Source organism: Hyla sarda, chromosome 1 (genome assembly GCF_029499605.1).
Source record: "Hyla sarda isolate aHylSar1 chromosome 1, aHylSar1.hap1, whole genome shotgun sequence".
Classification (NCBI taxonomy): Eukaryota; Metazoa; Chordata; class Amphibia; order Anura; family Hylidae; genus Hyla; species Hyla sarda.
The window spans coordinates 20,614,097-20,723,107 of record NC_079189.1 but is presented as its reverse complement, the minus strand read 5'-3'; the positions used below and the strand labels follow the sequence as shown (position 1 = coordinate 20,723,107).

Here is a 109,011-nt window from a genome sequence, read left to right as displayed (position 1 = left end):
ATAGTGTCTGTACCTGTGTGTGATGGTGGGCTCACCATTTTTCTGTGATTTTTGCCCCAATATTTATTTTTAAAGGGGTATTCCGCACCCCTAGACATCTTATCCCCTATCCAAAGGATAGGGGATAAGATGTCAGATCATTGGGGTCCCGCTGCTGGGGACCCCCGGGATCTCGGCAGCAGCACCCACCTGTACGGCTTCCACCTCACATCGGCAACGCTGGAGGCTTCGGATTCCGACCACAATGGCGGATGAGCGTGACGTCACGACTCCACCCCGTGTGACGTCACGCCCCACACCCTCAATGCAAGTCTATGGGAGGGGGCGTGACAGCGATGGATAACCCCTTTAACTACTAAACCTTCTATAATGTAACTTACAAAGATTTTAAATAGAGTTTGGACCCAGAACAAACTCTTTTGACCACCACCTGTAACCAGTCTGTGTTCAGAATATTTACCAGTAACAACCCTGATATCTATCCTCCAGCCAACTGCAAATCCATTGAACCATAAAGGGATTAGGTGTAATTTTCTGTAACTTTTTTTTAATCAACTTTTTTTTGTTTTAATATATTTTATTATTGTTATTTTCAAGATACAGTTATCACACATATGCATAGACAAAACCCAAAACAAAACAAAACAAAAACTCTGCTTAACAGCATCCTACAATCTCTCCCTCTCTCTTACTCCTCTCGCATAACTATCACTCTGCCTCCCTTTTCCACTCACACCCAGAGTTCACCCTTGGTGTCAACTTTTTTTTAATCAACTTTTTTTTGATATGTAGATATCACTAGTAGTAACTAGGCATGTGAATTAATACAAACTAGCAGAAATCTGATCACTTCTACCAAGAAGGGGTGAGAGAAATTTGGTAAAATTATCCATCTAGTGTTTTGCTAATGGACAAATTCCCTATGAAGGAACTTAAGGGGCCTTTACTTTGGTAGTGCTAATAATAGTGGGTAAAATATAAATAAGTAATAGCTATTCCTATAGTCATATATATCAGCAATAAACAATCTATAGAGGCATTAAACTGTGAAGTAAACTTAAAGGGGTACTCCGGTGGAAAAATCCCAGAAAGTTAAACAGATTTGTATATGACTTCTATTAAAAAAAATATCTTAATCCTTCAAGTACTTATCAGCTGCTGTATGCTCCAGCGGAAGTTCTTTTTATTTTATTTTTTTCTGTCTGACCACAGTCCTTTCTGCTGACACATCTGTCCATGTCAGGAACTGTGCAGAGCAGGATAGATTTGCTATATGGATTTCTTCCTTCTCTGGACAGTTCCTGACATTAACAGAGGAGTCAGCAGGGAGCACTGTGGTCAGAAAGAAAAGAAATTCAAAAAGAAAAACTTCCTCTGTAGTATACTGCAGCTGATAAGTACTGGAAGGATTAAGATTTTTATGTCAAAGTGATTTACAAATGACGCTTATCCGCAAAAGTTGGAATTACACCTACTGACGCAGACAGTTGGCCTCGCTTCACAAGCTCTTTGGCTTCCTTGCGAACATTGGACACAGATGGTGACGAACAGACTGATGAAAGCCACACTTACTCTTAAACGGTCCTTGACAGACAAGGGGAAAGGGACTCACATGACCGTAGACCTATTTCCCCGGCAATGCCGAGCTCCTTGGTTCCTTTTCTCACCCACACATAGTCGAAGGTAGTTGATGACGTTTGGACGCGTCTGGACCGAATCCCGCTTGGGGACCTGTGCCCAAATGATACTCCCCTCTCGACTGGACATATTCAGGCCTGTTCCCATCCTCTCCACCAAATTTCTTCCACTGTTTCATGATCTGGAGAGCATGTGCTTTGATGCTCAAGGTGTGTGTCCTGGCTGCTGATCTACATTAGTTGGAGAAACTGGCACTAGTGGCCCCTTCTCCGAACCTCAACTTATGCCTCATTCGTAAAACTATGTCAAAAGAGGAGGGTTCTTTAACTCCACTTTCCTGCTCTCCTGGGAGAAGGAGTTGGGGGTCTCTCTGACGGCAGGGGAGCGGGAGGAGGTGCTACGACACTCACACGGTTTCTCCAGATGTGTTTGACTGCAGGAGGGGCACTAAAAGCTCCTCTCCAGGTGGTATCGTACACCAGAATTATTATATCGTAGGGGCCTATCAACCAATGATAAATGGAGATGTAACACGGGAGTTGGCTCGTACCTCCATATCTCATGGTCTTGCCCGGTTATAGCGCCGTTCTGGGTGGAAGTAGGCAACACTTTATCTCTCATCATGGGTACGACCATTACACTATCGCCTGTTCTAGTGCTGCTTGGGCTCTCCACTACTAGCTGCAATATGCACAAGAAATCTCTGATTGCACACCTGCTCTCTGTGCCGATGGCCTTTATCCCACTGCACTGGCTGCAGGTGATTGCTCCCACGCTGCCACAGTGGCACCAGAAGGTACGCGAACTATGTAGAATGGAGGAGTTGGCGAGTTGGAGCATTGGCTCCCATGCCATCTTTCTTAAAATCTGGTCACCTTGGCTGAAGTATCAAGACACTCTAATGGGATGCTCTAGCCCCTAGTGAGTAGCTCTACCCCCAAGAGACCCCCCCCCCTCCATTCTCCCCCCTCCGCTCTGGCCAAATCTCTCTGCCCCCTACTTCTCCTTTTCTGTCTCCCCCCCACCCCCTTTCATTTCCCCTTTCCCCCCCTTACCCTTATTCCTTTTCTCCTCTCCTAACCTTCCCCTCTTATGTACTTCTACTTTTCTCTTGTTCTTTTGTCAAATTTTTTCTCTCTCTTTTCTTCTTTTTACCCCTACCTGCTTTCCTCTCTTGTTCTATCTCTCTTCCTTCTCCCCCTCTTGCTTTTTATTCTCTCTACCCCTCTTTAGTTCCTTTCCTAGCTGGTCGACAGTTCGACCGGTGTTTATACCACAGCCAGCCCCTGTCTTCCTGGGAAGACTGGGGTGGCTATTTCACTCTGCTAAGGAGTCCACGTATATGTTTTGCTTTATTATTTGTCTAAAAGGTCTCTTCTACTGAGTTACCGGTCCATTTTTCTACTCCCACTTGAGTTTGATAACCCTCTTCAGATTTTCTTTTGGCTGACCGTTGAATTGCTATATATGCCAAACTTTTGTCAAGAGGGCTTTCCTATATGTCATATGGCGTACATGACTCTCCTAATTTGTGTTTCATATTGTTGTAAATCGTTTGATGGTTTGTACTGTATTAAACTTGAAAATAAAGAATTGATAAAAAAAAAAAACAAGAGATCACAATTTGCAAAATAATAGATGGACTTGAGATGGATGTTTTTCTAGTTACATTTTTTCCAAATATACAGACTGGACAGTGACAAAGACATCTAAGAAATTGGGATCAGATAATCATTCACAAAACAAGTCTCTGGGACAAGTGTCCTTTACTTTTCATTTCTGGCTCCATCATGATATTGTAACATTTAGGTAGAAACATACAGATCAATATTCCTCCCACTGAGGCCAATATGGCAAATATCTCTACAGTGACCATGTGTTTCCCTGTACTGCTCAGATAGGCCGGGATGGCACCGATCCAGACACTGCAGAACACCAGCATGCTGAAGGTGATGTACTTGGCTTCATTATAGATATCAGGTAATGTCCTCACCATGAAAGCTAGAACAAAACTCACAGCCGCCAGAAACCCCATATAACCCAACATGAGGTAAAAGGCCAAGACAGACCCTTCATTACACTGAATGATTATCTTCCCAGGATAATCCAGGTTAAGCTCTTGATATGGAGGAGACAATGACAACCAGATAACTGCATTCAGGATCTGAAGAGATGAACAGACCAACACTACAGAATAAGGAAGCTTAACCCCCACACACTTTCTCCAGGAGCTGTCTGGTCTGGTGGCCTTGAATGCTATGCAGACTATGATGGTCTTGGCCAGGACAGAAGACACGGCTACTGTGAAGAAGATCCCAAAGAAGATTTGTCTCAGCATGCAGGTTATATCCACTGGACGACCGATGAATAGAAACACACAGAGTAAGCTGAACATGAGAGAGGTCAGGAGAAGGAAGCTTAGGTTCTGGTTATTGGCTCTGACAATGGGAGATTTCCGGAATAAAGTGAATATTCCGATTATAAATACAGTTATAAGAGAGAATAATATGGAGAAGAGGGAGAAAACTAAAGCAACATCAGATTCATATGACAGGAACTCATAAAACCTCACAACACAAGTGTTTCTTCCCACATTCGGCCATTCATCTTCAGGGCATCTCTGGCAATTTTCACTATCTATGAATAAAAATAGGAAGATCTCAGTTAAGTATATAATATATCATCTCTGCCATAATAATGGTAAAGATTTTTCTTATAATAGCGGATGTAACAATGAACCATCTTACATGGCGGTTACAACCTTCGTCTGCAGTGTAGTTATCATTCTCTCCTCCTGGGTTTATTTGCTGGATCAGCCTCATAGTCTGGTCATTACTCCCTGATGTTACTTCCTGCTGGAACCTGTTGCTCCAGTTACATGTGTGGTTTCCAGTTTTATGTAAAACAGTGCACAGGAGACCCATGAAATGTCAGTGGACAATGGACTGGACAGTTCCTGATATGGACAGAGGTGTCAGCAGAGAGTACTGTAGTCAAACTGAAAAGAACTCCAGAAAGAACTACTCAACTTCTTCTGCAGTATACAACAGCTGATAAGTACTGGAAGACTTAAAGGGGTACTCCACTGGCCAGCTTCGGAAATGTGCCGAATGCTGTTTTTGTGCTGCGGGGGTCAGCCATGCCCCTCGAGACATCACTGCCACAACCCCTCAATGCAAGTCTATGGGACGGGGCGTGATGGCCATTGCGCCCCATCCCATTGACTTGCATTGAGGGGCGTGGCCATTACGTCATGAGGGGCATGGCAGACCCCCGAAGCGTGAAAAAAGCGTTCGGAACATTTACTTCCGAACGCTGGCCAGTGGAGTACCCTTTAAGATTTTTAAATAGAAGTAATTTACAACTCTGTTTCACTTTCTGGAGCCAGTTGATTTTAAAAATATGTGTTTTCCACCAAAGAACCCCTTTAAATAACTCCATGTGGCTTTTCGTTTAGGAACACAAACTATAGACATTCCATAACATAACCAATACTTGCTGAGCTCAGTGTTTACCTGAATGATTTGTAAATTCCCCTTCTGGACATGGGACACAGTCATAGCAGCAGATGTGATATCCTTCTCTGAGGACTTTTCTGGTTCCTGGTGGACAGAGGTCATTACACCGACCTTTAGGAACCTAAGTATAAGTAAATATAGATGTGATTAAATGCATATTCCTTTATGAACCATTTTAAATACAAATTTATGATATAAAAGTGAATAAAACACTATAACAATTGCCAACTGAAATCCCCTTCCTAGAATGAAGCATCTAGAGGAAAGTTCTGTGCTGCTTCAATGGAAATATAAAATATTATATAATAATAATAATAATAATAATAAAGGGTCCAGAGTAAAGGATTCTAAAACACCAATATGTCCGAGTAGATGGATTTTATATTAACCCCTTAAGGACCAAGCCCATTTTGGCCTTAAGGACCAGACCAATTTTATTTTAGCATTTTTGTTTTTTCCTCCTCGCCTTCTAAAAATCATAACTCTCTTATATTTCCATCCACAGACCCATATGAGGGCTTGTTTTTTGCGTCACCAATTGTACTTTGTAATGACATCACTTATTTTACCATAAAATGTATGGCGCAACCAAACAAATATTATTTATGTGGGAAAATTGAAAAGAAAACCGCAATTTAGCAAATTTTGGAAGGTTTTGTTTTCACGATGTACACTTTCCGGTAAAAATGACATGTTTTCTTTATTCTGTGGGTCAATACGATTAAAATGATACCCATGTTATATGCTTTTCTATAATTGTACTACTTAAAAAAAAATCTCAAACCATTTTAACAAAATTAGTATGTTTGAAATTGCCCTATTTTGACCACCTATAACTTTCTCATTTTTCCGTATATGGGGCGATATGAGGGCTCATTTTTTGTGCCATCATCTTCAGTTTTTATCACTACCACTTTTCCTTAGGTTTTACTTTTTATGCATTTTTTATTGTTTTTTTGGGGGGGAATAAAATGTGACAAAAAAGCAGCAATTTTGGACTTTGTTTTATTTTTTTTTACGTTCACGCCGTTCACCGTAGGGGATAATTAACAATATATTTTAATAGTTTATACTTTTATGCACGCGGCGATACCAAACATGTGTATTAATTATTTTTTTTACGCTTTTTGGGGGGTAAAATGGGGAAAAACTGTCATTTTACTTTTTATTTGGGGAGGGGATTTTTCAAATTTTTTTTACTTTTTTATTTTACATTTTTTTACTTTTTTTTCCCACTTTTTATGTCCCCATAGGAGACTATTCATTGCAATAATTTGATTGCTAATACTGTGCAGTGCTATGCATTGGACACAGCACTGCTCAGTATTATCGGTGATCTTCTGCTCTGGTCTGCTCGATCTCACACCAGAGCAGAAGAGCCGGGAGATGGCCGGAGCAAGGTGAGGGGACCTCCGGCCGCCATGCTGGATGATCGGATCCCTGCGACAGCGGTGCGGGCGATCCGATCATCCATTCAAACTACCGCAATGCCACAGATGCCGTGATCTGTATTGATCACGGCATCGGAGGGGTTAATGGCGGACATCTGCGCAATCGCGGATGTCCGCCATTACCGGCGGGTCCCTGGCTGTTGATATCAGCCGGGACCTGCTGGGCATGACGCGAGCACCAGAGCGTATCAGCGATCATGTTGGCGTGTAAATGTACGTCATGGTGCGCTAAGTACCACGTCACCATGACGTACATTTACATCCATTGTCGTTAAGGGGTTAAAGGGATTCCCAGTTATGACAACTATCAGAAATGTCTGTAATAAAAGATCTCATAAATATCCAAAGAGCAAATAAAGTCTAAAAGTTTAGATGTTTTTGATTGCCTGACCAGGATATTGCTATTTTTGTCCTAAGTAAAAAGAGTGTTGTCATTGCCTGCCTAACCCTTTGAGGGCACAGCCAATTAATTAATTTTTTGTTTATTTTTCCTCCTCAGAGCCAAGGGGCTTGTTGTTTTTTTGCAGGACCAATTGCACTTTGCAATGATACCTTTCATTTTACCATAAAATGTATGGCAAAATAAAAAAAATAAAAAATGTTTGTGGTCGAAATAAAAAAAAAAAAACTAATGTAAAATAATACATAAATGTACATAGTTTTTTCTATTATTGTACTTCTAGAAACGTAACTTTTTCAACAAAATTATTCTGCTCACAATAGTCTTATTCTGATCTCTATAACTTTTTTAGCTTTGAAATCGGTACGACTTTTGTTTTTATGTCAATCTGCATTTTGACAAATTCTAGTATTGCTTTTTTTGTTTTAGCTTAAAATGGTACTTCGGCCCTAATACATCTTATCCCCTATCCAAGGCCCTGAGTGTGAAGCGTGATGACCACGGGGCTGGAGGTTATGACTAGAGATGAGCGAACTTTTCAAAAATTAGTTTTGATCCGAATTTATTTGCTGTGAACCTATATTAAAAATGACTATTTCTGGCATACAAAGAGCCTCAATAGGGGTATGGAACACTTTGCTGTGTTCTAACACTCATATGGAGTGTGCTGGGGTAGTGAAATAATACTGTTATTCAGATTAACATGCAGATTACCAGCATCACTTTTAGAATCACTGCCGCAGTGTGGCACAGTGACAGAGCCTGGAGGTGGCATCAGTATGAGGAGACCATATAGTGGCTGAATGACACAGTGTGGAGGAGTTGGCAGCATGATGAGACCATATAGTGGCTGAATGGCACAGCGTGGAGGTGTTGGCAGCATGAGGACACCATATAGTGGCTGAATGACACAGCTTGGATGAGGCTGAAGTATGAGGACACCATATAGTGGCTGAATGACACAGCGTGGAGGTGGTGGCAGCATGAGAAGACCATAGAGTGGCTGAATGACACAGCTTGGATGAAGCTGAAGCATGAGGAGACCATGTAGTGTCTGAATGGCACAGCCTGGAGTTGGCGGCAAATGAGGAGATAATAGGGCCTCACAATCTCTAATGATAAAAGATGAATTTTGAAATTGCAATTGAAGATGTATTGTACCTAGTGCTACCATAAACACATGTAGGTAATGTCCTAGGCTCAGCAGCATCACTAAACCATGTGGTTGCTATATGACACATACAGGAGCAGGCAGCAGCATGAGTACACACAAGGTATTCACAACCTCTAACATTAAAAGGTGAATGTTGAAATCCCTATTGTAGATGCATGTTAGCTAGTGCTACCATCCAAAAATGTAAGGCCCAAGCCCAGAAGCATCAGTAAGCCAAGTAATTCCTGAAAGACAGAGGAGCAGACCGGAGCAAGCATCAGCAGTACACCAGAGGGTTTCATATCCCCTTACATTGAAAGATCAATGTTGAAATCTCAATTAAGCATTTATGTTAGCTAGTGCTTCCATAACATACATTGAATTAATATCCCAGTCCCAGCAGCATCAGAAAATTATATATTGGCTGACTGATACAGCCTGGAGGTGGGGAAAGCATAAGGAGCCCATATAGTGTATGAATTGTACAGCATGAAGGTGGCTGAAGCATGAGGAGACCAATTAGTCGTTGAATGACACAGCATGGAGGTGTTGGCAGCATGAGGAGACCATATAATGGTTGAATGGCACAGCAAGGAGTTGGCAGCAGCATGAGTAGACACTAGGCCTTCACAATCCCTAAGATTAAAAGATGAATTCAGAAATGTAAACTGAAGATTTTGGATAGCTAGTGCTACCTACCATTTTTATTCCCAGACCCAGGCCTATCAGCAGTATAAGTAAACCATATATTGCCTGAATAACACAGCCTGGAGTTGGAGGAGACCATTGAAATGTATGATTTTTTTAATTTAAATTTAAGATTTTGAAATTTAAATGAATGATTTTGAAATTGAACAGTTGACCCCCAAGTTTTAGTGTCCCGGACTCCGGCGTGTGGGCCAAATGTTACAAGCCCCCACAGGGCTCATGTGGTCATGAGATGTAGGCGCAACGTCTCCATTGCCCTGACCAGCCATTGTTTCCAACACTTTTTGCCAAGGCAAACCATGTGAAGAACAGCATGACATTGCCGTGCCCTGCACACATGGTATGCTGAAAGGCCACTGAGACTTGTCTGTGCAGTGGAGGCTGAGGACACGTGGAGGATGAGGAGGCGGAGTCACACACTGTCACAGGACCAATTGGCTGACAGAGTGGAGCAGGAAGCAGCATGAGTACACAAGAGAGGTTCACAACCCATAAAAATTAAAAGGTGAATGTTAAAATCTCTACTGAAGAGGCATATTAGGTAGTGCTACCATCCAAAAAATTTAAGGCCCAAGCCCAGAAGCATCAGTAAGCCAAGTAGTTTCTGAAAGACACAGTCAGGAAGAGGCATCAGCAGTACACAAGATAATTTCATAACCCCTAAGATTGAAAGATCAATGTTGAAATCTCAATTAAGCATGTATGTAAGCACAGTCAGGAGCAGGCATCAGCAGTACCCAACAGGGTTTCATAACCCCTTACATTGAAAGATCAATGTTGAAATTTATATTAATCATGTATTTAGCTAGTGCAAAACATCCAAAAATTTAAGGCCCCAGCCCAGAAGCATCAGTAAGCCGAGTAATTCCTGAAAGACACAGGAGCAGTCAGGATCAGGCATCAGCAGTACTGCAAAGGGTTTCATAACCCCTTACTTTGAAAAATCAATCTTGGAATCTCAATTAAGCATTTATTTTAGCTAGTGCTACCAGAACATATTTGGAGTTAATATCCCAGTCGCATCAGAAAGAGATATATTGACTGAATGACACAGCCTGGAGGTGGGGAAAGCATAAGGAGCCCATGTAGTGTCTGAAGGGTACAGCCTGAAGGTGGCTGAAGCATGAGGAGACCACTGAAATACAAACATATTAAATAGAAATCTAAGATTTTGAAATTGAAATTGAGGATTTTGAAATGGAACTTTTAACTCCCAAGTTTTAGTGGTGTGTGGGTACAAAGGACCAAATCTAACAAGGAGTCCCATGTCACATGTCAGCACAATGACAGAGCCTGGAGGTGGCATCAGTGGGAGGAGACCATATAGTGTCTGAATGGCACAGCCTTTATTTGGCTGAAGCATGAGGAGACCTCAGGGCTTTACAAAAATTGTCTGAATACCACCTGACATTCAAAATAATACAATGATAGATACGTTCTCTGAAGAAAAGGATCCTTCATTAGATGACAATATGAGTATTGTGTGTTCCAGTGACATGTGCTCATCGGAGGAACAGGAAAAGATCATACAACTTAATTTTGCAAATGAAGAACCACAACAAAGAATAAACAACTTAAAGCCTGCTGGAACTGAAGAACTTCAAAATGGTAAATCTACCACTTGGGATAGTCAGTCAATTCCAACAGCCAGTGGTCAGTATCCACAGTTCCCTGTTTCTGCTAGTCCTTGGCAATATTCCTTTTATTACTGGTCTGGTATAGACATGGCAATAATGCTGGGAGAGTATATATTTCTTGAATGACACAGCCCGGAGTTGGCAGAAGCATAAGGAGACAAAATAGTGGTTGAATGAAACAGCCTGGAGGTGGCAGCAGCATAAGTAGTCCTGAAAGTTACCCGGTGACAGAGTGGTGCGGTGGGTGGCAATACCAGTACCCGGTGATGAAGGTGGCTGGAATGTTTGTAACTGGTGTTATTAGTAATCTGTTTGGCACTATTCATATTTGTGCAGTGTTGGTGTGGCACCATGATCAATCTATTCTGTTGCATCTGGCTTTGGTGGGTGGAAATCCTCGCTCATCCATGCCTGATTGATCTTCACAAAGGTCAATCTCTCCACATTTTTCATGGACAGACGGGTTCTCCTTGGGGTGACTATGGCCCCCACCACACGAAACACCCGCTCTGATGCCACACTACTGGCTGGGCAGGACAGCTTTTGCTGCCCTTGTTTGGCTGCCCAGAAGTCCAGCGGATCTTCAAGGTGTGTTGGCATGGGCATGTCACGGTATGCCACCACCTGCTGGTTCAGGTCCTGCTCCATGTCTACCTGCTGCTGATGAGTTGCTTCTCTATGCGGGTGAAGAAAGGTACTCATCAGAGACTGATGACTATGGCTGCTGCTAATGGAGCTGGTACTGCTACTGCCACCCCACCCCTCCCCAGCAGCCATGGCAGTGGAATGTGAGCACAGAGGGCCCGCCGAGTAAGACCTGCTAGTGGATGGACGATGGCGCCGATAGGCATCAGCCAAACGACTACGTAGGAGCTCTCTGTATTAGGTCAGTTTGTCCTCCCTTTCAGTGGGTATAAAAAAGGCACCCATTTTGTGTCGGTAGTGAGGGTCCAATGAGGTGGAGACCCAGAAGTCATCCTTCTGGCAAATGGTGACAATTAGGCTGTCCCTACGCAAGCAAGTGAGCATGCATCGTGTCATTTGTGTAAGTGACTCGGAGGGACTCCCTGCCTCCATCTCCACTGCATACTGCCACGGTGTGTCTGGGTCCTCTGTCTTGCCTTCCTCATAACCCTCTATTTCAAGGCAAACCATGTGAAGAACAGCCTCACACCGCCATGCCCTGCACATATGGTATGCTGAAGGGCCACTGAGACTTGTCCGGGCAGTGGAGGCTGGAGACACGGTGAAGGATGAGGAGGTGGAGTCGCACACTGTCACAGTATCAACGGGCTGACAGCGTGAAGGAGGAAGCGTCGTGACGTGTCCAAGTTGGGGTTGTGGCTGTGCAGGAACCACATCGACAAAATTGTGCAGGGCTGGTACTGCCTTCTTCGCAAAGAAATGACGGCTTGGTACTCTCCATCTCAGCTCGGCACAAGCCATCAGTTCTCTGAAAGGTGCAGAGTCCACCACTTGAAAAGGGAGAGACTGCAGCACCAGCAACTTAGACAGAAGCACATTCAGCTTCTGCGCCGTTGGATGAGTGGGCACATACTGTTGTCTCTTGGACATGGCTTCGCGGATGGATTGCCGGCAGAAGAGCTGACTAAAAGTGGGAGAAGCAGGAGCATCTGGAGCGACAGAAGGAGGGTATGACACACACAGCTCCCTTCGGTTAAGGTGGTGGAGCCTTGGCTTGCTAAAAGAGGGAGCGGCTGGCCACTGGGTGATGCAGCAGGCTGGACCACTACATCGGAGCCCCGATTCTCCCAGGCCGCTCTATGGTTGAGAAGCTTGTGTTGATGCAGGGCCATGGTGCCAAAAGCGGATAGGGGTAATCTTGTGTGTAACTTCAATGTGAATCAGGGGAAGCTCATACGTGACACTTGCCATTTGCTCAGGCCCTTTGACCTTGGCCACGCTTCACCTTCTGCCAACATATCTTGCATGTGGCTACAGATGCTTGATGAAAAACTGCCACATCGCCGAGTAGCTGATTTTCCCACCAACACTATTTGACTGCTACTGCCGCCATCTCCAGGAACCCCTGTTCCACTACCTCCCGGAAAGGTAGGCTGCCGCGAAGCAGGTGGTCTCCCCCGGGCACGTTTGGCTCCAGAATTTCCACTTCTGCCTCCAAGCTGACTGCCAACCATGCTACCGCCTTGCTGGCTCAGCTACTGCCTCAAGGGCAACCTTCAACTCTCTTCTCCTGATGATGATGAAGCCCCTTCTGCACCCGGCTCTCAATTGGGATCGGCTTCATCATCATCATCATCATCATCATCATCATCGAGTTGTGTCTGCACGTCACTGATGTCCTCCTCAGGTTCCTCAACAGTATCTGCTTCAGGACTCTGAACCCTGGCAACAACACCTCCCAAGTCACTCTCCTCATCACTACTTGGCCGTCTAGCGGAGGAAGCGGCGCATGTCTCTTCCCCTTCTTGGCTGGGCAGTAGCTGCTGACTGTCCTCTATTAGATCGTCCTCAGTGAATAGTGGAGCTGAACCCACAGCATAAGATACTTCTGTAGGAGAGGGAACCGCTTAGGACACAGGCAATGAAAGGACAGGGACTGCTCCCGGGCCATGCCAACTGAGGGTTGTGTCTGAGGAATCCACCGTTGTCAGATGTCACTTGTGATGAAGTGGATGACCTTGTTGACCTTGTTAACCAATCGACGACGGCAGATGGGTTGCTGTTTGAGACACGACCACTAGCTGATAACTAGAGCTCAGGCCTCTCGCTTTGACTCCTGCTACCACCCGCCCCTAGTCTGTTGAGACCTCTGCCTGAAGGATTTAGGCCTCTGCCACTCCTCTGTGCACGTCCTGACACTTCTCTGCCTGACATACTTAGTGTGTATATGAGGGAAGTACAATACGCTTCACTACTCTTGAAACAGTATTTGTCTAGAACAGCAGCAGGTGATAACTTTTGGCTGTCCTTTCACAGTATGTAGGCCCTACTTAGATGTACGTATGCAGTATGCACTTAGGAGGGCAGAAAAATGCGCTACAATGTGCATTTAAAACTCTGTATTTTTGTAAAACACCAGCCGTGAGTACTATTGCTTGGACTTTCACAGTATTTAGGCCCTTGACAGATTAACAGGTACAATATGGTACACTACTTAGATGTAGGTATGCGGTATGCACGCATGAGGCAAAAAAATGCGCTACACTACACTTGGAAAACGTATTTTCATAAAACAACAGCTAGTGATTAGTTTTCCATGGCCTTTCACTTGTTACAGATTAACAGGTACAAAAAAGTGCACTACTTAGATGTAGGTATGTGGTTTGCAAGTATGAGGGCAAAAAAATGTGCTACAGTACACTTGGAAAACGTATTTTCATGAAATAGCCAGTGATCAGTTTTCTCTGGCCTTTCACTCTATGTAGTCTTGTTACAGATTAACAGGTACAAAAAAGTGCACTACTTAGATATAGTTATGTGGTATGCACGTATGAGGGCAAAAAAATGCGCTTCACTGCACTTTGAAAACTTATTTTCATAAAACAACAACTTGTGATTAGTTTTCCATGGCCTTTCACTGTACAGTATGTAGGCTTGTTACAGATTAACAGGTACAAAAAAGTGCACTACTTAGAAGGAGGTATGTGGTTTGCACGTATGAGGGCAAAAAAAAATGCGCTACAGTTCACTTGGAAAACGTATTTTCATGAAACAACAGCCAGAGATTAGTTTTCCCTGGCCTTTCACAGTATGTAGGCTTGTTACAGATTGACAGGTACAAAGAAGTGCACTACTTAGATGTAGGTATGTGGTATGCATGTATAAGGGTAAAAAAAATTCACTACAGTACACTTGGAAAACATATTTTTGTAAAACACCAGACAGTGATTACTTTTGCCTGGACTTTCCCAGTATCTAGACTTGTTACAGATTTACAGATACAAAATAGTAGACTGCTTTGATGTAGGTATGCGGAATGCACGTATGAGGGCAGAAAAATGCACTACAGTCCGCTGAAAAATATTATTTTTGCACAGCAGCAGGACACAACAGTGCAGCACCACAAAAAAATAATAATAATAATTTGCACTCTGTCACAGAGTATTAAGAATGGTGCGAACTGCTGGTTATTATACCGTCTACAGACTAGTATAAGCAGCAGATGATTTATTGTGGAAAAAATACACAGAATTGCGCTGAAAAATCATTCCTGCCTCCTGTGATACGGTTCATGAAGTTAAGGCAGCTTGTTGATATGTATGAGGCAACGAAAAGCTATCTGCCCCTCTCTGATAAAATGCTGAATGAAGTGACTGGGAGGTTTATGGCTGGCATAAAAATCCTTCTCAGTGAGAACAATCAAAGCACTGCAATGCTCTCTTTCCACAACGCTGACGTGACTAGCAGTTGGAAGTAGAACGCTGCGGTATGATCAATTCAGCGTGTCTGTGTAACACACAGAGACACGCACCCGTCCTCTCTCTCTGCAGTGAATGGCATGAAATGAGCAGCCGCAAAATGGCTGCTGATTGCATAGGGCTGTGACATCACAGGGGTCAATGAATGCTGATAAACTTTATCCTGCATGTGATTCAGGGTCATCACGCCTACCTCCCTTCCTGCCTTGCATACCCACCTTCCCAGCATCCCCTGCCCAATGTACTGACATGTATATCGCCATTTTAGATGTTTATTCGCATTCGTTGCGAATCGAATAAATCCTGAAATTTGTAACGAATTTGGGTTTGTCTGCTTCGATTCGCTCATCTCTAGGTATGACTCCGCCCCCGTGTGACTTCACATCCCACCCCCTCAATGCATTGCATTGAGGGGGTGGGACATGATGTCACACGGCGATGGAGTCGTGAAATCACGATACTCCAGCCCCGTGGTCGTCAAGCTTCACACTCGGAGCCTCCAGCGCTGTGGAGAGCTCACAAAGGTGGGTGCTGAATGGCAGATATGGGGGGTCCCCAGTGGTGGGACCCCCGCAATCATACACCTTATCCCCTATCCTTTGGATAGGGGATAAGATGTATTAGGGCCAGAGTACCCCTTTAATTCTGGTGTCCTCCTCTGTTGTCTTCCAATAAGTCCACTTTGGCTTGATGGTGCGATCTTACACTGATGTACATTGACCTTGGTTCTCCTCTAATGTTTCTTTGGTTACCATTAATATTATCTGTCTACAGCAGGTAGGTAGAATCTGACATGTGGTAAGGTTTATTGAAAAGGTTGTACGATAAATAAAGAAATACAAAAAAAAAAAAAAAAAAGCAAAAAGAAATCTTGCCTGTTTGGCATTTACTATACATGCAATGTCCTTAAAGGGGTACTCCACTGGAGAAAAAATTTAACATTTTAATCAACTGGTGCCAAAAAGTTAAACAGATTTGTAAATTACTTCTATAAAAAAAAATCTTAATCCTTAAAGAGCTTATCTGCTGCTGTTATGATCAACAGGAAGTTATTTTCTTCTTGAATTTACATTCTGCCTGACCACAGTGCTCTCTGCTGACACCTCTGTCCATTTTAGGAACTGTCCAGAGTAGGAGCAAATCCCCATAGAAAACTTCTCCAGCTCTGGGCAGTTCATAAATGGACAGAGATGTCAGCAGAGAGCACTGTGGTCAGGCAGAAAGGAAATTCGAAAAGAAAAGATCTCCCTGTGGATCATGACAGCAGCTGATAAGTACTGGAAGTATGAAGATTTTTTTAATAGAAGTAATTTACAAATCTGTTTAACGTTCTGGAACCAGTTTATTTAAAAAAATAATAATAATCATTTTTTCTAGTGGAGTGCCTTGTTCAACTTCCAGCTGGAGAACGTCTCTCTGCCAGTTAACTAAAAACACATCCAGCACATTTTACCCACACTAGCTTTCTATATCCCATCCAGAGAGAACTATCTTCCCTCATGTATATATGCACATGTGTGTATGTATATATATACATATATATATATATATATATATTTATTTATTTTTTATTTTTTTTGCACATAGTAATGCAATAGACTGCCGCAGCCAATGGTCCCTGCAGTCCTAACTTAAAAAATGTGACTATGGGTGGTGAAAGAGCAGGGCCATTTTATCATTAGAGCACCATGTGCCCGTATTCTATAAAAATGATAAATTCATAATTTAATTGACCTAAATCTATTATGGAAATAAACTACAACATTGACATAAATAGTATATCAGTTATTCTCAGATAAACTGACAAGTTTTGAAAATCTAAATGTCTCAAACATTGGAATATGTTGACCCTATCTATCTTTTTATCACCTGTCCGGAACCTACTATTAGGTAGATATTCCAATATTTTCTGGAGAATATTCCACACATTATCGCAAATGTGAACATGGACTTATTCTAAATTTTCACTTTTTTTTTTTTTTTCAAAAACGCCAATAAAAACGCCCATTCTGCCGCACAGCATTTTTTTTTGTGAAAAAAACTGCTGTGGCCAGATGTTACCTGCAAGTCTATAGGGAACTGCAAAATACCATATCCACTTGGCATTTTTCAGTTTGACATTTTTTTTTATCCTTTTGCCATTTTTTCACTCCTCGTTGTCGTTTTCCTGCTCCTTGGCAGATTTTCAAAATCGCAGCATGTTGAGATTATGTCGTTTTTTCACATAAATCGTGGTGTTTTTTTCCCATAGAAGTCTGGGAGTGAAAAAACGCCAAGAAAAACGCCATGTGGGTTTTAACTTTTTTTGCATTTCCATTTTTGTGGGCGGTTTTTATTAATTTTTGGACTGTAGCGATCCAAAAAAGGGATGGAGTTTGCTTTTTTTAATTACATTTCTTGTTTGCCATTTAAAAAAAAGATACAGTAGGGATGGAAAAATTGTAGTGAATGAAATTTAGATTTTTTTACAACAACATTTTCATTAATTTTCAATCAGGGACCAAATTATGTGAGCGGGCAGGGACATAAAATTGCAACTGGCAATATTAAAAATGTATAAAGAGGACATGTAAATGTAAAATTTTAAAATTAAACTTTAAAAATGTATTTGGTGAAACGTTTTATTAAGAATATATTTTAATTATGTGTTTTAGAAAGTGTGTGTGATTTTAACTTTTTTTTTATGTTATTCTCTTTATTTTCTACATTATTTAGGTACTACTACTACTTCCAGCATGAAACAGTATGTGTACTGATAGACGGATGGCAGTGGGTGTCTTTTCTGATACCTGTTGCGATCGTCCTTTAGATGGCTGAAATGCGGAGCAGCTCTATTCTGCTCTCTACATCTCTCTGCTGTATATGGCCGGCCAGTGATGTGAATAAATATTTATATCACTAATTCACATATGCCACTCAGAGCGGTGATTCACCGCTCTTAGCGGCAAATACAGTGGGGCAAAAAAGTATTTAGTCAGTCACCAATTGTGCAAGTTCTCCCACTTAAAAAAATGAGAGGCCTGTCATTTTCATCAAAGGTATACCTCAACTATGAGAGACAGAATGAGAAAAAAATATCCATAAAATCACATTGTCTGATTTGTAAATAATTTATATGCAAATTATGGATATGCATTTATTCTTTCCTTTACACGGATTAGTCGTCCTGGTCCCTTTGCAGAAAGACTGTCCCAAAGCATGATGCTTCCACCCCCCCCCCATGCTACACAGTAGGTATGGTGTTCTTTGGATGCAACTCAGCATTCTTTCTCCTCCAAACACGTAGTTGAGTTTTTACCAAAAAGTTCTACTTTGGTTTCTGACATTGGTATCTGACTATATGACATTTTCCCAATCCTCTTCTGGATCATCCAAATGCAAACTTGTACTGGCTTAAGCCCAAACATGTACTGGCTTAAGCAGGGGGACACTGCATGATTTGAATCCCTGTCGGTGTAGTGTGCTACTGATGGTAGCCTTTGTTACTTTGGTCCCAGCTCTCTGCAGGTCATTGACTAGGTCCCCCTGCATGGCTTTGGGATTTTTGCTCACCGTTCTCGTGATCATTTTGACACCACGGTGTGAGATCTTGCGTGGAGCCCCAGATAGAGGGAAATTATCAGTGGTCTTGTATGTCTTCCAGATTCAGTCTTCCCAGCCTGGTGCAGGTCTACAATTTTGTTTCCGGTGTCCTTTGACAGCTCTTGGCCATAGTGGAGTTTGGAGTGTGACTGTTTGAGGTTGTGGACAGGTGTCTTTTATACTGATAAAAAGTTCAAACATGTGCCATTAATACAGGTAACGAGTGGAGGACAGGGGAAACTCTCAACCCTTTAACGACCCATGACATACTGGTACGTCATGAGTCCGCTCCCGTTCTATAACGCGGTGCCATGGCGTGGTCCCGCGTCATAGCTGGTCAGGGCCGGCCTCTAACAATGGCAGGGACCCGTGGCTTATAGCGTGCAGCACTGATCGCGGTGCTGCACTATTAACCCTTTAGACGCAGCGTTCAAAATTGAACGCCCCATCTAAAGGAAAAGTAAAACCATGCCGGTTAGCTCAGGGAGCTGTTCGGGATCGCCGCGACGAAATGGCGGCATCCCGAACAGCTTACAAGACAGCCGTAGGATCCCTACCTGCCTCCATGCTGTCCGATCGCCGAATGACTGCTCAGTGCCTGAGATCCAGGCATGAGCAGTCAAGCGGCAGATTCATCGATCAGTGGTTTCTTATGAGAAACCACTGATCAATGTAAAAGGTCAGTGTGTGTAGTGTTATAGGTCCTTATGGGAGCTATAACATTGCAAAAAAAAGTGAATAAAGATTATTTAACCCCTCCCCTAATAAAAGTTTGAATCACCCCCCTTTTCCTATTTTAAAAAAAACAGTGCAAATAAAAATAAACATATGTGGTATTGCCACATGTTGAAATGTCCAAATTATAAAAATATATCGTTAATTAAACCGCACGGTCAATGTCGTACGCGCAAAAAAATTCCAAAGTCCAAAATAGTGCATTTTTGGCCACTTTTATATATTGAAAAAATTTATAAAAAGCAATCAATAAGTCCTATCAATGCAAAATAGGTACCGCTAAAAACTTCAGATCACAGCGTGAAAAATGAGACTTCATACCACCCCATACGCGGAAAAATAAAAAAGTTATAGGGATCAGAAAATGACAATTTTAAACGTATAAATTTTCCTGCATGTAGTTATGATTTTTTCCAGAAGTACGACAAAATCAAACCTACATAAGTAGGGTATCATTTTAATCGTATGGACCTGCAGAATAAAGAGAAGGTGTCATTTTTACCGAAAAATGTACTGTGTAGAAACGGAAGCCCCCAAACCTTACAAAATGGCTTTTTTTTTCACTTTTGTCTCACAAATTTTTTCCGTTTCGCTGTAGATTTCTGGGTAAAATGACTGATGTCATTACAACGTACAATTGGTGAAGCAAAAAATAAGCCATCATATGGATTTTTAGGTGTAAAATTGAAAGAGTTATGATTTTTTAAAGGGAAGGAGGAAAAAACAAAAATGTAAAAACGGAAAAACCCTGAGTCCTTAAGGGGTTAAAGAAGAAGTTACAGGTCTGTGAGAGCCAGAAATCTTGCCTGTTTGTAGGTGACCAAACACTTAATTTCCTCCATAATTTGCAAATACATTCTTTAAATATCAGACATTGTGATTTTATGGATTTTTTTCTCATTATGATGAAAATGACAGGCCTCTCTCATCAAGTCGGAGAACTTGCACAATTGGTGGCTGACTAAATACTTTTTTGCCCCACAATTTCTATTCACATCACTTGGTGGCCCGGAGTACAGAGGAGAGATACAGATCACTGTGGGGAGCCACTCCGCATCTCAGCAATCTAAAGGACGATCGCATCGGGTATCAGGAGTGACACCCGGGGTGATTTGTCTCTTAGTACAGGTACTACAGCTCCGAGCATGGAACATTCTGTTCCATGCTTGGAGTAGTAGTAGTAGTACCTTAATATGGAATAAAATAAAGAGAATAAAGTTTAAAAAAGTAACAAAAACACACACTTTAATTAAAATACACATAATTAAAATACATTAGTAATAAAAAATTTCAGAAATTAATAAAAAAAGTATTTTTTTCCCACTAAATGGCCCCTTTATACATTTTTTTTATATTGTTAGCTACATTTTTATGTCCCTGCCTGCTCACATAAATTGGTCCCTGTTTTAAAATTCCCAAAAATGTTGTTCTAAAAAAAAAATAAACTTAGTTAACTACCATTTTTCCATCCCTACTGCATCCTTTTATTTTATTTATTATTTTTGGAATCAAACAAAATTCTTAAAAATTAATCTGCAGGGAAACTGCCAAAGGGGCCAAAATGCATTTTCCACACAAAGGCAAAAACACCAGAAAAAAATGGCAGAAAAAATGCAGGAAAATGCGTTTTTTCTTGCATTTTTTTATTTTCTTTTTGCAAGAAAAACAATCAAGTGGAAACATTGCTTTTTACTGTTATTCAGAAATATTGCAGATTTTAAATGTAAAGGCTGCTGAACTAGACAAAGAGCCTTGAACTGGTGACATTCTTCTATTTGTTAGTGATATAATAAAATACACAAAAGCCTCTATAAAGCCCTTTTAGTTGATAAATAGGTTTCTGTAGTTGATCATCTAAAAAAACATGTAATATAATAGTAAAGGACTTCATGATAACTTACTGAGTTCTGTCTCCATGTTATTATCTGGGGATTAATATCCAGCTGTTTATCTTCTGGAAAAGATTCATCAAAACTTCCGACAAGCCTTTTAGACGTTATTACATCTTCTTTATATTTTGTTGTTACCCAATTCAGAATATCCAGTGGTGTATTCCAATCTCCATTCTCATTTAACACAATAGTTTTTTCTTTTATATAGTGTGCTAGCTATAAAAGATAAACCAGGGTTGTGATATCAGTAACAATGAATATTCCAATCTATTCATCACACTTCAAGGCAAAACCGAGAGTGAAAGAGACACAGAGAAAATCTATAATAAAATATTTGTAGCTTTTTCTGGGGGTTGAACTGATTTCTGGTTTTCCTTAAAAATACTGAATTACCGTATTTATCAGGCGTATGACACGCACTGGCGTATAACCCCCTCCCCCCCTCCCATTTTAATAGGGAAATGTAAGTAAAAAAAAATAAAAATACATATAAGATAAATGACAGACTAAATGCCATATCATCCCTCTAACTTTGATTTTGCCTGAACTTAAGTTTGGTCCCCCCTTCCAGTGCCACATCATTCCTCCCCTTTTATCAGCCCCTCTGCCACATTTACACCCATCCCCCCCTTACCCTCTCATCATTCCCCACTGTCTTATTATTCCTCCACCCCTTTCCCATCATGCCCCCTCTCATCATGCCCCCTTCTCATCATGTCCCCCTCTCATCATGCCTCCTTCTCATCATGCCCCCCTCTCATCATGCCTCCCTCTCATCATGCCTCCCTCATATCATGCCTCCCTCTCATCATGCCTGCTTTTCATCATGACCCCTTCTCATCATGCCCCCCTCTCATCATGCCCCCTTTCATCATGCCCCCTCTCATCATGCCCCCTTCTCATCATTCCCCCCTCTCATCATGCCCCCCTCTCATCATGCCTCCCTCTCATCATGCCCGCTTTTCATCATGACCCCTTCTCATCATGGCCCCCTCTCAGCATCCCCTTCCCCCCCCCCTGTTTTTGATATATATATATTTTTTCCCATCTTCCTTACCTAGCCGCGCTCGGCAGGCCAGGTCCGGTGTCGGGTCTTGCGGGCTGCACAGCATCAGGGACGTCACTCATCATTCGCTGCAGCCGCCGCTGGTCAGTGTGGCCGCAGCGCCAGCTGCTTGTTTAACTTCTGCAGCCCAACCGCAGCCACCTTAGAATAGTCACAGCGGCAGCAGCATTGAATGATTGGAGTCCCTGATTCTGTGCAGCGGAGCTAGCAGAGGACGTCACTCATCCTGCTTCACTGACCACAGCAGACACTGGGACCTGGCCTGCTGAGCGCGGCTAGGTAAGGAAGATAAAAAAAACCACAATACAATAAAAAGCAGGGGGGAAAGGGAGGATAATAAAGAAACAAACAAACCAGGAGCCGCGAGCTGGTCACTGATTTAAAGTGGCCCCTGCCCGGCTTCTAATCCTTAACAAGCAGCTGCTGCGGCCACTTTAAATCAGTGACAGAAAGATTTATCAGTGTATATCACGCAGGCAGACTTTTTGCCTTGAATTTAAGTTTTAAAAGTGTGTGTTATACACTGATAAATACGGTAAATATGTGTGAACTGAGTCTTAGCTGTTGTCACTTAGCAGTTTTTTTTTTTTTTTTTAAATTGTCTCTGCAGATTTTGTGCCAAAGCCAGAAGTGGATCCATCAGGAAGGAGAAGTATAAGGCCTTCCTCAATATTTCTCATTCCTTTTGAATCCCCTTGAGGTGTGACACCCTGACTGACCCAGTGCTATCCCACCCAGCACACCCATCCATACAGAAATGAATAATCATACTTCCATTCCTCCCCTTCTGCCCCTGCTGACCTCTGACCTCTCCTACCTCACAGCCCTGTATAAGGGACACATGGAGCAGCAGAATAGCTCCACAGAGGCTGCAGGGCAAAAGGACCTTCTGTGACCTATGACCATGTGATCATTCACATGTGGGGGAGGAGTCAGGCTGAGCATTCATGTTACTATACTCCTAGGAAGGTGCAGGTATTGAATACTGTGGCTATAGAGTGTATGTAGAGAGCTGTGTGTGTGTGTGGTGCATGAAGCAAAGCTGTTTGTAAGTGTATGTGTGTGTGTGCGTGCAGTGCATGTAGCAGAGCTGTGTGTGTGTGCAGTGCATGGTAGCAGAGCAATGTGTGTGTGTTCAGTGCATGTAACAGAGCTGTGAATATAAAGAGCTATATGTGTGTGTGTGGAGGCGTGTAGTTAGAGAAATTTGGGGGCTTGAGTGGGGGGACATGAGGCACAGTAATATGGGTGGGAGGAGAAAAACAATCGGCACTGCTAATATGCCCGAAACAGACACACCTTCGTAGGAATACTGATACCACAATAGCAGTCGCATCAATCAATCCGGTGCTCAGTGAATGAAGTAAAGGTACAATGCCCCATAATCTAAGATAGAAGGAAACTCACGGCACTCGGTTTGGATGCTGTTCAATGTCTTTATCCTGTTCTCCCCCTCCCGACGTCTGCATGTGCCTCTCCCGGGACTATAGACATTGAACCGCATCCAGAACAAGTGCTTTGAGTTACCTTCTATCTTATATTATGGAGACAGTAATATGGGGGCTTGGGGAGGCATGAGGCTTGGTAATGTGAGGGCTTAAGGAGGCATAAGGCACAGTAATGTGGGGGCTTGGGGAAATGTAGGGCACTGTAATGTGGGAGTTTGGGGTATAATGGTGACATAAGGCACAGTAATGCGGGTGGGGGGGGGTTGAGATGCTGACACAAAGCAGTTGGCACAGTAATGGGGGGGATGCTGACCTTAGGCACAATATAAAAAATGGGAGGGGGCAGGCAGTCATGAGTCACAGTATATAAAATGGCAGGGGATTGTGGGCATAAACACTAAGGTACAGCATATAAATGAAGCCTGGGGCAGTGAGGCACATTATAAAATATGGAGATATAATATGGAGGCACAGTATATAATATGGAGTGTATAATTATTATATAGTGTGTAATTTATTTATGGGGCACACTGTTACTTTTACATTTTAGAGGCATGGTGTCTGTTTTTAAGGAATTTCTGGGGTGGTACGGTTTCTATGGGTTACAGTATGTTGCGGTATTGCATACAGAGGGAGCACTGTGTGGCAAGGTTATATTCAGAGGGCGCAGTGTGTGGTAGTATTATATTCAGTGGGCACTGTGTGTGGTAGCAATAATTAGAGGGCGCAGTGTGTGGCAGTATTATATTCAGAGGGCTCTGTGTGTGGTAGTATTATATTCAGAGGGCACAGTGTGTGGTAGTAATAATTAGAGGGCACAGTGTGTGGCAGTATTATATGCAGAGGGCTCTGTGTGTGGTAGTATTATATTCAGAGAGCACAGTGTGTGGTAGTAATAATTAGAGGGCGCAGTGCGTGGCAGTATTATATTCAGTGGGCGCTGTGTGTGGTAGTAATAATTAGAGGGCGCAGTGTGAGGCAGTATTATATGCAGAAGGCTCTGTGTGTGGTAGTATTATATTCAGAGGGAACAGTGTGTGGTAGTAATAATTAGAGGGCGCAGTGTGTGGCAGTATTATATTCAGTGAGCTCTGTTTGTGGTAGCAATAATTAGAGGGTGTAGTGTGTGGCAGTATTATATTCAGAGGACACTGTGTGTGGTAGTATTGCATTCAGAGGACACAGTGTGGGGTAAGACTAAGGGTGGGATCTCATATGAAACATGTTAGGGCTGGTTCACATCACGTTTTCTCCTATACGGGAGCGCATACGGCAGGGGGGAGCTAAAACCTTGCACTCCCGTATGCCTTCATATGCGGTCCCGTATGTAATTCATTTCAATGAGCCAGCCGGAGTGAAACGTTCGGTCCGTTCGGCTCATTTTTGCGCTGTATGCACTTTTCCCCGGACCTAAAACTGTGGTCAACCACGGTTTTAGGTCCGGTTGTAAAAGCGCATACGGTGCAAAAATGAGACGAACGGACCGAACGATTCGCTCCGGCCGGCTCATTAAAATTAATTACATAAGGGAGCGCATGCGAAAGCATACAGGATTGCAAGGCTTTAGCTCCCCTCTACCGTATGCGATCCCGTATGGGAGAAAACGTGATGTGAACCCAGCCTTACTCTATGTTCACCTTGTGTCTCCGGACTTTTATTGAATAAACAGGACTCTGCTTTTCACATCACCCACACTGGCTTTTCTCTTCTACAGTGTGGGGTAGTATTATATTCAGAGGGCACAGTGTGGGGTAGTATTATATTCAGATGGCACAGTGTAGGGTAGTATTATATTCAGAGAGCGCAGTGTGGGGTAGTATTAAATTCAGAGAGCGCAGAGCGGGTAGTATTATATTGAGAGAGCGCAGGGTGTGGCAGTATTATATTCAGAGAGCGCAGTGTGGGGTAGTACTATACTCAGAGGGCACAGTGTGGGGTAGTATTATATTCAGAGGGCACAGTGTGTAGTAGTAATAATTAGAGGTCGCAGTGTGTGGCAGTATTTTATTCAGAAGGGGCTGTGTGTGGCAGTATTATATTCAGAGGGCACAGTATGGGGCAGTATTATATTCAGAGGGCACAGTGTGTAGTAGTAATAATTAGAGGTCGCAGTGTGTGGCTGTCACGATGCCGGCTGGCAGGAGGTGGATCCTCTGTGCCAGAGAGGGATTGGCGTGGACCGTGCTAGTGGACCGGTTCTAAGTCACTACTGGTGTTCACCAGAGCCCGCCGCAAAGCGGGATGGTCTTGCTGCGGCGGTAGTGACCAGGTCGTATCCACTAGCAACGGCTCAACCTCTCTGACTGCTGAAGATAGGCGCGGTACAAGGGAGTAGACAGAAGCAAGGTCGGACGTAGCAGAAGGTCGGGGCAGGCAGCAAGGATCGTAGTCAGGGGCAACGGCAGGAGGTCTGGAACACAGGCTAGGAACACACAAGGGAACGCTTTCACTGGCACAATGGCAACAAGATCCGGCGAGGGAGTGCAGGGGAAGTGAGGTATACATAGGGAGTGCACAGGTGAACACACTGATTAGAACCACTGCGCCAATCAGCGGCGCAGTGGCCCTTTAAATCGCAGAGACCCGGCGCGCGCGCGCCCTAGGGAGCGGGGCCGCGCGCGCCGGGACAGGACCGAGGGAGAGCGAGTCAGGTACGGGAGCCGGGGTGCGCATCGCGAGCGGGCGCCACCCGCATCGCGAATCGCATCCCGGCTGGAGGCGGTATCGCAGCGCACCCGGTCAGTGGATCTGACCGGGGCGCTGCGGGAGCGAGAGTGTAGCGAGCGCTCCGGGGAGGAGCGGGGACCCGGAGCGCTCGGCGTAACAGTACCCCCCCCCCTTGGGTCTCCCCCTCTTCTTGGAGCCTGAGAACCTGAGGACCAGACTTTTATCTAGGATATTGTCCTCAGGTTCCCAGGATCTCTCTTCAGGACCACAGCCCTCCCAGTCAACCAAAAAGAAGGTTTTTCCTCTGACCTTTTTGGAGGCCAGTATCTCCTTTACAGGAAAGATGTCTGAAGAACCGGAGACAGGAGTGGGAGAGATAAGTTTAGGAGAGAAACGGTTGATGATGAGTGGTTTAAGAAGAGAAACGTGAAAGGCATTAGGAATACGAAGAGAAGGAGGGAGAAGAAGTTTATAAGAGACAGGATTAATCTGGCACAAAATTTTGAAAGGACCAAGATAGCGTGGTCCCAATTTGTAGCTGGGAACACGGAAGCGGACATATTTAGCGGAGAGCCATACCTTGTCTCCGGGAGAAAAAATGGGGGGAGCTCTTCTTTTCTTATCAGCAAACTTCTTCATGCGTGATGAAGCCTGTAAGAGAGAATTTTGGGTCTCTTTCCATATGGTGGAAAGATCACGAGTTATTTCATCCACAGCGGGCAAACCAGAGGGCAAGGGAGTAGGGAGGGGGGGGGAAGAGGGTGACGGCCGTACACCACGAAAAATGGGGATTTGGAAGAAGATTCAGAAACTCTGAAGTTATACGAGAATTCGGCCCATGGTAGAAGATCTGCCCAGTCATCCTGGCGGGAGGAAACAAAATGCCGTAAATAATCACCCAGGACCTGGTTAATACTTTCTACTTGCCCATTGGATTGAGGATGATAAGCAGAAGAAAAGTTTAATTTAATCTTGAGTTGTTTACAGAGAGCCCTCCAGAATTTTGACACGAATTGGACGCCTCTATCCGAGACGATCTGCGTGGGCAACCCGTGAAGACGAAAAATGTGTACAAAAAATTGTTTTGCCAACTGAGGCGCAGAAGGAAGACCAGGAAGAGGGATGAAATGTGCCATCTTGGAGAATCGATCAACGACCACCCAAACAACAGTGTTGCCACGGGATGAGGGTAAGTCTGTAATAAAGTCCATACCAATCAGAGACCAAGGCTGTTCGGGAACAGGCAGAGGATGAAGAAGACCAGCGGGCTTCTGGCGAGGAGTCTTATCCCGGGCACAGACAGTGCAGGCCCGCACAAAATCAACAACATCCGTCTCCAGAGTCGGCCACCAATAGAAACGAGAGATGAGTTGCACGGATTTCTTGATGTCCGCATGGCCTGCGAGATGGGAGGAGTGACCCCATTTGAGGATTCCGAGGCGTTGGCGTGGAGTGACGAAGGTCTTCCCTGGAGGAGTTTGCCTGATGGAGGCTGGAGAAGTGGAGATCAGCCAGTCAGGAGGAATGATGTGTTGCGGAGAGAGCTCTACTTCCGAGGCATCCGAGGAACGAGAGAGAGCATCGGCCCTGATGTTCTTATCGGCAGGCCGAAAGTGAATTTCAAAATTAAATCGGGCAAAGAACAGAGACCACCTGGCCTGGCGAGGATTCAGCCGTTGGGCAGACTGGAGATAGGAGAGATTTTTGTGATCGGTGTAAATAATAACTGGAAATCTTGATCCCTCCAGCAGATGCCTCCATTCCTCAAGTGCTAATTTAATGGCTAGTAGCTCTCGATCCCCGATGGAGTAGTTCCTCTCCGCCGGAGAGAAGGTCCTAGAAAAAAAACCACAAGTAACAGCATGCCCGGAAGAATTTTTTTGTAGAAGGACCGCTCCCGCTCCTACTGAGGAGGCATCTACCTCCAATAGGAAGGGTTTAGATGGGTCAGGTCTGGAGAGCACGGGAGCAGAAGAAAAGGCAGACTTGAGCAGTTTAAAGGCGTCTTCCGCTTGAGGAGGCCATGACTTAGGATTGGCATTCTTCTTGGTTAAAGCCACGATAGGAGCCACAATGGTGGAAAAATGTGGAATAAATTGTCTGTAATAATTGGCGAACCCCAAAAAACGTTGGATAGCACGGAGTCCGGAGGGGCGTGGCCAATCTAAGACGGCAGAGAGTTTGTCAGGATCCATTTGTAGTCCCTGGCCAGAGACCAAGTATCCTAGGAAAGGAAGAGATTGACATTCAAACAGACATTTCTCCATCTTGGCATAAAGTTGATTGTCACGAAGTCTCTGAAGAACCATGCGGACATGCTGGCGGTGTTCTTCTAGGTTGGCAGAAAAAAGCAGGATATCGTCCAGATACACAACAACACAGGAATATAAGAGATCACGAAAAATTTCATTAACAAAGTCTTGGAAGACGGCAGGGGCGTTGCACAGGCCAAAGGGCATGACCAGATACTCAAAGTGTCCATCTCTAGTGTTAAATGCCGTTTTCCATTCATCCCCCTCTCTGATGCGGATGAGATTATAAGCACCTCTTAAGTCCAGTTTGGTAAAGATGTGGGCACCTTGGAGGCGATCAAAGAGTTCAGAGATAAGAGGTAGAGGGTAGCGGTTCTTTACCGTGATTTTGTTAAGACCGCGGTAGTCAATGCAAGGACGCAGGGAGCCATCTTTTTTGGACACAAAGAAAAATCCGGCTCCGGCAGGAGAGGAGGATTTGCGGATAAAGCCCTTTTTTAAATTTTCCTGGATGTACTCAGACATAGCAAGAGTCTCTGGGGCGGACAGAGGATAAATTCTGCCCCGGGGTGGAGTAGTGCCCGGGAGGAGGTCAATAGGACAGTCATAAGGCCTGTGAGGAGGAAGAGTCTCAGCTTGTTTTTTGCAAAACACATCAGCAAAGTCCATATAGGCCTTAGGGAGACCGGTTACAGGGGGAACCACAGGGTCACGGCAGGGAGTACTGGTAACCGGTTTAAGGCAGTCCTTGAAACAAGAGGTACCCCAACTCTTGATCTCCCCTGTGGACCAATCCAGGGTTGGGGAATGGTGTTGAAGCCAGGGTAGTCCAAGGAGAATTTCGGAAGTGCAATTGGAGAGGACCAAAAACTCAATTTTTTCGTGATGAGGTCCGATGCACATTAGGAGGGGTTCCGTGCGGTAACGCACGGCACAGTCCAATCTTTCATTGTTAACGCAATTGATGTAGAGAGGTCTGGCGAGACTGGTCACTGGGATGTTGAACCTGTTGATGAGAGAGGCCAAAATAAAGTTTCCTGCAGATCCGGAATCCAAGAAGGCCTTAGTGGAGAAGGAGAAGGTAGAGGCAGATATCCGCACAGGCACAGTAAGACGTGGAGAAGCAGAGTTGACATCAAGGACTGTTTCACCTTTGTGCGGAGTCAGCGTACGTCTTTCCAGGCGGGGAGGACGGATAGGACAATCCTTCAGGAAGTGTTCGGTACCGGCACAGTACAGGCAGAGATTCTCCATGCGGCGTCGTTTCCTCTCTTGAGGTGTCAGGCGAGACCGGTCAACTTGCATAGCCTCCACGGCGGGAGGCACAGGAACGGATTGCAGAGGACCAGAGGAGAGAGGAGCCGGGGAGAAAAAACGCCTCGTGCGAACAAAGTCCATATCCTGGCGGAGCTCCTGACGCCTTTCGGAAAAACGCATGTCAATGCGAGTGGCTAGATGAATGAGTTCATGTAGGTTAGCAGGAATTTCTCGTGCGGCCAGAACATCTTTAATGTTGCTGGATAGGCCTTTTTTAAAGGTCGCGCAGAGGGCCTCATTATTCCAGGAAAGTTCTGAAGCAAGAGTACGGAATTGCACGGCGTACTCGCCAACGGAAGAATTACCCTGGACCAGGTTTAGCAGGGCAGTCTCAGCAGAAGAGGCTCGGGCAGGTTCCTCAAAGACACTTCGAATTTCCGAGAAGAAGGAGTATACAGAGGCAGTGACGGGGTCATTGCGGTCCCAGAGCGGTGTGGCCCATGACAGAGCTTTTCCAGACAGAAGGCTGACTACGAAAGCCACCTTAGACCTTTCAGTAGGAAACTGGTCCGACATCATCTCCAAGTGCAGGGAACATTGTGAAAGAAAGCCACGGCAAAACTTAGAGTCCCCATCAAATTTATCCGGCAAGGATAGTCGTAGGCCTGAGGCGGCCACTCGCTGCGGAGGAGGTGCAGGAGCTGGCGGAGGAGATGATTGCTGAAGCTGTGGTAGTAGCTGCTGTAGCATCACGGTCAGTTGAGACAGCTGGTGGCCTTGTTGCGCTATCTGTTGTGACTGCTGGGCGACCACCGTGGTGAGGTCGGCGACAACTGGCAGAGGAACTTCAGCGGGATCCATGGCCGGATCTACTGTCACGATGCCGGCTGGCAGGAGGTGGATCCTCTGTGCCAGAGAGGGATTGGCGTGGACCGTGCTAGTGGACCGGTTCTAAGTCACTACTGGTGTTCACCAGAGCCCGCCGCAAAGCGGGATGGTCTTGCTGCGGCGGTAGTGACCAGGTCGTATCCACTAGCAACGGCTCAACCTCTCTGGTACAAGGGAGTAGACAGAAGCAAGGTCGGACGTAGCAGAAGGTCGGGGCAGGCAGCAAGGATCGTAGTCAGGGGCAACGGCAGGAGGTCTGGAACACAGGCTAGGAACACACAAGGGAACGCTTTCACTGGCACAATGGCAACAAGATCCGGCGAGGGAGTGCAGGGGAAGTGAGGTATACATAGGGAGTGCACAGGTGAACACACTGATTAGAACCACTGCGCCAATCAGCGGCGCAGTGGCCCTTTAAATCGCAGAGACCTGGCGCGCGCGCGCCCTAGGGAGCGGGGCCGCGCGCGCCGGGACAGGACCGACGGAGAGCGAGTCAGGTACGGGAGCCGGGGTGCGCATCGCGAGCGGGCGCCACCCGCATCGCGAATCGCATCCCGGCTGGAGGCGGTATCGCAGCGCACCCGGTCAGTGGATCTGACCGGGGCGCTGCGGGAGCAAGAGTGTAGCGAGCGCTCCGGGGAGGAGCGGGGACCCGGAGCGCTCGGCGTAACAGTGGCAGTATTTTATTCAGAAAGGGCTGTGTGTGGCAGTATTATATTCAGAGGGCACAGTGTGGGGTAGCATTACATTCAGAGAGTGCAGTATGTGGTAGTATTATATTCAGAGGATATAGTGTATGGCAGTGTTATAATAATTATTGTTTTCATATAGACAATAAGAATCCACTGATGAAGTAAGGAGCCCATACCATCTGGGTGTTAAGTTCTGCAGAGTGAAAATTTAGCTTGAAAAACTCACGGTTGTATGTATCAGCTGAATTAGATAAGGAAAGACTATAGAGAAGACGTCACTGATATCATTCTGTTTTCTCCTCACTATGTCCCATCACAGCGTGAGTCACTTGTAAGTTCTGCAGTTATGATGGATAAATCAACACCTCCTGTAGCTAGCTGTAGTTATAAATGGTTAAAACTTCTTTAGCACTTTCTTCTTAATTTTCAATTGGTATATTTAATTATTGTAGTGGAAACAGTACTCTGCAACACACTAACATGTCTGGCATTCATCACAATAGTCTAAAAAAAATACTTCGGTTGGGGGGTATATGGTGACACCATTTTACTACCGCAGTGGGTGACACCAACCGTCGCAACGCCACTGAGTATTCCAAAGAAATGCCAAGTGGAAATGAAGCCTTAGAAGTATTTACATTTTTATAGGCAAAATGGGGGAGATTTATCAAAATCTGTGCAAAGGAAAAGTTGCCCAGTTGTCCATAGGAACCAATCAGATCACTTCCTTCATTTTTTAAAAGGCTTCTGAAAAACAATAGTTTAAGAGAAGTAGAAAAGAAAAAGAGGAAAAAGGGGGGGGAGGTTGGAAAGCAGAGTACAGGGAGATGAGACCATGGTACGGGGAGTGAAAAAAGTGGAGTGCGGCGGGGGGGGGGGGGGGAGTTTTAGAGAAGTAGAAAGGAAAAAGAGAAAAAAAGGGGGGGGGAAGAGGTTGGAAAGTAGAGAGTATAGGGAGATGAGAGCACGGTAGGGACCCTAGGAAGGAAGACCATCTTACCTTGCGAGCAGGTGCGGCTCCAATCTGCCACAAAAGCTAGACAAAGCCCTTGGTCTTTCAGAGGAAAAGGCAAGTCAGATCGAGATATGTATGGCATGGGTGTACAAGAGAATGGCCAGGTGTTCTGTGGGTTGGGCAAGATGGAATGTCACTCCGTGAGGTGTAGTGAGGTGTAATCTGGAAAGCATTGCAGGGGTGCCAGGTTGCCGTGTAGGGCGGATGGGTCATCGCGTAAGGTGGCAGTGACTTCCTCTATCCTGTGAACGTGAGACACTTCCTTAAGCCAGTCTGTTATGCTAGGTGTGGTTACGGATTTACATAGACGTGAGATAACTATTCTTGCAGCTAAAAGTAAGAGGGAAATCAGCCTACAGGTGGGTTTGGGCACTGTGGGAGAGAGTATGGAGAGGAGGGCAACTTCTGGGGTAGTGTCTAAACTTGTCGAAGTGATGCGTGCTATAACGTCCATTACATTCACCCAAAAGTCAGTAAGTGAGGGGCAGGTGACCAGATATGGAGCATGGAGCCTCTATCTGAGTTACAGTGCCAACATTTATCTGACACTCCCTGGTAGAAGGTCGCCAGTAAGGTGGGTACTCTGTACCACCTAGTCAGCACCTTATAGTTGGTCTCTTGCGCTTTGCAGGATAGGGTGGATTTGTGGCAATTTCTGATGGCTGTTTGCCAGTCTTCATCAGTGATGGAGTGGGCCAATTCTTTTTCCCAACCAAATTAAGAAGGAAGAGGTCAGTTTGAGGCTTCATCTATGAGGAGGTTGTACAGGAAGTTAATCGTGCGAGGTATAGGTCGGATGGAGAAGCAGAGACGTTCAAATTTAGTTATGTGTGATGAAGATGAAGTTTGTCTTTCATAAACTGGTAGTAGTGATGCAGTTGTGCGTACTGGAAATAATGTGCAGGGGTTGGGATAGTGTCAGAAAGGACATCCGTTAGGGGCTTAAGTGAGTTCCGAATTAGGAGGTGGAAGAACGCGGTACCTTGACCCCGTCGGTAGTTTAGGAAGTCACATGCTGAGAAAGGTTGTGGGAAGGTGGGTTTGTCAAAAAGAGGGGTCAGGGGGGCGTCAAGCGGGAAGAGAGCAAGTTTGGTCAGGTATTGTGTACGTGCATGGCGCATGGAGTAGAGTACTGGAGGGAGGGTTGCGAATGGAACGGTGGTGGAGTGAGGACGGCATAACAACGCCATCGGGTCACTGTTTAGTTTCAGGCCCTCCATGGCAACCCATTGCTTATCAGCATGGTGGTGGCAGCGATCCAGAACTCTAGTCAGTATAGTGGCTATGTAGTAAGATAGGTAGTCCGGGAGTACTAAGCCACCTTCACTTTTTCTTCGTACGAGGACATGATTGGCAAGCCTGGGGCAGGTCTTTGCCCATACAAAGTTCGATTAGAGTGATGTCCATTCCCTGAAGAAGGAGCGGGGCAGATGGATCAGGATACAGGAGAAAAGGTATAGTAGTCGGGGCAGTGTGTTCATCTTCATGATGTTCACCCTGCCTAACCAGGAGAAATCCTTCCTGTCCCATCTGGTCAGATCCCTGCGAAGAGAGTGTAGTAAGGGGCAGAAATTTAGTTTATATGTCTGACAGATTAGCCGGTATTGGAGGGAGGAGGTGCACCAACGGAAGGGGTAAGTGGTCCGTAAATGTTGTATCAAGAATACAGGTAGTGTCAGGTTTAAGGCTTCAGATTTAGTATGGTTTAATTTGTAGTTGCTAAACTGTGAGAAGAGACGAATCATGGACATAAGGGACGGGAGGGAAGTTATAGGGGAAGATAAGTACAGTAGTAGGTTGTCTGCAAAGGCTGAACATTTGTAATGGCTGGGGCCCATGCTCAGTCCTCTTATATCGGGGTTCTGACGGATGTCATTTAAGAGGTGTTCCATACACAGGATGTAAAGGAGGGGACAGAGGGGACAGCCTTGCCATTGCATATGTTAAGAGGCTGAGACAGACAACCATTGATTCTGATTTGAGCCTGGGGGCGGGAGTAGAGGGTCAGAATCCATGAGAGCATACATCTGCCCAGACCTATTTGGGTGAGAGTGGCGGACATGAATCCCCAATCCCCAGTCAAAGGCCTTTTTGGCATTGAGGGAGAGCAGGAAGAGTGGAGAGTTATTTTTGGTAGCGTAGTGTACTACGGAGAATGTATGAAGGGTATTATCCCTCGCCTCTCTACCCCTTATGAAGCCGATCTGGTCAGGGTGGATTAGGGCAGGCATGTGTGCCGACAGCCTGGTAGCTATCAGTTTAGTGAACAATTTGGTGTCAGTGTTTATTAGAGAGATCGGGCGATAGTTGGGGCAGAGCATCGGATCCTTTGCCATCTTTGTTAAACATCTTATCCCCTATCAAAAGGATAGGGGATAAGATGTTAGATCGCTGGGAACCCCCACGATCTCTTCTGCAGCACCCCCGTTTTTCAGTTGCACAGAGCAAGGATCGCTCTGTGGCTGATGACGGACGGTACAGGGAACGGAGTATTGTGATGTCACAGCTCCGTCCCCTCGTGACATCAAGCCCCCTCAATGCAAGTCTATGGGAGGGGCGTGGTGGCCACCACGCCCCCTCCCATAGAATTGCATTGAGGGGGCGGGGTGTGACGTCACAAGGGGGCAGGGCCGTGATGTCACGATACTTCGTCCCCTGCACCACCCGTCATCAGCCACAGAGCGATCCTCTCTCTGTGCAGATGAAAAACGGGGGTGCTGCAGGAGAGATCATGGGGGTCCCCAGCGGCGGGATCCCCGTGATCTAACATCTTACCCCCATTATTAACATTTTGATAGGGGATGAGCTGTTTAGCGCAGCCCATTAAGTGAATTTCAGATTTCCCCTTGCAGTGGTCAGGGATTTATCAAGTGCAAAAGTTGCACAACAAGTCGCAACCACATCCAAAACACAGTAAATGTAAGAGAGCCAGAACCTGGCTTACAAAACTTGCTTTGGAGAAAGGGATTTCATATTTCCCACCGGATTGGCATTACTCCGCAGCTGCCGGGGCTATATCCTATTCCACCCCCGCTACCCTCTCTCACAAAGACAGGGACACTGTTTTACATCCCCCCCCCCCCGGCTTGTTGTCCACCCACGCCGCACATTTACCATCCGTCTGCTACCTTTTGCAAGAATACAAATCCCAGCATGCCCTCACTGTAAGGAGTGAGAGATGTGCGGTGTGGGCAGGTGGGAGACAACCTGGCGACGTAAAACAGTGAACTGTCCTTGTGAGAGAGGTTGATAGATTACAGTAGAATCTACCAGTGTTGTTTAATCACCCCATATCACCCCTGAACCATTTCATCCCTCCCTTACCCCCTGTGCAACATAATTTCTCCTTGAACCCCCCCCTTTGAGCCATGTTATTCTTGCTGTGTTACCCATGCCATTTTTCCCACCTGTGCCATTTTATTCCCTCCTTTATCCCCCCTATGACACTTTATTCCCCCTGTGCCAAATCATGCAGCCTCACCCCTTGTTCCACATCACTTTTCCCCTTCCCTCCTCCCCCTGCTGTTCTTCTTAACTGGCCAGCAGGCTTAGGTGCTGGGGCTCTCAGTGCGTTTGATGTTCTCCTGAAGTCCTCTGCGTCCACAAATTTATAGGTAATTACACTTTGGAGTATATACAGTAAAATATTTAGTCATTTAGAAAGATTTCATACCTTTTTTCCCAATAGGGTCTTCTTTCATTAGCGGAGACTTTTTTTTCCTGTAATTGTCTGCTATTGGGAAATTCTACTATAACCTATTTTTGGGTATTTTTCTTCTTAGCTCAGTGGGCTGTTCGAAGACCGCTGCGGTGAAATCGCAGCATCCCAAACAGCTGAGAGGACAGCAGGAGGCTTCCTACCTTGCTTCTCATCGTCCGTTTGGTGATCTATTGCTCCAAGCCTGAGGTCCTTGCTGGAACAGCAGAGCACCGATAACACTGATCAATGCTATGCTATGGCATTGCATTAAACAGTGTATGCAATCGAAGGATTGCATGTAATATTCCCCTATGGAGACAAAAAAAAAAGTGTAAAAAAAAAAGTTAAGAAATGTGATTTAACCCCTTCAGTAATAAAAGCTTGAATCACACCCCCTTGTAACCAACAATAAAAATAAACAATATGTTGTATCGCCTTGTGCGTATATATGTCAGAACTCTAAAAATATAATGTTACTTAAACCACACGGTCAATGGCGTACAATCCCAAAGTCCAAAATTGTGTATTTTTGGTCACTTTGTATACCCTAAAAAATTTGTAAAAAGCGATCAACAAGTCCCAACAAAACAAAAACAGTACAGACAAAAACTGCTGATCACGGCACCATAAATGAGCCACATACATCCCTGTATATGGAAAAAATAAAAAAGTTATATGGGTCAGAAGATGCCAATTTTACATATACTAATTTTGGTGCAAGTAGTTTACATTTTTTAAAGTTGTAAAATAAAAATAAAACAAAACCTATATAAATAAGGTATCCTTGTAACCGTATGGACCTTAAAAAAAAAAAAAAAAAATATATATATATATATATATATATATATATATATATATATATATATATATATATATGGTGTCATTTTTACCGAGAAGTGCTCTGCATAGAATCAAAAGCCCCCAAAATTTACAAAATTGAGTTTTTTTTCCCAATTTTGCCCCACAAATATTTTTTTTCTGCTTTTGCCATAAACTTTGTGGTGAAATGATTGATGTCATTATAAAGCACAATTGGTGGCACAAAAAATAAGCCCTCATATGGGAGTGTAGGTGCAAAATTAAAAGTGCAAAAATGAAAAAAAAAACTGCGTCCTTAAGGGGTTAAATGTGAATAAACACATTTTATTTGGTTTTTGGGTTTATGTTTCTAATATCCAGAATCCTTTAGCAACAATAATAATTTTGTATTTTATTATCATTAACCCCCGACTTCGCCCTAAAGGGGAATTCTGACGCTGTAGTATAAAACTAAAATGGTTCCAGCGTTGCCCAGTCTCAGACAGTGATTTGCTAAGTAGGAAGGTGAAAAGACAAGTGGCAGAGGACCAAAAGAAGAAGAAAAGGATCTGTGATGGGACCACAGGGGGACAGGTGATAGGTATATATAATTTGTATTTTTTCTATTTTACTAAGGCCCCTGCAAAATATTTTTTTTTTTTACAGCTCCGGAATATTCTTTTTGGTCATATATATTACATTTTCCTTAACCCCTTAAAGACGCAGGATTTTTCCATTTTTGCATTCAAATTTTTTCCTCATCACCTTCTAAAAATCATAACACTTTCAATTTTGAATATAAAATTCCATATGATGGCTTATTTTTTGCACTATCAATTCTACTTTGCAGTGACATTAGTCATTTTACCCAAAAATCCACGGCGAAATGGAAAAAAAATTAATTGTGCGACAAAATTGAAAATTCTTTTTCATTTTGTGAATATTGGGGGCATCTGTTTCTACGCAGTGCATTTTTTGGTAAAAATAACACCTTATCTTTATTTTGTAGGTCCATACAGTTAAAATGATACCCTTTTTATATAGTTTGGATATTGTCGTACTTTGGAAAAAAATCATAACTACATGCAGGAAAATTTATATGTTAAAAATTGTCATTTTCTAACCCCTATAACTTTTTTAATTTTCTGTGTACGGGCCAATGTGAGGGCTCATTTCTTGCGCCGTGTTCTGAAGATTTTATCGGTACCACTTGTGTATTGATCAGACTTTTCATGACTTTTCAGTGACCAAAAATACGCTATTTTGGACTTTGGATTTTTTTGCGCTTTACGCCATTGACCGTTCAGTTTAATGAACAATATATTTTTATAGTTCGGACATTTCCGCACATGACAATACTACAAATGTTTATTTTTATTTACACAGGTTTTTTTTATGGGAAAAGGGGGAGATTCAAATTTTTATTAGGGAAGGGGTTAAATGACCTTTGTTAAAAAAAAATTTCCCTTCTTTTTTTGCAGTGCTATAGCTCCCATAGGACTGAGCTGCCTGGAAGCGTTTACTTTCACTTTCAGACGCGGCGGTCAACTTTGATCGCCGTATCTGAAGGGTTAATAGCGCGCGGTACAACGATCGATGCCGCACGCTATCAGCCCAGGGTCCGGAATATGACTAGCAGCCGGGACTGACCCCGTGTGATGTGGGGTCACGGCGTGACCCCGTTTTAACCCCTTAATGACCAGGCCATTTTACACTTTAAGGACCAGAGCGTTTTTTGCAATTCTGACCACTGTCACTTTAAACATTAATAACTCTGGAATGATTTTAGTTATCATTCTGATTCCTCGATTGTTTTTTTGTGACATATTCTACTTTAACTTATTGGTAAAATTAAATGGTAACTTGCTTCCTTTCTTGGTGAAAAATCCCCAAATTTGATGAAAAAATTAAAATTTTACATTTTTCTAACTTTGAAGCTCTCTGTAAGGAAAATGGATATTCAAAATAAAAAAAATTTGGATTCACATATACAATATGTCTACTTTATGTTTGCATCATAATATGTATGAGTTTTTACTTTTGGAAGACACCAGAGGGCTTCAAAGTTCAGCAGCAATTTAGAAATTTTTCACAAAATTTTCAAACTCGCTATTTTTCATGGACCAGTTCAGGTTTGAAGTGGATTTGAAGGATCTTCATATTAGAAACACCCCATAAAAGACCCCATTATAAAAACTGCACCCCCCCAAGGTATTCAAAATGACATTCAATAAGTGTATTAACCCTTTAGGTGTTTCACAGGAATAGCAGCAAAGTGAAGGAGAAAATTCTAAATCTTCATTTTTTACACTCACATGTTCTTGTAGACCCAATTTTTGAATTTTTGCAAGGGGTAAAAAGGAGAAAATTTTTACTTGTATTTGAAACCCAATTTCTCTCGAGTGAGCACATACCTCATATGTCTAATTGCTAATTGTTAATTGTTCGGTGGGCGCAGTAGAGGGCTCAGAAGGGGAGGAGCGACAAATGGTTTTTGGCTGTGTAGGGGTATGTGTATATGTAGTGTTTTTTACTTTTTATTTTATTTTTTGGTAGTGTAGTGTAGTGTTTTTAGGGTACAGTCACACGGGAGGGGGGTTCACAGTATTTTCTCGCTGGCAGTTTGAGCTGCGGCAGAAAATTTGCCGCAGCTCAAACTTGCAGCCGGATACTTACTGTAAACCTCCGCCCATGTGAGTGTACCCTGTACATTCACATTGGGGGGGGGGGGGGGGGGGAGAAACATCCAGCTGTTGCAAAACTACAACTCCCAGCATGTACGGTCTATCAGTGCATGCTGGGAGTTGTAGTTTTGCAACAGCTGGAGGCCCACTGGTTGTGAAACACCGAGTTTGGTAACAAACTCAGTGTTTTGCAACCAGTGTGCCTTCAGATGTTGCAAAAGCTACAACCCCCAGCATGTACGGACTGCGGAAGGGCATGCTGGGTCTTATAGTTATGTAACAGCTGGAGGCATACTACTTTGGCTGGGGATGCTGGGGATTGTAGTTATGCAACAGCTGGAGACACACTGGTTTGCTACTTAACTCAGTGTGCCTTCAGCTGTTCCAAAACTACAACTCTCAGCAGTCACCGACAGCCAACGGGCATGCTGGGAGTTATAGTTATGCAACCAGCAGATGCACCACTACAATCCCAGCATGCACTTTAGCTGATTGTGCAAGCTGGGAGTTGTAGTTATACAACAGCTGAAGGTACACTTTTCCATAGAAAAAATGTGCCTCCAGCTGTTGCAGAACTATAAGTCCCAGCATGCCCATAAGGGAATGCTGGGAGTTACGGTGGTCTGCCTCCTGCTGTTGCCTAACTACAGCTCCCAGCATGCCCTTTTTGCATGCTGGGAGCTGTTGCTAAGCAACAGCAGGAGACTGTCACTCACCTCCTGCTGCTGCTCCACGCCGCGTCAGGTCAGTCCCTCGCCGCCGCTGCTCCTGGGGCCCCGATCCCAACATTTGCGCCGGGGATCGGGGTCCCCAGCACCCGGGGTGCACCTCCCGCACCCGCTCACGTCCTCTGGAAGAGGGGCTGAGTGGGTTGCGGGAGTGACACCCGCAGCAGGCGCCCTGATTGGTCGGCCGGCCGACAAATCAGGGCGATCGTGAGGTGGCACCAGTGCCACCTCACCCCTGCTGGCTATGGCTGGAGACCCGATTGACTCGGAATCGCCACAGATCGCTGGACTGAATTGTCCAGCGATCTGCGGCCATCGCCGACATGGGGGGGCATAATGACCTCCCTGGGCGATATGCCGCGATGCCTGCTGAACGATTTCAACAGGCATCGGGCACCGGCTCCCCTCCGGCTAGCGGCAGGGGGCCGGGAATGGACAGGACGTACTCCTACGTCCTCGGTCCTTAAGGACTCGGAAACGGGGGCGTAGGAGTACGTCCATTGTCCTTAAGGGGTTAAACACCGGGACGGGGTGAGGGGCGTACAGGTACGCCCTTCATCCTGAAGGAGTTAATGTTTTGTATAATTCTCTTTTCATTTATAGCTTAAATAAAAACAAAAGAAAATAATTTACAGAAGTAATAATACTCACCCTGTTTTTATAGTCATATATGCTTGAAGTATTTCTTTTCCTATTGTTAAGTAAAATGTGTACTCTGTGTAAAGCCTGAGCCATAATATAGACAGCAATATACACTTGGTAAGGAGTTATGTCTCCAGAAAAAGTTAACTTTTGATAAAGTTTTATCTCCTCAGAACAATTACGATATGTTCTTCTCTGTATTTTTGGCATAAGAAAATCCTTTAATTTATTTCCTGTATAGCAATGGAATACAGTCATCCAGATATCTTCTAGCAATGGATCAGAAGGTTGGTTGGATAACTGAACAATATTAAAAAACTCTTTTCCTGTGAAATTGTATGTACACATGGAGAACAATAAACTACAATTACCAGGAGTTTCTTTGAGAAATATAAGGTCTTTTGCCCGTGACCATGAACTTGGAAGTATAAGAGTCTTGTTATTTAGAAGATGAGCTACATTGTTTAAAAACTTGTAGTAAGTCAGACTATAGGAGCCACAGATAATAATAACATCAGTAGATGAAGCCTGTAAAGCTGGAGGAAGTTCATAAAGATTTTCCCGAACTATAAGAATAGTAAATTCTATACAAATCTGATGAGATGTAAATAGTTTGACCAACTCCTGTAGCTCTCGCCGTCCACTGTCATCATCTGTTGTAATGATCCCAACCCAATTCCACTGAAATCTCTCCAAAAGCTTCACATATGCTGCATATTGTATCTTGTTACTGGGGACTGTACGAAAGAAGTTTGGGTAAAGCCTTTTATTACTAAGAAGAGGTTCTCTTGCCCCATAACTGATCTAAGATATGTATATAAAAAAAAAAAAACAGCATGTCCATACTGTGATCAATGATAAAGACAAAAATGTAGAAAAATACACTAACCAGTGCTATAATTAGAGATGAGTGAATTTTTGAAAATTCGATTCAGCTGATTCACCAAATTTTCCGAAAAATTTGGTTCGATCCCAATTTATTAGCGGTAAATTGCTATCACAAACGGCTATTTCTGGCCTACAGAGAGGCTCAATAGGGGTGTAGAACACTTTTCCTTGTCCTAACACGCATAGGGAGTGTGCTGTCTTAGTTAAATAATACTGTTATTTAGTATGACATGCAGATTACAGGCATCACTATTAGAATCGTTGCCGCAGAGCGTCTGGATGTGGCAGATTTTTTATGTAATTTTTATTTAATTTAATTTGAATTTATTTACATTTTTTGATTATTCATTCTGGTAATCACCGAGCTGGCTGTCCGCTGCAAGGCGAGCTACCACCTGTTTTATCCCCTGCCTCTCAACGCACACCCATACTCTGAGTGTCCACTTGAAAAGGGAGGGACTGCAGTACCAACAACTTGGACAGGAGCACATTCAGCTTCTGTGCCATTGGATAAGTGGGTGCATAAAGCTAGAAGTGGCTGCAATGAAAAAGCTCATACTTGTATCTTAAAATCGAGCTGGCTGTCCTCTGCCATGCAAGATACCACCTGTTCCAGCCCCTGCCTTTCAGCACCCCCCTGACTGTGAAATTGGGAATGTTTCATTTTAATCAGTGTTGGTTCATTGTTATCACTCTATCGATTTATTTAAATTTAACATTTAATAATAAAATGTGTGGTTACAAAAGACCAAATCCAACAAGGAGTCACATGTCACACGGCAGCACAATGACAGAGCCTAGAGGTGGCAGAAGCATGAGGAGATCATAATCTGGCAGAATGACACAGGCTGGAATTGGTGGCGGCAGCAAGAGGAGACCAAATAGTGGCTGAAAGACACAGACTGGAGTTAGCGGCAGCATGAGGAGACCATAGGGCCTCACAATCCCTAAGATAAAAATATTAATTTTCAAATTTAAATTGAAGATTCATGGTAGCTTGTGCTACCATAAAAATGTTTAGATAACGTCCCGGGAGCATGAGGACACCATGGAGTTGGCGGCATCAGATGACCATGTTTAGGTTGACTATGATGATTCTGATTGTTGATCAATAAATTGATACCTATATGTTATTGCTAATGCTGCAGAAAAACATTATTACCCTTTTCCAATATATCAGCTTATGCTAGGTAACCAAGATGGAACCTGCTCTCCGGGTTAAGACCTAAGAAGCAAGAAAGAAGATTTACAGTATCCAAAAAGGAGAAGTTGCCAAAGAACATCTAACCAAAAATTATGCAAGCAGTGCAAAATAACGGATGCATCTGGAATCTTCGGTTAAAACTTGAAAATTGCAACATAACGGCATATGACTATGATTCAATAATTGCTTAAAATAAAAGCTTACGCATTTTACAGAAACACATACTCAAATAACCAATCAAAATATAACACAATGGTTTTGATGTGATAACTAACCCCACCCTTTTTGATAACTGTATGAAACAATGTATTTCAGTTGTTCCTTCCTTGTCCTATGGATTAACCCTGATTTTATCTGCATTGAGCTGGATCCGATCTTCTTCATTTTCAATGTATTTCAGTACAATAAAAAGAACTTCTTGGGAAAACTCCCTAGCCAGTGCGAGCAAAACCTCTGCTGAGAAGGAGATTTATACCAGCTCTTTGTCTGGTGTTCCTTCCTGGTGTCGACACTCAACATATACTAATTTGGACAGCGGCAGTCACTCACATTCAAGGCCAAACCAGAGTCACTCTTTAACACTTGGCGACCACGAAATGACGAGGGGAGAGCCACGCCACACTCGGGGTGACCCAGGACTGCCCAAAACCAGGAGCCTGATCAACTCCACAGGAAAATGGTAAGTCTGCTGATTAATTTATGAATCTGTAGCTTATTCGCAGGTGATTGGCTGCCTGCTGCTTAAATCTAAGTTCAGAAGTTTTTCTAAATTGGGAGTTGTGAGAAATTTAGTAAATAATGTTTTTAATGGTCATTCTATTTTGATTCTTATTTTTGAGTCTTAAGAAATCCAGTAGAAATTTTTGATTCTGAAAATATTTTTGATGTTCTTTTTGCTTTGATTCTGATCTTGGTTTTTTATTTTTATTTTTATCTACTCAGTGGATACGGTCAAGGGAGTTAAAGGTGTCATAAATTTTTGTGTTTGTACCTCTGGTAAATCTTGTGTTTGTACCCCTGGTAACTTCTGTGCCGCACTGCTGGAACCTATGGTACCAGTAAGTATCTTTTGTGATGCACTGCTGGTAATTTTGTGACGCACTACTGGTATCTCTCGTGTTTTACCAGTATGTATCTTATGTGCCGCACTGCTGGTATCTTTTGGGCTATACCAGTAAGAATCTTTTGTGCTGTACCAGTAAGTATCTTTTGTGACGTACCAGAGGGTATCTTTTGTGCCGCACTGCTGGTAACTTTTTTTTTGCCTTATCGTAAAGTTTATTTTGTGCTGTACCAGTAAGTATCTTTTGTGCTGTACCAGCAGGTAACATTTATGCTGTATCAGTAGTGAAATTTTGTTTATATCTATGCCCACCCTTTTTTTGTTTGGTGCTGAGAGACAATTTTTGTTTGGCCGATCCTCTGAGAGATCTTGTTAATAGGGTAGTTACATGATCCTCACTCCTCCCGAGACTTTTAAGCTACAAAATTATTCAACTTTTAAAACCGGTTAACTTTTAAACTATTAAACTTTGATAGACATAAACGGTTTACAAACTTTATTTAAAAGCCAGAATTAGTTGAAATGGCAGAACAGCATTTATGCTCCGTCCCTGTGATCGCTAGTAATCAGACCTGGAGCTGGCGTGGAAGATCACGGGGGTCCCCAGCGGCGGGACCCTCGCGGTCAGGCATCTTATCCCCTATCCTTTGGATAGGGGATAAGATGTCTTAGCGCTGGAGTACCCCTTTAATGAATCAGGAATACATGGAAAATGACTAGTGAATGTTTTCTTTGTGAAGCTGTTTGGGTTGTAATGGATCCTTATTAGACTAGTAAAGAACAAAAGAAAATCCACGTGGTATTAATTGAACCTATTTGATGATATTTCATAAATTTCCTAATAAGTTTTGTTTTCACAGTTGCGCAGGATGGATGCTAAAAATGAATTGTATGAGGAAATGCGATTAATTGTCTGATTATATTATAGGAGTAACAAGAGAAGAAGTTTGACCAAGAAAAATAAATTAAGTTCACTATTTAATTGATAAGTATTTCCTAAGCATTTGAAATCAGCTAATTGTTTATTGGATCATAAACAATGTGCATTGAAGGTGATTTTTTCCAATTTTGGTAAGAGCTCTGTATATTTTTTTATTCTTTTACATTTTTGGTGAGAATGTGTGTTGGACCCTGTGTGTTGCACGTTGAGTATTTGTACATGACGTTATTGTTACATGTTACTTGTGTATTGATGTCCTCATCTAAAGTGACACAGGAATCCAGTCAGTTACTAGAAATTCAAGGGTTATTGATGACTGAGCTAAACAAAAACCCAGACACAAAAGGGCGGTGACCAGTGAAGTAGAGGAGTGGGAGGAGAAAAGTGGGCCTTATAGGGAGAATGACAGCCTCCTCTCCTGAAACACAAAGCCACATATATATAAGTATATATATATATATATATATATATATATATATATATATATATATATATATGTATATATACACACACAAGGCAGAGGCAGGGAGCACAACCCAAGGTAAAGAAAAGTGCAGTGGGTGCCGGTCCGTTTTCCAGTACATGCAAAGAGGTTCTGCAGCACTCCAGGTTGAATTCAAAAAGTGATTTATTTATCCCATGCAGAAAAAAGGTGATACAACGTTTCACCGGTCTCACACTGGCTTTTTCAAGCATACATTTGAACGGAAGTGCCACATATTTATGTGTTTAGTGATCAATCAATTTGTCAAACAAGTGTTACATAATTAGATAGTAAACAAATATAGAAATAGTACAATTACACACAGTGATGATAAACAGTAAAGTGCATAGTGCTGTATGGGACAAATGCTGTCCAGTTCTAGGTGCCAATCTTAATAATAGCATACGTAACGTGTATAAAAATTCTTATTTAGTGTAATTAATAACAAGTGCCAGCTGATCTGTGTATTAAAACAATTAAAAACAGAGAAGAACGTCACACTCACCGCATGCAATCGCCAATATGGCATCTCTATACACTCCAAACAGCCAGTGTTGGCTGGGAAACAGATGTGGCCAATGGCATGTCCGATCCCCCACCTCGTGACCGGCACCGGCGTGCATGCGCAGAAGCGCCAGGCGCCCGTGTCGGCCATCATAGACAAGGGAACCGGCAGCCAGCGGCCGTATCAATGAATCAATTGAGACATCCAATGGCGGAACCTGGTCCCGTGACACGTGACCGGAGAGGAGACGCATGCGTAGAAGAGCACCGCTCCTGCGGTGGCCATTTTGGCACAGGGAAAGGTTTCCCACAGGATGCAGATAACATATAAAGAGGAAATAAATTACAGAAATTGCATAAGATGAAAAAGTAACACATTTCTTCAAGAAGATCATAACAAACTTGTGTTTAAAATTGATGTTTATGCATATTATAAGCGGTGAGTATGTGACGTTCTCATCCTCAGTTTGATCTGCAATAAAATAAAAACAGAGAATCCTAAATGTAACTAAATGGGAGAACCTAAAGACATGTGTACATTCCAATCAATACAATGCTAAACAATATTATCTTAGCTTTACGATCCCCGGGGTAATGACAAAATCCACGTTCAGGCCCCTAGGTTTTAATGACTAGTGTTGAGCGGCTTAGGCCATATTCGAATTCGCGAATATATGGACGAATATTCGTCATATTCGCGAATATTCGCTTATGCGTAATATTTTCATTTTATTTTCGCATATGCGAATATTCGCGTATGCGAAAATAAACATATACGAAAATTTGCATATACAAAATTAGCATAAACGAAAATGCGCATATGCGAATATTAGCATATGCAAATTTTCGCATATGCGAAAATTCACACACCAGTCTCACACAGTAGTATTAGAGCCTACTTACACCACATAAGCTGGAAGCAGAGAGGGATGATCACTGTGATGTGTACTGTGAAAAAAAAACAAAAAAAAAACGAATATTCATAATTACGAATATATAGCGCTATATTCGCGAATATTCGCGAATTCGCGAATATGCGATATTCGCGAATAAAATTCGAATTGCGAATATTCACGAGCAACACTATTAATGACCCTAATTAATTTATCCAGTAAAGTTCACTTTTTTAGGAGGCTGACTCTGTCGCCTCCTTTCTTCGGCATGGCTATATATAAATATAAATATGTGGCACTTCTGTTCAAATGTATGCTTGAAAAAGCCAGTGTGAGACTGGTGAAACTTTGTATAACCTTTTTCCTGCATGGGATAAATAATTCAACCTGGAGTGCTGCAGAACCTCTTTGTATATATATATATATATATATATATATATATATATATATATATATATATATACTGTATGTAGGTAGTATACATATACTCAATTTCAATTTGTTATAACTATACATTTTACATAGCATTTATTTGAATGACATCAATTTTATGGGGATAACTTTAGAATTAGAGATGAATGAACATTTCAAAAATTCGATTCAGCAGATTCACCAAATGTAAAAAAAAAAAAAATGTTTCCATACAAATTTATTAGCGGCGAATCTATATTAAAAACGGCTATTTCTGGGGTAGTGGGGGTAGTGAAATAATACTGGGGTAGAGAAATAATATTGTTATTCAGAATAACATGCAGATTACCGGCATCACTTTTAGAATCACTGCAGCAGAGCGGCACAATGACAGTGCCTGGAGGTGGAATCAGTATAAGGAGACCATATAGTGGCTGAATGACATAGCATGGAGGTGTTGGCAGCATGAGGAGATCACACAGTCGCTGAATGACACAGATTGGATGAGGCTGAAGCATGAGGACACCATATAGTGGCTGAATGACACAGCATGGATGTGTTGGCAGCATGAGGAGACCATATAGTGGCTGAATGACAGCAAGAAGGTGTTTGCAGCATGAGGAGACCATATAGTGGCTGACACAGCTTGGATGAGGCTGAAGCATGAGGAGACCATATAGTGGCTGAATGACACAGCTTGGATGAGGCTGAAGCATGAGGACACCATATAGTGGATGAATGATACAGCATGGAGGTGTTGGCAGCATGAGGAGACCATATAGTGGCTGAATGACACAGCGTGGAGGTGTTGGCAGCATGAGGAGACCATATAGTGGCTGAATGACACAGTGTGGACATGTTGGCAGCATGAGGAGACCATATAGTGGCTCAATGACACAGCTTGGATGAGGCTGAAGCATGAGGACACCATATAGTGGCTGAATGACAATGCGTGGAGGTGTTGGCAGTTGGAGGAGACCATATAGAGAGGGCCACCCAGGCAGGTACAGTGGTAATAATGGGAGATTTTAACTATCCAGATATAGATTGGGGCCGGGGGCTGGCTAAAACTACAAAGGGGCGACAATTCCTAAATTTATTGCAGGATAATTTTATGGGCCAGTTTGTGGAGGACCCAACAAGAAGTGATGCCTTGTTGGATCTGATCATTTCCAACAACGCAGAGCTGGTTGGTAATGTAGCTGTGCGGGAAAACCTTGGTAAAAGCAACCACAAAATAGTTACTTTTGACTTAAAATGTAGAAAACAGAGACAGACGGGGAAGGCAAAAACATATAACTTTAAAAAGGCAAACTTCCCTGGGCTGAGGGCTGCACTACAGGACATAGACTGGGGGAGGTGTTCTCAAATACTGATACAGAAGGTAAATGGGACATCTTTAAATCAACTCTAAATAACTATACAGCTAAATATATACCAAAGGGGAACAAATATAAACGATTAAAACTAAATCCTACATGGCTGACAAATGATGTTAAAAGAGCAATAAACAACAAAAACATAGCCTTATTAAAATACAAATCTTATGGGTCAGCTATAACATTTAAACAGTACAAGGAGCGTAATAAAATCTGTAAAAATTTTATAAAAACAGCAAAAATTCAAAATGAGAGACAGGTGGCCAAAGAAAGCAAAACTAATCCTAAATATTTTTTTAGATATATAAATACAAAAAAAAAACAAGGACAGAGCATGTAGGACCTCTTAATAATGATAATGGGGAGGTTGTCACGGGCGATCAAGAGAAGGCGGAGCTACTGAATGGGTTCTTTAGTTCTGTATATACTAAGGAAGAAGGAGCTGACATTGGCCAGGTCAGTGCTTGTAACACATCATGCAATGTACTGAACTGGCTTAATGTAGAGATGGTACAAGGTAAGTTAAGTAAAGTAAATATAAGCAAATCTCCAGGACCGGATGGACTACACCCAAGAGTTCTTAGAGAGGTAAGTTCAGTAATATCTGTACCCTTGTTCATGATATTTAGAGATTCTCTGGTGTCTGGTATTGTGCCAAGGGACTGGCGCAAGGCGAATGTGGTGCCAATCTTCAAGAAGGGCTCTAGGTCTTCTCCAGGCAATTATAGACCGGTAAGTTTAACGTGCATTGTGGGTAAATTGTTTGAAGGACTTATAAGGGACTACATACAGGAATACATAGGGGGATAATAGTATTATAAGTGATAGCCAGCATGGGTTTAGTAATGATAGAAGTTGTCAAACCAATCTAATTTGCTTTTATGAAGAGGTGAGTAGAAGCCTTGACAGAGGAATGGCTGTGGAAATAGTGTTTCTGGATTTTGCCAAAGCGTTTGATACTGTCCCTCATTGACGTCTGACAGGTAAGTTAAGGTCTTTGGGTTTGAAAACTTTAGTCTGTAACTGGATTGAACACTGGCTCATGGATAGTACCCAGAGAGTGGTGGTCAATGATTCGTACTCTGATTGGTCCCTGGTTATTAGTGGTGTACCCCAAGGTTCTGTACTGGGCCCGCTGTTGTTTAATTTATTTATCAATGATATAGAGGATGGCATTAACAGCTCTGTTTCTATCTTTGCAGATGACACCAAGCTTTGTAGCACAGTACAGTCTATAGAGGATGTGTATAGGTTACAAGATAACTTGGATAGACTAAGTGTCTGGGCATCCACTTGGCAAATGAGGTTCAATATGGATAAATGTAAAGTTATTAATCTGGGTACTAATAACATGCATGCGTCGTATGTCTTAGGGGGAATTAAACTGGCAGAGTCACTGGTAGAGAAGGATCTGGGTGTATTTGTGGATCACAGACTTCAGAATAGCATGCAATGTCAGGCTGCTGCTTCCAAGGCCGGCAGGATATTGTCATGTATAAAAAGACAGGGACAGGGACATAATACTCCCCCTTTATAAAGCATTGGAATGGCCTCACCTGGAATATGCTGTTCAGTTTTGGTCGCCTGTACATAAAAGGGACACTGCGGAGCTGGAAAGGGTGCAGAGACGTGCTACTAAACTAATATGGGGCAAGGAACATCTTAGCTATGAGGAGCAATTAAAGGAGTTACAATTGTTTAGTCTTGAGAAGAGACGTTTAAGGGGGGATATGATAAATGTATATAAGTATAAAAATGGACCATACAAAAAATATGGAGAAAAACTGTTCCAGGTTAAACCCCCCCAAAGGACGAGGGGGCACTCCCTCCATCTGGAGAAAAAATTTTTAGTCTAAAGGGGCGACACGCCTTCTTTACCATAAGGACTGTGAATTTATGTAACAGTCTACCTCAGGAACTGGTCACAGCCAGAACAATTAACAGCTTTAAAACAGGGTTAGATACATTCCTGGAACAAAATAACATTAATGCTTATGCAGAATTATAAAACTACATCCCTTCCCCTTATCACGTTACACCCTTCCCTTCAATTCCCTGGTTGGACTTGGACGTATGTCTTTTTTCAGCCATACTAACTATGTAACGATGTAACTATATATAGTGGCTGAATGGCACAGCCAAGAGTTGGCAGCAGCATGAGTAGACACTAGGCCTTCACAATCTCTAAGATTAAAAGATGAATTCAGAAATGTAAACTGAAGATTTTGGATAGCTGGTGCTACCTACCATAACAACATTTTTATTCCCAGACTGAAACCCAGCAGCGGCATCAGTAAACCATATATTGCCTGAATGACTGTCACGATTCGGCTACAGGTAGTGGATCCTCTGTGTCAGCGAGGGATTGGCGTTGACCGTGCTGGTGGACCGGTTCTAAGAGGCTACTGGTGTTCACCAGAGCCCGCCGCAAAGCGGGATGGTCTTGCTGCGGCAGTAGCAACCAGGTCGTATCCACTAGCAACGGCTCAACCTCGCTGACTGCTGAGAAGGCATGGGACAGAAGGACTAGGCAGAGGCAAGGTCAGACGTAGCAAAAGGTCGGGGCAGGCGGCAAGGTTCGTAGTCAAGATGGATAGCAGGAGTTCAGGTAACACAGGCTTGGACAACACTAAACGCTTTCACTGGCACAAGGCAACAAGATCCGGCAAGGGAGTGCAGGGGCAGTGAGCAGATATAGCCAGGGAGCAGGTGGAAGCCAATTAAGCTAATTGGGCCAGGCACCAATCATTGGTGCACTGGCCCTTTAAGTCTCAGAGAGCCGGCGCGCGCGCGCCCTAGAGAGCGGAGCCGCGCGCGCCAGCACATGACAGCAGGGGACCGGGACGGGTAAGTGAGTAGGGATGCGATTTGCGAGCGGGTTCGTCCCGCTGTGCGAATCGCATCCCCGACGGCCATGTCAGTGCAGCGCTCCCGGTCAGCGGGACCGACCGGGGCGCTGCAGGGAGAGAGACGCCGTGAGCGCTCCGGGGAGGAGCAGGGACCCGGAGCGCTCGGCGTAACAATGACAAAGCCTGGAGTTGGCTGAAGCATGAGTACACACCAGGGCTTCACAAGCCCAAAGAAAAAACACAAGAATTTTGGAAATTTAAAATGAAGATAGCTTTTTTTGGATAGCTGGTGCTACCTACATAACAAAAGTTTCAGTCCCAGTCCCAGGCCAAGCAGCAGTATCAGTAAACCATATATTTCCTGAATGATACAGCCTGGAGTTGGCTGAAGCTTGAGTGCACGCCAAGCTTCACAACCTCTAACATTAAAAGGTGAATGTGGAAATCCCTATTGTAGATGCATGTTAGCTAGTGCTGCCATCCAAAAATGTAAGGCCCAAGCCCAGAAGCATCAGTAAGCCAAGTAATTCCTGAAAGACAGAGGAGCAGTCCGGAGCAAGCATCAGCAGTACACCAGAGGGTTTCATATCCCCTTACTTTGAAAGATCAATGTTGAAATCTCAATTAAGCATTCATGTTAGCTAGTGCTTCCATAACATACATTGAATTAATATCCCAGTCCCAGCAGCATCAGAAAATTATATATTGGCTGATTGATACAGCCTGGAGGTGGGGAAAGCATAAGGAGCCCATATAGTGTATGAATTGTACAGCATGAAGGTGGCTGAAGCATGAGGAGACCATTTAGTTGTTGAATGACACAGCATGGAGGTGTTGGCAGCATGAGGAGACCATATAATGGTTGAATGGCACAGCAAGGAGTTGGCAGCAGCATGAGTAGACACTAGGCCTTCACAATCCCAAAGAAAAAAACACAAGAATTTTTGAAATCTAAAATGAAGATTTTGGATAGCTGGTGCTACCTACTATAACAATTTTTTTCCCCAAACCCAGGCCATGCAGTAGCATCAGTAAACCATATATTGCCTGAATGACACAGCCTGGAGTTTGCTGAAGCATGAGTACACACCAGGGCTTCACAATCCCCAAGAAAAAACACAAGAATTTTTTAAATTTAAAATGAAGATTTTGGATAGCTGGTGCTACCTACCATAAAAAATTTTTATTCCCAGACTCAGGCCATGCAGCAGCATCAGTAAACCATATATTGCCTGAATGACGTAGCCTGGAGTTGGCTGAAGCATGAGTACACATGAGGGCTTTACAATCCCAAAGAAAAAACACAAGAATTTTGGAAATTTTAAATGAAGATTTTGGATAGCTGGTGCTACCTACCATAACACAATTTTGAGTCCCAGACCCAGGCCCAGCAGCAGTATCAGTAAACCATATATTGCCTGGAGTTTGCTTGAGCATGAGGAGACCATCGAAATGTATGATTTTTTAATTAAATTTAAGATTTTGAAATTTAAATCAATGATTTTGAATTTGAACTTTTAACTCCCAAATTTTAGTGTCCCTGACCCCGGCATGTGGGTACAAAGGGCCAAATCCAAAAAGCCCCCACAGGACTCATCTGGCCGTGAGATGTTGGCGCAACATCTCCATTCCCCTGACCAGCCATTGTTTCCAACACTTTTCTCCAAGGCAAACCATGTGAAGAACAGAGGGACACTGCCGTGCCCTGCATACATGGTATGCTGAAGGGCCACTGAGACTTGTCCGGGCAGTGGAGGTTGAGGACAAAATAGAGGATGAGGAGGCGGAGTTGCACACTGTCACAGGACATCTGGGCTGACAGAGTGGAGCAGAAAGCAGCATGAATACACAAGATAGGTTCACAACCCCTAAAATTAAAAGGTGAATGTTGAAATCTCTATTGAAGATGCATGTTAGGTAGTGCTACCGTACAAAAATTGAAGGCTCAAGCCCAGAAGCATCAGTAAGCCAAGTAGTTCCTGAAAGACAGTCAGGATAATACATCACCAGTACAGAAGATGATTTCATAACCCCTAAAATTGAAAGATCAATTTTAAAATCTCAATTAAGCATGTATGTCAGCTAGTGAAAAACATCAAAAAATTTAAGGCCCAAGCCCAGAAGCATCAGTAAGCCAAGTAGTTTCTGAAACACAGTCAGGAGCAAGCATCAGCAGTACCCAAGAGGGTTTCATAACCCCTTGCATTGAAAGATCAATGTTGAAATTTCTATTAAGCATGTATTTAGCTCATGCTAAACATCCAAAAATGTAAAGCCCAAGCCCAAAAGCATCAGTAAGCCAAGTAATTCCTGAAAGACACAGGAGCAGTCAGGAGCAGGCATCAGCAGTACAACAGAGGGCTTCATAACCCTTTACATTGAAAGATCAAAGTTGAAATAATATTAAGCATGTATTTAGCTCATGCTAAAAATCCAAAAATGTAAGGCCCAAGCCCAAAAGCATCGGTAAGCACAGTAATTCCTGAAAGACACAGGAGCAGTCAGGAGCAGACATCAGCAGTACACCTGAGGGTTTCATAACCCCTTACATTGAAAGATCAAAGTAGAAATTTCTATTAACCATGTATTTAGCTCATACTTAACATCCAAAAATTGAAGGCCCAAGTCCAGAAGCATCAGTAAGCCAAGTGATTCATGAAAGACACAGGAGCAGTCCAGAGCAGACATCATCTGTACACTTGAGGGTTTCATAACCCCTTTATATTGAAAGATCAATGTTGAAATTTCTATTAAGCATGTATTGAGCTCATGCTAAACATCCAAAAATTTAAGGCCCATGCCAAGAAGCATCAGTAAGCCAAGTAATTCCTAAAAGACACAGGAGCAGTCAGGAGCAGGCCTCAGCAGTACACCAGAGGGTTTTTATAACCCCTTACATTGAAAGATCATAGTTGGAATGTCAATTAAGAATGAATTTAGCTCATGCTAAACATCCAAAAATGGAAGGCCCAAGCTCAGAAGCATCATGAAGCCAAGTAGTTACTGAAAAACACAGTCAGGAGCTGGCATCGTCAGTACCCAATAGGGTTTCATAACCCCTTACATTGAAAGATCAATGTTGAAATTTTTATTAGGCATGTATTTAGCTCATGCTAAACATCCAAAAATGTAAGACCCAAGCCCAGAAGTATCAGTAAGCCAAGTAATTCCTGAAAGACACAGGAGCAGTCCGGAGCAGGCATCAGCAGTACACTAGAGGGTTTCATATTCCATTTACATTGAAAGATCAATCTTGAAATCTCAATTAAGCATATATGTTAGCTAGTGCTACCAGAACATAACATTGGAGTTAATATCCCAGTCCCAGTAGCATCAGAAAATGATATATTGGCTGAATGACACAGCCTGGAGGTGGAGAAAGCATGAGGAGCCCATGTGGTGTCTTAATGGTACAGCCTGAAGGTGGCTAAAGCATGAGGAGACCATTGAAATACAAGAATTTTAAATAGAAATCTAAGATTTTGAAATTGAAATTTGAAGATTTATTGCCCATAAAAATGAAGTCCACAGAGGCTTGACTTCCGATATATCCTTTTTTGACTTGGAGATAGTTGCATATAGAGAGGGGTTAGATAGACAAAGGGCGCTCCTACAGAAAGATTAGCTCTGAATGACCACTTAGACATGAGCGCCTTTTTGTAGGAGCGCTCACGTCTACTCCCCCTGCAACCTCAAAATAGAAAGGAAGAATATTGGCACTATATTGAATAGCAATTCTTTCTCTTGCACTAATAAGTAGGAAAGTATGGTTGTTTCTGTTATTTATTGCTCTTAACTTTGTGTTTCTTTGTAATGAGTATGGAAGCGCCCCTACCCCAGGACGTCATAGGCCATTCGGTATTTACGTGTGTAGTAGGTGTGGTCTGATGAAGTGCTAGAGACGAAGCGCAATACGGCTGTTACCTAGTCCAGCTCTGGCGTCCCGCATGTGGAACGAAGAACCTGTAAGCACTGAAAAATGAAGAACGCTGCACAGAAACCGTGAGTGCCTTCTGTTTTCTCTATGAACTTGTATTCTCATTGACGCTAACAAGAATGAGCACCATGTTACTTGCGCTGATCATCTGATACTTCCATGTCCCCGCTACCTGTCTGATTCAGCCAGCTGTCTATGCGAGCTTTCCAGGGCATAAGTTAGTACCGATTCTATCTGCCTTTGTAATTTGTCTCACTTAACCATATAGTTGCTGAAATACACCGCCTGGAGCAGGCAGCAGGATGCGTACATAAGAGGGTTTCACAACCCCTAACATTAACGCCTTAAGGACATGTGGCGTAAATGTACGGCACTGCTAAGAAGTACTTAGCGCACAGCGTCGTACATGTATGCGCAGCTTTCCTGGATCACCGCGTCCCAGGACATGGTGATCGGAACGGGATGACTGCTGATATCTATCAGCAGCCATCCCGACATATCGCCCAGGGGGGTCCAGAGACTGCTGGCGATCGCCGCAGATCGGCGATTTGGAGCTATTCCGGGTCAATCGGGTCTCTGGTGACCCGGAAAAAAAGGGTTAATGGGACTGTCCGAGAAAGCCCCATTCGCCCTTACCCAGAAGGAGTGAGGTGGCATGTGTGCCACCTCACGATCACGTGAGTGATCGGTCGGAACTACCGACCAATTACGACCCTGCTGGGCGGCGATCGGGGCCGGCGGGGGTCTCCTACCTTGCCCTGGTCCGGCGGGGGGTACCCTCAGGATCGGTGGCGGCGACAGGAGCAGCAGGATCGCTGGCAGCAGTGGCCGCGGTCCCGACGGCAGGATACAGCAGGAGGTGAGGTCTGTTCTCAAAGGGCATGATGGGAGTTGTAGTTTTGCAACAGCTGGAGTTCCAACTACAACTCCGAGCATGCCCTTTGGTAGTTTGTGCATGCTGGGGGTTGTAGTCATGCAACAGCTGGAGGCACATTTTTTCTATGAAAAAGTGTGCATCCAGCTGTTGCATAACTACAACTCCCAACATGCACATACTACCAAAAGGCATGCTGGGAGTTGTAGCAGTGTGCCTCCAGCTGTTGCAAAACTACAACTCTCAGCATGCCCTTTGACTGTCAATGCATGCTGATTGTTGCAGTTTTGCAACAGCTGGAGCAACATTGGTTGTGAAGCAGAGTTTGTATCCTAACTCAGTGTTTCGCAACCAGTTTGCCTCCAGCTGTTGCAAAACTACAACTCTCAGCATGCCCTTTTACTGTAATGCATGCTGATTGTTGCAGTTTTGCAACAGCTGGAGACACATTGGTTGTGAAGCAGAGTTTGTATCCTAACTCAGTGTTTCGCAAGCAGTTTGCCTCCAGCTGTTGCAAACATACAACTTCCAGCATGCACTGAGAGACTGTACATGCTGGGAGTAACAAACGCTTAGTGTTTCCCAACCAAGGTGCCTCCAGCTATTGCATAACTACAACTCCCAGCATGTATGGTCTGTCAGTGCATGCTGGGAGTTGTAGTTTTGCAACAGCTGGAGGTTTGCCCCCCCCCCCCCCTATGTGAATGTACAGGGTACATTAACACGGGCGGGTTTACAGCAAATTTTCTGCTGCAAGTTTGAGAAGCGGCAAATTTTCCGCCGCAGCTCAAACTCACTGTAAACCTGTCCGTGTGAATGTACCCTAAAAACACTACACCTACACAAAATAAAAACTAAAACACTACATATACATATACCAATACACAGTCCCCCCCAATAAAAAAAAAAAAAATTCTTGTACGCCACTGTTTCCAAAACAGAGCATCCAGCTGTTGAAAAAGAAAAACTCACAGTATTCCTGGACAGCCACTGACTATCCAGGCATGCTGGGAGTTTTGCAACAGCTGGAGACACCCTGTTTGGGAAACACTGCCTCAGGGTATTTTTGTGGCAGATTCAAATCCCCAATTTAGGCCTCAAATGCGCATGGCGCTCTTTCGCTTTGGAGCCCTGTCATATTTCAAGGAAACAGTTTAGGGCCACATATGGGGTATCTCCGTACTTGAGTTACAAATTGTTTTTTTTGGGGGGGTTTCTCCTTTTACCCCTTATGAAAAGGAAAAGTTGGGGTCTACACCAGCCTGTTAGTGTAAAAAAAAAAAATGTACACTAACATGCTGGTGTTGCCCCATACTTTAAATTTTCACAAGCGGTAAAAGGAAAAAAAAGACCCCCAAAATTTGTAACGCGATTTCTCCTGAATACGGAAATACCCCATATGTGGGCGTAAAATGTTCTGCGGACGCACAACATGGCTCAGGATTAAGAGCGCACTATGTACATTTGAGGTCTAAATTGGTGATTTGCACAGGAGTGGCTGATTTTACAGCAGTTCTGACATAAACGCAAAACAATAAATACCCACATGTGACCCCATTTTGGAAATTACACCCCTCACGGAATGTAACAAGGGGTATAGAGAGCCTTAACACCCCACAGGTGTTTGACACAATTTTGTTAAATTTGGATGTGAAAATGAAAAAAAATGTTTTCAATAAAATGCTGGTGTTACCCTACATTTTTTTTTCACAAGGGAGAATAGGAAAAAAGCCCCCCAAAATTTGTATCCCCATTCCTTCTGAGTAAGAACATACCCCATATGTGGATGTAAAGTGATCTGCGAACTACAATGCTCAGAAGAGAAGGAGCACCATTGGGCTTTTGGAGAGAGAATGTGTCCGAAATTGAAGGCCATGTGTGTTTACAAAGCCCCCATAGTGCGAGAAAAATGGACCCCCCCCACATGTGACCCCATTTTGGAAACTACACCCCTCACATAATGTAATAAGGGGTACAGTGAACATTTACACCCCACAGGTGTCTGACAGATTTTTGGAACAGTGGTCCGTGAATATTAAAAATACAATTTTTCATTTGCACAGCCCACTGTTCCAAAGATCTGTTAAACGCCAGTAGGGTGTAAATGCTCACTGCACCCCTTATTAAATTCTGTGATGGGTGTAGTTTCACATGTGGGGGTGGTCCACTGTTCTGGCACCACGGGGGGTTTTGTAAACGCACATGGCCCCCAACTTCTATTCCAACCAAATTCTCTCACCAAAAGCTCAATGGCGCTCCTTCTCTTCTGAGCATTGAAGTTTGCCCACAGAGCACTTTACATCCCCATATGGGATATTTACATACTCAGAAGAAATGGGGTTACAAATTTTGGGAGGCTTTTTCTCCAATTACCCCTTGTGAAAATGAAAAAGCCAAATGTGACTTCTTCTTTTCTGAGCATTTTAATGCACCCGCAGTGCACTTGATGTCCACACATGGGGTATTTCCATACTCAGAAGAGATGGGGTTACGAATTTTGGGGGGCATTTTCTTCCCCCTTGTAAAAATGTAAAATTTGGGGGAAAACCAGCATTTTAGTGAAAAAAAAAGAAAAATGTATTTACACATCCGACTTTAACGAAAATTTGTCAAACACCTGTGGGGTATTAAGGCTCACTGGACCCCTTGTTCCTTACAGGGGTGTAGTTTCAAAAATAGCATGCCTTGTTAACACACTTTCTGAATGTCATTTTGAATACTTTGGGGGGTGCAGTTTTTATAATGGGGTCACTTATGGGGTATTTCTAATATGAAGACCCCTCAAATCCACTTCAAACCCGAACTGGTCCCTGAAAAATTCAGATTTTGAAAATTTTGTTCAAAATTGGAAAATTTCTGCTGAACTTTGAAGCCCTCTGATGTCTTCCAAAAGTAAAAACATGTCAACTTTATGATGCAAATATAAAGTAGACATATTGTATATGTGAATCAATTATTTATTTAAAATACAAAAATGCTAAATCTTCTAAATTTTCATGAAATTTGGGGATTTTTCACCAAGAAAGGATGCAAGTAACGACGGAAATTTACCACTGTGTTAAAGGGAACCAATCATCAGATTTTACCCTATATAACGCTTGGCAAATCGTTATATAGGGTAAAATCTTTATTTTCACCATTCCTGGGGGACGCTCCTGCTCCCAGGGATGGTGAAGATATGAAGTTATAAACTAGTCACCGCCGCCGCCGTAAGTAGTCACCTGGGCGGGGAGCTCTTCTCAACTACTCCTGTTCTTCGGCCAGCAGCGACGCCCCCTCCGCTTGATTGATGGGCCACGTCATCACTCTGCTCCGTCTATTCAGTGAGCGGAACAATGACGCGGCCCATCAATCAAGCGGAGGGGGCGTCTCTGCCGGTTGAAGAACGGGAGTAGGTGAGAAGAGCTCCCCGCCCAGGTGACTACTTACGGCGGCGGCGGTGACTAGTTTATAACTTCATATCTTCACCATCCCTGGGGGCAGGAGCGTCCCCCGGGGATGGTGAGGACAACAATTTTACCCTATATAACGCTTTGCCAAGCATTATATAGGGTAAAATCTGATGATTGGTTCCCTTTAAAGTAGAATATGTCACTAAAAAACTGTCTTGGAATCAGAATAATCAGTAAAAGCATCCCAGAGTTATTAATGCATAAAGTGACAGTGGTCAGAATTGCAAAAAAGGGCTCAGTCCTTAAGGTAAAAAAAACAACAACAAAGACGTGGTCTCAAATGGCTGGAGGTGCTCAACCCCAAATGCAGTTGTGCATATATACTGGGAGAGCAGATGCCCTTGTAGTCCATTGCTAAGGGCGATACCCAGCATAAAAAAAGTATTTGTTGTTGTTTTAATCTAATACTTGGAGGTGTATAAACTCCACATTTAATGCGCCTTGATCACTATTAAGGCAGCATTAAGGTTCACCTGTGAAGCCGGCACACATATCAGCCAACTTAGGTGGGGGTTGTAGTCTGTCTCCCTCCTCCCATTGTATGTGTGCCCAGTCACACTGGAGGTAACTGGGAGTAGGCTGCGAGTCGGCCTAATGCTGCTGTAATTGCCCACTGGCCCCTGGTTTTGCTTATCATGCACAGGTAGGTTAGCGTTAGGTCCTGTGTCACTTGAGAAATCTTGGGGTTGGTGTGCGGGCTCTGGTATGTCCTTCATCTAAGGATACACTGGCGAATGTCTCAATTTTAACATCAGTGTTGAGGGATAGCCAATGTCATTGTATACATCTACCACAGTAGTCACCTAAATTCCTGTATTGTATTCTAATTGTTACACATCCACACCGTTTATCTGGTGTAGGATGCTTTTGTGGCACCTGTAGTCTGTTGCAGGCATCCTCCATTGTATGCATTTTTATGCTGGGGATCGCCCTCAGCAATGGACTACAAGGGCAGGATCTGCTCCCCCAGTATATATGCACAATTGCATTTGGGGTTGAGCACCTCCTGCCATTTGAGACCACGTCTTTGCTGTTGTTTAAGACATATTATACCTCCTAATCGTCTCATTTCTGCAGCACTGGCAACTTTTCAGCACCTGCCTCCTGTAAAGACTTACATAACTCCCCGTCTCAGACTTCAAGTCTTGAAATGGGGTCATTCCTCATTGTTGGCTGGTCATGTCGGTATCTTTAAATCCTTACAACTCATATCCCAACAGTATTGGTGGCCAACTTTAAAACAGGACGTCATTGACTTCGTCCGTTCCTGTTCGGTCTGTGCCCGGGACAAGACCACTCGCTCCAAACCCGCAAGACTTCTACAACATTTGCCAGTTCCTGAGCGACTTTGGAACGATATTGCCATGGACTTTGTTCCTGACCTTCCTCTGGCGGCAATACAGTCATTTAGGTTGTAGTAGGCAGATTCCCTAAAAAAGCTAATTTTCTGCCACTGCCAGGATAACCATCGGCACCACAACTTGCTAAACTTTTTCTACACCGCATCTTCCGCTTACATGGACTGTCTTTCCCATATTGTATCCAACCGGGGAGTTCAATTAATCTCAAAATTCTGGAGGGCCCTCTGCTCAAGTCTCCAAGTCAAATTCTATCTTTTGGCTTATCACCCTCAATCTAATGGACAAGTCAAAAGGGTGAACCAAGTCTTGGGAGACTACCTTCGCCATTTTGTTTCGACTGGTCAGGATGATTGGCCCTATTTACTCCCTTGTGCCGAGTTTTCTTACAATCGTAGGGATTCCAAATCCATTGGTACTTCACCTTTTCATGTAGTCTATGGTCTTCATCCACGTCCACCCCTTCCCTTGTCTTTTCCCCCTGGTGTCCCTATGGCAGATGAACTTGTACAGAATTTCACCTCCATCTGGAAGAAGACTCCGCTCTCCCTCTTATATGCCACGACCCGTATGAAATTTCAAGTGGACAAGAAACAGCATTCTCCTCCCGAATTCTCTCCTGGAGACAGAGTGTGGTTGTCATCTAAATATATCTGCTTCAAAGTACCCTGCTATAAACTGGGTCCTCGCTATTTGGGTCCTTACAAGGTCAAGAAACGTCTAAATCCAGTGGCTTATTCTCTTCATCTGCCTTCCTCCCTCGAATCCCGAATTCTTTTCACGTCTCCCTCTTGAAACCTGTCATCCGCTTCTCTAAAAAGGACATTTCTCCTACTCCCATCTCAGGTACCCCCGATGTTTTTACTGTCAAGGAAATTCTGGACTCCAAACTCATAGGAAAACATTTCTTCCTTGTAGATTGGAAGGATTTGGACCGGAGGAAAGGTCTTGGGAGCCACAAGATAATATTCTTGACCGTGACCTATTCCAGAAGTTATTGTCCTCCAAAAAGAGGGAGAGACCAAAGGGGGTACTGTTACACTCCACACTCTGGCCGTGAGCGCAGAGTCCCTGTGTCCCCATCTGCTGGCAGGGCTGGGATTCGCTCCACTGCCACCCCTTTGCCACCTGCCTTGACCTTCTGCTACGTTTGACTAAGCTCCTACCTTATCCTTCGGTACCTCACCTTGCCCAGCTACCTGTGTGGTCGAGCCGTGTCGGAGGATAGAGACCTGGGTGTCGCCTGTCGCAACAAGCCCATCCTGCCTTGCGGCGGGCTCTGGTGAAGACCAGTGGCACCTTAGACTCCGCACCCCGATACAGTCTCAGTCATCAGCCACAAAGGTTAGAGGATCCACATCCAGCTCCGTTACACAGAGCCAGAGCAGGACTCCAATCAAGGTCAGCTGACCAGTCCAGACAGGCGTAACCCAAGCAACAAGACCAAACAAAAATCTCTCAATGCAAGTTAACCCTTTGGTTTCTTACTGTAGCCCCCCCCTCTTTCAAGAGGGGCCACTGGACCCTTAAGAAAATGAGAGTAGAAAGGTGTTGACTTGGATACAGATGGACCATCAATGTCTTCATCTGTTTCCTCATCCTCCAAATCACACCACTCATTGGTGCCCTCACAGTCACCCTCCAGATCCTCATTACTACACTCTGACCGCAAATCGACTGGAGTGGTCTCCACACTCTTATTGCCCATGATGTCACAAGACGCCGTTTAACCAGAGGCTGATGCAAAACAGGCTTAATAATACTTTTTGAAGTGAAATCAGAAGGTACATTAGTAGGAACAATGCCTCCCAGAAGAACTCTGCCAGGCGTAGCTCTCTAAGAGGCAGGACATACCTGTCCAGGACGCGGACGCTTGACACAGGAGGTGATGAAATGAGTGTCCTCCACAGTAAAAACACAGGCTATAAAGTTGATGGAACCTCTTGTGTTTTTCTGGGGTACGAATGGATGCTAACTGCATAGGTCATCCTCAGAGACAGATTTAGAGACAGGAAAAGAATCAAGCAGGACAGGAGTGACAGACACAAACGTTATTGCAAACGTCTGTCCAAATGCACAGCTAAAGTAATGGCTTGCTCAAGGGTGTCAGGAGAGGGATATGTAACAAGCATGTCCTATACGGTGTCAGATAACCCTAGTCTGAACTGACAAATCAAGGCTGGAGCATACACAATTGACTTTCGGCGTACGCACTGTGGTCCGATTCAGCGTACAAAAGACCAAATCCCACAAATAAGATGTCCACTGAGGACAACTCCGGAGCATTGGGCTCAAGGAAAAATAGCCATTTCTAGGGACCCCCTTGCAAACGAGACATAATGAGGCCCACTCTTTGGGCCTCAGTACCAGATGTGTGAAGCCTTAATCTGAAGAACAATTTGCAGCTTTCACAAAAGGTTTTGAACATTTTGCGGTTACCTGAAAATCAGTCAGGAAGACTAACTTGTGGCTCCACAGGGGCTGAAGCAGGAAGAGATGACACCTGAGTTCGGGCAGACTCCAGCTCCTGAATTATGGCTAGCAATCTCTGAAATAACTGCTCCTGATCTTGCAGTCTCTGAATCAAGGTGTCATGTCTGTCTTGTTCTGTGTTCAGACATTGCTATTGGATTGCTTGTGTTTTAACAGTGATATGTTCCCCGATCTGGGAATAGTTAAAACCTTTGGCTTTCTATCCAATAGCTCTTAGGGTGTGTCTATTTAACATCTGCTCAGTGTAACCTCTGGGCTGGTGATTACAGATTACATATGGACTTCCTGATGTCTTGCTGCTAACATGCTGGACTTGCTGCTATGGAGCCTTTGATAAAACATTCCTTGTTTGAGCTTTTAATTTACTATCTCTGCTTTATCATGGACCTTGCATTTATCTTTGATATTTTCTTGGCTTTTACCCATGTTAGATAGCATGCTCTTGGTAGATTTAAATCTGGGTTTGTATAGTCGGTTTTAGGATTTGTATATGCTTTCTGCTATGTATCTGTTCACACTGTGATTTCTCTTGTATCCATTTTTTGTGATTTCCTAACTAGATATCCCTGTTACCTGTCCATGGGGACTCCGTGTCTACTGGAGGTTTTCTGAGGGATTGTGATTGCTGTCTTGTGTTCAGTGTGAACAGTGTTCTGTTATTATAACCTGTTGTATCTGTTTTTCTGAGTTAACTAGGCATTCCTGTTACCTTTCCATTGGGGACTCTGTTTCTACTGGAGGTGTTCTGAGGGATTGTGATTATTCCTGTTTAGCGATAGATCCCCGTTACCGGTCCATGGCGACTTTGTGTCTACTGGAGGTTCTGGGGGATTATGCTATATTCCTGTCTGTTCCTATAGTCTGTTTAGACTCATCCATTTCCTTGTTTGGTGTTTTGAACTCTATTTGTTTATTAGTTCATTATTCAGATCTTTGGAGTATTTGTACATGCATTGATCATAGAGTACATGAGCCCTTAGCTAGTGTTTTTCTCTGTCCTTTACCCTTGGTCTATAGTGTCCCCTGTGCTGCTCACTGATCTGTGTCCTCTGAACTTAATCTGTTATAGAGTTCTATGTTCCTGTTATGTTTCTGGCTTGTGGACGACTATTTATTAGTATATGTTTTTAAACCCACTGCACTTTAGTTCAGAGAGGGACCAGCGTCCAGTTGTCGATCCACCGTTTAGGGTAGATAGGCAAGTAGGCAGGGAGAGATGTTTTAGGGTCAGTTTAGGGCTCATTCTCCCTGTCCCCTTGTCAGTCCCTGACACAAGGTCTGGACTAATGCTGACTGAGACTGAGATGACTCATATTACTGAAGTCTTTCAGCTAAATCATGGACCAGCTGAGTCAAGCCCAAAGCAGACATTGCCTCCATAATGAAGGAACAAGGCAAATGCAGGTATATGGTGGGCCTGCTAAAATGTCAGGAATGGACAGGGAAGGAGTGCACACTATTTTCACCCACTCCCCCTGCCTACTTGCATACCTGTCCTACATAACAGGTCCACAACCACTAAGACAGTCCCTAGCTAAATAAGTGAGGGACAGTAAAAAAGTCAAAACAATAAACTACAATAATACAGACTCAGGTCAGGGTACAGTAGGAAAACAGACAGACTAACAAAGCAAAACTAACACACTCACACAATAAGTCAAAGTCCACTATCCGCGTCAAGCCAGGAGTTGTACCAAATTGCTAATTCCAGAGAGAATAGTCAGAGAGCGAAGCCAAAGGGTAAAAATGTCAGAAATAACAGATTAAAGGGGTATTCCAGGCAAAAACTTTTTTTTATATATCAACTGACTCCGGAAAGTTAAACAGATTTGTAAATTACTTCTATTAAAAAATCTTAATCCTTCCAATAGTAAATAGCTTCTGAAGTTTAACTTCTCATTGATGATGTCATGTCCCACGACATAAAGTGCTCTACAGCACACATGGGTGTAGACATCGGAAAAAACGCAAATATGTGCGATGCACAAAATTTTGTGCACGAAAACAAACCAAAAAAACCTCTACAAGCAATGATAAATTCCTCCCAATGTGTATTAATATTCAGATACAGATACTCTATGTATATTTTAACACTTAGATATTTTCTGTACTCACATGTGTATATCCATATAAGCTTAACAGTTGGGCCATAGGGAGAGTAGTACCAGAATGTAAATCTCCAATAAAACCGACCACTGCATCATTCTCCATACAGGAATAGTTTGGAGCTGTCACTGTGTGTCCAGACAGTATCTGCAGAACATCTTTTATAACTTTATTCTCATGTCCACAAGAGTCATATATGTGATATCCCAGGGTGACATTGGGAAGGATATCTGAACTATTGTTAATTTCTTCTATAGCAAAGAGAAAAGCCCTCAGATGTGTATATTCTCTGGGGTGAGCACTATGGAACAATACAAGACAACTGTGTTACTAGATATATACAGCAGCAATTTTGTTATAAGAAGGAAGAATAAACTATAGGGGGGAAATGTGTTATTTGAAATGGAGAACTGGAGAATAAGTATGTGAATAAGATAACTAATGGAGAACACTGCATACATAACCTTGTCCCCCCACCCAAAGTCCTAGGAAAATATAATAGGCTGGGTTCACATATATCAGTTGTCTGGCACAGTTTCCCTCTGGCGTGCACCGGAAGGAAACTGATGCTAGAAATGATCCCATTCATTTAAGTGGGACAGCTCACAATCATCCATCATCTCAATTTTAATGCCAGATGGTTGGACACGCAGGAGGGCAGTGGAGATGGGAATGCAGCTTGCTGAAATAATGCAAATTGTCATCAGTTGTGGCATCAGTTGCATCAAGATCTAGGCTGAGTTTACCTATGCCAGATGCCGGACATACAGTATGTGGATCCAGCCTTATATGTATATATTCTCACAAGGGTGAAAATAACTATTATATTCAAAATATCAAATTGTGATGTGGGATCACCTGACATATAGCAGAAAAATCTAGACCAATGGAGTCCCGGAATACATGACAGAACGATTGTTTCCAATAAAAACAGTATTCATGCAAATACCAAGTAAACCTCATGGTCAGACAAACAACAACAACAAAAAAAGCTTGACCCTTAATATGGGTCATGACCCCCACTCTATATGATCATGCCAATCTGCACACCGTATAGAGCCCAAACCGCTACTATCCACATAGACTCATCATCATCTCTGACACACAACAGGAACATGTCTGATATTATATTTCTGAATTAGCAGCATAAAAGAGAATAGAACAAAAAATCTGATTAGATTCCAACCATTATTGTCTTATATTCTGAGAATATGTGTAGAAGACGTGTAGATTGTCCACTAGAAATATAGACTGTTTTCGGTCTTTTTTATACTGTTTATATGGTGATTCCTACTTACGCTATACACATCTGGTTTAAGAAAGTACTTCTTGGTTCATGGTCCCACCAATGTTTCACCCACAAATGTACAGTGAAGATCCCTCCGATAATGATATCTCCTTCCTGAGAATATTTGTACTCAAATGTATAATTCTTTATTGTAAGATGACATTGAGCTGCAAGGTCCTGGATCTCAGCAATGCAAAGAGTCACATAGAGCTCAAATAACAATAATAACATGCTTAGTACAAAACAACAGAAGATGTATACAGTGTGCACCCTCCGATGTCCCAGCAGATGTATCAGGACCAACAGCACAGACACACAAGGATTCATGCAGCTGTACTGCAGAGGTTGTACAGGGAGAGGTTTATATAACCAGATTCAATGTATTTTAACCTTTAACTAAAGAAAATGAAGAACATTGATATAAACCACAACATCAGAAAAGTCACAACCACCGGGGAGCACCGAGCTCTAAACCAGAGCAGCTAGGAATAAGATAAACCAATTCCATCTGATTAAAAGAATAAAAAGTAACAGTAAAATATGATGAAACCATAGTTACTACAATGTATTACAAACATTTAAATAACCATAAATCCCACGTAATGCTCTACATATGTGTGATGCCTTTTATAAACTTAAAGGGGTACTCCAGTTATACAGATTTGGAAATCACTGCTATTAAAAATCTTAATCATTCCAATACTTATCAGCTGCTCTATACTACAGAGAAAGTTGAGTAGTTATTTTCTGTCTGACCACAGTGCTCTCTGCTGCCACTTTTGTCCATGTCAGGAACTGTGTGACATGGACAGAGGAGTCAGCAGAGAGCACTGTGGTTAGACTTTAAATAACTTCACAACTTCGTCTGGAGCATACAACAGCTGATAACTACTGGAAGGATAAAGAGTTTTAAATATGTCACTTCCAAATAACTTGTTGGAACTAATTGATTTAAATAAGTACTATGGCGCTTTTTTGACCATATTGTATCACCTGCCACAGCGGGATATTGCTGTGACCGGAGATAAACTGAGTGCGGAGTGACTCACCGGCCCGCAGGAAAGAGAAGAAGACAGGGGCCGGAGAACTGAACACCGACATCGGAGCAACGGGGCGGGGGGACGTAGGCAGGTGAGTTAAAGTTTGTTTTAATCATTTTGCAGCCCGTGCACGCAGGGTTAATAAAAAAAACTAAAACTAAAATATGTCCATGTGGAGCTGACTCTCTGGTTTTAGCACCTGATCTTCTAATGATGGTCTAGAGCAGTTTTTCTTAAGTCCCCCAACAGGTCATGTTTTTAGGATTTCCTTAGTCTTTCACAGGTGATATAATTTTGGTCAGTGAATCAGTCATCACCACAGTTATATCACTTGTGAAAGACTAAGGAAATCCATATAACATGACCTGTTGGGGAGTCTTTTTTTTTATATATATTTTTATTACATTTTACAACAAACATTACACTATACAATAAACAATACATTTTTTAGATTAAACATTAAAGTAAAAGGTGAATAATATATCAAGCTCAGGGAAACTATGAAGTAGAATATGTTATACAATATAATAAAATAAGTAAATTTCCATGCTGATAAAATACAACAGCATATATACATATATATATATATATATATATATATATATATATATATATATATATATATATATATATAGATTAGTTAGGAGTAGCCGTATTAGTCCAGTGATGCAAAAAACAAAATCATCGGTAGTTGCAGTATCTTGTAATACCTTTTTTATTGGACTAACAAGATTTTGTAGAGACAAGCTTTCGGGATTCCTCCCTTTATCAAGTCATAAGCATTTCTGAGCTCACAAGGAGAAAACACAGGTTCTGTCTCACAAAATATGCAGGGGTTAAAACAACATTAGTGGAGAATGGACATTAAGTTGGGCCATAAATTGTATAGCAATAGGACGCTAGATACAGATAAGGATGAGGAGGGGGGGGGGGGCTGGAGAGCAGAGGTGAGAATAGTGGTTACTGTCACGATGCCGGCTGGCAGGTAGTGGATCCTCTGTGCCAGAGAGGGATTGGCGTGGACCGTGCTAGTGGACCGGTTCTAAGCCACTACTGGTTTTCACCAGAGCCCGCCGCAAAGCGGGATGGTCTTGCTGCGGCGGTAGTGACCAGGTCGTATCCACTAGCAACGGCTCACCTCTCTGGCTGCTGAAGATAGGCGCGGTACAAGGGAGTAGGCAAAAGCAAGGTCGGACGTAGCAGAAGGTCGGGGCAGGCAGCAAGGATCGTAGTCAGGGGCAACGGCAGAAGGTCTGGAAACACAGGCAAGGAACACACAAGGAACGCTTTCACTGGCACTAAGGCAACAAGATCCGGCAAGGGAGTGCAGGGGAAGTGAGGTGATATAGGGAAGTGCACAGGTGAACACACTGATTGGAACCACTGCGCCAATCAGCGGCGCAGTGGCCCTTTAAATCGCAGAGACCCGGCGCGCGCGCGCCCTAGGGAGCGGGGCCGCGCGCGCCGGGACAGAACAGACGGAGAGCGAGTCAGGTAGGGGAGCCGGGGTGCGCATCGCGAGCGGGCGCTACCCGCATCGCGAATCGCATCCCGGCTGGCAGCGGAATCGCAGCGCCCCGGGTCAGAGGACGTGACCGGAGCGCTGCCGCGGGGAGAGTGAAGCGAGCGCTCCGGGGAGGAGCGGGGACCCGGAGCGCTCGGCGTAACAGTACCCCCCCCCCTTGGGTCTCCCCCTCTTCTTAGAGCCTGAGAACCTGAGGAGCAGACTTTTGTCTAGGATGTTGTCCTCAGGTTCCCAGGATCTCTCTTCAGGACCACAACCCTCCCAGTCCACTAAAAAAAATTTTTTCCCTCTGACCTTTTTGGCAGCTAAAATTTCTTTGACCGAGAAGATGTCCGAGGAGCCGGAAACAGGAGTGGGAGGAACAGATTTGGGAGAAAAACGGTTGAGGATGAGTGGTTTGAGAAGAGAGACGTGAAAGGCATTAGGGATACGAAGAGAGGGAGGAAGAAGAAGTTTATAAGAGACAGGATTAATTTGACACAAAATTTTGAAAGGACCAAGATAGCGTGGTCCCAACTTGTAGCTAGGGACACGGAAGCGGACATATTTAGCGGAGAGCCATACCTTGTCTCCAGGGGAAAAAACGGGGGGAGCTCTTCTTTTCTTATCCGCGAACTTCTTCATGCGTGATGAAGCCTGTAAGAGAGAATTTTGGGTCTCTCTCCATATGATGGAAAGGTCACGAGAAATTTCATCCACAGCGGGCAGACCAGAGGGCAAGGGAGAAGGGAGGGGGGGAAGAGGGTGACGGCCGTACACCACGAAAAATGGGGATTTGGAGGAAGACTCAGAGACCCTGAAGTTATACGAGAATTCGGCCCATGGGAGGAGATCTGCCCAGTCATCCTGGCGGGAGGAAACAAAATGTCGCAAATAATCACCCAAGATCTGGTTAATCCTTTCTACTTGTCCATTGGACTGGGGATGATATGCAGAAGAAAAATTTAATTTAATCTTGAGTTGTTTACAGAGAGCCCTCCAGAATTTAGACACGAATTGGACGCCTCTATCCGAGACAATCTGCGTAGGCAACCCGTGAAGACGAAAAATGTGTACAAAAAATTGTTTAGCCAACTGAGGCGCAGAAGGAAGACCAGGAAGAGGGATGAAATGTGCCATTTTGGAGAATCGATCAACGACCACCCAAATAACAGTGTTGCCATGGGATGGGGGTAAGTCAGTAATAAAATCCATACCAATCAGAGACCAAGGCTGTTCGGGGACAGGCAGAGGATGAAGAAAACCAGCGGGCTTCTGGCGAGGAGTCTTATCCCGGGCACAGATAGTGCAGGCTCGCACAAAGTCCACAACATCCGTCTCCAGAGTCGGCCACCAATAGAAGCGGGAGATGAGTTGCACAGATTTCTTGATACCCGCATGACCTGCGAGATGGGAGGAGTGACCCCATTTGAGGATTCCGAGCCGTTGGCGAGGAGAAACAAAGGTCTTTCCTGGAGGAGTCTGCCTGATGGAGGCAGGAGAAGTGGAGATCAGGCAGTCAGGTGGAATGATGTGTTGCGGAGAGAGTTCAACTTCTGAGGCATCCGAGGAACGAGAGAGAGCATCGGCCCTAATGTTCTTATCGGCAGGACGAAAGTGAATCTCAAAATTAAATCGGGCAAAGAACAGAGACCACCGGGCCTGGCGAGGATTCAGCCGTTGGGCAGACTGGAGGTAGGAGAGGTTCTTGTGGTCGGTGTAGATAATAACAGGAGAACTTGATCCCTCCAGCAGATGCCTCCATTCCTCAAGTGCTAATTTAATGGCTAGAAGCTCTCGATCCCCGATGGAGTAGTTCCTCTCCGCTGGAGAGAAGGTCCTAGAGAAAAAACCACAAGTGACAGCATGCCCGGAAGAATTTTTTTGTAGAAGAACAGCTCCAGCTCCCACTGAGGAGGCATCAACCTCCAATAGGAAGGGTTTGGAAGGGTCAGGTCTGGAGAGGACGGGAGCCGAAGAAAAGGCAGACTTGAGTCGTTTAAAGGCGTCTTCTGCTTGAGGGGGCCAGGACTTGGGATCAGCATTTTTTTTGGTTAAAGCCACGATAGGAGCCACAATGTTAGAAAAATGTGGAATAAATTGCCTGTAATAATTGGCGAACCCCAAAAAGCGTTGGATAGCACGGAGTCCGGAGGGGCGTGGCCAATCTAAGACGGCAGAGAGTTTGTCTGGATCCATCTGTAGTCCCTGGCCAGAGACCAAATATCCTAGAAAAGGAAGAGATTGGCATTCAAACAGACATTTCTCAATTGTGGCATAGAGTTGGTTGTCACGAAGTCTCTGAAGAACCATACGGACATGCTGGCGGTGTTCTTCTAGATTGGCAGAAAAAATTAGGATATCGTCCAGATATACAACAACACAGGAGTATAACAGATCACGAAAAATTTCATTGACAAAGTCTTGGAAGACGGCAGGGGCGTTGCACAGTCCAAAGGGCATGACCAGATACTCAAAGTGTCCATCTCTGGTGTTAAATGCCGTTTTCCACTCGTCCCCCTCTCTGATGCGGATGAGGTTATAGGCGCCTCTTAAGTCCAATTTAGTGAAGATGTGGGCACCTTGGAGGCGATCAAAGAGTTCAGAGATGAGGGGTAAGGGGTAGCGGTTCTTAACTGTGATTTTATTAAGACCGCGGTAGTCAATGCATGGACGTAGGGAGCCATCTTTTTTGGACACAAAGAAAAATCCGGCTCCGGCAGGAGAGGAGGATTTACGGATAAAGCCCTTTTTTAGATTCTCCTGGACATATTCGGACATGGCAAGAGTCTCTGGGGCAGAGAGAGGATAAATTCTGCCCCGGGGTGGAGTAGTGCCCGGGAGGAGGTCGATAGGGCAATCATAAGGCCTGTGAGGAGGTAGAGTCTCAGCTTGTTTTTTGCAGAAAACATCCGCGAAGTCCATATAGGCCTTAGGGAGACCGGTTACTGGAGGAACCACAGAGTTACGGCAAGGGTTACTGGGAACCGGTTTTAGACAGTTCTTGGAACAAGAGGACCCCCAACTCTTGATCTCCCCAGTGGACCAATCCAGGGTAGGGGAATGAAGTTGAAGCCAGGGAAGTCCAAGGAGAATTTCCGAGGTGCAATTGGGGAGGACCAAAAGTTCAATCCTCTCATGATGAGATCCGATGCTCATAAGAAGGGGCTCCGTGCGGAAACGTATGGTACAGTCCAATCTTTCATTATTTACACAATTGATGTAGAGGGGTCTGGCGAGACTGGTCACCGGGATGTTGAACCTGTTGACGAGAGAGGCCAAAATAAAATTTCCTGCAGATCCAGAGTCCAAGAAGGCCACTGTAGAGAAGGAGAAGGCAGAGGCAGACATCCGCACAGGCACAGTAAGACGTGGAGAAGCAGAGTAGACATCAAGGACTGTCTCATCTTTGTGCGGAGTCAGCGTACGTCTTTCCAGGCGGGGAGGACGGATAGGACAATCTCTCAGGAAGTGTTCGGTACTAGCACAGTACAGGCAGAGGTTCTCCATACGGCGTCGTGTCCTCTCTTGAGGTGTCAGGCGAGACCGGTCGACCTGCATAGCCTCCACGGCGGGAGGCACAGGAACAGATTGCAGGGGACCAGAGGAGAGAGGAGCCGAGGAGAAGAAACGCCTCGTGCGAACAGAGTCCATATCTTGGCGGAGTTCCTGACGCCTTTCGGAAAAACGCATGTCAATGCGAGTGGCTAGGTGAATAAGTTCATGTAGATTAGCAGGAATTTCTCGTGCGGCCAGAACATCTTTAATGTTGCTGGATAGGCCTTTTTTGAAGGTCGCGCAGAGGGCCTCATTATTCCAGGACAATTCTGAAGCAAGAGTACGGAATTGTACGGCATACTCGCCAACGGAAGAATTACCCTGGACCAGGTTCAACAGGGCAGTCTCAGCAGAAGAGGCTCGGGCAGGTTCCTCAAAGACACTTCGGATTTCCGAGAAGAAGGAGTGTACAGAGGCAGTGACGGGGTCATTGCGGTCCCAGAGCGGTGTGGCCCATGACAGGGCTTTTCCGGACAGAAGGCTGACTACGAAAGCCACCTTAGACCTTTCAGTGGGAAACAGGTCCGACATCATCTCCAGATGCAGGGAACATTGGGAAAGAAAGCCACGGCAAAACTTAGAGTCCCCATCAAATTTATCCGGCAAGGATAAGCGTATCCCAGGAGCGGCCACTCGCTGCGGAGGAGGTGCAGGAGCTGGCGGAGGAGATGACTGCTGAAGCTGTGGTAGTAACTGTTGTAGCATAACGGTCAGTTGAGACAGCTGTTGGCCTTGTTGCGCTATCTGTTGTGACTGCTGGGCGACCACCGTGGTGAGGTCAGCGACAACTGGCAGAGGAACTTCAGCGGGATCCATGGCCGGATCTACTGTCACGATGCCGGCTGGCAGGTAGTGGATCCTCTGTGCCAGAGAGGGATTGGCGTGGACCGTGCTAGTGGACCGGTTCTAAGCCACTACTGGTTTTCACCAGAGCCCGCCGCAAAGCGGGATGGTCTTGCTGCGGCGGTAGTGACCAGGTCGTATCCACTAGCAACGGCTCACCTCTCTGGCTGCTGAAGATAGGCGCGGTACAAGGGAGTAGGCAAAAGCAAGGTCGGACGTAGCAGAAGGTCGGGGCAGGCAGCAAGGATCGTAGTCAGGGGCAACGGCAGAAGGTCTGGAAACACAGGCAAGGAACACACAAGGAACGCTTTCACTGGCACTAAGGCAACAAGATCCGGCAAGGGAGTGCAGGGGAAGTGAGGTGATATAGGGAAGTGCACAGGTGAACACACTGATTGGAACCACTGCGCCAATCAGCGGCGCAGTGGCCCTTTAAATCGCAGAGACCCGGCGCGCGCGCGCCCTAGGGAGCGGGGCCGCGCGCGCCGGGACAGAACAGACGGAGAGCGAGTCAGGTAGGGGAGCCGGGGTGCACATCGCGAGCGGGCGCTACCCGCATCGCGAATCGCATCCCGGCTGGCAGCGGAATCGCAGCGCCCCGGGTCAGAGGACGTGACCGGAGCGCTGCCGCGGGGAGAGTGAAGCGAGCGCTCCGGGGAGGAGCGGGGACCCGGAGCGCTCGGCGTAACAGTTACGCTGGACAGACAATTTTACTATAGAGCCATAGACTGAAGATAAGACTGGACAGGGGAGGGGGAGCAGGGGTGTGATGGTGTTAGAGCAGGGAGAGGGTAGAGAGTTTAGCAAAGGTTATAGGAAATTTTGATAATGGGATAAGAAGCTTAAATCCACATTAAGTCCTCTGTTCTTGGAGTCATAAAGAACTATCATTTTGGCTTCAAATGTCTTTCTTTCCTGGGTGTTCTTGAAGTTTCCTTTCAGGATCTTGATTTTGAGGTCCTGTAGGGAGTGACCTGTTTGAGTGAAGTGGTGTCCAACTGGGGTGCAATAGTCCTTTTCTCTATGGTTGTTGATGGACGATCTGTGGAGGTTCATCCTTTTATTGAGTGGCTGACTGGTCTCACCAATGTAACATCCCAGGTCACACTTGGTGCATTGTATCATGTAGACTACATTCTCTGTGGTGCAGGAGTATTGTCCCTTGTTGTTGTATGTCTTGTTGTTATGGGAGGCCTCAGAATTTGTGCAGATGTGTTGACAGAGTTTACAGCGCGGTTTGGCGCAGGGTTTGGTCCCATTGTCTGTATCTGATGTGTCTGTGGGTAGTTTCCTATTGACCAGCTTTTGTTTTAAGTTGGGTGATTGTCTGAAGGCCAAGATGGGTGGTTCAGGAAAGATTTGCTTTAACACCTCATCTTCTGCTAGTATTGGCTGCAGGTCCTTGATGATTTTGCGTATTTCCTCAAGGGTGGGATTGTATGTGGCTACCAGTGGTATGCGTGATGAGGTTTGTTTCTCTCTGTATTGCAGCAGGTGTTCATGTGGTGTTTGAAGAGCAGAGTGGATCTTCTTATGGATGGTCCTTGGTTTGTAACCTTTTTGTTTAAATTTCTCAGCTAGCGTTTGTAGATGTGTGTCTCTGTCATCAGGGTTGGAGCAGATGCAGTGGTACCTGATGGCTTGGCTGTATATTATGCCTTTCTTTGTGTGGGACGGATGGGAACTTAAATTGTGTAGATAGCTGGATCGGTCTGTGGGCTTTCTGTATACAGATGTCTGTATTGTGTCCTTGTTTATAGTTACAGTGGTGTCCAGAAAGTTTACACTTTCTGTAGAGAAGTCCATTTTGAGTTTGATGGATGGATTAAATGCGTTGAAGGCATCATGAAATAGTTTGAGTTTATCCTCTCCTTCAGTCCAAACAATGAAAATATCATCAATGTATCTGTAGTATCTGTAGGGTTTGTGAATTTGGGTATTCAGGAATCACTCTTCAAGGTCAGCCATGAACAGATTGGCATATTGTGGTGCCATCTTGGTCCCCATAGCAGTTCCCATCGTCTGTAGGTATATTTCATTGTTGAAGCTGAAGTAGTTGTGTGTGAGAATTAATTCTATTAGTTTGGTGATGATCTGAGGGCTGTATTTCTGGTTGTGGGTCTGGGAGGAGAGGAAAAGTGAGCAGGCCTCTTATCTTCAGTCTATGGCTCTATAGTAAAATTGTCTGTCCAGCGTAACCACTATTCTCACCTCTGCTCTCCAGCCCCCCCCCCTCCTCATCCTTATCTGTATCTAGCGTCCTATTGCTATACAATTAATGTCCATTCTCCACTAATGTTGTTTTAACCCCTGCATATTTTGTGAGACAGAACCTGTGTTTTCTCCTTGTGAGTTCAGAAATGCTTATGACTTGATAAAGGGAGGAATCCCGAAAGCTTGTCTCTACAAAATCTTGTTAATCCAATAAAAAAGGTATTACAAGATACTGCAACTACCGATGATTTTGCTTTATATATATATATATATATATATATATATATATAAATAATAACAAATTAACTATGACAAGTCATAATATTTGCAGCGAAGGATATCAGATGTGATTAAATTAAAGGTATAGTAGTTATTGTTTTAATGGTCGGATTGCCTTCACACCCCTCCCCTTACAGTAAGAGTAAACTAGACACTAAAAATAAATAAATAAATAAATAAATAAAAGATCTAAAAGTAATTCTGATAATGTATCTAGAAGGAATCATGTGACAATAGGGAATTTATGTAACCATGCATTCCAATTGTTTCTTTTTTTTATACCAAAACCATTTTGATGCGCCAATGTGATCTCCTATTTGCAGTTGGTAGTTACATTTGTTATAAGTTCCTGGATTGTTGGGACATCAGAAGATTTCCATCTTCTTGTAAGTAAACGTTGGGCGGTAAAAATTATGTGACAAATGGGAATACAACATTTTTCTGGAATTTCATGAATGCCCAACAATAAAAGAGCGAATTCTTGTGTAAGAGTGGAATATTTTCCGGTTAGGTCATTGATACGTTTTTCAACCTCTAACCAAAATGGTGCAATAATACGGCAATTCCATAGAAGATGTTTCAAGGTTCCTGTCTCATTACAATTTCTTCAACATTTATTACACATGGAGTAATAACATTTTGCTAATTTAGCTGGTGTATAATACAGTTGGTTAGAATTTTCATATATTGTTCCCAGTGGTTAATACACATAGAGGATTTCTTGGCCCAAATAAAGTTTTTTTCCCATGTAGTTAAAGGTATGGTGATATTAAGTTCAAATTCCCATTTTTTCAAATGGGAAAGTGAATGTCTAGGATACTGGGATTGGTTAAAGTGATGGTAAAATTGTTTAATATTTCTTTTATGGAGGATTTCCGGGTCACCCAAAACATCTCCCAAAAACCGTGGTAAAAGATCATTTTTATTTGGAAATTTTTGCAAATAGTTTATAATTTGGCTATATATAGAAACATCAGTATGAGGCAAGCAATATTTTGTTGCAAGTTCTGGAAAAGATAATAATCTATTTCCAACAAACATGTTTGCTAAATATTTGATTCCTTTAGCATACCAAGTGTCTAGGTTAATATTAGGGAAATGGATATTAATTGAATGAAGAGGGATGTGGTAAAATGAAACATCTATGTTTAGAGTGTTTTTATTACTAAAAAGAGACCATATCTTTAGTGTTTCTTTTACAGAAGGGGATATAGAAAATCTTTTCATGGTATGTATTCTGTCTGCACAACTTTATGCATTTCTCCAGTTTTTAATCTGAGTAAGTTCATTTTCAATCTGGACCCATCTTTTAGATTGTTCATCAGGGATTAGCCAAGCAAGAGATTGAGAAATTATGCATGCTTTTCTGTATGCTTCTAAATTTGGAACATTTAATCCTCCAAATTGAGTAGGTGACAATAAGATGTTTTTTTTACCCCATATAAATTTAAAAAGTCTTTTTTTAAGTGCGTTTATAGTATTTTTTAGGAATTTTGATAGGGAGAGTTCTAAATAAATACAATATCCTAGGTAAAATAAACATTTTATACGTAATTATCCTTCCAACCCAACTAATTTCCTGCTTTTCTATCGAAAGTAAAGTTTTTTCTAAATTGGATGTTAATTTTGAAAAATTTTCTTTAATAAGAAGTTTATGGGAGCGTGTAATATAGATTCCCAAATAAGGTATAGCATCTACTGACCATTTAAAAGGAAAATGTTGAGAAATTTCCGTTTTGGTTGAACGGTTTAAATTTATATCCAACATATGACATTTGTCTGTGTTCAGTTTGTAATATGAGACTTTGCTAAATTTCTTAAGAATTTTGCATACATGGGTTAGAGAATTTATGGGATCAGAAATTGTTATTATAACATCGTCAGCGTATAGGCTGATTTTATGATTATAATTTGGTTTGTCAATACCCTTAATCATTAAAAAGTTTCTAATTGTGGCTGCAAGAGGTTCCATGACCGTAGAAAATTTAATGGGGAAAGGGGGCATCCCTGTCTGGTACCGTTAAATATATTAAAGGGACGGGATAAAATGCCATTTACATATACTGATGCTTTTGGTTTGGTATAAAGTGCTGAAATGGCAGATATCAGGGCCTCAGGAAGACCAAATTCTTGTAAAGTGGCGATCATGTAACCCCAATGATTCCTATCAAACGCCTTCTCTGCATCTAAAGAAAGAAGCAGAGAAGGCGTTTTGTAATGATTTGCATGTGTAATTAGATTAATAATTCTTCTAGTTCCAACACTAGTTTGTCTACCTCTTGTGAATCCCACCTGGTCCTCATGAATGATAGTTGTCATTATTTTATGGAGTCTATTTGCTATAATTCTTGCGTATAATTTAATGTCTTCATTAAGAAGTGAAATAGGACGAAGAGCTGAGGGCCAAGTGGGATCTTTACCCGGTTTGGGAATGGCGACAACATGAGCCTCCAACATTTCAGGGGGTAGATTGCCTGTAGACATAGCTTTATTGAAAACTTTATTAAGTAGAGGGGTTAATGTTTGTGAGAAGGTTTTATAATAATCAGCTGTAAAACCGTCTGGGCCTGGAGATTTTTTATGTTTAGATTGTTTAATAGCGTCAAAAATTTCTAAATTGTTAAACGGTTTTGAAAGATCAGATAGAAACTCTGTAGGGATTTTAGGAAGATTACTTTGAGAGAGGAATGAATGGATGTCATCTTGTTTAGGTTGGTATGTTCATCTGAGGATAGGTTGTAAAGTTTATAATAGTAGTTACTAAATTCATCTGCAATAACTTGTGGATGATATATTTTAGATTTATGTTCTAAAAAATGGATCTTAGAATTAATTCTGTGTTGTTCAATTTTATTAGCCATAAGTTTAGAAGATTTATTGTCATCTTTATAGTATGACATCTTTAGTCGCCTAGTTTGTTGTTCAAATTTATGAAGTAGGAGTTGTCTAAGGGATAGTCGTGTATTGCGGAGCTCTTGTGATAAGATATGGCTAAAATCTTTTTTTTTATGTGTTAATTCTAATTTTTCTATTTTATTGAGTAATGTTACTGTTTCTTTTTTATATTTGTTTTTTTGTCTTGAGGATTGTTGGATTATAAATTCTCTCATAACTGCTTTGTGTGTGTTCCATAGAATGTAAGGATCTTCTGTAGTTGGTGAGTTTAAATCTATAAATTCTTCTAAATTAGATTGTAATAAATTTTTAATAGATGGATCCCCAAGAATATAGTTATTGCATTTCCATTTGTAAATATTACTAGGAAAGTTTGGAGATATAATCTGTAAAAGTATAGGGGAATGGTCAGACCACGTGATTGTACTAATAGTACAATCATGAGTATATGAAAGAGTATCAGATTTCATAAGGAATAAATCTATACGAGTGTATGTTTGATGGCGTGGTGAGTAGAAGGAGTAATCATATTCATAAGCATGAAAACAGCGCCAAACATTAAGTAACTCCTGTTGTTGAAGCCATGACTTAAGATGTATCAGAGTTTTGTTGCTTTTAGAGGTAGTATCTAAATGTGGGTCAGGAATTATGTAAAAATCTCCAGTTAGAATGATCTTTCCTTTATGATGTTTAGTTAGTTTTTTCATAAATTTGTTAAGAAATGAAATTTGGCATGAATTAGGGAGCATATATATTAGCAATAGTATATAATACATTGCTGATTTTGCAGTTAAGAATTATATATCTACCATTGTCATCAATAATACTGTCTATATGATAAAAATTGATGGTATCTTTTATTGCAATAATGACACCGGCTGATTTTTTTGGGGCAGTGGAAAGAAAAATATATGGGAATCTGATGTTGGAAAATTTAGGACATGCATCTTTTTTTAAAATGAGATTCTTGTAAGCAAAGTATATCAGTCTTTTGTGTAAATCCCTCTTTCCAAGTGAGAGATCTTTTAAATGGACTATTAAGACCTTTAACATTTAAACTTAAAATCTTAAATGACATATTAATGGGATATAGTGAGATTTATTAATGTTAGACTTATATTTAATATCACCAGAGGAATAGATAATACCTAGATACCTGGAGAAAGGAGTGTGTCAGAAACCCAGACATTTTCTTAATATAGTATTAATTACGCTGCAAAAAAATAAAATTAGAAACAACATAGCAAATAACAATATATAAGAAACAATAAAAGAGAAAAAGAAAGAAAAAAAAAGAGCAGTAAAATACTGCGCAATCGGGGAGATTGCAATAAGTAATAAAATTACTTAGAAAATATAAATAAATAAATAAATAAATAAGGAAGTATATAGCCTGGGACAGGGCAAATAGCATTCTTGTTTCTTCAGGTTTTTCTAGATGATAAGTCTTTCTAAGTCTTTGGTGAATAGTTGATTTTGGAGGAATCAGTATGGATATGCCAGTCTTTAAGTAATTCAATTCCTTTTTCCAAAGATAAGATTACGAAAGTTTTACCTTGTCTAGTAATAATAAGTTTAGTGGGAAATCCCCATCTATATTGGATATTGTTATCCCGTAAAGCTTTGGTAATTGGATGAAGTTTGCGTCTGTTGTCTAGAGTCATTTGTGACAAATATGTATAAATTGAGAGATTGTTGAATGGTTCTGGAAGAAACTTAATTTTCCTGTTATGTTGAAGCAGCATTTCTTTAATATGAAAGAAATGTATTCTAACAATAACATCTCTTGGAATAGATTCTGGAATAGATTTAGGTTTGAAAAGGCGGGGTGCTCTGTCAATAATTAGTTCATGTGTTTCTAATTTTGGAAGGGTTGTGGCAAGAAGTCTTTGAATAAAGTTAGTTAGTTCTGAGTCAGTAACGCTTTCAGGAATACCTCGGATTTTAATGTTATTTCGCCTTCCTCTATCTTTTATGTCAGCTATTTTAAGTTTCATGGTATTATTTTCTATGCGAAGAATTTCCAATTCATCTTGTAGGGTTTTTTGTGTACGTGAAATATTTATTGCAGTATCATCAATTTCAACCACTCTTGTTTCTAGAGTATCAATTCTATTTGTGGTAGTTACTAAAGCTGTTGATATTTCTTTGCGTAAAGATTGCTGAAGTGATAGTATTAGATTTTTAATAAAACCTTCAGAAGCAGTTTTACGCATGGAAGCCTGTATGTCTTCAATTGCAGGTTCGTTGTTATCCCATTGAAGTTCTTGAGGATCATCGTCATCATCATTTTCATCTGCCCATTTAACTTTTTGTCTTGCAGGATTATTTGAAGATGTAGATTTAGAGACTTTCTGAGGAGTTTCTTTTTCCCATTCAATTCTTTTGGAAGAATTAATTGTTCTGGGAGGAGATGATAGTTTAGTTTGTTTAATAGTTTTTGAGTTGTTTTCCGAAGTCGTTGCAGGGATTTTAGTATTGTTTTCTTTTTCTGAAGTAGAGTTAGTAAATTTATTTTGTGAAATTCTATTAGATGAAGTTGGATTATTCTTCGGTATGATGTCTTCCTTAATCTTTGGTTTGGTATGGTTATTTTTATGAAATTTGGAGGCCATGTTTAAATATTTATTTATATTTATCTATTTTGTATTTTTTTTATTTAATATTTTTAGGATGATAATTATTTAGAAGAAAATCTATTTAGGATTAATAATCTCAAGAGATATAGTCAGCTCAAAATTGATTGTGGGAAGAGAGAAAACAAAAAGGTGGTTTCAGGTATTTTTTCAGATTTATTATTCTATATATATTTGCTGCACAATATATCTATTAATATCTCTCTTAAAAACCAATCTATATAGTAATTTTCAGTTAAGAGGTATTTACTTTCTATTTATGGTTTATTTTTATTGAATTTTTACTTCTTTTACTTTCTATTTTTATTCACTATTATATATGTTTGTGCAGGAAGGGAAGGGGTTAATGGTAGAGGAGGAGGAGAGATAAGATAGATATTCTTCTCTGGTATGTCAGAATCCCCTCTTTGATGCTATGTCTTTTCATTCACTTTCTTGTCGGCAGCCACAAAAGTTTCTCACACATACAGAGGAGAAGATAAATTATGTGTCAATGAATTACTTGGCTGATAAGATCATTTCAGCTGTGCAGCAGAGACAGGTAATGGCCGAGTAGAGGAGGAGGAGAGATATGATGATGCAGCACTAAATGTTTTTCTCTCTGGTTTGCCTGAGTCTCCTTTGCGATGCACTCTACTCTTATCAGCAGCTACAGAGATTAGCCACACTGACAGAGGGGGAGATATTATTTGTTAAGGAATAGGATACTTGGCTGACAAGGTAATTTTAGCTGCGTCACAGGACTAATGATGTAGCTGGCTTTAATGGAATGTCAGACTTTGTGAGATTTTATATGTAGAGGTAGAAGAAGGTAACTTCTTATCAGAATCAGCACAAGTATGTTGTCACGATTCGGCTTACGGGTTGTGGATCCGCTGTGTCAGCGAGGGATTGGCGTGGACCGTGCTAGTGGACCGGTTCTAAGAGGCTACTGGTATTCACCAGAGCCCGCCGCAAAGCGGGATGGTCTTGCTGCGGCAGTAGCAACCAGGTCGTATCCACTAGCAACGGCTCAACCTCGCTGACTGCTGAGAAGGCGTGGGACAGAAGGACTAGGCAGAGGCAAGGTCAGACTTGGCAGAAGATCGGGGGCAGGCGGCAAGGTTCGTAGTCAGGATGGATAGCAGAAGTTCAGGTAACACAGGCTTTGGACACACTAAACGCTTTCACTGGCACAAGGCAACAAGATCCGGCAAGGAAGTGCAAGGGAGGAGATCAGATATAGCCAGGGAGCAGGTGGAAGCCAATTAAGCTAATTGGGCCAGGCACCAATCATTGGTGCACTGGCCCTTTAAGTCTCAGAGAGCTGGCGCGCGCGCGCGCCCTAGAGAGCGGAGCCGCGCGCGCCAGCACATGACAGCAGGGGACCGGGACGGGTAAGTGACCTGGGGTGCGATTCGCGAGCGGGCGCGTCCCGCTGTGCGAATCGCATCCCCGACGGCCATGACAGTGCAGCGCTCCCAGTCAGCGGGACTGACCGGGGCGCTGCAGGGAGAGAGACGCCGTGAGCGCTCCGGGGAGGAGCGGGGACCCGGAGCGCTAGGCGTAACAGTACCCCCCCCCTTAGGTCTCCCCTTTTTTTTGTCCGGTAACTGCCTCCCCTGGAATGAGGACACCGGGAGAGAATGGAGGGTTTCCTCAACGGCAGGCAGTACAGCAGGAGTTGGAATGGGGAGGGAGGGCAGAGGGTGAGGCTTGGCACGGGGCAGTGTGACACCAGGACGGGGGCCATGAGGAGGCACAGAGGTTTGCCTGACGGGACTGGGAGGGGGGGAGAGGCACTTCCTATGGCAGGCAGAGTCCCAGTTCTTGACCTCCCCGGTGGTCCAATCAAGGGTGGGAGAATGAAGCCGGAGCCACGGCAGACCGAGGAGGACCTCAGAGGTACAGTTGGGGAGAACGAAGAGCTCAATCCTTTCGTGGTGGGGTCCAATACACATCAGGAGGGGTTCTGTGCGGTAACGCACGGTGCAATCCAGTCTGACTCCATTGACCGCGGAAATGTAGAGCGGCTTGGCGAGACGGGTCACGGGGATGCGGAATTTATTCACAAACGAGTCCAAAATAAAATTCCCAGAGGCACCAGAGTCCAGGCAGGCCACGGCTGAGAGGGAGGAGTTGGCTGAAGGAGAAATCCGCACGGGCACCGTGAGACGTGGAGAAACAGACTTAGAACCAAGAGACGCCACACCCACGTGAGCTGGGTGCGTGCGTGCGTTTCCCAGACGTGGAGGACGGATAGGGCAATCCACCAAGAAATGCTCGGTACTGGCACAGTACAGACAGAGATTTTCTTCCCTATGGCGATTCCTCTCTTCCTGGGTCAGGCGAGACCGATCCACTTGCATGGCCTCCTCGGCGGGAGGCCCAGGCGTAGACTGCAAAGGATGCTGTGGGAGAGGTGCCCAGAGATCTAAGTCTTTTTCCTGGCGGAGCTCTTGGTGTCGCTCAGAAAAACGCATGTCAATGCGGGTAGCCAAATGGATGAGTTCTTGGAGGTTGGCAGGAATCTCTCGTGCGGCCAGCACATCCTTGATGCGACTGGATAGGCCTTTTTTAAAGGTCGCGCAGAGAGCCTCGTTATTCCATGATAACTCGGAAGCAAGAGTACGAAATTGGATGGCGTACTCGCCCACTGAAGAATTACCCTGGACCAGGTTCAACAGGGCAGTCTCGGCAGAAGAAGCTCGGGCTGGCTCCTCGAAGACACTCCGGACTTCAGCGAAGAAGGACTGGACTGTGGCTGTGGCAGGATCATTGCGGTCCCAGAGCGGTGTGGCCCAAGACAAGGCCTTTCCTGAAAGAAGGCTTACTACGAACGCCACCTTAGACCGTTCTGTAGGAAACAAGTCCGACAACATCTCCATATGCAGGGAACACTGAGACAAAAATCCACGGCAGAGTTTAGAGTCCCCATCAAATTTGTCCGGCAGGGACAAGCGGAGGCTAGGAGCGGCCACTCGCTGCGGAGGAGGTGCAGGAGCTGGCGGAGGAGATGGTTGCTGCTGTAGCAGAGGCAGAAGTTGCTGTAACGTGGCGGTCAACTGCGACAGCTGCTGTCCTTGTTGGGCAATTTGCTGCGATTGCTGAGCGACCACCGTGGTAAGGTCAGCGAGACTTGGCAGCGGCACCTCAGCGGGATCCATGGCCGGATCTACTGTCACGATTCGGCTTACGGGTTGTGGATCCGCTGTGTCAGCGAGGGATTGGCGTGGACCGTGCTAGTGGACCGGTTCTAAGAGGCTACTGGTATTCACCAGAGCCCGCCGCAAAGCGGGATGGTCTTGCTGCGGCAGTAGCAACCAGGTCGTATCCACTAGCAACGGCTCAACCTCGCTGACTGCTGAGAAGGCGTGGGACAGAAGGACTAGGCAGAGGCAAGGTCAGACGTAGCAGAAGGTCGGGGGCAGGCGGCAAGGTTCGTAGTCAGGATGGATAGCAGAAGTTCAGGTAACACAGGCTTTGGACACACTAAACGCTTTCACTGGCACAAGGCAACAAGATCCGGCAAGGGAGTGCAAGGGAGGAGATCAGATATAGCCAGGGAGCAGGTGGAAGCCAATTAAGCTAATTGGGCCAGGCACCAATCATTGGTGCACTGGCCCTTTAAGTCTCAGAGAGCTGGCGCGCGCGCGCCCTAGAGAGCGGAGCCGCGCGCGCCAGCACATGACAGCAGGGGACCGGGACGGGTAAGTGACCTGGGGTGCGATTCGCGAGCGGGCGCGTCCCGCTGTGCGAATCGCATCCCCGACGGCCATGACAGTGCAGCGCTCCCGGTCAGCGGGACTGACCGGGGCGCTGCAGGGAGAGAGACGCCGTGAGCGCTCCGGGGAGGAGCGGGGACCCGGAGCGCTAGGCGTAAGATATGTGATGATAGTGGAATAATAGATTTTAGTAGTTTTTACCTAAAGAAGGCTGCTTTTATTTGTTGCTTTAGTGCCCTTGTTAGGAGCTCAAGGAAGGTGCGTCTTACTCCATTAGTGCTTGGCCACGCCCCCCACCTGTTGGGGAGTCTTGAGGACCACGCTTGAGAAACACTGCCCTAGAGTATCATCCGGGGGTCAACACCGCTTAGTTCTCTATGGGTAGCGCACTCATGTTCAAACCCCTTTGACAAATGTGTTTGGTTATAATTGTCCTTAATGAACCTCAGTGACCTCCTAATTGACAACTGTGGTTTTGACTAGAGATGAACGAGATTTTGAAACGTTCTGTTCACCGGACACGCAGAACTTTTCAAAAAGTTTGGTTTATGGCGGACAAGTTCTAACCCAATCGGCAATTAAATAAAACTCAAAACATATGTATAACATTGTTTAAGAGCTCAAAAGCATTTTATAACACTGCTAGGCCACCAAGGAATGTATGGGACCCGCAGGTAATGACGAACAACAGTGATCAATACTGATCAGGGCATCCAGAACACCCACTGCATGACCACATGGATACAATCAGCAAGATGGCAGATGGAGGTCCCCTCATTGGTCTCCGCTGCTCTCCTGGGGTATTTTTCTCTTCTTTGCCTTCTAGCAGATCAGAGAAGTAGATCACTGATAATACTTATTTAAATATAATTTTGATTGTCCTATATGTTGAACGGCAAAAAAATAAAAAAAATACCAAATTCATACTTGTTTTTCACATCACATTCCAAATTTTCTTTATATAAAGCAATTAAAGAGTCACATATATGCAAAGGTGATAAAAAATTACAGATCATGGCACAAAAAAAAAGAGTCCTTATATAGCTCTGTATAGGAAAGTTAAGATAGTTATAAGGGGGACGGAATTCTCCCTCTTCCCCAGTGTCCTAATTCTGAGGAGACAATCTCTTCTATGGTAGAACAGTTAGAATAATTTAATAAGCTGTGATAACCAGTAGCAGTGATAGTATTAGTAACTATAGAAATATAGAAGATTGTCAGCAAAAAAGACCTCCTGGTCCATCTGGTCCTTCCTCATATTATTTCCTTTATGTTTACCTTAGTATAGATATATGTTTATCTCAGGTTCACATTCACTTACTATGGTTTTCCAACCACATCTACTGGACACTTGTTCCAAGATCCTTCTACTCTTTCAAGAAAATAATATTTTCCTATGTTGCTCCTGATCCTTTCCAACTTATTTAACCCTTTAAGATATGTGAAGATATGTGTCGATCATGCCCCCCCTTTCCTACCTTTCTCCAGACTATACAGATTTAGTTCTTTATGTCTTTCTTGATAAGTGTTTGCTAAAGACCTTCCACCATTTTTGCAGTCCATCTTTGGACCCAATCAATTTTATCAATATATTTTTGTAGAGGAGGCATCCAGAACGGGACAAAGTATTCCAGATGTGGTCCCATTAGATCTCTATACTGCGGGATCACAATCTCGTTCACTTCTCCCCAAAGTATATTATTTTAGTGAAGCTAAATTATTTCTATATTACAGACAACTCCAGGAACATCCACCCTATTACACACTTTTGTGTCATAGGCAAACAGGCAAGTATACCAACAAAACCTTCTCCTATGTCACTTACATACATATTAAAAACGAGAATCCAGAACAAACTCTTGTGGCCATATTAGCCTTAACAGGAAATAGCATCCAATGAATATACAGGTGTAACGGGGTTTTGAGGGTGCCCCCTAGTGTCTTTGGGGTCCCTAAACCTAGTTAACTCACTATGCCTGACAGGCGGATCCTGAGCCTCCGCTATCTGGGAGCTGGGGTACATGTCTGTGGCAGTGCCTCCACCCAGTGGAGCATCCGGGGTAGGGATGTGGGGTCCCACTGGGAACATACTTGGTGCAATGAGACTGACACAGCCTAACTGGAACTAACTTTATATAGTGAGTAGCAAATGAACCAACATACATAGGAAAATACAATAGAGTAACACAGATAACCATGCAATGTGGATTTTCCTCACCCACCCACCAGCACACCTGCACCCACCCCCTTATCTTCGCCCTAATGGCCGTTGGTGCACATAGGAGAGTTGGGGCCCTTATAAGTCCTGCTCTGCAGTGTCACTGAAGCAGCCTGAGCTGTGCAATGTCCGTCACTGAACCTCAAAGTCTTTACTGTGAGTGAGGAGACAGGTGCCCTGTGGTAATACAGGGAGAGGCTTGGCTTACCCTCACAACACAATTAACCAGGTCAGTCAGCTGCAGTCTCCTCTCACTGGATTCACCAGATGTCTTGACTCAGTGCTTGTCTTTGCCAGCAGGTCCCTCTCTCAGCTAGTGTGATCTTGGGTGAAGCTAATTACTTTCAGCAAGGTGCTAACAAGGTGCTACAGTCTCTCACAGCTAAAAACATGTCCTTTCTCTGGCTGAGCATGTGGTAACTTCTAGAAGTCTTCCAGGACCTCCTTCCTCAGAGCTGTGCAGGAAGTATTCTAACAGGACCTGCGATGATGCCACAATCATGTGGCTGAAAAGGCAGCAAGTCATGTGATCAATGCTCAATGTTTTATTAACAGCATACTGAGTACATCTGCCATCTACTGGGCATTTCAGATAATGCAGCCTGTGTGACTCCACAGGGTTACACAGGTATCTACAAAAAAGCTGAAATTTGGCCACCAACCGGAGGACCCAGCATACCTCTTTTAACAGTAGCAACTGATTTTGTCTTTTCCAGGGATTGCAATTTCTACCCTCTCTAGAGCAGCAAAACGGACTGTGTTAGTATCACTATTGTGAACATCAGCCATATGGGCTATAAAACGCGCAGATCCGATTCCTGTTCTTAGAGAGCGGAAATGTTCCCTTATTCTATGAAACAAGGGGCTTACATGATCAGACCTACATGTGATACTTTGCTTCACATGTACAGTATAACCACCCAATTTGAACTCCTTAGCTTTGATGTTATATCTGCAAAAAGAGCATGAACCGCAAGCATGGTTACCCAAAGGCCTCGTGTGCAATAAACAGTTACTCTTTTTTTCATGTAAAATCTTTTTTCTCTGAATCTGATCCTCAACCTCCCTGGCGGTACGATTAGGTCTAGAAATTTTTACCAAAAGTGGTACAATTTTTTGCATTGAAATTTCACATCTCCCCCCGCCCATTTCACATCTCCCCCCGTCACATTCCCCTCCCCCGCTGTCACATCCCCCCTTGTCACATTCTTCCCCCTTGTCAAATTCCCCTTTGTCACATTCTTCCTTCCTCCATGTCACATTCCCCCCTTATCACATTCCCCCCCCTTATAACATTCCCCCTCCCTTATCACATTCCCCCCCTTATCACATCCCCCCTTATCACATTCCCCTTGTCACATTCATCCCCCTTGTCACCTTTTCCCCTTATCACATTCCCCCCCTTATCACATTCCCCCCCTTATCACATTCCCCCTCCCTTATCACATTCCCCCCCTTATCACATCCTCCCCCTTATCACATTCCCCCTGTCACATTCATCCCCCTTGTCACCTTTTCCCCTTATCACATTCCCCCCCTTATCACATTTCCCCCCTTGTCACATCCCCCCTACCGCCCTTTGTCACATTCTCCCCCCCTCTTTGTCACATTCCCCCTGTCACATTCATCCCCCTTGTCACCTTTTCCCCTCATCACATCCCCCCCTTATCACATTCCCCCCTCCCGCCCTTTGTCACATTCTCCCCCCCCCCTCTTTGTCACATTTCCCCCTGTCACATTCATCCCCCCTTGTCACCTTCTTGTCCTGCAGTAACACACACTAGGTTTGCCGGGCAGATTTCAAACCTAGTGTATTTGCTGCAGAACAAGTCCTTTCCCCTTCAGCCAATCACTGGCTTGACACGTGACACCACAGCTGCCAGTGATTGGCTGAAAAGGGAAAGGTCCTACAAAGTGAATAATGAAGAGAGGACACTTCGGACTGCATGGAGGGGAACGGCATCTGCAGGGACAAGGTGAGCAGAAGGTTTTTTGTTTTTTTTTCTACCAGGGTGCCTCCAGCTGTTGTGAAACTACTACTCCCAGCATGCCCGAACAGCCTTTGGCTGTTCGGGCATGCTGGGAGTTGTAGTTTTGCAACAGCTGGAGGTCCCCTGGTAGGGAAACACTGCCTTTTAGTATTTTGTCTTTACCTGCTCTGGCCGGCCCCCACCTCGGGAGCCAACCCGAGCAGATAATCGCATGTTTTCCCGGGGCTGTATAGCTATATCGCGGAAAGCAAAATCATCATTCCATTGCTTTTGCGATATATCGTGCAGCCCCGTTGGCAACTCTGCAATTCTACTCCGAGCGTAACTCGGGGTTACCGCTCTTGGCAGGGAAAATTAACCCCGAGTCACGCTCAGGATAACCGCTAAGAAGGTTAATGGACTCAGCTATAAATTCTATAAATTATTGCGTCTTGTTTGTGCACTCCAGAAACGTCTTCATAGCCAGTACATCCGCTTCATGAGGGATGCGGGTGTCCAGGCTCTCGACATCTATGGAGGCAAGTTTGTACTCTGGTTGCTAGTGGAAATCTTCTAAGGCTGTAATTAAATCCCCAGTATCCCTCAAATATGTTGGAATAAACTTAAGGAGAGGGATACCAACCATTCAACATATTTAGAAATGTATTCAGTAGGGGCTCCTTTTCCTGCTACGATAGGTCTTCCTGGCGTAGGGCGCTTCTTTTTGTGAATTTTTGGTAATGTGTACCATTTTGGCTTACGAGGATTTTTAGGTAAAATTTTTCAGCTGTCTGTGTGCTGATTGTGTTTTTTCAGTAAATTTCCTAAAGTTCTCAGATTATCTAAGATCATTTTTGTGGGATCACTATTAATTTTAATGTAGGTCTCCTCTTTACCTAGTTGCAATTGTGCTTCTAATTCATAATCAGCTTTACTGCAAACTACCACTGAGCCCCCTTTATCAGCCTTTGAGACGACTAAGTCGTCCCTTTTTGCTATCTAATCTAGGGCCCTATATTCTTCTACAGTGATGTTAGGTGCAACAGATGGAAAAATTAAAGCCTTCATATCTCGTAAGACTGCTTTGTAGAAGAAATCTATAGAGCTGCCAGGGGGAATGTGAGGGTTGAAAAACAGAAGGATTCCTCATTTTAAAGAACATAGGAGCATCATCACAATTAGAGATGAGCAAATCAAAACTGACAAATCCGAATTCCTTACGAATTTCATGAAATATTCGATTAGCAATGAATGTGAATATCGCCGCTATTATATCTCTTGAATCGCTTTGTTAAACTCCATTTAGTTCATGCCAGGCTTCAGGGCATCTAAAATGGCGGATCCACATGTGTGGACATGGGGCAAAGAACTCTGGGAAGGCGGGAACGAGGGTAGGCGGGATGACACTGAATCAAATGCAGGATGCAGCCTATCAGCAGCCAGTCACCTGTGTGATGTCACAGCCCTATATAATCGGCAGCCATATTCAGAATACTTCATCCTTTCACTGCAGAGAGATAGGACAGAGAGCGCTGTGTGTTACACAGAAAAGCTTTTTCCAGCAGGGTTTCACCTCCTAGTCACGTCAGCGTTCTGGTGGACTGAGAGCAGTGCTTTTTTCACAGAAAAGAATTCTTACTGCAGCGATTAACCTCCCAGTCACTGTCTATAGTGTTGTATTACAGAGAGGGGCAGAGAGCTGTGTGTGGCCTCATACGTTTGAACAAGCTGGCTCAGCTGGAGAAACGTTGGGAGAGGAGGGAGGAATAAGTTTTTTGCGCAACTCTGTGTCTCTTTGTTCCACAACAAATGGTCTGCTGATTTTACTAGTCTGCAGACGGTATAATACATACCCAGGAGTCAATTCCTAATAGTCTGTGTAACAGACTCAAAAGAAATTGATTAGAGTAACGTAAAAAGTACACAGTAGTTGTAATTTTAAAGCACCACTGCACTCGAGTGGCCACTGAGCACATTTTATCAAACTCTCAAGGGCCTAGATACTGTGAAAGTCCAGGCAAAAGTAATCACCAGCTAGTGTTTTACTCAAATACTGTAGCGCATTTTTCTGCTTTCATAAGTGCATACCACATATCTACATCTAAGTGGTGCACTATTTTGTACCTGTTAAAATCTCAAGGGCCTAGATACTGTAGAAGTCAGGGCAAAAGCAATCACCGGCTGGTACTTAACTCGAATACTTTCTTAAGTGTACTGTAGCACATTTTTCGGCCCTCATAAGTGCATACCACATCTCATCTACATCTCAGTGGTGTACTATTTTGTACCTGTTAAATTCTCAAGGGCCTAGATACTGTGAAAGGAAAGCCAAAAGTACACACCTGCTGCTGTTCTAGACAAATACTGTTTTAGGCATAGTGAAGCGTATTGTACTCCCCTCATATACGCACTAAGTATGTCAGGCAGAGAAGTGCCAGGACATGCACAGAGGAGTGGCAGAGGCCTTAACTAAATTCATCAGGTGCAGGCAGAGGTAGAAGCAGACTAGGGGCGAGTGACAGCAGGAGTCGCAGTGAGAGGCCTGATCTCCCGATATCAGCTACCGGTTGTGTCTCGACTAGCAACTCATCTGCCGTCATCAATTGGGTAGCACAGTCATCCACTTCATCACAAGTGACCCCCAGTCAACAGTTTCTCAGACACAACCCTCAGTTGGCATGGCCTGGGAGCAGTCCCTGTCCTCCCATTGCCTCTGTCCTATGCTGTTCCCTCCCCCACAGAAGTATCTTATGCTGTGGGTTCAGCTACACTATTCAGTGAGGACGACCTAATAGAGGAAATACAACAGCTACTGCCCAGCCAAGAAGGGGAGGAGACATTTGCCGCTTCCTCCGCTAGGCGGGCAGGTAGTGATGAGTAGAGTGACGTGGGAGGTGGTGTTGCCAGCATTCAGGATCCTGAAGCAGCCACTGTTGAGGAACATGAGGTGGACTTCAGTGACGTCCATACACTTGTTGATGATGATGAAGCCGATTGCAATTGGGAGCCAGGTGCAGAAGGGGCTTCATCATCAGGAGAAGAGAGTTGCAGTTAGCCCGTGAGGCAGCAGCTGAGCCAGGAGGGTGATAGCATTGTTGGCAGTCAGCATAGTGGCAGAAGTGAAAATTCTGGACCCTAACTTTCCCTGGGGGAGACGACCTTCTTTGCTGCAGCCTACCTTCCCAGTACGTAGTGGAACAGGGGTTCTTGGAGACAGCGCCAGTAGCAGTCAAATAGTGCGGACTGTTGGTGGGAAAATCAGCTACTCTGCAGTGTGGCAGTTTTTCATCAAGCATCCGGGGGAGGTTAACATTACAGCTGAGCAAATCAAATCTGACGCAGTCGAATTTCATGAAAAATTTGAATCGGACTTGATTCTACTTAACAAATTTCTTCATTAACGACTAGTGATGAGCGGCATATGCCATATTCGAATTCGCGATATTTCGCAAATATGAGGACGAATATTCGTTTTTTTTTTAATTGCGAAATTTCGCTATTGCGAATGCGAAATTAATAGCGAAATTTTGCTTGTCTGCTTATGCGCGCTGTAACATCATGCGAGGGACGTTGCTAGGGATGTTGCTAAGCTCTGACAACTGTGCTTGCAGAACTCTCATTGGCTCACAGGCATAAGTAGGGCGGAATTTCCACGAATATTCGCATTGCGAATATTCGTATGCATAAACCTTTCGCCTCACCGTCTCATCCCTGGGTCTTTAATGAAATTATACAAGCATTGCATTTATCAGTCGAAGGAGATCCCTACAATGTGCTCAGTTTTTAAAACAGTTTTAAAAAAAGATGAATATTCGTAATAGTGAATTGTAATCCCGAAATTCGCGAATATGCGATATTAGTGATGAATATTCGAATTGCCAATATTCATGAGCAACGCTATTAACGACCCCCCTGCGATTGTCCTATATATAATGTATAGATGTGAGCGGCTTTCTCCTGCACTCGCATCTCTGCAATAAATAGGACGATTATAGCTAGCGTAAGGAGTGACACTTGCTGTTGTGATAGCTTGGGGGTGTAGGGTAGGTAGGGTGTAGCTGTGCAGTAATGAAAGGGTGTTGGATTAACCCTTAACTGCCGTAATGCCAGGGTGCGGGTTCCTCTCTGTATATGTATCCTACCGCCACCCGTCCCAGGAACGATAGGGAGGAATAAAGGATTGTCCACAATAGGAATTTTTGTAAACCGAAGATAACTTTACTGCAGATTTTATGCAGGTTAAACGTAGTAACAGTCTTTACAGAGGACCAGACTTTGGGTTCCTCACAGGTTTGATTGGGACCTTGTAGGGAATAAGCTTGGAGGATTTGCTTTATGCTGTTCCACTGGATTTAGGGCTATTGTTTAGGTCCAGCAGTCACGTAGGATCAACGGAATTTGGATTGAGTAGACTCACGGTTTAGTAAGGCTCTGGATTCGTAGGCTTCAGGCCTAATCTGTCTTGTAGGTAAGCGCAGAGCTCCGCTCACTGTCATATCCCAAGGGAAAGAGCTGGACAAGAGAGCGAGGATTGGATAACAGCGCCCTTATATCTAAAGGGGCAGGCTTCAAGCTTATTGGTCCCCCAGACCTGTCAGTCCTAATACAAAGCATTCTGGTATATCACGTGACATGAGCACATGACCTGGAAGGTCTTTAACCTTAGCAGAACAATATAATTATTAATCATGTGACCTAAGGTCCTGGAAGCAACATTTACACTATACAATATTTAAAATATATACATAAAATTAAAGAAGGAAGAGGCGACTGGGGGTTATCCCGCTAAGAGCATCCTATCAGTACAAAGGAACTCTGACTTTGGGGACTTATCACACAAGGTACAGTACACGTAGAGTACCGGGACACCCCAAACCCCCTTACTTGAGATGAGTCGGCCTCAACGACTGTCCCCTGAGACAGAGGGACAAAGTATTGAGAGTTTTTAGACAGTCCTGGGAATAATTTGAAATGTCCTTTTAGTCAGGCTGTATCAACATATAACAAAAGAGTTCCTGTTTTTGATAAAAGTACTTGCAGGCTCAAAATATTAAAACAGGTTTTTTTTTCTCTCTTTTTTTAAATACTTTTATACCAACAAGATAATATGATATCACTTTACTGCACAAACATGGCTAGTAAACTCATGAACAGGATTGTATTGTCCATGAATTCACGAACAGGATGACATTATTACACATGAAATACATCCTATCATTTATTGACTTTTATTATTTACTTTTTTTTTCTCTGCTTTGACTAAACTGTTAGAAGTATGTATGCTAAGCTGAGAGTTACTACATACTAAGACATTTGAATCTCACTTTATATTTATACCACATTAGTTACCTGTTATGCACATTGGTGGTGTACTGGCTTGCTTGAGGGTGTCTGACCAATACCTAGCTACTAGGGTCCATTGGCTACACACACTTATCCCTAGAACTCTTCCTAGATAATCCTGACATAGGTTACCTTACTGAATACGTGTATACACTTAGGCTTACAGGAGCGCCTTCTGTCCAGGAAGAGCATCCTGAACACGTAGAAATTAAAAAAAACAAGTTAGTGTGCAAACAGTGGTATGGAACTGAATAATGACACGTTACAGTCCCTAAAGCTTTGTGTTGAGTTACTTGAAGTGTGAGATATTTATTTTGTGTACTGAAATTAGTGCGAGGTAAGTACACTAGCGAAGTAAGGATATGCACTATGTGAACATAAAATTATTTGGAAGTCAGTCTTGGTATCTGAGGGGTATATTACCCTGAGTGGACCCTTGAGACCACCTCTTGGCTATCAGGAACTTAGTTGATCGACAACTCTCTGAAAACATCAGTCCCTGAGGGACCAGCTGGAGGGCTGGAAGCAGGAGTGAGATCCCTGTTTTGACTGAGCGAACCCATTGGAATGGGTGAAGAAGGTTCTGAGTAGCTTGGAGCTGTCACTGGAGATAGACTATCGCTGGGCGAGGAGATCAAAGATGATTGGACTGGGGCTGGACACGGTACACCACAGAACATTGCAGGCTGATGAGGGGAGAACATTGGAATGTCCATTGATGGATGAATCCCTTCTCCCGGAACATATGCTCTCCACCGGTCTTGCAGCTGGGGAAGAAGGAGGAGGCATCACTGCTAAATCTTCCTTGAGACACAATTTAATTCTATTCCTGTGGACTACCTGTGGTTCAAATCCCTCCCTGCACCTCATAGACATCCGTGTCAGGATATGGCACTGCAGTTATTGTACAGGGCTCAGTCTCCCAGTGGGAATCTAGTTTATGCGTCCTGGGAAATTTCCTAAGCCACACTCGATCTCCAAGCTGTAAGGGTTTTTCTGAAGGATACCGATTGTAATCCCTTTGCTGCCGGCCTTGAGCCTCGCCCATTTTCTTTTCAACTATTTCTTTAGCTTCTTTGATCCTCCGCGATGTTCAGAGACCCAGTCTTTTGAGGCCTGAGGGGAGTTATTAAAAGGTGCCTGCAATCCAAAGGCCCTATCTTTTGGCAGTTGGTAATGTCGTCTCATCATGAGGAAGAAAGGAGTGTACCCTGTGGAACAGTGGATAGTGTTGTAGATTTCCAGCAGCTCAGGCAAAAGTCAGGGCCGCTCTTCATGTTTGGAGACAGATGCTGCCCTTAGCATATGGCTGAACACCTGGTTGATCCTCTCGCACAATCCATTTCCCTGGGGATGATAGACGGTAGTCCGGAGTTTCTTACAATCATGAAACTGGCAGAGTTCTTGAAACATCTGAGCTTCAAACGCTGTCCCTCGATCTGTGAGGACCGACTCCCCAAAGGTTGGACCCAATTGGTGTAAAACATCTGAGCAGCAGTCTTGGCAGTGAGGTCCTTGGCGGGGAAGACTACTACCCACTTGGAATAATGATCCACTATGGTCAGGGCATAGGTGTAGCCAGTCGGGGTGGTGGACAACTTCACGTGGTCCAAGGCAACCATCTGGTTAGGTCTGTCAGTATGGATGGGATGTAGAGGTGCTCTCGCATCCTTGCGGAGGTTATTGGTGACATTGCAGACGGTGCATTCGGCACACCACTTGCCGATATCTCCATGCATTCCCACCCAGAAGAACCTTCATCTGATGGTGGCTATGGTCTTGTGGACTCCAAAGTATCCTGACTGGTCGTGGTAGGCGTTAAGAACCATGGCTGCATCCCTTCGGGGACTAGAATTTGATGCAGACTCTCTCCTGAGACTGGATCCAAGGAGTTTCTGTACAGCAGTCCTTTGTGAAGGAACAGGAGATTTTGTTGTCGCCACAACCGTTTCAATTTAAAGTCCCCCTGTGACTTGCGTAGATGGGGTGGCACCTTCTTCTGGAGCAGGTAGTCCAAGAGATCCCCTGTGACTCGACGCTCATCCTGTAGAATCTTCCAAGTATACAGGTCCTCAGGAATTTTGGGAGGCCCAGGCTCTTCGCCCTCCTGGGTAGTAAGGGTATTCTGGCTCATGAACCTCTGGTAGAAGGGCGGCATCTCTACGTCCTCCCACACGTCTTCTACGGCGGATCTTCGCCAGGAGCCATACGGGAGAGTACATCAGCATTGATGTTGGTTTTACCACTCCTATACTTGATATTGAAGTCATAGTATGCCAGTCTGGAGGCCCAACGCTGTTCAATGGCTCCCAATTTTGCAGTGTTCAGGTGTGCCAACGGATTGTTGACGGTGTAAACCGTAAAGGGAGTGTCTGCCAAGTAGTCCTTGAACTTCTCGGTGACCCCCCCAGACCAAGGCAAGGAGCTCTAACTTGAAAGAACTGTAGTTGGCATCATTCCTCTCTACTCCTCACAGATGTCTGCTTGCATAGGCGATCACTTTTTCCTCACCTTCCTACACCTGGAAGAGGACAGCTCCCAGGCCTTTGATGCTGGCATCGGTGTACAGCCGGAATGGCTGACCATAGTCAGGATATGCCAAGATGGGTGGCTCAGTGAGAAGGCATTTCAGAGCTTGGAACACTGTCTCTTGTTCTTCAGCCCACTGTTTCGGGAGTTGTCTGTTATAATTCTCCTTCACAGTACCCCGCAGAAGAGCCGTAAGAGGCCCAGCAATTTGGGCGAAATGGGGGATGAAACTCCTGTAGTAACCAGCGAACCCCAGGAAGCTTCTGATGTCTGGCACCGTGCGAGGCGTGGGCCAGTCCTTCACAACACTCACTTTTTCTGGGTCAGGCTGCACACCCTCGGCACTGACAACATGTCTCAGATAGTGAACTTGTGGTTTCAGTAGATGGCACATGGATGGCTTGACCTTTAGTCCATGCTGTATGAGAACTTGGAAGACTTCCTTCAAATGGTCCAGATGCTCTTGGTAAGTCCTGGAATAGACAATGACATCGTCTAGATACAGTAGTACACTCTGAAAGTTGATGTGTCCAAAGCATCGTTCCATCAAGCGCTGGAAGGTGGCAGGTGCATTGCACAGTCCAAAGGGCATGCTCTTGAATTCAAAGAGCCCCATCGGGGTCACAAACGCCGTCTTCTCACAGTCTTCCTTAGCCATCGGTACCTGCCAATACCCACGGGTCAGGTCTAGGGTGGAAAAGTAGGCAGCAGATCCCAAGGCCGTCAGAGATTCTTCTATCCTGGGAAGAGGGTAGGCATCTTTGTGAGTGACATCATTTAGTTTCTTGTAATCTACGCAGAAGCGGATGGTTCCATCTTTCTTCTTGACCAGAACCAAGGGAGCAGCCCAAGGACTTTGGCTCTCCCGGATGACGTCAGCCTCTTTCATCTCAAGTAACATCCTCTTCACCGTCTGGTACATCCCAGGTGCTACTTGGCGATGTCTTTCCTTAACCGCTTCATGACCTGGGGTTTTTCTGTTTTTGCACTTTCGTTTTTTCCTCCTTACCTTTAAAAAACCATAACTCTTTCAATTTTACACCTGAAAATCCATATGATGGCTTATTTTTTGCACCACCAATTCTAATTTGTTATGACATCAGTCATTGTACCCAAAAATCTACTGCAAAGCGGGGAAAAAATTAATTGTGCCACAAAATTTAAGAAAAAACACCATTTTGTAACTTTTGGGGGCTTCCGTTTCTATGCAGTAAAAATGACACCTTATCTTTATTCTGTAGGTCCATACGGTTAAAATAATACCCTACTTTTATAGGTTTGATTTTGTCGTACTTCTGAAAAAAATCATAACTACATGCAGGAAAATGTATACGTTTAAAATTGTCATCTTCTAACCCCTATAACTTTTTTATTTTTCTGTGTATGGGGCGGTATGAAGGCTCATTTTTTTGCACCGTGATCTTAAGTTTTTATCGGTACCATTTTTGTAATGATTGGACTTTTGATCACTTTTTATTCATTTTTTCATGATATAAAAAGTGACCAAAAATACGCTATTTTGGATATACTTTTTTCGCACGTACGCCATTGACCGTGCAGTTTCATTAACTATATATTTTTATAATTCGGATATTTCCGCAGACGGCGATACCACATATGTTAATTATTATTTTTATTTATACAGGTTTTTTTTTTAAATGGGAAAAGGGGGTGATTCAACTTTGAACGCCGCGTCTAAAGGGTTAATAGCGAGCGGCATCGGGATCAGTTCCGCGCACTATTAGCCACGGGTCCCGGCCATTGCTAGGTGTCAGACCCGACCCGCTATGATGCGTGGCCACGCCGTGGCCTTGCGTTATAGAATGGGAGCCGACCCATGACATACATGTATGTCATCGGTCGGGAAAGGGTTAATTGAGGGACTATCGCCACTTTTCACAGTACATTAACACAGTTCTTTATATGGGGGGAGTACACTTTAAACGGTGGCAACAGCTATAGGCACACACCCTTATCCTGTTCGTAAGATGTCAAAAAGCTATATGATAGCTTGGGGGTGAGGGTAGGTAGGGTATAGCCGTGCAGTGATGAAAAGGTGTTGGATTAACCCTTAACTGCCGTAATGCCAGGGTGCGGGTTCCTCTCTGTTTATATATCCTACCGCCACCCGTCCCAGGAACGAGAGGGAGGAACAAAGGATTGTCCACAACCTGAATTTTAGTAAATTGAAGATAACTTTACTGCAGATTTTATGCAGGTTAAACGTAGTAACAGTCTTTACAGAGGACCGGACTTTAGACTCCTCACAGGTTTGGTTGGGACCTTGTAGGGAATAAGCTTGAAGGATTTGTTTTATGCTGGTCCACTGGATTTAGGGTTATTGTTTAGGTCCAGCAGTCACGTAGGATTAACCCTTTAACGACACAGGACATATACTTACATCCAGCGCCGGCTCCCGCGATATGAAGCGGGAACGCGCCGCGATCCCGCATCATATCGCGTCGGTCCCGGCGCTCATGAATGGCCGGGACCCGCGGCTAATACCACACATGGCCGATCCCGGCGATGTGCGGTATTAACCCTTTAGAAGCGGCGGTCAAAGCTGACCGCCGCTTCTGAAGTGAATGTGAAAGTGACCCGGCTGCTCAGTCGGGCTGTTCGGGACCGCCGCGGTGAAATCGCGGCGTCCCAAACAGCTTACAGGACACCGGGAGGGCATTTACCTGCCTCCTCGGTGTCCGATCGGCGAATGACTGCTCTGTGCCTGAGATCCAGGCAGGAGCAGTCAAGCACCGATAACACTGATCACAGGCGTGTTAATACACGCCTGTGATCTGTGTAAAAGATCAGTGTGTGCAGTGTTATAGGTCCCTATGGGACCTATAACACTGCAAAAAAAAAAGTTAAAAAAAGGGTTAATAAAGGTCATTTAACCCCTTCCCTAATAAAAGTTTGAATCACCCCCCTTTTCCCATAAAAAAATAAGTGTAAAAAAAATAAAAAACATATGTGGTATCGCCGCGTGCGTAAATGTCCGAACTATAAAAATAAAGCATTAATTAAACCGCACGGTCAATGGCGTACGTGCAAAAAAATTCCAAAGTCCAAAATAGTGCATTTTTGGTCACTTTTTATACCATTCAAAAACGAATAAAAAGTGATCAAAAAGTCAGATCAAAACAAAAATCATACCGATAAAAACTTCAGATCACGGCGCAAAAGTAGTTATGATTTTTTCCAGAAGTGCAACAAAATCAAACCTATATAAGTAGGGTATCATTTTAACCGTATGGACCTACAGAATAATGATAAGGTGTAATTTTTACCGAAATATGCACTGCGTAGAAACGGAAGCCCCCAAAATTTACAAAATGGGGTTTTTTTCTTCGATTTTGTCGCACAATGATTTTTTTTTCCGTTTCGCCGTGCATTTTTGGGTAAAATGACTAATGTAACTGCAAAGCAGAATTGGGGACGCAAAAAATAGGGGAGGAAAAAGGAGGAAAAAACGAAAGTGCAAAAACTGAAAAACACTGAGTCATTAAGGGGTTAACGGAATTTGGATTGAGTAGACTCACGGTTTAGTAAGGCTCTAGATTGGTAGGCTTCAGGCCTAATTTGTCTTGTAGGTAAGCACAGAGCTCCGCTCGCTGTCATATCCCAAGGGAAAGAGCCGGACAAGAGAGCGAGGATTGGATAACAGTGCCCTTATATCTAAAGGGGAAGGATTCAAGCTTATTGTTCCCCAGACCTGTCAGTCCTAATACAAAGTATTCTGGTACATCACGTGACATGAGCACATGACCTGGAAGGTCCTTAACCTTAGCAGAACAACATAATTATTAATCATGTGACCTAAGGTCCTGGAAGTAACATTTACACTATACAAAATATATACAAAAAATTAAGGAAGGAAGAGGCGACTAGGGGTTATCCCACTGAGAGCATCCTATCAGTACAGAGGAACTCTGACTTTGGGGACTTATCACACAAGGTACAGTACACGTACAGTACCGAGACACCACACTGTGATCTGTCCTCAACTACAGGTACTACTGCTCCCAACATGGAGCACACTCTGCTCTATGCTGGGAGCTGTAGTACCTGCATTAATAGACAGATCGCAGCGAGTGTCATTTCTGACACCCGATGCGATCGTCCTTTATAGATGCGGGCGGCCGGCCACTTTTCTCTGGTCCCACTGTAGTATAGGTATATGCCGTATATACATATACCTATTATTCATATTTCTCGCAGACAGCTGTGATTGGCTGGAACCATCTGGCCGATCACAGCTCTGAGAAAAATATGAATAGGTGTATGTATAGGGCAGTGACGGAGACCATAGAAGAGCGTCTGGCCGCATCTATACATTATACAGGAGAATTGCAACAGGTGCCAGAAGTGAAACGGGCGATCTGTCAATTAGTACAGGTACTACTACTCCCATCATGGAACAGTGTGTTCCATGCAGGGAGTAGTAGTACTACCTAAAAAATGTAAAAAAAAAAAAAAAATTAAAAAAAAAAGGGAAAAACACACACCACATTTTTATTATTGTCGGATACATTTTTATGTTATAATAAATATAAATTTTGTTAAATAAATTTTTTCCATTACTACTGTATCTTTATTATTATATTTTTTAACCCCTTGCCGCATATGGACATTTATAAACGTTCGTAAGTGGCTCCCGAGGTATATCGCGTACTCAGCAGGTGAGCGCGCATTATACCCGGTGGGTCTAGGTTGTTATAAGCAACCAGGACCCACAGCTAATGCCGGACATCGCAGATCGGGCTGATGTCTAGCATTAACTCTTTAGACGCGGCGATCAAAGGTGATCGCCACGTCTAAAGTGAAAGTAAAAGCTTCCCGGTAGCTCAGTGGGGCTGATCGGGACCATCACAGTAAAATTGTGATGTCCCGATCAGCTAGAACGCAATAGGAGAGTGCCTTATCTGCCTTCTGCACATCCGATCGGCAATTGATTGCTCCAAGCCTGAAATCTAAGCTTGAGCAATCAACTGCCGATAACACTGATCCCTGCCATTGCATTACAATGGCAGTGATCAGTGTATTGAATCAATGTACTGCATGTTATTGCCCATCCACCTGTACACTTTGTACCATAACTGTGGGGGAATCGGAGTATTGCAGCCTTGGCAGCCTCCTTCACCATTTAGTCCCCTTGGCTTCTGGGGCTGTTTCCTTCATGTGGCTCTGATCTTTACGATGGCCACCTTCTCTGGCCACCTTCTCTCGGACTTTGAACACTTGAATTACAAACTATATCAATAACACTTTTACTTCAATAGGCCCATACTTATGGGCGGTAATTAAAGTGTACCCGAACTCATTGTGCCATACCTTTAGATATCTTACACATCTCAGTGAATACCTTCGACTCTACTTCTTTGAACCACCAGCTCAGATTGAGTGGTTTATTGTAGTAGAACTTCATTCTGCGTGTGGTCACCATATATCCTGTCTTATGTATTACATCTTTACATTACTTGGAACAAACTTACATTTATAAATCGGGATTTTCCTAGCTAACGTGACGGAAAATCTAAGTTATATGAAGACAGGAGGCGAGTATCTTGCATTAAACCTTTCTTTTTAATGCCCATAGCAGAAAAATTACAGAGAATTTATTTCATTAACATTAGAAAAAATTTCATTAAAACTACAACTCCCAGCAGCCCTTGGAGTCCCCTCCCCTGGGACGGAGACCCTATATAAGGGGCTGGCTGGACCTCCTCTTCCTCTTTCTTTCGTGCGAACTTCGGAACAGCGCACGGCATCTGGATACCCTGGATACACTCCGACGGCAAACGAATTCCACCTCCGGAACTAGACGTCAGGGCCAACTGGGCCCCCAGCAACTGTGTTTCAACTGGAACAAAACAGAACAGCTGTCACTCAGGGACTTCTCATACTTTGCTGCGTAGATGCAGGATCCGTTCTTTAATATCCTGAAACGAGAAAAACACACCGTAACAGGGTGGGAAGGGAGGGAAGATACTCGCCTCCTGTCTTCATATAACTTAGATTTTCCGTCACGTTAGCTAGGAAAATCCCGATTTATATATCAGACAGGAGGCTCATATCTTGCAAGTTTAAAGCTAAACAAGTTTAATCAGGAAATATGTGAACATACACGTTCATAGGACAGACACAGAAACATGTTCCTGCGGCCGAAAATAGAACTGCCTAAAGGTCGACTCAGACGACCAATCAGCAGCTAATAAAAGGTCCGAGAGTGAACCCCCTGACGTGACCACCTTAGTGGCCATCGCCCCTCTAGAAGAGTGGGCACCAAAAAGAGAAACGTCAATACCAGCCAAATCCATGGCTGCCCTCACCCACCTGGCTAAGGTAGCCGAGGTTACCGGAAGATGAGGCTTGACATAGGAGACTAATAATTGATTATAAGCAACAGACCGCAATTGTGCAGTCCGCTCCTCATACCGTTGCAGACATCGCACCACACAAAGGCGCGGATGGTCAGGAAAAAAGGGATAGAAGACTGTTTGAAGTCTCGTTTTAGTTCTGCGAACCACAGAAAACCGTACCCCATCAGGCGAAAATTGTCGCCTGGTAACATCCAATGCTTTTACATCCGATACCCTTTTTATGGATACTAAGCATAAAAGGGTTGTAAGTTTAAAAGATAAGTGTTTCAAGGACAGGACATCATTGTCCTCCCAAGCGGAAAAAAGTTCTAGTACACGGGAGACATCCCAAGTCGACTGGTATCTAGGACGAGGGGGACGTTTAAATTTTACTACCCTTAAAAGCCTACATACCAGAGGATGTTTACCTACAGGTAACGCATCTACTGGACAATGATATGCCGATATGGCAGAACGATAGACATTTATCGAACTATAGGATTTGCCAGACTCAAAAGAGTCCGCTAAATAATTCACTACGACTGAAACAGGTGCTTGAACGGCATCAATTTGCCGTTGATCACACCAACGAACCCACAGGGCCCAGGCAGATCGATATGCCGATCTAGTCCCTGGGGCCCAGGCCAAGGCGAGAAGGTCTCTAGCCGATTGTGAAAGGTCGCCACCGGCGTCAGGGATCCCGAAACCAACCACGCTAAGAGTGGAAGATTGCCGTCCAACATGAGAGGGTGACAACCCTTGATCGGGTTCGAGAGAAGTTGAGGTGAGTGGGGAATCAATCGCGGATAATCGATCGCCATCCCCAGCAGTAGGGGAAACCACGGTTGCGTTGGCCACCAAGGGGTGATCAGCACGACCGTTGCCCTCTGAGTCGCTACTTGGAGAAGGGTTCTGGTAATCAAATTGAACGGAGGAAACGCATAATGCGTCCCCCGTGACCAAATCTGACTGAATGCGTCCACTGCTGACGCTTCCGGATCCGGCCTCCAGCTGTAAAAACGGGGTAATTGCCGGTTGAGACGAGAGGCAAAAAGGTCCGTATGTAATGGACCCCAAAGGTCTCGTAATGCCAGAAAAATCGGACGGTCCAGCGACCAGTCGCTGGAATCTGTCAGGTAGCGCGAATTCCAATCCGCCACAGTATTGGATATCCCGGGGAGATATTCCGCCACTGGAAAGATATTCCGGGACAGACAAAAGTGCCAAAATTCGGACGCGATGTCCGCCAGCACTTTGGACCTCGTGCCCCCAAGGCGGTTGACATACTGAACTGCTGCCACGTTGTCCATACGCAAAAGCACACACTTGTTGGAAGTGTGAGAGAGAAAACTCCTGATAGCGAAGAATGCCGCCAGGAGTTCTAAAGCATTGATATGGAGGAGAGATTCCTCTACGGACCATCTCCCTCCGGTAGTGTCTAGCCCGCAACGGGCACCCCAACCTTGGCGACTCGCATCGGATTCTAGAATAATGTCCGGGCAGGAGTTGAAAATTGTCCTGCCGTTCCATTCGACGGCGTGGCGAAGCCACCACAACAGTTCCTTTACAGACTCCGGACAGAGGGGAACCTCGTCCGCATATTTGAGACCCTGGCGAAGATGGAGGGTCTTGAGTCTTTGTAGGGCTCGATAATGGAGTGGAGCCGGAAAAATTGCTTGAATAGAGGCCGACAACAGGCCGACTATGCGAGCAATCATACGCAAGGATACCTGACCCTTGCGTAACGTTGCCCTGATTTCTTTGCGGATCAGGGCTAATTTCGATTTTGGTAACAGCAGGATGGCTCTCTTGGTATCCACTAGGAAACCCAGGAATTCCATCTCTTGCGAGGGTATCAGCACCGATTTTTTGTGATTGATGAGGAAACCAAGTTCCTCCATCAACGAGATCGCCCACTGGCTGTGTAGCCAGGCCTGCGTTCTGGAACGTGCCATAATGAGTAGATCGTCCAGATAGATGATAAGGCGAACGCCTCTGCTCCGAAGAACAGCCATCACTGGTTTGAGCAGTTTGGTGAAACACCAAGGGGCAGAGGACAATCCGAACGGAAGGCAGGTGAACTGCCACATTCGGTCCCTCCACAGAAACCTTAGGAAAGGTTGGGAGGTATGGTGTATGGGAACGGTCAGATACGCGTCCTTCAGGTCGATTTTCACTAGCCAGTCCCCTGGCCAGAGAAGATCGCGTAATAGATGGATTCCCTCCATTTTGAAATGGCGGTAAACCACATGTTGGTTGAGGTCCCTCAGGTTGATCACTGGGCGATAGCCGCCATCTTTCTTCTTCACTAAGAAGATGTTGCTGACAAATCCGGGTGATAAGGGGTCTACCTCCAGCACCGCTCCTTTGGACAAAAGCTCTTGGAGCTCGTTGTCTATGAGCTCCATGTTTTGAGTAGAGAATCGAATGGGTTGAGGTACAACGTTCAGATCGGGAAGGGATTGGAACTCTATCCGGTATCCGGTTACCGTATTGAGGATCCACACGTCTGCCGTAATCGTGGACCAGACGTGGGAAAAATACGTCAGTCTGCCCCCCACTACTGTGTGTGGAATTGAAAGTGGGAATGTACTCACCGGTCGGTGGCCGAGATCTAGGGAATCCGCGACCTCCGCGTCCCCTCCAGGGTCGTCCTCGAGGAGGGAAAAATGGCGCCGGTTGAGCCATGGGTAGGGCATATTGTTGTTGAGCAGGAGTGAACTGCTGGTTTGGTGGTCTTGTATAGGGCCTATATTGGTTAGTGCGGCCGGCAGATCGCCCTCTGCCTCTACCGGCCTTGCCAAAAACCTTGGTCGGTTGACCGGTCTTTTTCAATGAGGTTTGCGCCTTATCCAGGCTGGAGAAAAGGCTCACAAATTTATTGATGTTTTTAATAAGGTCTTCCCCAAAAAGGAGACCTTCAGCGGAAGGGCCTGGTTCATTCTCCGCTAAATGGCTCAGCTGGGGTTCCAGCTTCATGAGGATTGAGCGACGGCGCTCCACTGAACAGGTCGTGTTCGCGTTGCCCAGCATACAAACAGCACGTTGGGCCCATCCCCTGAGTTGCGATAGGTCAACCGGTTGGGCCGATGAGGCCGCCTGCTCCGACAGATTTAAAATCTTTGTGAGCGGACCTAGGACATCTAAGATGCGGTCTTGGATCGTCTTAAACGACCGCTCAATTCCTTTCTTAGAATATTTACCAGACCGCGTTAAATATTTGAGAAGCACCGGGTCTATTTCTGGGGTGACCGCAACTTTCTTGGCTATATATGGCCTGGGACATTCAGCACGCAATTTATTGCGATTCACTCGGTCCAAAGACCGTCTAGTCCAATACTCAATGTATTGCGCTACATGAGGTAGAGGCGCCCAATCACCTGAGCGTGGGTGTGTAATTTCATCAGGGTTGAACAATGGTTGGCCCTGAGAGTCTAATATGGCTTCATTTGGCACCTCAGTGCTGGCGACATGCTGGTCCGCCGTGAACCCCGCATCCTCATCATCATCAAAATCGGAGTCTGTGACCTCGGCATTGTCAGACTCGCCGGAAGACTCATCAGATGTCTCAAATGAGTCCGGCTTAGCCCGCCTGGCGGACTTCTGCCCTTTTTTGTTCTCCTTGGGGCCCAAGGGTCGAGAGAGGTCAGGGAGGTGCGGGGTGCGGCAGGCCGGGTCAGGTCCTGCCTGGGGCACATTATAAACTTCCCCTGCCGGGGAGTCGGATTGCACATTCAAGTGCTTACGTTTGTGAGACACCTTACCCCTAGCGGGGGCGTCTGCAGAAGTGGATGGTAGGAGTATATCAGTGCGTGCATTAGCAGCTAAAGCCGCTTGTATGGACTTGTTAATCATGTCCTGGATCTGGACTGTGGACATGAGGTGGGAGGCACCCAGTTCCACAGCCTCACTAGTCAGACCAGTGAGGCCAGACAATGGCATGGCGTTATTATCATTAGCCATAATATAATCTGTATAAGACAAGTAAGCTAGTCTATGAAAAATGTCCAGAAAATGGCCACTGTACTAAGGGGCTGAAAGCACAACCTATTAAGGACAAACAGAATACCGCTATGGAGACCACAATAGACCAAGCTGTTGCTCCTCTCACCGCTCGCTGCAACACTGGCGATGGTGAGAGGAGGAGGGAACAGCAAGCAGAGCCCTCAGCCGTAGTATCGCGAGACTACGGCCGAGAGCGCTGTGATAGGACGCGCTGGGTCTCGAAGGCGTGTCGCAGGGAGCGCGTCACTAGGCCGCGCCCCTCCGACGTTAGCAAGCCCGCGAAGCGCGGCGCGCGCGGGAAAAAGGTAGAAGAAGGCGCTTCTGAGGTGAACTAAAATGGCGCCTGCAAGAACTAAACAGTGAGTATAAATACAGCCCGAGATAGGGAAAAAGGGAGGAAAAACCGAACCCGTTAGAAACGGATAACGGAGGATAGATGTAAGAGCAAGAAAATAATGAATAGTAAGAAATGTAAGAAAAATAATAGAATAACAATAGAAATAAAATAGAAATAATAAGAAAAGATATGTGAAAACAAGAAGTTCTCTCAAAGGGACGGGTGAACAGTTGTAAAAACTGCCACCTTAAAAATAAAATTCACACAATATGTAAAAACATGAATAAGAAATATAGAAGACAATACTTATCTGCCATGAGCAGAAAGAAAGAGGAAGAGGAGGTCCAGCCAGCCCCTTATATAGGGTCTCCGTCCCAGGGGAGGGGACTCCAAGGGCTGCTGGGAGTTGTAGTTTTAATGAAATTTTTTCTAATGTTAATGAAATAAATTCTCTGTAATTTTTCTGCTATGGGCATTAAAAAGAAAGGTTTAATGCAAGA

General features: G+C 44.1%; 1 protein-coding gene across 1 annotated transcript; it reads right to left on the bottom strand.

The window, feature by feature from the left end:
• Positions 1-3,269: 3,269 nt before the first annotated feature.
• LOC130363036 (vomeronasal type-2 receptor 26-like) lies at positions 3,270-61,239 on the bottom strand. The gene is made up of 5 exons (XM_056568696.1): positions 61,141-61,239; positions 40,964-41,758; positions 21,127-21,333; positions 5,154-5,277; positions 3,270-4,275 (listed from the first exon to the last, which is right to left on the bottom strand). Exons 1-5 carry the CDS (start codon positions 61,237-61,239, stop codon positions 3,374-3,376), a joined length of 2,127 nt encoding a protein of 708 aa, XP_056424671.1. The 3' UTR covers positions 3,270-3,373.
• Positions 61,240-109,011: the final 47,772 nt, after the last annotated feature.

Bases quoted from the DNA above. Each gene is read 5' to 3' on its own strand.
- LOC130363036 (XM_056568696.1), bottom strand. From the start codon at position 61,239: ATGACTGTATTGCCGCCAGAGGAAGGTCAGGAACAAAGTCCATGGCAA. The intron at 5,278-21,126 runs GTAAGTTATCAT...ACTTATACTTAG, and splicing joins TAACATGGAGACAGAACTCA to GTTCCTAAAGGTCGGTGTAA. The intron at 4,276-5,153 runs GTAAACACTGAG...TTTTATTCATAG, and splicing joins GGAATTTACAAATCATTCAG to ATAGTGAAAATTGCCAGAGA.